General features: G+C 46.2%; 6 protein-coding genes and 2 long non-coding RNA genes across 12 annotated transcripts in view; 1 reads left to right on the top strand and 7 right to left on the bottom strand.

Moving 5' to 3' along the window:
- PLEKHM2 (pleckstrin homology and RUN domain containing M2) overlaps nt 1–5,188 on the bottom strand; it is a 14,972-nt gene extending 9,784 nt beyond the window's left edge. The window contains 1 exon segment of the mRNA XM_075191232.1: nt 5,070–5,188. Coding sequence (XP_075047333.1) covers nt 5,070–5,129 — 60 coding nt within the window. The 5' untranslated portion in view covers nt 5,130–5,188.
- An 8,524-nt stretch (nt 5,189–13,712) lies between these two features.
- On the bottom strand, nt 13,713–26,783 carry DDI2 (DDI proteasomal shuttling factor 2). The gene is made up of 10 exons (XM_075190987.1): nt 26,574–26,783; nt 19,352–19,481; nt 18,570–18,791; nt 18,352–18,478; nt 17,799–17,926; nt 17,583–17,711; nt 16,201–16,304; nt 15,866–16,055; nt 15,192–15,252; nt 13,713–13,843 (listed from the first exon to the last, which is right to left on the bottom strand). The coding sequence occupies exons 1-9, from the start codon at nt 26,709–26,711 to the stop codon at nt 15,236–15,238; spliced, it is 1,185 nt and encodes a 394-aa protein (XP_075047088.1). The 5' UTR covers nt 26,712–26,783; the 3' UTR covers nt 13,713–13,843; nt 15,192–15,235.
- Nucleotides 26,784–27,967: 1,184 nt separating this feature from the next.
- Nucleotides 27,968–42,047, bottom strand: DDOST (dolichyl-diphosphooligosaccharide--protein glycosyltransferase non-catalytic subunit). The gene is made up of 11 exons (XM_075191245.1): nt 41,860–42,047; nt 38,987–39,097; nt 30,816–30,902; nt 30,608–30,711; nt 30,420–30,514; nt 30,240–30,333; nt 29,803–29,951; nt 29,560–29,707; nt 29,327–29,447; nt 29,096–29,202; nt 27,968–28,429 (listed from the first exon to the last, which is right to left on the bottom strand). Exons 1-11 carry the CDS (start codon nt 41,999–42,001, stop codon nt 28,280–28,282), a joined length of 1,308 nt encoding a protein of 435 aa, XP_075047346.1. The 5' UTR covers nt 42,002–42,047; the 3' UTR covers nt 27,968–28,279.
- On the bottom strand, nt 30,909–38,903 carry LOC142107676 (uncharacterized). The gene is made up of 3 exons (XR_012679995.1): nt 38,646–38,903; nt 34,248–34,507; nt 30,909–32,023 (listed from the first exon to the last, which is right to left on the bottom strand). It is a non-coding gene; the product is annotated as an uncharacterized LOC142107676 (long non-coding RNA).
- A 3,158-nt stretch (nt 42,048–45,205) lies between the features above and the next one.
- KIF17 (kinesin family member 17) lies at nt 45,206–65,846 on the bottom strand. Its single transcript, XM_075190963.1, has 14 exons — nt 65,246–65,846; nt 63,305–63,451; nt 63,118–63,219; nt 57,378–57,567; nt 56,851–57,303; nt 56,595–56,683; nt 55,253–55,400; nt 54,802–54,863; nt 54,558–54,685; nt 53,875–54,106; nt 53,357–53,615; nt 52,952–53,016; nt 50,773–50,890; nt 45,206–45,722 (listed from the first exon to the last, which is right to left on the bottom strand). Exons 1-14 carry the CDS (start codon nt 65,474–65,476, stop codon nt 45,514–45,516), a joined length of 2,433 nt encoding a protein of 810 aa, XP_075047064.1. The 5' UTR covers nt 65,477–65,846; the 3' UTR covers nt 45,206–45,513.
- Nucleotides 55,257–56,270, top strand: LOC142107507 (uncharacterized). The gene is made up of 2 exons (XR_012679967.1): nt 55,257–55,416; nt 55,656–56,270. It is a non-coding gene; the product is annotated as an uncharacterized LOC142107507 (long non-coding RNA).
- Nucleotides 65,847–71,859: 6,013 nt separating the features above from the next.
- SH2D5 (SH2 domain containing 5) lies at nt 71,860–94,856 on the bottom strand. 2 transcript variants are annotated; one of them, XM_075189714.1, is made up of 11 exons: nt 94,799–94,856; nt 92,060–92,257; nt 86,606–86,699; nt 85,512–85,592; nt 85,337–85,411; nt 85,028–85,165; nt 80,754–80,987; nt 80,171–80,345; nt 77,913–77,997; nt 73,517–73,676; nt 71,860–72,831 (listed from the first exon to the last, which is right to left on the bottom strand). In XM_075189714.1, exons 2-11 carry the CDS (start codon nt 92,065–92,067, stop codon nt 72,574–72,576), a joined length of 1,308 nt encoding a protein of 435 aa, XP_075045815.1. In that variant the 5' UTR covers nt 92,068–92,257; nt 94,799–94,856; the 3' UTR covers nt 71,860–72,573. The 2 variants fall into 2 exon arrangements, with proteins under 2 accessions (XP_075045815.1, XP_075045816.1); XM_075189715.1 differs by lacking the exon at nt 94,799–94,856 and having other exon boundaries at nt 92,060–92,326.
- A 6,250-nt stretch (nt 94,857–101,106) lies between these two features.
- Nucleotides 101,107–110,594, bottom strand: HP1BP3 (heterochromatin protein 1 binding protein 3). Of its 4 annotated transcripts, none has more exons than XM_075190811.1 (13): nt 110,494–110,513; nt 109,790–109,961; nt 108,267–108,368; nt 105,030–105,183; nt 104,532–104,694; nt 103,987–104,130; nt 103,802–103,882; nt 103,458–103,612; nt 103,243–103,333; nt 102,805–102,964; nt 102,605–102,716; nt 102,367–102,492; nt 101,107–102,212 (listed from the first exon to the last, which is right to left on the bottom strand). In XM_075190811.1, the coding sequence occupies exons 3-13, from the start codon at nt 108,349–108,351 to the stop codon at nt 101,900–101,902; spliced, it is 1,584 nt and encodes a 527-aa protein (XP_075046912.1). In that variant the 5' UTR covers nt 108,352–108,368; nt 109,790–109,961; nt 110,494–110,513; the 3' UTR covers nt 101,107–101,899. The 4 variants fall into 4 exon arrangements, with proteins under 4 accessions (XP_075046912.1, XP_075046913.1, XP_075046911.1 ...); XM_075190812.1 differs by having other exon boundaries at nt 109,836–109,961; XM_075190810.1 differs by lacking the exon at nt 109,790–109,961 and having other exon boundaries at nt 110,494–110,594.
- Between the last annotated feature and the right edge of the window lie 33,585 nt (nt 110,595–144,179).

Genomic DNA, 144,179 nt, shown 5'->3' with positions numbered 1-144,179 from the left:
GAAATATATTTAATCATTTCTTTGGATTGTGACTAACTAAATTGCAGGATTTTTATATTAAAATAGTAAAAATACAAAGAAAACACACACACATGCAGCTATGTATATATATATATATATATATATATATATATATATATATATATATATATATATATATATATATATATATATATATATATATATATATACACACACACACACACACACACACACATATATAGATCAATAGGTATAGATATATTCCTATAAGACAGAAGTGGAAACGTCAGATCTCTAGGTGCCTCACACAGTACAATGGATACTACTTGTTGTGTTACTTACTTACAGAACCCATGGTAAAATATAAATAGAACAGAGAAATATACAAATACATGGATGCACACAGAGGTAATCACACAAATAACACGCCCAGGTCTGAGACAGAACAGCACTGAATGTAGATGATACATTGTATTACTGGAAGACATTACATGGATAGTAACTGCCTGAATCATATAATAATAAAGGTTTAGTCTTGGACGTAATAGAGCTGCATAATACAATTAATCTGTGTGGACCTAATAAGTTAGATTAATGTTGAACCATCGGGAGCCCCTGCCCATCTAATGGAGGGGCCACAGTAATACAGACATCGCTACCTATAGTCATCCCCAGCAGACACATCCATCATCCTCACAGAACATCGGAGACCACCAGCAGTCACCCAATACACAGCTGCACCTCTACCGACCACTTATTGCTGGTAAAATACTACTATAAGTAATAACTGATTTTCCTATGTCAGTAACATTTGCTGACACATTGAATACTATGACAGCTGCTTCCAGACAGACATCAGTCATTTGAAAACATATGGGAAAAGCAGAACCAGGTGGGTAATACCATGTGCTCACCGACGCCAAGAAGAGTGTGTTATATTGGATATTACAGCCGGCATGTAACCAGCACAGTGTTTAACCCCCATCAGGAGCAGTCTAATATTCTGGCCAGTTATACTGTGAAATGCACAATGTTTGGTTCTTCTACAAGACAGATATCGGACGGAGGTTTCAGGAATCCAGCCCTGGAAGTGGGACTTTAAAACACCTTTCACCTCCAGATATAGAAAGGGCTTAGGCCACCGGTGGCTATTGTGGAACTACAAGTCTCAGCACTGCTGCATAAGCTGCAGGTCACAGCTGTAATACACAGACATGGGCATCACCCACTAGATGTGCAGACTGACTGGCACTCCGACTTGCCTGCCCCAATGAGCGATAACCACTACAGGTCATGATGACACTAAACCCTCATCTGCGGGATAAGGTTTAGGACCGTTCTGCGCAGTACACGCCATCAAGTGTCACCCGTCTATGGGCGTCACACTGAGGGAATAATTACTAGAGCACCCCACTTATGCCTGCACCCCCAATCTAAGACCTGGTGTGTAAAGCTCCCCTGCGATGCCAAAACCCACCCTCATACCTGACTACTGCCAACTAAATATAATGGGGGAACATACGAGAGGTAAAATAACAAACGGAGCAGCCAATCAGATTCTAGCTGTCATTATCCAGCAGTGGTTACAAGATGAGAGCAGCTGTCTGATTGGATGCTGGGTGAAACAGCACCTGATTGCATAGCTGCTTGTAGAGCATTATTTATACCCTGGTGAAACGTTACTAGAGGGAGATAAGCGTACTGCCACGCGGTGCCGTCTGTGTGGACCTTCTGCCCGTGTTCCTCCGGCTTTCTTCCCACACTCTAAATTATTAATGTTTTATGGTCAGCAGACTAAACTGCTGCTAGCGTGTGTGGGATACAGAAATTAGATTGTAAGCTCCTCTGGTTCAGGGAGTGAACATTCCCTGATCGTATAACGACACATCATATATTTGTATTATGTAAATAAAGGATATTCTGCTCTCTGGGAGAACTCATGCACCAGAGTCTATGACTGATTACAGGTTTGTGCATAGAATATATGGAGATAAAAGCTGCTGATAAATGCGGTATATTTCTCTCTAACCAGTCATGTACAGCTGTGTTTAGTCTCAGTTACTATGCAGCGAAGAGAACAACATACTACACATATAAGAGGTGACCCTGCCCCAAAGAGATCTGATAAAGGAACCAGCGGGATACAGGGGTCATTGTGAATACAGAGAAAATACTGAGATTATGTACAAAAATCATCTGTTCAGGAACTAGATAAACAGAATATGACGGCAGATAAGAACCAAAATTACAGTCATTGCTCATGACAACATGGCTGTAAAAAGTCGCTAAAGGGACGTCTGCTCTTCCCTTTATCGTCCTAAAGAAGGCCAGTGTGTATGCAGTCCATGGACCGAGCGATCGGACCATCGATCGCATGTAAAATCGCTCGGCATAAAAAGTTGGTCGAAATTTCTGTAGTGTGTACCCCAGCTTTAGGATATCCTTATGTCTATCCCAAGCATGTTTAACATTGCTCTACTGTATTAGCCTCTACCACCTCCGATGGGAGGATACTCCACTTATACACTACCCTTAGAAGCTGTATGAACATTAGGGTTCAGCTGATACACAAGGGCAGTTGTGCAGACTTGCAGCACCTCGTCCTTACACAGCCAGTTACTGATCACAGATCAGAGAGCTTAGTATACATCTATAAAACACAGCAGTCCTTGTTACACCTAGTTACATATGATGCCAGCATCATACATGTAGCATGTTATCAGACACATACATCCTCTATAGATGGAGGGGACATTAGCGAGAATGTTCCTTACTGGCGGAACAGATCATACATGATGGCCACACTAATATTAAATCACACAAGAGTCATAGGAGCATATTCAATTGTCGGCGGAAACGCAGAAAATATCGCGAAAATCTGTAATAAAAACGTTATTACAGTAGTTTTATCGCTGGATTTCAGCTCCCTGAGCCGCGAGCTGAAATCCAGCTAACTATTACCATAATAACGGTAATAGTTTTAACACGGCGGGAAAAATAAAGAATTGCATATGCCCCATATAGTTACCATGAAGAGGTTCCGTCACAGAGCACAAAGCCTGGGCAGTGAGCTCTGCTAGGCAACATGCAATGACCACAAGAAGGAGAGAGGATCCCAACTAAGGCAGACGGCTATAATACCCAGAACCTTAATACACATCGCTCAGTAATGGCTGCTGCACTAATGATGTACTGCTGACAGCTGACTTTCTGGGGTGAGGATCTGCACTCAGCTGCCCGGGGCTCTTTATGTCACATTCCTAAATACCTGACAGGGAGGAACCTCATACAAACAGGTCTATCAGCCACGTGACGCCCTCCATATAATGACCTACAACAGTCGCAGCCATCCATAGCATGCAATAATTATATATATTATGTGTACATTACAAGTACTGTACTGACCTATTCCACACCCAGCAGTCGCATTATTATATATTACACCACAGCTCATACAGTAATTTACAAACAGGGTTTTAAATCTGTGTTTTGCATATCAGGACATCAACAATCATCCTGTCCTCACCAAGTCCTCAAATTTGAGCTCAAATAACAGAACAGATTTTACTTTATTACATATTAAATAGAATATAAGCCAACATAATACGTCATGTATGAAGTACACTCTTACTGCTTCCACATCTAGAACATATTTTGTGCTAGGACCTCTCTATAACAGGAGAACCTCATGGAGGTCGGTCTGGGGCAGTCAGGTCTGTGTAGCCACCATGACAAGGAGAAAAGACGTCTGAGAGATCTCCGAGAGGTAACTGTTGCTGCTCATCCGTCAGGAAATGTTATCAGGCCATTTCCAAACAATCGTAAGACCCTTCTGCAGTGAGAGAAATTATTTATGAGTGGAGCATACCGACAGCCACCAATCTTCCCAGGAGCGGACGTCCGGCCATATTCACCCAAACATCAGACCGTATGAAGCGCTGAGGAACCACTGAGAACCCAAAGATACGACAAGGGGCCTACAAGTCTCTGCCAACATGGTAAATGCTAAGATTCATCACAGTGGAGAAAGGGTGATTATTTGAGGTTGTTCTGCAGCCACAAGAACTGGACGCCTCAAAATCATTAAGTCCTCCACGACCTCCTCTCTGTACCGGAGTATTCTAGAGGAAAAGACTCGGCCATCTCTCTGAAGCTCGGCTTCATTTTAGATCAGAAAACAACACAATGATCCTAAGTAAAACTAGGAAAGTCCAGACCTCAACCCCACTGAGGTGCTGTGGTTGGACCTCAGGAGAATATCAACCGGCTGAAGCAGATTTATAAGGATTGAGCCAAAACTTGTGAAAGATGGTGCAAGAGACTGATCAATTACAGGAAGCTGTTACTGCAACGCTGTCCAAGTGTTTCTATGATCTACGGAATCCCTGGGGGTCTATACACAGGTTCTGCTGCTATATAAGAGGAGATCAGATAATGGTGGAGGCTAGAAGGAGACCCCGCCATCATTATTGGTGTGTAAACATCCAGGATGTTACGTTGTCACACGGGACCTATATATTCCTCTATAAGTAACATCAGTGATTTATCACATGGGGATAGAAGAATACATTGTAGGACTTGGTGAGGATCAGATGATTGTTGTTACAGGACAGAATATAGATCTGAATGAGGGATCAATTCCCCCCATAACTGTACATGTAGGACGGGGTCAGGGCAGACATCACACAACCTATGTATAACAGTTACTCCGGGTGTGAGACACAGCACTGGGCTGCCAAGCTAGCACTCTAAAGATGTGCACACAATATATACACAAGAGTATGTAATACAGAGATATCCTGTGTACACAGCCCAGCACATAGTAACACACTAATATATATATATACACACACACACCTCTCTGTACACAGCCCAGCACATAGTAACACACTAATATATATATACACACACACCTCTCTGTACACAGCCCAGCACATAGTAACACACTAATATATATATATATATATACACACACACACATCTCTGTACACAGCCCAGCACATAGTAACACACATCACATGTACAGACACACAGAGCCATGTATAATATAATATAATACTATATATCACAGCTCGGTATAATGTCACCTTCCGCACGGACAGGTTGATGTTCTCCAGGATCCGGTCCTTCACCTGCCGCGGATCCATCCGCCCGGTACAGTCCCGTCATGTGACCCGCAGGAAGCTGCGTCATGCAGTGGGCGGGGCTATGTACACTACAGCGCGCGGCTGAGGGGCGAGGTCACGGATTGTTTTGATTCTTCAGAGCAGCGCTGCCCCCGGCAACGGTCACATGATCATCCCCTCAGAGAGCTCCACCCCCCTGTCCCCTCAGAGACCTTCCAGCCACTCTGAGACCCCTACACTCAGACTCCCTTACAGACCTCCTGCCATCCTCAGAGACTCCCTGCTCCTTCATAGCCCAACCACCACTCTGACCCCCTACCCCTCATAGCCCTACCACCACTCTGACCCCCTACCCCTCATAGCCCTACCACCACTCTGACCCCCTACCCCTCATAGCCCTACCACCACTCTGACCCCCTACCCCTCATAGCCCTACCACCACTCTGACCCCCTACCCCTCATAGCCCTACCACCACTCTGACCCCCTACCCCTCATAGCCCTACCACCACTCTGACCCCCTACCCCTCATAGCCCTACCACCACTCTGACCCCCTACCCCTCATAGCCCTACCACCACTCTGACCCCCTACCCCTCATAGCCCTACCACCACTCTGACCCCCTACCCCTCATAGCCCTACCACCACTCTGACCCCCTACCCCCTCATAGCCTTACCACCACTCTGACCCCCTACCCCCTCATAGCCTTACCACCACTCTGACCCCCTACCCCTCATAGCCCTACCACCACTCTGACCCCCTACCCCCTCATAGCCTTACCACCACTCTGACCCCCTACCCCCTCATAGCCTTACCACCACTCTGACCCCCTACCCCCTCATAGCCCAACCACCACTCTGACCCCCTACCCCTCATAGCCCTACCACCACTCTGACCCCCTACCCGTCATAGCCCTACCACCACTCTGACCCCCTACCCTTCATAGCCCTACCACCACTCTGACCCCCTACCCTTCATAGCCCTACCACCACTCTGACCCCCTACCCCTCATAGCCCTACCACCACTCTGACCCCCTACCCCTCATAGCCCTACCACCACTCTGACCCCCTACCCCTCATAGCCCTACCACCACTCTGACCCCCTACCCCTCATAGCCCTACCACCACTCTGACCCCCTACCCCCTCATAGCCCTACCACCACTCTGACCCCCTACCCCTCATAGCCCTACCACCACTCTGACCCCCTACCCCTCATAGCCCTACCACCACTCTGACCCCCTACCCCTCATAGCCCTACCACCACTCTGACCCCTACCCCTCATAGCCCTACCACCACTCTGACCCCCTACCCCTCATAGCCCTACCACCACTCTGACCCCCTACCCCTCATAGCCCTACCACCACTCTGACCCCCTACCCCTCATAGCCCTACCACCACTCTGACCCCCTACCCCTCATAGCCCTACCACCACTCTGACCCCCTACCCCCTCCTAGCCCTACCACCACTCTCAGAGACCCCCCCCACCACTCTCACAGTCCCCCTGCCTTCCCATCAACCTCAGAGACTCCTCCACACTCAGAGATCCTCACCCTCTTATAGAGCCCCCTGCCCCTCACAGCCCTACCACCACTCTCACAGTCCCCCTGCCTTCCCATCAACCTCAGAGACTCCTCCACACTCAGAGACCCTCACCCTCTCATAGAGCCCCCTGCCCCCTCATAGCCCTACCACCACTCTCAGAGACCCCCCCCCCACCACTCTCACAGTCCCCCTGCCTTCCCATCAACCTCAGAGACTCCTCCACACTCAGAGATCCTCACCCTCTTATAGAGCCCCCTGCCCCCTCACAGCCCTACCACCACTCTCACAGTCCCCCTGCCTTCCCATCAACCTCAGAGACTCCTCCACACTCAGAGACCCTCACCCTCTCATAGAGCCCCCTGCCCCCTCATAGCCCTACCACCACTCTCACAGTCCCCCTGCCTTCCCATCAACCTCAGAGACTCCTCCACACTCAGAGACCCTCACCCTCTCATAGCCCTACCACCACTCTCACAGTCCCCCTGCCTTCCCATCAACCTTAGAGACTCCTCCACACTCAGAGACCCTCACCCTCTCATAGAGCCCCCTGCCCCCTCATAGCCCTACCACCACTCTCAGAGACCCCCCCCCACCACTCTCACAGTCCCCCTGCCTTCCCATCAACCTCAGAGACTCCTCCACACTCAGAGATCCTCACCCTCTCACAGAGCCCCCTGCCCCCTCATAGCCCTACCACCACTCTGACCCCCTACCCCTCATAGCCCTACCACCACTCTCACAGTCCCCCTGCCTTCCCATCAACCTCAGAGACTCCTCCACACTCAGAGACCCTCACCCTCTTATAGAGATCCCTGCCCCCTCATAGCCCTACCACCACTCTCACAGTCCCCCTGCCTTCCCATCAACCTCAGAGACTCCACCACACTCAGAGATCCTCACCCTCTCATAGAGCCCCCTGCCCCCTCATAGCCCTACCACCACTCTCAGAGACCCCCCCCCCACCACTCTCACAGTCCCCCTGCCTTCCCATCAACCTCAGAGACTCCACCACACTCAGAGATCCTCACCCTCTCATAGAGCCCCCTGCCCCCTCACAGCACCTCAGAGACCCCCACCACAGCCCAGCTGCCCATCACACCCCTCCTGTCGCTCTAACTCCCTACCCAAAGCCCCTGTTACACTGACACCTCCTTATATGCTGTGCTCATGTCCTTGGAGAGGAGCGGCAGTGTCACCCTGCAGCACAGAGACAGGGAATATACACCTCAGTGCAGTGTATAGAGGAGGAGGGTGCAGTGATCAGTGCTGGAGACGAGGATGGATACTGGTAATGTCCTGAGAAGAGGATGTGTTTAGAAGGCAACAAGACCTGGAAGAGGCTGGATGAATGAAGCAGATGGTGGAATGAAGGCAGTGACCATGGAGGACTGGGGGGGAGACCAGAGGGCGCTTAGTCACTGATGGGGGAGATACTGCGCTCACTTGGACATGATGAACCTTCAGTAGTATTGGGGCATCTAAGAGAAGATGGCAGAGGCAAGTGGACAATAGGTACCAGTGTGTGTTGTCTGCATAGAGAAGGTAGTGGAGAGTAAAGGAGGTATTAGTTCACCAAGAGGTATAAGGAGAGAAAAGTTGGGAACCATAAGGACCCGGACAGATATTGGAAGGATGGGGTGACGGGTGGGTGTCAAAACTAGACATACTGAGGGAGCATTCAGAAAAGAGATGACCCTGGAAAACTAAGAGGTTAGAGTGTGGAGAAGGTGGTTAACTATATAAATAGGCACAGCAGTCAAGGGGAATAAGTAGAGATAAGTGATGCTTTGCTTTACCTGTGAGCTTCACTAAAGTGACCAACACTCTCAGAGGAGTGTAGAGCACAGAGGATGGAGAGTGGGTCAGGCGGTTATATACCAGCTTTAAGTAGTTTGGAGACAAAGGGAAGAAAGGAAAGTAGTTGGAGAGAGGTAGGGTTGATAGATTGTTCCTTGAATATAGTAGAATTAGCACATTTGAAGAGGGAAAAGTACGAATCCAGAGGTACAGGTTGAAGAAGCGAGCTAGATCTGGGCAAACAGTTGAGAGTAGGGAACAGATCAAAGGAACAGGTTGAGGGAGAACAGTGCTAAGAATTCAGGCTTCATAATGAGAAAGAACAAATGAATAGGAGAGTGGAGAAGATAAGTGTGGGGTTATGGATCTGGCAAAAGATTTCCTGACAGATAGTGAGGACTTTGCCTTTGAAGTAAGTATCACAGTCAAGAGCAGTTTGTGAAAAAGAGGTTGGCAGTGAAACAAAGATGACCAGTGTTAGTAGACTGGGTTGGTATTAGGGACTTGATTACTTTTGCTTTGTTGGTTCGGCTCCCACCAACATCTTTATGCAGACAATACCCAAATCTACGTCTCCTTCCCGGCCTTGTAATACAAATGGTACAAGTGAGAATGAGAGGAGGATTGGGACAAGGGCGTTGAGGCTCCGCTGTCTGTGCATTGGATGTGGATGCAGTATAGTAGCTTTACTTGCTCTTTAAGATGCTGAATGACCTCGATTTGAGCAGCAACAAGTCCATCCTGTGATACTTCAGTCATGCAGTCAGACATTACACGAGCTTCATGGCAGATAACCATTAATAGCAGTAATTGCTATTAGCTGCTGTCTTAACCCTTACTGTTTATGGTCTTTATTGATGAAGCTCAGCTCAGACAGATGCACAAACATGAAATATCCACAGCTTGTTGCCAGAGCACTCCTCCCCCTTCATGTTTCCTATTCTGGATAATGGAAAACCTCAGAGACATCCAGTTACCGCATATATACATGGATGTAGGCTATACACTGACAGCACTAGGGTCTTATGGATTACCTACATTAGGTTTACTTTCAGTTTATTGGCCACTGGATGCATTTAATGGTAAAATAGTAGAATTCTTTTACATTACCACACAGTAACTCCTGGGCTAAGGACAACCACTGTGATGTCTAGAAGGACGTTAGTTACAACAGCAGATATCAACCAGGGGGTCGTCAGGTCATCATTGTGCTCCGACAGGATGAAGCTCGGCCATTATGTATCACTCACAGTGCTGAAGAGTGCACCGCGGTGGGGGACTGGGAATTGCGTGGCGGAGAATATGGGATGTTTCCCTCATGGATGAAGTAATACGTTAGCTAGTATGCATATAAAACTATGTTTTTGTTAAATAGGTGCGTATAAATAGCAGCATTTAGTACTGTAATGTAACAAAAATATCCTGCGTAGAGCAGATAGGCATTAGACATTTTTTTAAAGCAGATTTTGGATGGGCGTGGGGGCTCGGAACAAGAGGTTCAGCTCCCCCTGCGCCGTAAGACCTTCTCCAACAAGTATAGTAATTATATTGAGCAATTTGGATGCAAACAAAGATGACAGGAGACAATTCAGAAAAAAGGAAAAAAAAAAAACACTTTATTAAGTACACAACCCTAAAACATCCAGTATAAACCACAGTCCTCCAATAATGAAAGCCCAAAAGTTCTAAGAAGAACCAGCAATGAGAAAAGGCACAAAACAGCCAGTGTCCCCGGCGCTGCCAAACCTTCCCATCAGCAACGTACATCATCAGCATGACCCAGAGCTTGGAATAATATATTGCAGATTACAGTAGTAAGCTCCGCATGCACAGCCAGATGCACTTCCCGAAACACAACTATCTTCTGGTGTGCAGAACTTTTTGGGTGCTCAATAACAAAAGTAAATAATAGTCATCACAATTAGAAGGATTCAGGGATCCACAATCATTTTAGACCGTGTACGGAGAACGTACAGTTCACAATTATTGAGACCCTTATTGGCAGAGTTCTTCTATTTCCAATCATTTACTGACCTGAAACTTCTAACACCACCAGTTTGTGAGATGGGACATATAGAGAACTAATGAGAGACCCAGGATACGATTGTTAAAAACTACAAATAAGATTAAATAAAAACACATCAGGAGGTGACGGTACACTTAGAGGCAAGGAGTCAATGAGGTTATTCACTGAATGGCAGCGCTTAAGCAACTGAAGTCTGTTTCTTTTCCATGTCAGCCCATTACCTGGACAGAGGACAAAGGAACCCTGAGGCTGAAAACATGAATTTCAAGTTAAAGTAAAGGTTAATGGAGAAAGACAAGGAACATTCAGAGATGGAAGGAAAGTTTTCAAACGTTGAAACTTTGGTATGTGGAACTGCAGTCATCAGTAGAATGAGGAACTGCAGTCATCAGTAGAATGATCTCCCATATTACAGATGGAAAGACTGGGTGCATTAAATAAATGGTTTTCCATATCAGGGCAGCCCCACACACAATGTCAGTTACACTTAAAGGTATGGACGCTTGTCTTATTACGTCATCAGGCATGGAAAGCTGTAAGCTCACCTGGTAAGTAGCGCAGGCCCGCGGCTCTTTTCAGGTAATGGAGGATTGTGATACCTACCCCATATATAATATAGGAGTGGGCCACAAACTAAACAGAAGCATTTGTCCAAAAGTGGATGATGACCCAGTTACTGAAATAATAGAAAATACAGTAATTCCCAGCTCTCCGTCTGATGGATCTGTGACCAGCCGATGTTACCTGTAAGTGACAGCAGGTGCCGCTGTACAGAGATCACCAGGTGTCAAGTGAATATGCCCAACTGACGTATTAAATACTGGTTGTCTTATTACAATAATACGTCTTCTGAATTACGCCAATCTTTAAGAAGTGAATTAAGGCATCAACCACCCCCATTAGGTGAAACAAATAAAAACAGATTTCCGCAGACGACATCCCAGCATTCCCTGTGCTTACAAAGTGGCACAAGAAGCAGCGGTTTGGCGTCTTCAAGCACCAATTATCTAGGATCATTATGTGGCACAGAGAAACATGTCTGCTATCCGAGCCATCGTCTCATTATACAACAAGCTGCGATGGAGTCGGAAGTGATCCAGACACTCAAGAGCAGCGTCTGAGTAGCCGGATCTAATCCGTCTTTGGCCAGATAACATGACCCAAGTGTAGAGCCGCAGAATTGGATTGTGTGTGGCCAGATTACCACCCAATGACTGCGCAGGGAATTTGCAGCAAGTGGGTACAATATTATTTCTCATTAAGAGTAGATGCACTTAGATTAAGATTTAAATACAATTTAATTATTTTACCTCTTGAGGAAACATTTTCCTTAATGTATCCTGTAAGATTTAAAGGTAGGATAGTCTGAATACTTTAACACGAGTAATGAGGCCTCTATTTTTACCAGTCACAAGTATGTAGCTGCAATACACTATGTCACCAGCAGGCTGCACTGGACTTAGGATATCATTTTTTTTGTTTTTAAGTTTTTAAAAATACATTAAAAGTGATGTGAAGAAATAGAAAACTGCATTCTCTATGGCTCTTGGATAAGCATGGATTTCTTTTCAATAAACTCTGAAAACCAATAGTGCACAGACATCCATTTTCCTTGGTTTAGAAACAAACAGAATCGCTGTCATGGCTTCAGGAAGAGCACAGTGCGGGCCAAACAATTTTTTTTTTTTTTTTTTTGAAACGTGTCAACAACAGTTTTGGAAAGAGTCAACTCTCAACTTTTTTACCCACAGCAGGACAATCAGGGCAACAAACGCAGAGATGGGATTCGCCCAGCAGGACCGCCATTCCACCAAGATTTACAAGTTTCGTCCAGGCTGATGGGTGCGAAGGACAAGTTACGTTCTCAACGGACTCTGTGAAGGCGGAGAAAACAGCTCCACCCCAAGAAGTACGACACACTCTAAAACCAGACAGGTCGGACTTTGCTTCTTGCTTTTCCAATAAGGAAATAAGTTACGTGGGGACTACAATATTTTTAGCAAGTAAGGCAAGCAGAGCCAGCTCCACATTCCCCTCGGCCCGCTCTAGGGCTAGAAGAGCATCCGGCAATGAGAACCCTGCATGGACAATCCGCTCTACAGCAGATGCTGAGGAAAAGGAGGGATCTGGCTGTGGGCCAGAAGAGATCTGTTCACCGACGAGACCCTCAGGATCAGTGCTTAGTCTTGGAAGATTGCCATCATACACATCGTTACCATTAGAGCTCAGCCGTACTTCACTTGGGGACGTTGTGTGTATTAGAGGAGATCCCAAAATATTAGATGGTTCAACGTAACTCTCCACTCCATCGGAACAAACATCAGTGGTGCTGACTGTGGTCTCTGTACACATGGAGTCTTCAGGGTCTTTGATGCAAATGTTCTCATCACACAGGGAAACCTCGTTACCAATTTCGTAGTAATTGTCGTTAGAGTCCCCCTCTTGGGAACACTCCGGATTGTTTCCCTGATCTACATCTGTAATAATAGATTCTGAAAATGCTTTCCCATCTGCTACTGATCTACAGGAACCCTGACCACTGGTGACTAATAATTTATGGAGTTCTTTCAAGGCAGTAGCCAAAGAGAAGCAGCTTTCCTGTAAATCTTGGCCAGAGATGTTTGCCGGGTTTGGGTAATCTTGCTTGGTGGTACTGTCCACTTCTTCAGACACTACATCAACGGTCATGTCATTCGAAGAAACTGGCTGGTTTTCAGCATTTTCCTGCAGCTCAGACAACCCAGCAACCGCAACATCCGTGAAAAGGCGTCTGCAGCACTCAACATCGATGGCAGGGTAAGGAATAGTCTCTGTGTCAACTTCTAATGTGTCTTCAGCACTGTCACAAAGAGCCGCCATCTTCTGCTGTCCTTCATCCACATCATAAACCAATGCAGACACAGAAGAACAAGGCAGGTCATCCGTGTGGAGCTCCAAATTAGACTGCTCATTATGAGAGGCTGTGTGGATATAGGACTCAGCGCTCTTAATAATGAAATCGTTCTGCTCAGCTTCAAGGTCTGGTACGGAGCTATCTGCAAGTTCGTCAGCAGAAGCCAATATGGACCCTGTACCCTCATCATTAGACAACGGAGAATCTGGAACTGCTGTACTTCTGTCGTCGCCAACTGAATGTCCTGACCAATGATGTGAGCTCTGGTCACCATCACAGACGGCATCTGCTTTGGGCAGGTTTGTTGGTGGCTTGCTGCTCTCGGTCGCAGTGGACAGGTTTGAGCAGTCACTGATCTGGGTGGAAATAGAATGAGCGAGGGGTGTTGAAGCAGTGCCTGAAGCATGGACGGGTTGGTGAAGTCCATCAGTTGGTGGCACCAGAGATGGACCTTCCACTGAGGTAGATTCCTTGTCTGCAAACAGAACAAAAAAAGAATTGGGGACATTATCGTGTGATGGAGCGTGTTCCATGTAATACTACCTGTCACGTGATGGAGTGTGTTACATATACTACCATATAATGTCATGAGATGGATCTTGTTCCATATCCTACTATATAATATAATGTGACGCAGCGTGTTCCATATAGCACTATATAATGTCATGTGATGGAGCATGAAACTTTCTAACAACAAAACCTATCAGGATATGGGTAGACAGATGCTGCTAAGCTGCCCGTGTTCCACTGCGTTAAGCATGGTAGACTGTGGCTGAACTGATGCTAAATTCAACGGAGAACATGACTAGCACCAAAATACTGTGCTCTTAATTGGGAACTGACTTTCCCCTAATGAGGATTTTGTTAGACCGCTTCTTGATCAATACAAGAGGGCTCCCATTCATGAAAAATACACAGGTCATATGTGACGTCACTGGTTCCTGCATTCTCAGTGATGTCACTGGATCCTAGTGACTGGATAGGCTGAACTCTCAGTGATGTCACTGGCTCCTAGTGACTGGATAGGCTGCACTCTCAGTGATGTCACTGGTTCCTAGTGACTGGATAGGCTGCACTCTCAGTGATGTCACTGGTTCCTAGTGACTGGATAGGCTGCACTCTCAGTGATGTCACTGGCTCCTAGTGACTGGATAGGCTGCACTCTCAGTGATGTCACTGGCTCCTAGTGACTGGATAGGCTGCACTCTCAGTGATGTCACTGGCTCCTAGTGACTGGATAGGCTGCACTCTCAGTGATGTCACTGGCTCCTAGTGACTGAATAGGCTGCACTCTCAGTGATGTCACTGGCTCCTAGTGACTGGATAGGCTGCACTCTCAGTGATGTCACTGGTTCCTAGTGACTGGATAGGCTGCACTCTCAGTGATGTCACTGGTTCCTAGTGACTGGATAGGCTGCACTCTCAGTGATGTCACTGGCTCCTAGTGACTAGATAGGCTGCACTCTCAGTGATGTCACTGGCTCCTAGTGACTGGATAAGCTGCACTCTCAGTGGTGTCACTGGTTCTTAGTGACTGGATAGGCTGCACTCTCAGTGATGTCACTGGCTCCTAGTGACTGGATAGGCTGCACTCTCAGTGATGTCACTGGCTCCTAGTGACTGGATAGGCTGCACTCTCAGTGATGTCACTGGCTCCTAGTGACTGGATAGGCTGCACTCTCAGTGATGTCACTGGTTCCTAGTGAATTGATAAGCTGCATTCTCAGGAACTAGAAATTTTTCACCACACTTTCCTGCATATTGTTAACCATTTAAATTTGAAATGACAAACGAGAACAGCATTATCTTAGCTGATAAGTTACCTGCTGTACGGTCCCCCTCCTGTGCCAGATTACACACACATGCATCATGGATTCTGCTGGTCTGTGTGGATTAGGAAAGACAAAAACAGCAAACTAATATTAGGAGAACACAACAAGCCACGTGCAGTTAGTTAGTGGTCTGGGTCCTGTGTTCTTCCAGTCACATTCAAACACGTATGAATTTTCATTGCCTGTTACGGACCACCCAGCCGCATACTGCTCTGGCATCGGCTGTAGGAAGCAGACTCTGCTAATTGTCCATACAGATCAGCGTTGGAGCAGGGATTTGGGGGGTGATGAGACATCATACAGAACTATGTACAACTAGTGGGCAGAACGTAAGACACCATTGAGAAGGCAGAAGAGCAGAAAGTAAAAGTAGATTTATTTGTAGCGTTGTGTTGCTCCAAATTTACAGAATAGACATTTACATAAAAATTACCCATGAACATGCGGTCCTATTGAGAAGGTCGTCTGTCTATATGGAGGGAGAGATTTATAGAGCCATCTATCCCATTTCTATGGGGATATGGACAGGCAGATGGAACAAGCACATTACACAGACCACACCAAACACAGTGCAGGCCGTGTGGCAGGTTAATAATGTAAGAGAAAAGATTCCCAACACATGCACACAACTACACGCGTGTGAGGACAAGCCATGCATCATGTACCTGCTTCCTCAGCAGATTTCTGCAATACTTCCGCTAACTCGCGATCTGCAATCTCTTCAGGGCGCATATCCTCCCTCCCTGGGCCGTATGCCAGTCGGGCACACTCAGGAAGCTCGCCCTCGGGCAGGAAGCTAGTACGGGTGCCCGTCGTGCCAATCACTAAGACATTCTTCTCCAGGTCAATGGAACACTGCAAGAGGACACATTTAGGTCAGGATCTGCCCCTGTATCACGCACAAACAGTTGCGTCAGACATCGATCTACCTGTACCGGACATCCTCCATATCAGCGAGGAGGGGACTCTAGATCCTACCATCTATGTCACCATCACATACCTGATGTCTCTTCAGCATGTCTAGGCCGAGCAGCATGTCCATAGGCTGCTCCTCCAAGATAGAGAATGAGCAGGGCAGGAAATCACCTTCTATCTGTACCTGAGCTATAACAAATAAGAGAATTTAGTGAGCTGCAGTCTGTTCCCTATATACATTCTAAAGTATATATCTATATCAGAGACTAACAACTCCCAGGATCTGGTCCCCATACAGCCTATAGACCAGGGACTAACAACTCCCAGGATCTGGTCCCCATACAGCCTATAGACCAGGGACTAACAACTCCCAGGATCTGGTCCCCATACAGCCTATAGACCAGGGACTAACAACTCCCAGGATCTGGTCCCCATACAGCCTATAGACCAGGGACTAACAACTCCCAGGATCTGGTCCCCATACAGCCTATAGACCAGGGACTAACAACTCCCAGGATCTGGTCCCCATACAGCCTATAGACCAGGGACTAACAACTCCCAGGATCTGGTCCCCATACAGCCTATAGACCAGGGACTAACAACTCCCAGGATCTGGTCCCCATACAGCCTATAGACCAGGGACTAACAACTCCCAGGATCTGGTCCCCATACAGCCTATAGACCAGGGACTAACAACTCCCAGGATCTGGTCCCCATACAGCCTATAGACCAGGGACTAACAACTCCCAGGATCTGGTCCCCATACAGCCTATAGACCAGGGACTAACAACTCCCAGGATCTGGTCCCCATACAGCCTATAGACCAGGGACTAACAACTCCCAGGATCTGGTCCCCATACAGCCTATAGACCAGGGACTAACAACTCCCAGGATCTGGTCCCCATACAGCCTATAGACCAGGGACTAACAACTCCCAGGATCCGGTCCCCATACAGCCTATAGACCAGGGACTAACAACTCCCAGGATCCGGTCCCCATACAGCCTATAGACCAGGGACTAACAACTCCCAGGATCTGGTCCCCATACAGCCTATAGACCAGGGACTAACAACTCCCAGGATCTGGTCCCCATACAGCCTATAGACCAGGGACTAACAACTCCCAGGATCTGGTCCCCATACAGCCTATAGACCAGGGACTAACAACTCCCAGGATCTGGTCCCCATACAGCCTATAGACCAGGGACTAACAACTCCCAGGATCTGGTCCCCATACAGCCTATAGACCAGGGACTAACAACTCCCAGGATCTGGTCCCCATACAGCCTATAGACCAGGGACTAACAACTCCCAGGATCTGGTCCCCATACAGCCTATAGACCAGGGACTAACAACTCCCAGGATCTGGTCCCCATACTGTCTCTAGAGTTTTACACCACTTGGCAACGTTTTAAGATTATTTTGTATCATGCAATGAAAAAATATGCTTCAGGGAAGTTAAACTCACCCAGATGCACTCTGCCGATGATTTTCTGCGTGCCGACCCCCTTAGCTATCCCGGCCCACCGTCTGTCTACTAGTCTCATGATATGGCACCGCTCCGCACAGGCCTGGCTCATTATTGTCATCTGGGCACCTGCCATGAGAAACAGAAAACGGTGACTCCCCTGAGGCCATGAAGACCCCAATTCCTCAGATATCCTCACTGCCGGCTGGTCCTCACCTGAATCTACGAACGCCTTTACGGGGTAACCATTCACCTTGCAGTTAATATACAGCATCACCACCTGGCCGAAGCTCTCAGGAGCCTCCTCCATCGCGATGGTCATGTTCTCCTCGATGTTCTGCTGCCTGAGGGGAGAACCGTACAGGTCATGGAGAGTCTCCAAATCACCCCACAACGGGATCTGCGGGGGCTTTCACAGGAGATGCACGTCCATAAGCAGGGGTTATAACTAGCTGCTTACACTGTCTAAGCCACAAATAGACATCACCTGAGAACTGTCCTTAGTATGAAATATAACATTATCTTACTATGCATAAAATTATTCTGATAACACCTACATGCCCAGTGATCCACAAAATATACAATCAGAGTACAGCAACTCGAGCTACAGCCGAAACTGAACACGGTCCTCTGAACCAAACCAAGGCTGCTGCCAAAGGTGATGATGTATCATGGTCTATTGTTACTAACTGGTTTCCAGATAGAGCAGGATGATGTCACGATATCAACAAGAGGGAATAAAGTCCCTCACAGGAAATGTGCGCCTCACCTTATGTCTTCCTCTATCTTAGCCTGCGCTTCCAGGTCGAAAGGGTCCGCGGAGAAAAGGCGTATCCTCTCCTGCTCCCGCCTGGCTCTCTCCTGTTGTTGCTCCAGGAGGACCTTAGTGAATTTCTCTGCAGGAGACATAAAATCAGCTCACGTAACCTACAGTGCCCCCCCTCCCCCCCAGGAAGCCACACCCAGACACGGGGAGACATCACTCACCCAAATCTCCGCTCAGCAGCGCCTCGGCCAGAGGTGGATTCCGCTCTTTCAGCAGCGACAGCTCATGGGGATTGGTCAGCAGCATTTCCCGTAGCAGAGCAGGGTTATCCAGCCCCTGAGGAAACGATGTGGAATCTGGAGCAGTCGTGTTGGGCTGGGGAGAAGCCGTTTGTCTGGAGGTCCCGGGAACTGCGATGCTGCTGAAGTCTATCCTGGGTAACCCTGAAGAGAGCACAGAACCCAGCATTATCACCACAAAGGGAGCATCTAACAAAACCTATACACCTCAGGCATGTAATGGGAGGTCAGATGCACTCTTCAGGTTCACCCTGCAGCTGGTACAATAGAAGTATAACCCCTTCATTACAGACAGCTGAAGCTCCTCCTACACCAAATATGGGATCTCATACAGGTCATTAAGGTGAGTTACTGGGACATTACTGGCCCTGCCCCATTTATTATTTCACCAATCCAAAGCGAGCATTTCTGCAGAGCTGTCACTCAAACTCTGCCTGCTTGGTGAGAGAAGCTCCACCCCCTACGGCATTAGGGTGAACAAACATGGCGACCATTCTTCTGTTTACTCCATAATTCCCCGATCTGTCCTTAAACCCTCCACACATGGAATGGAAATATTATCTGACAGGTTGGTAGATGTGGCAGAAGGTGTGATCAGCCGGACAACGATCGCAGCAAAGGGTGTAATGTCATTACAGGTAACCAGCGGAGCGGGTTCTGGCTTGTATGTGCCTCTCTCATCCCATGTGATCGCAGCAGCGTACCTGGAAACTGCGCTGCAGGCCGCGTCTCTGTGGGATCTTTCTGACGCAAGACCACCACGTCGCCATCTTTTAGCCCATAGGACGTCAATGATCTCTGGTTGTCTGTCAGCGGCCTCTCTGCATAAATGATCTGAAAGAGAACAGTGTGAGCCCCACATTATTACTGGCAGGACACAGAAGACGCTGTGACTATGGAAAAGGTGAGGACCTCAGGCACCTCTCGTTCTGCAGATGGTTATCCCAGACGATGATGTTAGCTTCATTAAATAATCTCATTCATTATTGAGGACAGGTAACGTCACATTACTGAAAGATGCATTAAGCGTTATAGCAGGAAACATGCGAGTGGTACAATCATCATCAGCTATTTATATAGCGCCACTAATTCTGCAGCGCTGTACAGAGAACTCATTCACATTAGTCCCTGCCCCATTGGAGCTTACAGTCTAAATTCCCTAACACATGATAAAGCAAAAAGTATTTTTAAAGTCTTCTGAAGTAAGTATGAAGTCTTTATTCCTTTCACATCAGATGTGGACACCTCCAAGCAAAGAGCGGTGGGGGCAGCACGGTGGCCTAGTGGTTAGCACTTCTGCCTTACAGTGCTGGGGTCATGAGTTCAAATCCCGACCATGGCCTTATCTGTGTGGAGTTTGTATGTTCTCCTTGTGTTTGTGTGGGTTTCCTCTGGGTGCTCCGGTTTCCTCCCACACTCCAAAAACATACAAGTAGGTTAATTGGTTGCTATCAAAAATTGACTCTAGTCTGTGAGTGTGTGTGTATGTCTGTGTGTATATTAGGGGAATTTAGACTGTAAGCTCCAATGGGACAGGGACTGATGTGAGCAAGTTCTCTGTACAGCGCTGCGGAATCAGTGGCGCTATATAAATAAATGGTGATGATGATGTGTCATGGTGCAGACAAGTACAAGCTTTTATACATTTTAACAGCATATGTTAGACAAAGATCTATAATCTTATTTACAATATGCTAATATGGTAAAGAAGTTTCTATAGAACATTGTCTCCCTTGAGATAAGGAAACCACATAAACCAACATTGTTATAATTGTTGGGATCCCAAATCTCACTTCACTTTATTTAGTTTGACCTTTCTCCTTGTTCTTTAAACTTATAGGTAAATAAGATTGTCCTTCTGCACTAAGAATACATCTGCTCAAACCATGTCACCCTCTGACCCCTTCCAGCTGGATTCTGAAAAGAACAGAATTGGACACATAAAACATAAGAATATTGTATTGCTTAATTGAAACAATATTAACCATAAAGAGTCAATATTGTGTCAGTCAGGTTGGCTTCCACATCCACAGACATGCAGCGAGAGAAGGGTCAAATTGTTAGCAGCCAATCAACCTACTAGTATGTTTTTGGAGTGTGGGAGGAAACCCCAGCGCACCCTACAATGACCGTTACTGTAGATATTCTGGTATGAGAAGAACATATATCCACTACTTCTTTTCTCCCAGATGGACAGTCCACTTACAATGTTTATACCCAGTGTAATCTAGCAGAACATATACCAGACACATACACACATAGGCTGCTGATCATAAATCACTGATCAGTAATTAACGGAGGATCACTGCAGGAGAGCACAATAAATCAGCCATATGTTTCTGGAGATTACCCTATAAACTGTCTGCTAAACCTGGTCAGCTGCTCCTTATCCATCTACAGACAACAACTCCTCCCTTCATAGGGCTCTCTCTCCTCAGTACTGTAATCTCCTTATATTGCAGGATATACCAGATGTACACACTCCACCAACTGCATCACTCATCATATCCCTAGATACACGTCTCACTGCTAATGTGTCCTGCAGAACCTCACCGATCACCTTTATAGTAACGTTCAGACTGGAAGGTGGCCAGGGACCCCGCTCCCCGCACCCAGGGACCCCGCTCCCCGCACCCAGGGACCCCGCCGCTCCCCGCACCCAGGGACCCCGCCGCTCCCCCGCACCCAGGGACCCCGCCGCTCCCGCACCCAGGGACCCCGCCGCTCCCCGCACCCAGGGACCCCGCCGCTCCCCGCACCCAGGGACCCCGCCGCTCCCCGCACCCAGGGACCCCGCCGCTCCCCGCACCCAGGGACCCCGCCGCTCCCCGCACCCAGGGACCCCGGCTCCCCGCACCCAGGGACCCCGCCGCTCCCCGCACCCAGGGACCCCGCTCCCCGCACCCAGGGACCCTGCCGCTCCCCGCACCCAGGGACCCGCCGCTCCCCGCACCCAGGGACCCCGCCGCTCCCCGCACCCAGGGACCCCGCCGCTCCCCGCACCCAGGGACCCCGCCGCTCCCCGCACCCAGGGACCCCGCTCCGAGCTGTCAGACTATACCTGCTACTGAGCCAGCTTCCTCAGTGACACAGATCTCCTGCTGTGCTGCCGGAGGTGGCATATACCATGAAGACTATATATCAGGGCCACAGAGGGCCCCTGACTTGTAGGCATTGTACAAGGCGTTATGTAGCACAGTAATACCATGAGAGTAGAACTACCGACGTGTGTACAGTAGGGATCAATGAGTGATAGGGCTGCTGTGATGGGAACGCCCCAGACCTTACACCACATTCTGTATGAACAAGTTATAAGGAGCCAGGAATAGCCCCAAACCTGGAGTTATCCAGAGTACTGCAGTACTAATGTGGAGGCTGCAGTACTAATGTGGGGGCTGCACTCTCTCCACTGATGTCCTTCCCTGTCATACACAAGTCAAAAATCCCAGACCTCCATAAGGGATCAAGTGCCCTGTCCTGCACACAGATCTCTCCCCCCCCCTCCCTCCACTCTCCCACACACACAGATCTCTCCCCCCCCCCTCCACTCTCCCACACACACAGATCTCTCCCCCCCCCTCCACTCTCCCACACACACAGATCTCTCCCCCCCCCTCCACTCTCCCACACACACAGATCTCTCCCCCCCTCCCTCCACTCTCCCACACACACAGATCTCTCCCCCCCTCCCTCCACTCTCCCACACACACAGATCTCTCCCCCCCCCCCTCCACTCTCCCACACACACAGATCTCTCCCCCCCTCCCTCCACTCTCCCACACACACAGATCTCTCCCCCCCTCCCTCCACTCTCCCACACACACAGATCTCTCCCCCCCTCCCTCCACTCTCCCAACACACAGATCTCTCCCCCCTCCCTCCAGTCTCCCACACACACAGATCTCTCCCCCCTCCTCCAGTCTCCCACACACACAGATCTCTCCCCCCCCTCCTCCAGTCTCCCACACACACACAGATCTCTCCCCTCCCCCCTCCTCCAGTCTCCCACACACACAGATCTCTCCCCCCCCCCTCCTCCAGTCTCCCACACACACAGATCTCTCCCCCCCCTCCTCCAGTCTCCCACACACACAGATCTCCCCCCCCCCTCCTCCAGTCTCCCACACACACAGATCTCCCCCCCTCCTCCAGTCTCCCACACACACACACACATCTCCCCCCCCCCCCTCCAGTCTCCCACACACAGATCTCTCCCCCCCCTCCAGTCTCCCGCACACACAGATCTCTCCCCCCCCCCCCCTCCAGTCTCCCACACACACACAGATCTCTCTCTCCCCCCCCCCCTCCTCCAGTCTCCCCCACACACACAGATCTCTCCCCCACCCCTCCAGTCTCCCACACACACAGATCTCTCCCCCCAGTCTCCCACACACACAGATCTCTCCCCCCCTCCCTCCAGTGTCCCACACATACAGATCTCTCCCCCCCCTCCTCCAGTCTCCCACACACACAGATCTCTACCCCCAGTCTCCCACACACACAGATCTCTTCCCCCCCTCCCTCCAGTCTCCCACACATACAGATCTCTCCCCCCCCTCCAGTCTCCCACACACACAGATCTCTCCCCCCCCCTCCTCCAGTCTCCCACACACACAGATCTCTCCCCCCCTCCCTCCAGTCTCCCACACACACACAGATCTCTCTCTCCCCCCCCTCCTCCAGTCTCCCCACACACACAGATCTCTCCCCCACCCCTCCAGTCTCCCACACACACAGATCTCTCCCCCCAGTCTCCCACACACACAGATCTCTCCCCCCCTCCCTCCAGTGTCCCACACATACAGATCTCTCCCCCCCCCTCCAGTCTCCCACACACACAGATCTCTCCCCCCAGTCTCCCACACACACAGATCTCTCCCCCCCTCCCTCCAGTCTCCCACACATACAGATCTCTCCCCCCCCCCCTCCAGTCTCCCACACACACAGATCTCTCCCCCCTCCCTCCAGTCTCCCACACATACAGATCTCCCCCCCCCTCCCTACAGTCTCCCACACATACAGATCTCTCCCCCCCTCCCTCCAGTCTCCCGCACACACAGATCTCTCTCCCCCTCCCTCCAGTCTCCCACACACACATATCTCTCTCCCCCCCCCCTCCAGTCTCCCACACACACAGATCTCTCTCCCCCCCCTCCTCCAGTCTCCCACACACACACAGATCTCTCTCTCCCCCCCCCTCCTCCAGTCTCCCCCACACACACAGATCTCCCCCCCCCCCTCCAGTCTCCCACACACACAGATCTCTCCCCCCCTCCCTCCAGTCTCCCACACATACAGATCTCTCCCCCCCCTCCTCCAGTCTCCCACACACACAGATCTCCCCCCCTCCAGTCTCCCACACACACAGATCTCCCCCCCCCCCCCCTACAGTCTCCCACACACACAGATCTCCCCCCCCCTCCAGTCTCCCACACACACACACACATCTCCCCCCCCCCCCCTCCAGTCTCCCACACACAGATCTCTCCCCCCCCCCTCCAGTCTCCCGCACACACAGATCTCTCCCCCCCTCCTCCAGTCTCCCGCACACACAGATCTCTCCCCCCCTCCTCCAGTCTCCCGCACACACAGATCTCTCCCCCCCTCCTCCAGTCTCCCACACACACAGATCTCTCCCCCCCTCCTCCAGTCTCCCACACACACAGATCTCTCCCCCCCCCCTCCTCCAGTCTCCCACACACACAGATCTCTCCCCCCCCTCCTCCAGTCTCCCACACACACAGATCTCTCCCCCCCCCTCCTCCAGTCTCCCACACACACAGATCTCTCCCCCCCCTCCTCCAGTCTCCCACACACACAGATCTCTCCCCCCCCTCCTCCAGTCTCCCACACACACAGATCTCTCCCCCCTCCCTCCAGTCTCCCACACACACAGATCTCTCCCCCCCCTCCTCCAGTCTCCCACACACACAGATCTCTCCCCCCCCCTCCTCCAGTCTCCCACACACACACACATCTCCCCCCCCTCCAGTCTCCCACACACAGATCTCCCCCCCCTCTAGTCTCCCACACACACAGATCTCTCCCCCTCCCTCCAGTCTCCCACACACACAGATCTCTCCCCCCCTCCTCCAGTCTCCCACACACACAGATCTCTCCCCCCCTCCTCCAGTCTCCCACACACACAGATCTCCCCCCCTCCCTCCAGTCTCCCACACACACAGATCTCTCCCCCCCTCCTCCAGTCTCCCCCACACACGGATCTCTCCCCCCCCCTCCTCCAGTCTCCCACACACACAGATCTCTCCCCCCCCCTCCTCCAATCTCCCACACACACAGATCTCTCCCCCCTCCCTCCAGTCTCCCACACACACAGATCTCTCCCCCCCCTCCTCCAGTCTCCCACACACACAGATCTCCCCCCCCTCCCTCCAGTCTCCCACACACACAGATCTCTCCCCCCCCCCTCCAGTCTCCCACACACACAGATCTCCCCCCCCCTCCTCCAGTCTCCCACACACACAGATCTCTCCCCCCCCTCCTCCAGTCTCCCACACACACAGATCTCCCCCCCCCCTCCTCCAGTCTCCCACACACACAGATCTCTCCCCCCAGTCTCCCACACACACAGATCTCTCCCCCCCTCCCTCCAGTCTCCCACACACACAGATCTCCCCCCCCCCTCCTCCAGTCTCCCACACACACAGATCTCTCCCCCCCCTCCTCCAGTCTCCCACACACACAGATCTCTCTCCCCCCCCCTCCTCCAGTCTCCCCCACACACACAGATCTCTTCCCCCCCCTCCAGTCTCCCACACACACACAGATCTCTCCCCCCCTCCCTCCAGTCTCCCACACATACAGATCTCTCCCCCCCCTCCTCCAGTCTCCCACACACACAGATCTCTACCCCCAGTCTCCCACACACACAGATCTCTTCCCCCCTCCCTCCAGTCTCCCACACACACAGATCTCTTCCCCCTCCCTCCAGTCTCCCACACATACAGATCTCTCCCCCCCCTCCAGTCTCCCACACACACAGATCTCTCCCCCCTCCCTCCAGTCTCCCGCACACACAGATCTCTCCCCCCCTCCCTCCAGTCTCCCACACACACAGATCTCTCCCCCCCTCCCTCCAGTCTCCCGCACACACAGATCTCTCCCCCTCCCTCCAGTCTCCCACACACACAGATCTCTCCCCCCCCTCCTCCAGTCTCCCACACACACACAGATCTCTTCCCCCCCCTCCAGTCTCCCACACACACACAGATCCCCTCCCTCCAGTCTCCCACACACACAGATCTCTCCCCCCAGTCTCCCGCACACACAGATCTCTCCCCCCCTCCCTCCAGTCTCCCACACACACAGATCTCTCCCCCCCTCCCTCCACTCTCCCACACACACAGATCTCTCCCCCCCTCCCTCCACTCTCCCACACACACAGATCTCTCTCCCCCTCCCTCCACTCTCCCACACACACAGATCTCTCCCCCCCTCCCTCCAGTCTCCCACACACACAGATCTCTCCCCCTCCCTCCAGTCTCCCGCACACACAGATCTCTCCCCCTCCCTCCAGTCTCCCACACACACAGATCTCTCCCCCCCCTCCTCCAGTCTCCCACACACACACAGATCTCTTCCCCCCCCTCCAGTCTCCCACACACACACAGATCTCTCCCCCCCTCCCTCCAGTCTCCCACACACACAGATCTCTCCCCCCAGTCTCCCGCACACACAGATCTCTCCCCCCTCCCTCCAGTCTCCCACACACACAGATCTCTCCCCCCCTCCCTCCAGTCTCCCGCACACACAGATCTCTCCCCCTCCCTCCAGTCTCCCACACACACAGATCTCTCCCCCCCCCTCCTCCAGTCTCCCACACACACAGATCTCCCCCCTCCCTCCAGTCTCCCACACAAACAGATCTCCGGTCTCCCGCACACACAGCCCCCCCGGGGGTCTCACCAGGGACTCGGCCGCCGGGATCCCGCTCTCCAGCTCGCACAGGGCTCGGAAGTTCTCCAGCTCGAAGTCCGGGTCCACGTCCAGGGAGAAGGTGATCTCGGACAGGTCGCGGCGGACGCAGTACACGGTCAGTAACATGGCGGCCGCGCTCCGATACCGAACACACAGGATCGCCGGGGGGCGGGGCCACGGCACTGCGCAGGCGCGGCTTCCGGGTACTGCTGTCACCTGACCGTGCGCGTCACGTGGAGCCTGGCGGCTCTGCCCCTCTGTGTACCTGACCTGCAGCCTTCTGGGACTACAACTCCCAGCATGCATTGCCAGCCTCACACTGTGTACTCTGATATCAGCCCTGCAGGGCATCCTGGGAGTTGTAGTTCCTCTCATGATCTGGGAGGTGGGGAACAGATGCTGAGTACTCACCAGAGCCTGAGCTCCAGCAACTGTGGGACTATAAATCCCAGCGTGCCCAGGCAGTATGAGAGCACCTGGTATAGGCCCAGCAGCGGGTCCAGAGCACCTGAGCCAAGCTGGGCCCCCCCAGCCCAGCACTCCAGACCCCTGTTCTCCTACAGTGACTATCACCTCACCCTGGTCTCCTAAATACCTCACCCCACACAATCATCATCCCTGTTCACCTCCAATCATCCTACACTCCCCCAGGAGCCGCTCCCTGTTCTCCTACAGGTCTGCAATGTTCTCTCATTGTCTAAAGTTATATAGTAACTCCTGGATTATGTTCATTTATTCAGAATAATCCCTGAAGTGTTCAGTTTATCTAGAAACTTTCGTCTGCTTAAAAAACTACGTCTCATTAGTTTCAGTCACTATTGTGTGTGTTAAATTCTAATTCTTAAGTGTAACTGATGGAAGTTGCTGATTGAGAAACCTGAACTAGACCAATGGAACGGACGCTGGTGGCTGTAATAAATACAACCAATCCGACACACACGGAGTAGATTTACTAACGAGGAGATGTAGCCCACAGCAACCAATCAGCTTCTAGCAGAGCAGAGCTTCAGTGTTTGCAGCTATGGGGTTAGTTGACCCCTATGTGTTTATTACTCAGGGATACGAGAGGTCAGAAATATAAGGTCTTCCAACCAAGCACCACTGGCACACCAAGGTCTGGCATTGGCTATGAAGACCAGGGGAGGTCATACTCATGGAGACAGACGGTTTAAGAGCCAAGGTGAGGACGGGGCATTAACCACAGGTACAGCATCTTGGGACAAGGGGTGTGTGATAGTGGAGATGTGTGGGGGGTATTGTACATCAGACCCTGTAGCTGTGGCACTAGGAGTAGATGTCACGTCAAGGAGAATCTAACGGATAAAACAGCTGGAAGCAGAAGACGACGACCTGTGGATATTCTTCATTTCAACAGAATAATATCATGGGGGGAAACAGACTTTTATTTTTCATAGAAATTGTCAGATTAATTGTCAAGTGGCCATTAAAGTCCATAAACAGAATGGAAAGAAAACATCCGGACAAATCTTCTGCGGGAGGATGGGGCTGGAGCACTGCTTCCCCCGCTTACACCCGACACACATGAGTGCTTACAAAAATGACATGAAATTTACAAAACCTCTAATTTAAAGTAGAATTCCTCCTTTACACCCCATGAAAGATCCCCGGCCCCCTGCTCCAGCCCCTGTGCACTGCTCAGTCCTCCCTCGGCGCTGTGTTGAATTGATGGCTGTTCAGTCAGATTTTTCCTTCTCTCTCATGTGCAGGAAGACGACACTGAATATGAAGAGGCCGATCATCATGGAGAAGGCGCTGGCGTAGTACGGATAGGCAGAAGGAATGAACCGCTCGTACTGGGTGTGCTCGAGCGGGCGTACAGACACCTGCAGGAATGAGGGGAGAGATGCAAAATCTAAACTGAAATGGGAGTCTGAGAAGCCGGACATTAGTAATTTTGACTTTGCAGTAAACCAGCCAATATCTCTCCCCTCCCCCCCCCATTATTTTTTTATTAAGTTGTTTTTTTTAAACTTTCCAATAAAATGTATTTGATGGAATAGAAAACAAATATTTAATATAAAAAGTGTACAGAAACTTCCCGTACATTCTGCGATAGGCTGAGTCGCAGACACTATCTGAAGCACCACCATTGCTCCCTTTGCAGATAACACCTCTATCTGCACCAGTGGGCTTCAGCCATTTGTTTAGAGGGGAGAAAGGTGAAAGGAAGTCCAACTGCGAGCTCCCCACCTTACCCAAATATATAAACTATACAGTATTTCCACATTTACCTTCCACAAAACACAAGAAATGATCTCCCTTTGCCCAAGAATTGCCAGATCTGTGTGCAATGTCCATATTACCCCATGATCACACCCATGGAGGGACTTTATAGCGCTCACTGAGAAACATAGTTGTGTATCAAACCATTGTCCCATAGATTGCATTACCCAGTATTGTTTTATTATTGTTTGTTCCCAATTGTAAAGCGCTACAGAAATGATGATGATGATCCATTTATAGAGCGCCACTAGTGGATAAGGGCTCACCTGTGTGGCAGAGTAGAGGTGAGTGTATCCCAGTCGGTTATAATCCACCTTGAACTGGAACACACCGTACACATCTGGGAGCTTGAACTGGACGCTGTACTTCCCACCTATAGAAGACACAAGTTATATTAAACGGGCAACGGGAGCTAAAAGGACAGCAAAAACTTGGCGTCTACCAAGGGCGGACGGACACCATAGTTATCAAACACGGAACCAGTGGATAAGACTCACCGTTCTTCTTCAGGAACGTCCTGACAAACGGATCAATGCGGACAAATTCCAGCTGAATGTCGTCTCCATCGTAGGGAATCCATTTGCCCTCGGAGAGCTTTTCGATCACAATGCTGTATTCCTGGAGGGTAACATAAGACAGAATTACTGGATGGAGGGACACGGATGTGTTCCAGCTCGGAGAGGAATATAAGCTGTGTGCTGGATCACATGCTCAGCGCTGGCTCACGTACCACAAGGTCGGTGATTGTATAAGCGCTGGGAGGTTCCGTTTCTCCAACACGATGATGAGAGACGGCTCCGACCCTTAGAACGCCCTCCTCCTTAAACACCCAGCGGGACAGGGACACAGCCAGCTCGTAGTTTCCAGTCTTTGAATACCTGAATTAAGGAAATAGAGCAGAGACAGGTTCTGAGTTTTGTTGCTTTATATCCAGTGGGAAAGCAATAAATGCTTTGATCAGACTATAACACACCTGGTAGAACCGGGGGCAGCTTTCTGCACAGCAGAGTTAAAGAAAGCGTCACTGAAGAAATCCAGAGACCCGCTGAAAACAACACGAGCGTTATTCCTGGCCTGGAGCCCGGCAATCAGGAGAGTGTTCTTCCCGACTGCGTGTGGATACTGTGGGATGGAAAGAGGGATCATGTGGGAAACCTCTGAACAGCGGCACAGAAAGTAGGGATGAGTTCATGAATAGGACACCTGTACCCATAGAATACTACACATATTGTACATAGATCACTGTAAATGTACTGAACGCACATCCACTTTCTAGGTCACCTTTCTCCGCTATGACATCAGTTCTGTTCTCTACGTATCATAGTGTGATCCTTATATAAACACCCCAAACGCGTCACTCACCTGGCAGCCATATTAATGGTGGTGGCTGGAAGAAACAGGAGCACTTACCTGTGTAACGGATTTATCAGGGAAGAAGGAATAGGAGGTTGAGGAACCGGTGAGGATGTCCAGCACCAGAGGGTTGTCAGGATCAGCCACCATACTGCACAGAACAGGACAAGGAATATTAGAGGACGTCACAGGAGCCCCGCACGGGGCATCACAGATCACTGCTGAGTATACACTCACCCGACACCGCGGAAAAGAATGGGGTTCAGGGTGGATTTTCCCACTATAGTTGGAGCCTTCAGGAGGTTCTCGGGGTCAGCTACGATCAGGGTGTGCTGAGGGGGTAATAATGAGACGTATCACAGTAAGAGTTCTATCCGAGCCGCAGCTTAGTAACCAATAAGAGCTTTATTTCTGGGGGTACGTACCTGGCCGGGGTCAGAGATGTCACAGTTCAGGTGATCAATGACAGCAGTTTTCTCTTCATCAAACTCTATGCCGCACTCACTGCCCAGTTCTCGCAGAGGGTCCCCTGTGTAAGGAGACTCACAGTAAGCGGGACAGAAGCCATTTATAATGAACTAGGCCTGCAGATATGGATCGTGTACTCCTGAATGTGAGAAGTTATGGGCTCACCTATATCAGAGCTGGCGGCCACCAGCACGCTGCCACCGCCATCGATGAATGAGCTGATTGTCTCCACATTGATGTTCCCTCCGAAATCTGCAGGAAACAAGTGTCATATTACCGGGTACGTACAAGCGTAATCCAACATGAAAATCATCCCAGGTGTGGAATAATCCAGATGAAGAACTAGTGTATTATTGTTTGTGCATCATTTGATGCAGTTACACTATCATGATGTGCTCAATATGTAATACAACCGTTGGCGTAAAGTAACAAGTAGATTTCTTCTGTAAGAAACACCAGACATGAGGTTTTTTTAATAAGTGATCAATAATACTATAAAATAACCAATGTTTATATTTATTAAACAATATTAATGGTGATATTAACGTCACCAGTCACTATGTCAGTGTGAGACTCGTTGGATGTGAATACCAATGAGCAGACTGCAGGTATGATCCGCACAGGAGGAAGCTCTGTTAAAAATGCAAAACAAACCTATTCAGCTGTAAGAAGCAGCCTTTAAATGGAAGGAAACAGAGTTGTCCCAGTTTCCAGTGTATAGAGGAACATAACATTCTTCTAAATATTGCACAGTAACAGGGACGTTCTGGCAGGATTGTCTGCACATATATAATAGGACTAATAACACAGCTGACTTCTTATATTCTAACATCCCCACTGCTAATCCACGTTCCAATGCTTCTTCCAAACTACTCTCTCTAACCTCCTCCCTCGGCCTCTCCCGATGGGTTGAATCCTCTACTCATTGGGATGGCCATTGCCTTGAACTTGTTTTCTCTAGACTATGCTCAGTTTCTGATTTTCTTAACGTTCCTTTCCCCTCCCGGATCATCACCTTATCAGCTACACGCTCATCACCACTGCTCTAACCTCTCCCCTGTCAAACTCTACCAAGCCTCCTCATACCCGCAGCAATCTTAACTCTATTCATCTTTAACAGTTCTCCACCTCTCTCCAACACCTTCTCTCCCCAATCTCTACATTCTTCTCCACTGATATGACAGTACCTCATATTCACCAAACCCTAGCAACAGCCCTCGATCAAGTGACTCCAGCGACTCTTCATACTACACGTCGACCTCGAAGTCAGCCGTGGCACACTAAAGTGACGCAAAATCTTCAAAGATGTTCCCATAAAGCAGAACGTCATTGGCGTACATCTTGTACTTCTAATGATTCCTGCATATATACTGCTATCTACCTCTCCTATTGAAATGCTCTGGACACTGCAAAACAAACGTACTTCCAATCACTCATCTCTGCTCTGACTTCTAACACCAAACGCCTTTTTAGCACATTTAAATTTCTTCTCATCCCTCCCACCCCAAACCCTCCGACTATCAGTGCCCAGTATCTTGCTTCAAGGTGATAAAGAATATAGAAAGGTGCGTCACATAATATATAATACAACAATAGTGGCAGGATTCTTGTATGAATTCTGAAGTAATTTATCACAAAAATATACAGGTAAAACGGTATAAATATAAATAATTGAATGAATGTCAAAAGCACATGTATAAATATACACTATATATCACAACGGACCGCTAAGGAATAATATACTCAAATAACCAATAGATAACATATATAACACGGATTTTTCCACAACACAAATTGAGGTAATAGATAAAACCAAGTGGGTGGCCGGTCCACTAAATATATAGTCTGCTAATGATGTGTATCTATTTGGTTGTAATGGGATTTAAAATATGCTTCTCATATGTAATTGCCTTCTTCTATAATTGAAAATGTAGTTCAATCTCAGCAAATGTGTGTGGTGGCTGTAAAGGAGAAAAGGTTCTTCTCTCCCCGACGTCTGAACAGCCGGAAGTGAGACCCACAGTCATGAGCACTTTGTGGTGAGAACGTCTTGTAGAATAGATCATATTCAACCTCACCAGATTTACTGTGGTGACTGTTAGGGAGCATCTCACGCTGCCTCCTCACTGGACGCAATCCATGACTTTATCCTCTCGCGACTCCCGGCTGCCGCCGCCTCTTCCATCCACTGCTGGCCCCGGCTTCGGCCTTCCATCAAGCTGGTCACCAATTACTCTGAGGGCCATCCAACATCTGCGTGGCCTCCTCCGCTCTGGTCCTCCGCCGAAATGTGCCCGATGAGAGTGTCGCTGCCTTAACCCGGGTCTTCCCATCCTGACTTCTGTTGGAGTGTGACTTCCGGGCCGGCGCTACTTCTACCTACTATAGGCCGCGGTCTCTGCCTACCTTCTGCTGGTCTCTGTTCTGGTCCTCCTGCGATCTCTGGTCCCACTGCCTCCAGCTGTCCCTGCTCTGGATGCCTCGCTGCTGCCCGACTGGTTCCAGTTACATCGCCGCTGCCTGCCTGTGTCTCCTGCACGCTGCACATAGCCGAGTCTCCGGCCTGTCGCCTCCTGTTCCAGCCTCATCTTGTCGTCTGGTCTCCGGTCTGACGGTCCTCCACGTTTTCCCCCCTGCATTTGGTCTCCTGCTCCTCCGGTCCGACGGTCCTCCACGTTTTTCTCCCTGCATTTGGTCTCTGTTCCTGCCCGGCGCACACCTGGGATTCGTCCATCTACCCACCACCGGCCTCCTCAGCTCCTGTGGACTTGCTTCCCAGTCCTGCTCACGTGGACACCCTTCCTGGACATCCTGCTGCCGTGATCACTCTGCCTTCTCCTGATTGAAATCTACGTTGAATGTATTGTATTGCACTATATCTAGCTTTACTGACTGTTTTTGCTCTCCTCTTACCACTTCACTCTCTGGTTATCCTTTCTGTTGTGTCCTGCGCTACACTCACTATTGATGTACCCGATTGCTTAATTGGTCACTTGCTTTTATTGTCCCCCATCTACTGTTTTATCCTCGCTTCTTTGTAATTGCTACACCCTTTCCTCTCCTTTTTACCTGTGTTGCTCCTGTTTCCCTGTCTCTCACCATGCCGCCCCGCTCGGCTCCCATACCCATCCTCTCCCCTCACCACCCTCTTGGCGCCAACTCTCACTGCCCCATCTCACACCCTCCGCCTCGCTCCATCAACCCTGACAATCTTATCCAAATCTCCCCTCTTCCCTCCCTCCCCTTCTCATGTGCCCTCTGGAACTCCAGGTCCATCTGTAACAAACTCCCCTCCATCCACGACCTCTTCATCTCCCACTCTCTTAACCTCCTCGCCATCACTGAAACCTGGCTTTCCTCTTCTGACACCGTCTCTCCTGCTGCTCTCTCCTACGGGGGTCCCTCCTTCACCCACTCCACCAGACCTGATGGACGCCAAGGAGGCGGAGTGGGCCTCCTCCTATCCCCTAGCTGCACCTTTCAGGTCATTTCCACTATACCTTCCCTCTCTTTCTCCTCCTTTGAAGTTCACTCTATCAGTCTCTTCTCCCCCATCCACCTCCGTGTCTCTGTCATCTACCGTCCCCCTGGCCCTACCTCCCTCTTCCTTGACAACTTAGCTGCCTGGCTCCCTCACTGCCTTTCCTCTGACCTTCCCTCCATCATACTTGGCGACTTCAACATCCCCATTGACAACTGCTCTGACCCCGCCACCACTAAACTTCTCGCCCTTTCCACCTCACTTGGCCTCACCCAGTGGACCTCTTCTCCCACTCACAGTCTTGGCCACGCCTTAGACCTTGTCTTCTCTCATCACTGCGACCTCTCCGACTTATCTATCTCTCCCTTCCCACTCTCTGACCACCATCTCCTCTCCTTCACTCTGTCTTCCTCCCAGGCTCCCACCTCACCGAAATCTACCCTCACTAGGCGCAACCTTGATGCTATTGACACTACAGCTTTCTCCTCCTCTCACCTCTTCCCTCCTTGGCCTGCCCTGACCAGGCGTCCTCTCTTTACAACCTCTCCCTCACTACTGCCCTTGATGTTGTTGCCCCGGCCTCCTCCATCCCCCAACGCCGCCTCATTCCCCAACCCTGGCACTCCAATCTCACCCGCTTCCTCCAAAAATGCTCTCGCACTGCTGAACGCCTCTGGAGGAAATCTCGTTCCCTGGCTGACTTCCTTCACTTTAAATTTATCCTCACCTCATTCTGCTCCACCCTCTCCCTTGCCAAACAATCCTTCTTTAAGTCCCTCATTTCTTCTCAGTCCTCCAATCCCCGCCGCCTCTTTGCCACCTTCAACTCCCTCCTCTCTCCACCCCCCCCTCCCATCCCACCTTCCCTTTCCGCCTCTGACTTCGCCACCTTTTTCTCTTCCAAAATTGAGGCCATCAGACTTAACATCTCCTCCCTTCCCTCTCTTTCCCCCCCGTTTCCCTTCACCTACCCCCACCAACCAACTCTGGTGCTCCTTCTGCCCCACCTCGGGTGATGAAGTTCGCTCACTTATTCTATCCTCTCCACCCTCCACCTGTCCTCTCGATCCTATCCCCTCTCGCCTCCTTCGCTCTCTCTCCTCCACGGCCTGCTCTTACCTCGCTCACCTCTTCAACCTCTCACTCTCCTCTGGCGTGGTCCCCTCTTCTTTTAAACACGCTCTTATCTCTCCCATCCTCAAGAAACCTAATCTTGACCCTACCTCTCCTGCTAACTATCGCCCTATCTCTCTTCTCCCCTATGCTTCCAAATTACTTGAGGATTGTTTACAACCGCCTCACCAGACACCTCTCGGACTACTCCCTCCTTGACCTTCTCCAATCAGGCTTCCGCCCCCTCCACTCCACCCAAACTGCCCAGGCCAAAGTTACCAATGACCTCCTACTAGCCAAATCCAAGGGTCACTTCTCCATACTCATCCTACTCGACCTCTCTGCGGCCTTTGATACCGTTGATCACCCCCTCCTGCTACAAACTCTTCTCTCTCTTGGCCTATCGGGTTCTGTCCTCGCCTGGTTCACCTCTTACCTCGCTAACCACCTCTGGCTCTTCCTCAACCCCCTCCCCTCTCCCTGTTGGAGTCCCTCAAGGCTCTGTTCTTGGCCCTTTACTCTTTTCACTCTATACCTCCTCCCTTGGCGCTCTCATCTCCTCCTTCGGTCTTCAGTATCACCTCTACGCTGACGACATTCAACTCTACATCTCCTCGCCTGACCTCTCCCCCCTCCCTTCTCTCTCGTGTATCCGACTGCCTCTCTGCCATCTCCTCCTGGATGTCCTCGCGATTTCTCAAGATCAACATTTCCAAAACGGAGCTCATTGTCTTTCCTCCCCCCAGGCTCCCCTCCCACCACGACCTCTCTATCACTGTTAATAACACCTTCATCTCTTCTGTCACCCAACTTCGCTGCCTAGGCGTTACCTTCGACTCTTCTCTCTCCTTTACCCCCCACATTCAATCCCTTGCCCAAGCCTGTCGCTTCCAACTTTGCCCGCAACCGACCTTTCCTCTCTCAGGATGCCACCAAAACTATCATCCATGCACTCATTATCGCCCGCCTGGACTACTGCAACCTCCTCCTCTTCGGCCACCCCCTCTCCCATCTCGCCCCCCTCCGCTCTATTCTTAACGCGGCTGCTAGACTCATCTTCCTATCTCGCCGCTCCTCCTCCCCTCTCTGCCTTGCCCTACACTGGCTCCCCATACCCTACAGAATCCTTTTCAAACTCCTGACCACAACGTACAAGGCGCTCTCCCAGTCGACTCCCCCCTATAACTCTAACCTCCTCTCCATTCACACTCCTGCCCGCTCTCTGCGCTCAGCCAATGACCGTCGCCTCTCCTCCACTCTGATTACCTCTTCCTACTCCAGAATCCAAGACTTCTCCCGCGCTGCCCCCCTTCACTGGAACAACCTCCCTCGCTCCATCCGTCTCTCACCCATTCTTAGCTCCTTCAAACGGGCACTAAAAACCCACCTGTTCCTCAAAGCCTACCCACCTTCCACCTAACCCCGCCTCCCCTCCTTTATACGCCAACTCACTCCCTCTGTACCTGTGTTTTGTTCACCCTCCCTTAGGATGTAAGCTCATTGAGCAGGGCCCTCCTCCCTCTTGTGTCCTTACCAGCTCTTCTGCTCCATCTCTACCGCATTAGCCTGCTTAGAGCTCCTGAAGTGTCAGTAGACAGTACAGGGTATTACATTACTGAACAGTAAACAAAAAATACTGTTTGTGCATTGTACGGCGCTGCGGAACTCTTGTGGCGCCTAACAAATAAAGGATAATAATAATAATAATAATACTCTCCCCTTGCTGATAACTACGCAGCCGGAGAGGATATCCACCATCCAGGTCGCTGCACCATATTTTGCATAAAGAACAAACGCATCCAAAAAGGAATTATGAATGAACTGAGAAGCTGAGAAAATAACCCCAATCCTTCAGCAGATCCAATAGTACGTAGTACTAATGGTGGATGTAGAAAGCTCTAACGCCTTTCACCAGTAATGCATGTGATATATTCCACCTTCCTCTAGCTGTCTTCTTATAGTGCTGCTCATTCTAGATCAGCATCTACACCTGTGATGTTATCTCCTTCACTGTTATACCATTATTATGTAGTTCAATCAGATCCAATATGTATATACGTAATATCTATATAAAATCATAACTAAAAGGTTGAAGAGATTTAAAAGACAACTTCATGTGATGTTAAATATATACTAAACCATAAAATATAACATTCCTACAAAACCTATTAACACTATGACATATGTATTGTAATAACAGGGATACGCGACGATGAACCCGACACCAAAATACTTCACCAAAAATAGAAATAAGATAAATAATATGAATCTTACTTCAAGGACAAGATTGATAAGATCAGACTTGAAATGGTGTCATCTCTCTCGACAAACAATCAGATCAATTCCTTCCCAGCCTTCTCGGACACCTTTCTCTTCATTCGATCCCACAAATGAAGATGACATATCTACTCTCTTCTTATCTTCCTACTCTACCTCCTGTCCTCTTGATCCTATACCCTCACAAGATGGTAGATCTGTCTCCTGTGCTCATTCCACCTCTTCTAGCGAGACTTGACTATACTCGGCTCACACACTTCCTTTCTACAACCTATTGGATCATCTTCAATCAGGCTTTTGTTATCAACACTCCACAGAGTTGACTAGTTTTAGCAGTGATCAAATCATTGACAACCTTAAAGTCCATTACTCTTCTAATTCTCCTGGATCTCTCGACTGCATTTGACACCGTTGACCACTCTCTTCTCATACAGACGCTACAATCCCTACGACTTCAAGATACTGTCCTTTCCTGGTTCTCATCCTACCTTTCTAATCGCTCTTTCAGTGTTAATTTCTCTGGATCCACCTCTGCTCCGCTTCCTTTATCAGTAGGAGACCACAAGGCTCAGTCCTAGGTCCTCTGCTGTTCTCTATCTATACCGCTTCACTAAGGAAACTAATAAACTCCTTCGGATTTCAGTATCATCTCTATGTGAATGATACACAAATCTATCTATCCTCTCCTGATCTCTCACCATCTGTGCCGAGTTAATAATATTTCCACCCACCAAGAGGAGTTACCTACCTTACATTTCTTTTGAAAACATGAACATAAATCCCACCCCACTAACTCGCTGCCTAGGTGTGATCCTTGAGTCAGAACTATCCTTTGTTCCCCACATCAACTCTATATTCACATCATGCTGCATACATTTAAACACCTCCATTCTGCACAAGATCTGCGTCTCTCAATCCACCCTCATTACATCCTCCCATTCCCGGTTATAGGACTATTTTTGAGCTGCACCCACTCTATGGAATTTCCTCCCTCGCACAATAAGACTTACCTCTGGTCTACAAACTTTCAAACGTTCTCTGAAAACCCACCTCTTCGGGCAAGCTTATAATATTCCTCAACCACTCTCTTAACCTCACCAGGTTACCGTATTACCACCCACTACACAATTCACACAAGATAATAACCCTCTGACCAACACTGCAGTGTGACTGGATCATATAGCCCATTTTACCTTTGCAATCTGGCTTGCCCGAAATGTAATATGTAGACCTAACCTCATGTATTCAACTCCTATTGTCCCATAGATTGTAAGCCTGTGAGCAGGGCCTTCTTACCTCTGTCTGTATTACCCAGTATTGTTATATTTTTGTGTTTGTCCCCAATTGTAAAGCGCTACGGAATTTGCTGGCGATATATATATATATATATATATATATATATATATTGATGATTATGATGATACCTCAGGGTAGATATATAATGAGGTACAAGGTAAATACTAACCTTCCACAGACGGTGAAAAGATGATGAGATTGTCGTACAGAAATTCGCCATACTTGATAAGAGACAGGCTGGGATCATCAGCTGTCTTGAAGGAAAGATCGAAGCCCCTGTCTATAACAGAGAAGCAGTTATTGGCACAGTAAGCAGCTGGTGTGGACAATAACAGACAAGTAAAACTAATTACAGTGGCTGGAAACATGACACAGATCTCTGACAGCACCTCGCTATCTACTCTGGATAACGAGATGAACACCGATAGCAGATCTCAATGTTTTACAAAATAAAAATTCTGCAAAATGCGTAATGTAAATAATGGATGTGTCCACACCTGGCGTTAATACTGTATTCTAGAGCTGTAAAGAAAAAGTATCAGGACAGAGACCTAAATATGACTGTTATGCTTTATACATTTATCACCATAATCCACGTTCCACAAAATCATCTTCATATCTTACTTGTATCACCCAATAGAGACAGCACTTACTACCACAGAACTGAACTGTGATTAATTCCACCTCTATAGTTTTTCCTAAATTGATAGTTTATTTATAAAATTAAACTTACATTAGACCTCATGTTAAAATCCATTCCGCATACATCACATTTCCATCAGGCTGGCTGGAAAATCTGGTTATTTGATGAATGCCATAGTATAAGGTCATTGGATGACCAAACCCATTTTATTTAGGCAAATCGATCAAATAATGACACCTGCACAATCTGTTCATCCAACTGTCATGTATGCGGTTATTCTGAGACTGGGCCAAATCCTAATGTGTACAGCCAACCATACAATAGCGGGTGACTACAAGACGGACACCACCTCTAAATTTTCAGCAGTTAGTAAAGCTGAAGACCCAGTAAATGCAGTACATATTCTGTACACTAATATACTACACAGAGGACGACCAAAGTGGAGAAAAGAAACTCTGGGATCAGTAAGTCACGTTTTCTACCATCTTAACACTTCAAACCAGGGGTGGAGGACGACTTATTGGCGGACTTAATTTCAAATTATTCATATCATTTGTACAAACTTATGACACTTAGTAGGCCAGCAGAATACCCTTATTTATAGTCTTGAAGCCCCTTATTATCAAGGTTATTGGTTCTGACTTTTTTCACCAAACCTCACATAAAATGTTCCTATATGAAATCTACTGACAAATACCAGAGCTCTTCTTATGACAGATACTCTGGTCTACAGATGGTAAAATAAGTTTAAGACTCTTCAGCAATATATTCCACTGCAGCCAGAACATTAATTTAATCAGTAATGCTCCAAGAACAGACAGCACATTGATCTACTTACTAACAGATTGGAGTAAGAGAATAACAGAAAACAGACAATGTCCTCCTAGTGTGTCTCAGCCTGTGTCGCTGTAACGTTCCTTCTTCACCCCCAACACACACACACTGTGTGTATACATATCTGCATTACAGACTGGACCTCCATCCTGTAATACTTCTATAGCGAGAAGGCCACCCCCCCCCCCCCCCGTGTATATATATATATATATATATATATATATCTGTATTAGAGAAAATATTCCCCCATTGAGAATATGTATGTAAAAATATATATTTCTTTTAAAGATTGGAGAATGTCCTCTTCCTAAAATGTCACAATTCCTTTACAAAATACATATTCTATTGACGTTTCGGTCTTCTTAGGGACGTTAGTCACAGCCATCAATATAGAAGTGGACTGATCTGAGCGAGTTCTCTGTACAGCGCTGCAGAATTGGTGGCGCTATATAAATAGCTGATGATGATGGTAGTGGTCATGACTGGTGAGTGACCTCTTCTCTAAAAGAAATGTGCATTGGAGAAGCCTGAAAGATGGATCCATGAGGAAGCACCAAACAGGATGTGATGAGTGCAGATGATATTGGAAATTTATAATTAATATATATATATATATATATATATATATATATACACATACACACACACGACCACCGCCATCCCTTCTCCCTACACACAAATCCAGTTACTGACAGATTACCAGTTTGCTGTCATTCATCTGTCACTCTGATGTCCTTCTAGAATCTCTCAGCCTGTGTCACTGTAACTCCCCCCCTTCACCCCTATCACACACTGGTGTGGGTGAGTGTGAGATATTTGTGTGTGTGTATGTATATATATATATATATATATATATATATATATATATATATATATATAGACCACCCTCCCCTGTCATTATATATATACACACATACATACATACACACACATACATACCCCTCCCCTCCCTCTGTATCACTATATAGACATATACTGCGTCTCACCGGCTATATATATATATATATATATATATATATATATATATATATATATATATATATATACACACACACATACATATATATATATATACACACACACATACATAGAGGATCCCCCTCCTCTGTGTATACATGTGTGTACTAGGGTGAGTGAGGACAGGCACACATACCCCTCCCCTCCTCTGTATAACTATATAGACATATACTGCGTCTCACCGGATATATATATATATATATATATATATATATATATATATATATATATATATATATACACATACACACACATGCATACAGGATCCCCCTCCTCTGTGTATACATATGTGTACTAGGGTGAGTGAGGACAGACACACATACCCCTCCCCTCCTCTGTATAACTATATAGACATATACTGCGTCTCACCGGCTATATATATATATATATATATATATATATATATATATATATATATACACACACACACACATACATACAGGATCCCCCTCCTCTGTGTATACATATGTGTACTAGGGTGAGTGAGGACAGACACACATACCCCTCCCCTCCTCTGTATAACTATATAGACATATTCGGCGTCTCACCGGCCAGGCTACGGAAGAACAGTGAGTGAGTCTCCCTCAGGTTGATGTTCTCCAGCAGGACCAGGGTGCGGGGGCTGCAGAGGGCCCCGGGGCCCAGGGCCAGGAGCAGCAGCAGCAGGGAGTACAGGGGAGCAGCCATCATTACCCGGTCCTGAGCAGCCGCCTCCACGTCACCGGAAGCGCTCTGCAGCCGGCCAATCACTTTGAGACACCTCCTGTCAAAGTGCTACCACGTGACCAGCGTCCTGAGCTCACCGCCGCCATCTTTACTACGGGCAACACGCGATATTCCTGCCCGAAGCTGCTGATAATATTACCATGTCCGGCTTCCCGTTCACACAGTGATATAACCTTCCTAGTACGTACATCACGGCTGTAAGACGGCGGGTTTGATAAGATTCACTTTATTACATTACCCTCTGCTACTGACAGGAGATCAGCCAGAACCGGGGCAATGAGGGACGGGAGAACAGTACTGCGCATGCCCGAGGCATTGGCCAATCAGGAAGCGCCAACAGCAAGGTGCAGGATAAAGCGCGGGAACCACGAGGTGACAGAAACCTTCTATATAATGTTATTATACACTGTTATTATACACTGTTATTATACAGCTCCTTACTGTTATTATTCACAGTTATTATACAGCTCCTTACTGTTATTATACACTGTTATTATACAGCTCTTTACTGTTATTATACACTATTATTATACACTGTTATTATACAGCTCCTTAATGTTATTATACAGCTCCTTAATGTTATTATACACTGTTATTATACACTGTTATTATACAGCTCCTTACTGTTATTATACACTGTTAATATACACTGTTATTATACAGCTCCTTACTGTTATTATACACTGTTAATATACACTGTTATTATACACTGTTATTATACAGCTCCTTACTGTTATTATACACTGTTATTATACACTGTTATTATACAGCTCCTTACTGTTATTATACACTGTTATTATACACTGTTATTATACAGCTCCTTACTGTTATTATACACTGTTAATATACAGCTCCCATGCTGCTGCCTGTCCCTGATTATTATTATTATACAGTATGTTGTGAGGGAACATATGTGAGAAGTGGGGAGAGAATTTATGTGGGGGGTGCGGGAACCAAAGTGATCATTCCTAGACGATCATATTTCGCTAACAGCTTATGCTGGTTTATAGGTAATTGTAGGTAACAACAAAGCTCTGTGTTTGTGGAGTGAATTCAGAAATACACAAATCACCAGTTAGGACAGGTTCACTCAGCCAGTGTCTATATGTTCTACATGCACCTGGACACCAATCACAGCACAAGTGATAGGACCAAGTGTCAGACACGTAGTATTATGATCCGATCACTTCCGCTGGAAGATGAAAACACACAATTCTACCTCTCCTCCCCTGACCTCTCTCTTCTCTACTCTCTATGTGACAGACATGTATCTCTGCTATTTCCACAATGATGGCCGACCGCTACCTGAGGCTCAATGTGTCCAATGCACAGCTGCAGAGTCACCACCTCTCCTCACATCTCCCTCACCACTAACACCACAATCTCCCTAACCTGTTGCTTTGGTGTCACACTTGGCTCTGCTTTACTCCTCACATTCAGTCCTTCAATTCTGTCATCTCTACCGTCACAATATTGCTAGAATGAGCACGTTTTGTACCCAGTGTATGCAACCAAAACACTTATCCATTCTCTCATCAGATCCCTCGTCTCCAGCAACATTCCCATACCTTGCAAACCCGTCGTCCATGCGTTCCAGCTTCAATCCATAGTGAATGCTGCAAGAATTATTTTCTTCTGTCGCTGCTTTCGATCCGCTGCACCACTTTGCAAATCCCTACACATATGATCCTGTATCCTATTTAAAATACTTTCCATCTCCTAAAAGTACTTCAACACCACCCCTTCTTACATCTCAAACCTTACCTCTGTCCTGCACCTCTCCTCTGACAACCCCTCTTATACACGTTTCCAAGTCTTCTCTTGTACTTCTACCTACCTATTGACTTTCCCACCACACCTAATCCTGCCTCAAATCTTTAAACACACTATAAAAACCCATTACTAAATCTGACCCTACTCCCACCTATCCTGCTCATGCTGGTACACAGGCCCGGCGCTCCCATTAGGCAAGGTTAGGCAATTGCCTAGGGCGCCAGGCTCTGCAGGGTGCCTCGAAATTAAAAAAAAACGGAAATCCACGGGGAGGAGAGGAGGGAAGGGGCTATTGAATATTACCTGCATGAAGCTGCTCCTCTCTGCTCTGTCTTCTCCCCTCCGCTCACTGACAGTGCCAGGCCGTGATGATGTCATCATCACGGCCCGACAGTGTCTGTGAGTGGAGGGGAGAAGACAGAGCAGAGAGGAGCAGCTTCATGCAGGTAAGTTAAAGAAAGGGGGGAGGGAAGCGCAGCGGCGATTTTCACACTGTGCCTAGGGCGCCAAGGACCCTAGCACCGGCGCTGCTGGTACACCCTCACACCTACCCTACTCCCACCTATCCTGCTCACGCTGGTACACCCTCACACCTACCCTACTCCCACCTATCCTGCTCACGCTGGTACACCCTCACACCTACCCTACTCCCACCTATCTTACTTCCGCTGGTACACCCTCACACCTACCCTACTCCCACCTATCCTGCTCACGCTGGTACACCCTCACACCTACCCTACTCCCACCTATCCTGCTCACGCTGGTACACCCTCACACCTACCCTACTCCAACCTATCCTGCTCACGCTGGTACACCCTCACACCTACCCTACTCCCACCTATCCTGCTCACGCTGGTACACCCTCACACTTGCTCCCACTCTGAGCCACACTCACCCTTTGTCTCCACTGTGCTTTTTATCAGTAGATTGTCAGCTTTTTTTTTTTGTGAGCAGGGCCTTCTGTATCCTTTGCTTTCATGTCTGCATTTATTTTGTCTACCTTGTATGACTTCGTTATCCACTGTGATGTCTCACCGATCAGAGCACCAACAGCGGTGATCTGTGATCTTCTGACCTATTTACCAAAACGCCCAATAGTGACCCAACCAATCAATATCTGTATTATTATTGGCCATCATGGTGGTTTTTGGGCCGCATGCTGCAGTATCAGGGAGCATGTGGATGTGGATATGAGAGTATTGTATACTGCGGTACCACGGAGTACTAGCGTGAGATCAGGGTACTGATGTTTGCACAGTCATGTGCTAATACTTTGCCTTCCAGCATCTTACATTTTAATTTCATCACAAATCTTAGTTATTTGTCTACAAGGTTATTTATTGTGCAAATTTGCACCTGTCTTAGGTGTAAGGACTTCGAGTTACCATACACACGTTTCTGTTCCTGCAGGCGCAGTGGAGAACGTGTTTTATTAGCAGCAGAGGCGTGTAGGGTAATTCTCTGCAGTTTTTGCTGCCTCCGTTTTGCAGCTGCATGCTACATCAACACTCATTTACTGTAACTAGTTATCCCCAACTACACACCAAATATCACACGAAGCATTTCCAGGCAGTGCAGTGATATCTCTCACTTTGTCCTCTAGAGGTCGCCACAGTTACCTAAATGTCCATTACAATGTCTTGTTGTGAGTGACCCAATGTTTTGGAAGTTGGAACCATCTTCAGATCAGCTGCTACAAGAGCTTAGTATGGCTCAATATTCAATGGGTATTTGTTTTTCTTCCGTTTGGTTTTAGCAGATGGGGTGGGAATCTCCAGGGACTCCAGCCTGAATGGACGAGGTAAAGGCACATCCATAGGTTGCAGCGGGGACACAGAGTTCAGACTTGTACTTAGGATGGAAGGAGGGGTGCTGAGTGGAGCACTGTATGCTGGGGAACTGCTGTGCAGAGCTGCAGAGAGGAGTAAAACAAATCAGACTTCAGCTTAGTGTTCTCAATATCGTGCATGGACCAATCACATTAGACTTCATTGGTCAAAATAGAAGTGAAAAAACACTTTCTAGACAATAAAACTAAAATAATCAATATTACAAATTACAGAAATGTTACATTAATTGGGTCTCTTGCTCAACAGAACAAAGTTGACAGCTTTCTGCAACAACTACAGATTTCTACTATAGAAAGTTTGACTTTGTTTTGTGAGACTATAAAATAATTAATAGCCTACAAGGCAATAGTGCATAATAACAGCTAACAACACAATCCTCTATGCTTAATTCACCATAGACCCAATGTAAAGAGACATTAACATGAAACCTATTTTAGAAGCTTTTGTTGTTAAATAAAAACACAGGTACTCCCATGTCTGACAATCACTGTATGGAAACGACAAGCTACTTGTATTGTGGTCACATGATAAAGGAGACCAGGGGGTAAATGTATCAAAGTACGAGTTTGCAAGCGTGTTTAAATCGCGGAAAATCGCGGGTGTTTACCCGCGATTTTTTTTTTTAAAAAAAAAGGGAATGTATCAAGCTGCGATTTTGACACTCATGTTCAAAATCGCTGGTCATCTCTGGCGATTTTGAACGTTGTAAACACTCCCGAGTTTAGCTAACTCTCCTGTGTTTGGCAAACTCTCCTGTGTTGTAACAGTGAGTTGTCAACACATCACTGTTACAATGGCCCTGCTAAAAAGTTAAAGATTAGATAAAAGTAAAAAAAAAAAAAACCCGTGGGGCCCCCCCGCTATTCATGCTTAACCCTAGTGCTGCCTGACTAGTGTTGGTCCCGTGAAAATCGTGGAAAAATTTTGCGTGGGGTCCCCCCGATTTTCACTTTACCAGCACTAGGCAAACCAGCCAGGGTTGGCGGCACTATAGCAGTGGGACGCGCGGCAGGGGTCCCCCTGCCATAATGACTAACCAACCCTAGACTGTTCAGCGCTGGGCTGGATTCCTTAGGGAGTGGGGTCCGCCGAAAAAAGCGAGCGGGCCCTTCCCCTAGAAAGAACCAGCCCAGTGCCGATAGCACTAGGGCTCTTCCTACGACCCCTGGGCTGTGGGTAGTAGGGTAATACGGCGGTAAAGGGTTAAAAAAAATAAACTGACACCAATTTTGTTTGTGGAACTACAAGTCCCAGCCAGCCAGGTTGCCCTAAAAACTGTGGGTATGCTGTTGCTTGTATAACTACAAGCACCAGCATACCTACGGCAGCCAGGGCATGTTGCCACTTGGAGAACCACAAGTGCCAACATGCCCTGACATCCCTGGCTTGCTGGGCCCTGTAGTTCCACAAAGAAAAAAGTTAACAAAACCACAAGTCCCTTATAAAAACCACATATATTTATTAAAAATAAAAACCCCACAATAAATACAATACTCACCCTCTTTTTTACCACATCTATTTAATAAAAATAAAAAAAAACAAATACTTACCAATGATGTCTTCTCTCTTCTTACCAAGGTCCTGGCTTGCCCCAGTCCCTTAATATTTATACCTCCATCTTGACGGCTTGCCCCAGTCCCAGCCATTTTATACCTCCATAAACGATTGTTGAAAAACTGGAACACTTCGCCCAGAAGGGGCCCATATTTGTAAGTTCCCGAATCTTTGTGCTTGATTGAAGAAAAATAAAAAAAGTCTTCAGACGCCGCAAACACCTCCTACCTAGTAGGAGGTCCGTATCGCAATGATCTTACGTTGTTTGCGTAAGTTTAAAGTACTGTATTATGGGATTTTCCCACGCTAGTGGGCAAATCACCTATTACTGTATTTAGCGCTTACGCAATTAACGTAGCGCATTGCGCATGCGCTACGTTACTTGCGTAAGCTGTATTTGCTGTATTACAGCTTACGCAAGTAGCGCATGTGCTACGTTAATTGCGTAAGCGCTAAATACAGTAATAGGTGATTTGCCCACTAGCGTGGGAAAATCCCATAATACAGTACTTTGAACTTACGCAAACAACGTAAGATCATTGCGATACGGACCTCCTACTAGGTAGGAGGTGTTTGCGGCGTCTGAAGACTTTTTTTATTTTTCTTCAATCAAGCACAAAGATTCGGGAACTTACAAATATGGGCCCCTTCTGGGCGAAGTGTTCCAGTTTTTCAGCAATCGTTTATGGAGGTATAAAATGGCTGGGACTGGGGCAAGATGGAGGTATAAATATTAAGGGACTGGGGCAAGCCAGGACCTTGGTAAGAAGAAAGAAGACATCATTGGTAAGTATTTGTTTTTTTTTTATTTTTATTAAATAGATGTGGTAAAAAAGAGGGTGAGTATTGTATTTATTATGGGGTTTTTATTTTTAATAAATATATGTGGTTTTTATGAGGGACTTGTGGTTTTGTTAACTTTTTTCTTTGTGGAACTACAGGGCCCAGCAAGCCAGGGATGTCAGGGCATGTTGGCACTTGTGGTTCTCCAAGTGGCAACATGCCCTGGCTGCCGTGGGTATGCTGGTGCTTGTAGTTATACAAGCAACAGCATACCCACAGTTTTTAGGGCAACCTGGCTGGCTGGGACTTGTAGTTCCACAAACAAAATTAGTGTCAGTTTGTTTTTTTTAACCCTTTACCGCCGTATTACCCCACTACCCACAGCCCAGGGGTCGTAGGAAGAGCCCTAGTGCTATCGGCACTGGGCTGGTTCTTTCTAGGGGGGGGGCCCGCTCGTTTTTTTTCGGCGGACCCCACTCCCTAGGGAATCCAGCCCAGCGCTGAACAGTCTAGGGTTGGTTAGTCATTATGGCAGGGGGACCCCTGCCGCGCGTCCCACTGCTATAGTGCCGCCAACCCTGGCTGGTTTGCCTAGTGCTGGTAAAGTGAAAATCGGGGGGACCCCACGCAAAATTTTTCACCGATTTTCACGGGACCAACACTAGTCAGGCAGCACTAGGGTTAAGCATGAATAGCGGGGGGACCTAACACTTTTTTTTTTTTTTAACTTTTATCTATTCTTTAACTTTTTAACACTGCCAGGGCAGTGTAACAGTGATGTGTTGATACAACACGCTGCTATCAAGCAGCGTGTTGTATCTGGCGTGTTTAGAAGCAAACTCTCCTGAGTTTGCTAACTCGCAGCTTCATACATTGGAGACTTGTATAGCTGCAGTGGCAAACAGTGGTGAGTTTGATCTCTGGCGATTTTGCAAGTAGCGATTTTGACAGAAGCAGAACTCTGGCGATTTTGTATGAAAACTCAGCTTCATACATCGGCGAGTTTCAACTCTCCCGAGAAAATCGCTGGAGTTGCAAAATCGCACTTTGATACATTTACCCCCAGATATTTATCTTAGCTTCCTTGGGAGGAGGGCGTGGTTTAGCGGCTGGGCGTGGTTTAGCGGCTGGCCACGGGACTTCCAACCGCTCCCCAGTAAAATTTGATTTCTACACATTTTTGGGTGGTGAGAAAGATCACATATTGCTCAATAATATAACTAGTACGCATGTTGCTTCATCCAGCTACAGTTTATATGGGAAATTACATTTATAGCTGCAATTATACATCTAAGGCTAAAATGTAGAACATTAAATAACTACAGTCCTGGGGTCACTCTCACACCCAGATCAACATTAATTAGGCCTGAATGAGCAAAACTGTAATAAATAAGGAGATGTGGTAGAGATAGTAGTCAGGACACAATCTCACAAATGACAGCTAAAGTGTTTACACTGCAGGGGCAGGCTGGGCTGGGGGGAAACATCTGTCCCCCAGGCCGGTCCCATAGTGGGCTACCTTGGGCTGGGTCACTGGGCCACCTGATTTTTTATTTTTCATTTAAAATATGCTGCTGAGTTGAGTCTTGTCCCCGGGGCTAAAGTTTGCCAGGATCCCCCCCGCCCATGTTACACAGTGACAATAATGACAAAACGGACATCCCCATATACATTCAGAAGGCATTCCGTATTAATGTATCTGAAAGCCTGCATATTAATGAGCTGATAATGTCTGTGTGGGTGGTAGGGGGGAAGCAGATTCTGCCCGTTCATAGTGTGGGGAAGATCAGTGTGAACTCAGGACATCCACTGGGAGCAGGACGACGAGTTCTTGCTCATGTTATAACTTCCTGGGTGCAGCAGGGGTCATGGCCGCCGTCTTACAGCCTATTGACGCTATCACATGGGAGGCATGGCCCCTTGTGTCAATGAAGAGAATAAAAGGAACTATACAATTCATAAAAACGTGCTTCTAATAAGGAAAATGTGAAAAAAATATGGAAAGCAAAAAAAAAAAAAACCAACACACACCAGGGGGTAAATGTATTAATGTCCGGATTATTCAACTCCGGCGTGTTCAGCATCTTCGGCGATTAAATTTAAAGCAGCGCTGCATTGTAATGGGAAGTTTCTCTTTACAAGGCAGCACCGCTTTAAATTTAATCGCCGAAGACGCTGAACACGCCGGAATTGAAGAATCCGGACATTAATACATTTACCCCCAGGAGAGACACACAGTACATTTTATTATGTCCGACTAAAGTACACAAAACCTTCAACATAAATGCCATATTTGGTGTCCATATAAACATAAGATAGCATAAAATAATACCACAAAATGTATTCTGTGATGACACTAGTTGCACTGAAATAGTAAAGGGCAGAATGTTGTCTGCATGCGGTTTTGGTTGGTTTGCAGGTGCAGATGTGTTTATTTGTGGACTGTGAACAGTTTAAACTGTTATAGTTAGTATTTTATGCACTACATTGTGGCTGCTTACAATAGTTTCTGTGTTAGATTTATACAAAATATATAACCAAAAACTGCATTGTGGTGTACAGAATGATGGATACTAGTTCTGCCTTCTATAGGAATGGTTTGGGGGGTGGGTGAGGGCTTTAAGGACTTTTAGATTATACATGTTGTATTGATGTAAAAATGTAATAACTGGCTCAGACAGCTAAGGCATGAAAAGTCACTAACTGACAATGACACAGTGACAAGTGACCACGTCAAGCTTCAGTATACAAGATGAATCTACAGTATGCACTCACCTAGGCTCTTCATTGGATCAGCACTGAGAATCTGGCTGGCTCGCTTGGACTTGAAGTAATTGCTTGCAAGGTTTTCACTGTCTCTTTTGGTGAGCATTACTTTATACCGATCTTCACCCTAACAGTAGTAAAAGAATATGATCACACGTGTAACGTATCTGGTGACCAGGCCTCTGACCTGCACAGCTCTGTGTACATTACACATTGGCTACTTGTTTGTAGGTCCTATGAAGGATGCGATGACACAGTCCCATACTTGTATTCTTGTCTGTTCGGTGGGACTTGGCTGACAATACATGGCAGGACCATTATATTGGCATTGTAGTATCACTGACTATCATGGAGGCAGAGCAATTTATTGTGTGAGGTCCTGACATTAGCAGTAAAAGGCATTGTATATTGGCGCAGAGGTATAAAGGTGGTGTTGTATATTGGCGCAGAGGTATAAAGGTGGTGTTGTATATTGGCGCAGAGGTATAAAGGTGGTGTTGTATATTGGCGCAGAGGTATAAAGGTGGTGTTGTATATTGGCGCAGAGGTATAAAGGTGGTGTTGTATATTGGCGCAGAGGTATAAAGGTGGTGTTGTATATTGGCGCAGAGGTATAAAGGTGGTGTTGTATATTGGCGCAGAGGTATAAAGGTGGTGTTGTATATTGGCGCAGAGGTATAAAGGTGGTGTTGTATATTGGCGCAGAGGTATAAAGGTGGTGTTGTATATTGGCGCAGAGGTATAAAGGTGGTGTTGTATATTGGCGCAGAGGTATAAAGGTGGTGTTGTATATTGGCGCAGAGGTATAAAGGTGGTGTTGTATATTGGCGCAGAGGTATAAAGGTGGTGTTGTATATTGGCGCAGAGGTATAAAGGTGGTGTTGTATATTGGCGCAGAGGTATAAAGGTGGTGTTGTATATTGGCGCAGAGGTATAAAGGTGGTGTTGTATATTGGCGCAGAGGTATAAAGGTGGTGTTGTATATTGGCGCAGAGGTATAAAGGTGGTGTTGTATATTGGCGCAGAGGTATAAAGGTGGTGTTGCCCACACTTCTTCATTGTCTAAAGTGCACTAGAAAGATGGATGTTATAGGCAATGTCACTTTCTTCCTTTGCAGTTGGCTTTATTAAATGCCTCCCAATAGTTTTGCAAACAGGGAATTATGGGGACCCATCCTAAAGGACACGACCACCCGATCCACAGGATGAGAACGCATGTTGTACATACTTACACTTCTGGAGCCTCACAATATAATGCACAGATCACATAAATGTAATCTTGCAGACCACTTACATATAGATATATATATAGCCCACTATAGAACAAATATTATTATTTATATTATCGTTTATTTGTTAGGCGCCACAAGGTTTCCGCAGCGCCGTACATGGTACAAACAGTAGACTATACAGGGTAAGACAGTACAAAACAATAAACACAAAGTACCAGTACTTCAGAAACTCTAGGCAGGCAGATACAGTAGAGACGGAGCGGAAGAACAGGTATGGAGACAGGAGGGAAGATGGGCCCTGCTCATACGAGCTTATATCCTAAGGGAGGGTAAACAGAATCAGGTACATAAGGGAGCCAGTGAAGCAACCGGGAGAGAGAAAGGGGGCAGGGGAGAAACAGAAGAGGTGAGAGGTTAAGTGGATGGTTGGTAGGCCTTAAGGAACAGGTGAGTTTTAAGAGCCCGCTTGAAGGAGCACAGATTGGGTGAGAGACGAATGGAGCGAGGGAGGTCGTTCCAGTGAAGGGGGCAGCTCGGGAGAAGTCTTGGATTCTAGAGTGGGAAGAGGTGATCAGAGTGGAGGAGAGGCGGCGATCATTGGCCGAGCGCAGGGAGCGGGCGGGAGTGTGGATGGAGAGGAGGTTAGAGATATAGGGGGCAGTAGAGTGGGAGAGGGCCTTGTAAGTGGTGGTGAGGAGTTTGAAAAGGATTCTGTAGGGGAAGGGGAGCCAGTGTAAGGAAAGTCAGAGAGGGGAGGCAGAGGAGGAGCGGCGTGAGAGGAAGATGAGTCTCGCAGCCGCATTGAGTATAGAGCGGAGGGGGGCAAGACGGGAGCAGGGGAGGCCAGTAAGGAGGAGGTTACAGTAGTCGAGACGGGAGATGATGAGAGCATGGATGATAGTTTACAAATACAGACCACATAAAGCCCACCAGACAGATCACCACAGATCACATACCAGCTGGTGATCTCCATTCTCTGCTGGTGGAACCTTCTTTGCAGTCGCTGATGGAAGACCTGGTGCTACAATGGTGGGAAGAAAAACAGTTATGTGCCGAACACCAATCTTACAATAAAGTGCTGAGCAGAAACTGAACATCACTCGTGATGTACTTATTCCATTATCCATCCATTCATCATGTGTTAGTATAAGAGAATCACTCCCTTGTAGTGCTATAACTGTCCTGTGGTAACAATGTGCTCTAATATTGCGAGAATATAGGAGGGTCCGGCCGCTATGTGACCAGGCCCAGTGTCCGGAGGGATTAGCCGCTATGTGGCCAGGATCAGTAACCGGAGGGATCGTCTGCTACGTGGCCCCCTTTACAGATATATACTAGTTGGGAGGGTGCGTGGTTCTCACCAGTAGGGAGACTAGTTCTCTGCGTAACAAGTTCTGGGACCTTCCAGCTGCCGCTGTCCTCATCCCATAATGCCTCTCTCCTGATTCTGTCCAGGTTGCTGTAATTGCAGTCTCTCCTGATGAGGGGCTGGATCTGGTCAAGAATCTGCTGGAAGAGGAGGAGGTCTCTCTCTTGCCGGCGGATGGTGACCAGGTAGTCATCTCTATCCCGTTCAAATTCCGAATGTAGATCTTCAATTTCAATATCTGCGGCTTTCAGCTGTGCCAGAAAAGGTAAATCACAATAAATTAATATAACACAATATAAGATATACAAGGGGTACAAACCACATTATGTATGAGAAGAGGCTGCGATGTCTAGAACAACATTTCACAGCCAGTAAGAGGAAGGCAGACTCTTCAGGTTCTCCTTAGTAAGTTCTGTATTTCAGCTGAAAGGCAGCAGAATAGTAATGTTTTCCAGGTCATCCTACTATTACAATCTGGGGTAGAGTGTTGGTGTCTGGTGGGTATGTTACCTTCTTCTGCATCTTCTCTAGATGCTTGCTCTTGGCCTGGAGCTCCTCCTGGATGGACTCATAGACATTCAGCAGTATCCGGTCACCGCTGTCCTCATCTATGTTTTTCAGTGCGGCTATCAGCTCCTTCTTCCGCTCGTCCGCGTACTTCTTCCTGCGTTTCTGCTTCTCCTTCAGGTCCGTATTTTTAGCCTGTTCACCCCCAACCACCTGCTGCTCCAGAACCTGCAGCCTGAAACAGCGGAAATCCTGTTATTGGGGTATTTTATTACTATCAGCAGACGGCCACCCTCAGTGCGATATATGTGGAGCCCCCACCCTTGTTGTCCTCTGTCCAACGTATGTCATGTAATAATGTAACATAATGAGCTGCTTCTCCTGACCGGCTCTGTCTCAGTCACTTAGGAGCTGACTGGGGTAAGTATTAGTGCACTGCATACATCAGACAGCAGAAGGACAGTGTTGTGTACATGTTGTCAGTATTACCCCATAATTACAAGTTTATATGTGGGTTATGGATGTCCCCTGAGGGGGGGGGGGGGGAGTTCCCATTTGTGTATGTACAGTTTATGTGTACGTATGTGTGTATATGTAGTACATATATGTATACCAGTGTAATATATATATATTATAGTGTGTGTGTGTTGGGTACAGAGATGATGATGAGAACGGCTGGCACTGACCTGGCCAGTACTTGCTGGGGGCTGACGGACGACGTGGCCTCCTCTGGTGGGATCAGTGCGGTGGAGGCAGTCTCCACCCTGGTTACACTGCTGAGATGTACGGACACCTGGGACTGGGCTGCTTCTGACTAGTGAGGAGAATGTAGAATTGTTCTGATTACATCTGCAGGTGGTATAAGGTGTGACTATAGGAGGCTGTGTGCTGGTAGAGCCTCAGTATTATATACACATAGGAGACAACTACCTGGATGGCTGCCCCTTCAGCTGAGGTACCCGGCCTTGTACCTAAACCATTCATATTGGTACCTGCAGGCAAAGCAGATCACAGTCATTCCACATGTTGTGTAACATATGAGCGGTAACAGTGTATACAATGTAACAAGAAAGGGGAGATCATCCATAGAAATGACCTTTCTGGACATGCTGTGTATACGGCTTGTAGTATATGACTAATTACTGATATTGTAAATCTATATTCACCAGTACAGACATTTATATTAACATCACAAGTATGTGTATTGTCTCTAGTGCGGTCACACGTATTCACAGCGGGTTATATATAACACAGATCATTGACTCCTACATGTGCTGCGTTATCTCATAATCATGGAAGAAATCACAGCATGCTCCAGATTACATGAGAATAGACGTCCATTAATCCACGTTATGTGAAGATATATTAGTGACACGGTCACCTGATCTCTTCCTCAGATCCTCCTCCATGTTGGCCAGCTGTTGGTCATAGGAGCTGCGCAGGTGGCTGATGTCGTCCTCCAGTCGCGCTCTGGACTTCTGCTCAGCCTCATATTCCGCCTTCAGCCGAGCGAACCTTTCCTCATACTCCTGTGGACCAGGGCAGGTCAGTGTATATCCATCCAATACATGTACAGTAAAGAACCCTCTTCCCAGCTAGAGATTAAATTTCTTATCTTAAATAGTATATTCTGTATGGGCCATTAATATATTTATAGACAGTTATTGTATCCCTGATTAATCTTCTCCTGTATAACCAGATCTCACATCCACCTTATTCAGCTGCTACTCTCAGCAAGTGCTGTACAACAGAGATAATGATACTTCTCTCTCTCTATTCCCCAGAATGGAAATGCAAATTTTACACAAAAAAAAACACACTTGCGTCCAACTCTAATGAGCCCCTCTGCCGCCTCACTGTCGCTCATGACAAAATCCTTATTTTCATTTCTTCAGGAGAACGTACTTTTTTCTTTTTTACTCAATAGATATTATTGAGAATTTTTTCAATACATTTTGAATGAAAAATAAATATTAAAGGGGAATAAAAAAAGGGGAGGGACAGATGGAAAACAACAAGGGGAAGGAGAGGGCGTGGTCACAATATACTGTTCTATGTAAGTAAGATGTCTCATGAACACAAGCCCTGCTGAGTTACGTAGGGGCTACGTGTATCTATATATCTGTGCACATGTAATATCACCATCCACTATGTAGATTGTAATAGCTCACAATCAGGGCCATGGTTTGTATAAGGTATACATTTTACACTTTGTTTTTGCAGCATTGCCTAAATGCTGGTGTGTGATAAATACAGATTCCCACGATGGCGAGCAGGCCCTCTTACCTCTCTGTCTGTATTACCCAGTATTGTTATATTACTGCGTTTCTTCCCAATTGTAAATCATTGCAGGATTTGCTGGCGCTAGATAAATAAATGATGATTACAGTAATAATAAACACACCTAGATTAGAGTCTGTAGGACAGGACAGGAGCTGTAACTCTGTTCCAATAAGTGCAGGGGGTTATTTACCAACATTACACAGAGGTGACAATTTGTACCAAAACCACAATAACCCATCTGTAATTATCTTCTGTCTTGTGCAAGTATCGGATTGATGGAGTCTAGAACAAATGTGCACCTTTGAGTAATGTTAGCACATTATAGAGTTACTCAAGCTTCTCCCTAACTATCACTATTTCCTGTGTCAGTCAGTGAGGTAACTTGGTCATTAATCACGACCTGTGGAGGATACTCCAGTCTGTGTGAAAGTTGCATTTACCTGTCGGATCAGCTGTTTCTCAGCTTCCACGTCAATGTCATGTCTGTTCCTGTCTAGTTGTACTGGCCGGACCGACAACCTCTCAAATGCTGAAACAAGAGGGACACGTCATGACAATTATTCTTTTACATTTTCTGTAAGATTCACTATGAAATCAGTGACCCAATCTGGTCTAGCGATACAGGTAGTCGTCAGATTAGTGCTGAGCTCCTTATTGCCAGTCAACCAGTAAAACCAGTGCCCTGCGATGACGTACCTGGAAGTTCCTTTATGTCGGACTGCTCGGTGAGCATGGTCTTTAGTTTCCTGATCTCCTCCTGGTACTCTCTCAGCAGTGCATCCTTGGGGTCTTCATTGATGCGTGGTTTATTCTTGATGTTTTTGGCTCTGTTCGCATAGCGCAGGGTGCTGAGGGTCTCGTCGTAGTTGTTGTCAGCGGGGGATAAACAGGCCACCATCAGGGTCTTTGTGTTCCCACCCAGCGAGTCCTGGAGCAGGCGGGTCAGCTTGGAGTCCCTGTAAGGAATATGCTTGGACTTCCCGTCGACTAGCGCTGAGATAACGTTGCCCAAGGCGGAGAGAGACAAGTTTATTTTGGTTGCTTCTTTAAGCCGCTCTCCGGTGGCGCCGGTTTTAGACTGTCTCTCGCTGCCTGCGAGATCTACAAGATTGAGCTTCCCAGCTCGTAGATGATCTTCCCCGTTCTCATCTGCCGAGAGACAAGTCATACGTAATGTAGAAGTATGTTAACCTCTCCGCCTATCACATACCTGGTTCACTTACCTGTCGTACAAATCTCTATGTTGATTATAAATATGGAGTGTGAACGAGAGGAGTCTTTATTCATCAGCGTGTAACCTACAGAGCGATTTCTCCAACCCGTGTCCATGATCTTCTCGCACTCAGCCACACTGTGCACGGTGTGTAGTGACAGGGCTTTCACATGTACGCCCTTATCCGGGTGCTCCTTCAGCTGAGAACACAGAGGATTAGTCTGTAATAAGGTATCTCCACCAGCAGCAGATTACACACAATCCTAGAAATATAGATGGCAGAGAGGACCCTACAGCTCCATCTAGTCTGTCCTTGTTCAGCAGGGGGGGGGGGGGGGGGTTCTTATTATTTTCTATCCAGGTTTTATAAAAGGTAATATATTTGTCCCATGGCTGCACATTACATCAGCCCTGTCACCCACCTACTCACAATCTGACATACAAAACAGTTACAACTTTGTGAAACCAGTAACTGATTTACAAACGGATACGGTTACACCAAGGATGGGTTATTTTAGGGATTTATTTATCTGTGAACTTGGAGAACAAGTGTCCTGGCTCTGTGTCCAGCAGCGAGTAAACACACCAGTCAATCAGCTGCTCCGAGACGCCGGATAACCACAAGGTGACCCGAGACTGCCAGGGACACACCGACTGCCGTCTGCACAATCACTCACCAAATACTAGAAGGTTCTGGGCTCTGATGACAATCCGGCTCCTAAATCAAGTGCTTGTAGAACACAAAGCGCCAGTCTTCTCCATGACCAGAAGACGCTAATAAGCCCGTTACTGCTACTGCTACCATTTTCACTGCTACTCATTCCATTGTTCACTGTTTTCCTCATGCCCTTCTGCCTTGTTTTCTTTGCCACACCTTTCTCCCTTCCACTCTTAAGCCTCATTACTGACTGTTTTGTCTCCACCATCTACTGTAATTCACTCCATTATTTTGTCTCCATTATTCCCTGTTATTCACTCCATTGTTCACTGTTTCACTCTCTCGCTCCTCTCTGCCCTCTCCCTTCCGCATCTCTCCCTCCTCTCACTATGCCCCCCTGTCCACGCGCCATTCCCATCCTCTCCCGGGGCTACACCTCACCCTCTTGCCCCCGCTCTCCCCAGCACTCTGCCCACCCTGCCAACCTCATCCCTATCTCTCCTCTTCCCTCCTTCCCCTTCTCCTGTGGAATGCCAGATCCGTCCGCAACAAACTCACCGCCATCCACGATCTCTTCTTGTCCAACTCTTTTAACCTTCTTGCCATTGCGGAAACCTGGCTCTCCGACTCTGACACTGCCTCCCCAGCCGCCCTCTCCTTCACCCACTCCGCCAGACTCGGAGCCCGTCCAGGTGGTGGTGTGGGCTTCCTCCTCTCCCCCGCCTGTTCTTTTCATGTCATCCCCCCTGAACCCTCCCTTTCCTTCTCCTCTTTTGAAGCACACTCTATCCGTCTCTTCAACCCCATCCACCTCCGTGTCACTGTCATCTACCACCCCCCTGGTCCCACCTCCCTCTTCATCGACAACTTCGCCGCCTGGCTTCCTCACCACCTCTCCTCTGACCTCCCCTCCATCATCCTCGGCAACTTTAACTTCCCTATCGACAACCCCACTGACCCTGCGTCCATTAAACTGCTCACCCTCTCCTCCTCCCTTGGCCTCATACAATGGACCTCCTCCTCTACCCACCCCACTGCCTTGGTCACTCCCTCGACCTAGTCTTCTCCTACCTCTGTAATCTCTCGGACTTCTCCATCTCTCCCTTTCCTCTATCCGACCACCACCTTCTCTCTTTCTCTCTCTCTTCCTCTCCCCTCCCCACGCCCACTCCTGCTCACTCCAGGCGCAACCTTGACGCCCTCGATCCTGCTACTCTGTCCTCTACTTTCGACACTCTCCTTTCTCCCCTCTCCTCCCAGGCCTGCCCCAACCTGGCGGTCTCCTTCTACAACCACACCCTCACCTCTTGATGCCATCACCCCGGCCCACTCTGTCAAACCCCGTTGCTCCAAACCCCAACCTTAGCACTCCAAATTCGCCCGCTTCCTCCAAAAATGCTCCTGTACAGCTGAACGACACTGGAGAAAATCCCGCTCCCTGGCTGATTTTCTCCACTTCAAGTTCATCCTCTCTTCCTATAGCTCCGCACTCTCTCTCGCCAAACAATCTTTCTTTAAATCCCTTATCTCATCCCAGTCCACCAACCCCCGCCGCCTCTTCGCCACCTTCAACACCCTCCTGTCCCCCCCCTCCCCTCCCCTCCCCTCCCCTCCCCTCCTCTCCTCTCCCCCCCTCCCTGACCGCCACTGACTTTGCCTCCTTCTTCTCCTCTAAAATCGAGGCCATCCGTCTCGAAATCTCCTCCTCCCCTTCCCCAGCCCACCCTCCCTCCCTCCCTCTCCCTCTAGCCACCACTCCCTCTTCTTCTTTCGCCCCACTACAGGAGAAGAAGTCCACTCTCTCATTTCATTCTCTCCTCCGTCTTCCTGTCCCCTGGACCCTATCCCCTCCCACCTCCTTCGCTCCCTTTCCCCCGCCACCTGCTCCCACCTCGCCCACCTCTTCAACATCTCCCTCTCCACCGGCATCTTCCCCTCCTCCTTCAAACACGCTCTTGTATCCCCCATTCTTAAGAAACCTAATCTCGACCCCACCTCTCTCTCCAACTATCTCCCCATCTCTCTTCTCCCCTTTGCCTCCAAAATACTTGAGAGGCTCGTCTGCAGCCGCCTCTCCACCTACCTCTCTGATCACTCCCTCCTCGATCCTCTCCAATCTGGCTTCCGCCCCCTCCACTCCACTGAAACTGCCCTGGCCATAGTCACCAACGATCTCCTCTCTGCCAAAGCTAGGGGCCACTTCTCCCTTCTCATTCTCTTGGATCTCTCAGCGGCCTTCGACACCGTTGACCACCCGCTCTTGCTCTACACCCTTCAATCCTTTGGCCTCTCCGGCTCTGCCCTTTCCTGGCTCACCTCTTACCTTGCTGACCGTACCTTCTCCGTCACCACCTCTCCCCCCCCCCTCCTGCCTTCCAGTAGGGGTCCCCCAAGGCTCTGTTCTCGGACCCCTACTGTTCTCTCTTTACACCTCTTCCCTGGGTGAACTCATCAGCTCCTTTGGTCTCAAGTACCACCTTTATGCAGATGACACCCAACTCTACCTTTTCTCTCCTGATCTCTCTCCCTCCCTCCTCTCCAGGGTGTCCGTCTGCCTCTCCGCCATCTCCTCCTGGATGTCCTCTAGATTCCTCAAACTTAATTTCACTAAAACCGAACTTATTGTCTTTCCCCCCACTCACTCCCCCTCCCCTTCCGACCTTTCTATCACCGCTCTCAACTCCTCTATTTCCCCTGTCTCTCAACTTCGCTGCATCGGCGTCACCCTGGACTCCTCTCTTTCCTTTGCCCCTCATATCCTCTCTCTTGCTAAGTCTTGCAGCTTCCAGCTGCGCAACATCGCACACATTCGGCCCTTCCTCTCCCAAGATGCCACTAAAGCTCTTGTCCACTCGCTTATTATCTCCCGCTTGGACTACTGTAACCTCCTCCTTACTGGCCTCCCCTGCTCTCATCTCGCTCCCCTTCGCTCCGTACTCAATGCTGCCGCTCGGCTCATTTTCCTTTCTCGCCGCTCCTCTTCTGTCTCCCCCCTCTACCAATCCCTCCACTGGCTCCCCATCCCCTACAGAATCGTGTTCAAGCTCCTCACTCTTACTTTCAAGGCCCACTCCAACTCCACTGCTCCCTACATCTCCAACCTAATCTCCATTCACGCTCCATCCCCCCCTCTGCGTTCGGCTAACGACCGCCGCCTCTCTTCCCTCCTGATTACCTCCTCCCATGCTCGCATCCAAGACTTCTCCCGCGCTGCCCCCCTCCACTGGAACCAGCTCCCCCGCTCCATCAAAACTTCCCCCAACTTGTCCAGCTTCAAACGGGCCTTAAAAACCCACCTCTTCCTTAAAGCCCTCCAGTCCTCCACCTAATTGACCTAGTTGACCTAATTGACCTCCTCCCAGTCTCCCCTACCCCCTCCCACTTCTGTCCCCCTCTTACCTCCCTCCTTTTCATTCTCCTCTCCCCCCCTCTCCGTCTCTGCCTCCGTTCTCCCCATTCCCTCCTCCCACCATTGCGTCTCTGTCTGTCCTACCCTCCCCTTAGATTGTACGCTCCTTCGAGCAGGGCCTCCTCTCCTTATGTTCTCCACCACCTTAACTCTGCTCTCCAGCTCCTTGTCTCTTCCGTGAGGTCCTCCTGCCCTTCTACCCCCCTCTCTACCCCGCTGGGGGCTCTCACCTCTCATCTAGCTGTACATTGAGCTTCTGAGTTACTGTGCTTTTTGTTAACTGTACCGTGCTGTCTCACCCTGTATCGTGTTTCTGTCTGTCCCTGTACGGCGCTACGGATACCTAGTGGCGCCCTATAAATAAAAATTAATAATAATAATAAAATAATAGATACAACTTACTATGGGCTAAGTCCTGGAGGCCACATGAAACGGGTCTAGGGCTCTTATTATCTCCATAACAACATATAAACATTGTCATTCTAACGATGGACTTTAAGTTAATGGCTGGATTCTATCAATAATTACTGGTTTATTATTTAGTAGCGAGCGGCCTATCTCTATATCCCCGTGTGTCAGACCTGACATCTCCAATACTTTGTATGAACGGATGTTATTATCACACATCCCTTAGTGTCTTATACACCGCACACATGTACAATACGTACAACACGAGTCCTGTCTGGGTACAATAAGATTCCAGCATCTGTTATGTAATGCAGTGTAATTGTACTGCTACTTTATAGCCATGGGGCTTATTACTACATATTGTGTGTAATATGTTGGTGCTGTTTAATACAGAATAATACTTTGCTATTACTGTGTGTGATATCTCAGCTTAGCACAAGTAATATGACAGACTGCTCTTAATGCTAATAGATGCAATATACAAGGTCTAATCCAGAAGTAGACAACCTCTGGCTGGCGTGCTGGGACTTGTAGTTCCCCAGCAGCTGGGGACAAACAGAACTCCTGGTAGTTGTAGCCTCGGCCTCCAGCCCTTGTTGCTATAGGGACCGTTGTACATTTTTCTCCTCTTAGGAGTCGGCGGTTGTTGTGGAAACAGAGAGAATAAAACAACTCCTGACCGTTCCTCCTGCCTGGGGGAAACCTGATCCAGGGTCAGATGGTCACCTCAGCCTCTGTACAGCAATCCTGTATTACCTTCTAATATGTACAATGTGACATCCACATGATTACTCCAGTTATTTAGTACTATAATGTGTGGACAGATTTAGAGTCGGGACGGGGCGTGTCTTAGCTCAACTCTAAATCGCAGTGTAAAAATAAAGTTGCCCAGTGTGTGTTACATGGAAGAACAGCCAGGATATCCCCTGCATGCAGATAAGTAAATGCAATTGCCCCCGATTACATAGCTACATGATCTGTCCATTTATGTAGAACATGCTAAGGCGCATCCACTATTTATTTCATTTCTTTTTCTGCCAGGCGGTATGTCTGCGCAGATGACTGATAGCGAACCGTCCATGACATGTTGGCACAAATACATTCACGTCTTAAATAAATCTGGAAACAAAGTGACTGTCATCACACATACAGACTGCACCCAGATAGTGGGATCCCACTGACAGCCCCCTATCAAATCAGGACATCACATTATAAAATCAGATATAGCTTATCTGACGCCTCTTCCCTAGTTAGAACATGACTCCAGACAATTACCTCAAGCTTCTGCTTGGTGTCCTCTCCCAGTAGATCCCGGATCTCCTCATTGTAGATCTCTAGATAGGATGCTCGAACCAAAAACTTGGTATTCTCTGCGCACTGCAGCGGGGGGAATAGAGAATTAGAAGCTTTCACCATAAAGCAGCCTCACAGCTGTGCTGGGTGATAGCACCTCGGACTTCACCTGAATGTTCTCAAAGATATGTTCAAATGCCCGGGGGATGATGCCCCTCTGTGCAGGCGGATCTGAGATGCCCTGCATGCTGAACGACTTCCCACTGCCAGTCTGGCCGTATGCAAAGATGGTTCCATTGTAGCCCTCCGTCACACCCTGTAATGACATGCATGTCCTTATGAACGCCTGAATATATATACACCTTTCTGGAGCTCAGTCCTAGACTTCTATACAGGAGAAAAAGACACGTTTACTGTAACTATAACAGAGAGTCTGGAATACCCTGAAACTCAGTCCTTCACAGAACCACCAATACCACGTAGTGTTATAATATACAAAATACAGTGTGGAGACTATTAAATGTCTGCTAGCACCTTATCCATACATGGCTACAGGTCAGGAAGGAGGGACAGTGACATTTGGGTCCAGCAGATGACGTTGGGAGGTGTACCAGCCACATGCAGCAGTGCTGGGTGAGGAACCAATCTATAAATCCTGGTAATAGCTGCGTAATTGGGATCTACCAATATGCTGCCCTGCCCACCTGCAACAGTGTACAGTGTTATGCTCTGAATGATTGACACATAGCACAGCCAATCACAGGAAGGGGAAACAAGCTTTACTAGTAATACCTGCAGGACTCTTGTATTCACACCTGGGGGAGCTGTGGTTGGTGAATGGTGGAGGAAGAGGTGGGGTGTTATGATGCACAACGTGCTAATGGAGGCTGTGTATGTAGGGTATACAGGTAAACCACAATAAGCCGCATTGTGTGATGAGGCAGCACCTTCCTTGGTGTCACTATAGATCCATCTATTTCTGGACCGTTGTTACTGTGGAATTCTTCCCTTTATAGTTTAGTTTTTGGCTATGTGCTCCATCAGTTCCTCTTTGCCTTATACGTCTATTCCATATCCTCCTCTCCTATCTACATATCTCTTATCTGTTCTGCAATGAATCCCCCCCTGCCCCTCACACATTACATTGGCTCAGGACAGATCACACCTGAATCTCAGATAGAACTAGGAAAGGACTGAATCGCTCTGAGCACCATTTATAGTTAGGAGTAAATCCAGCTGGAATGTGCACGTTGGCAAAATCATGTTGAGATGCAGGGGAGTAAATGTATAATATGCAGACAGATTTAGAACTAGCAGGGGGCGTGTCCTAGCTCAGCTCTAAATCGCAATAAAAACAAAGCTGCCTGGTAGTGTTTCCCTGCTTGCAAAAGAAATTGTATTTGCACCTATAGCATCGCACCATGGTTTGTGCCAGTGTACCCTGTAGCTGGAGTTTATTCTAACTCTAGATGAGGCCCTATGTTGGCTGGACATTCACTCAGAGTCAAGGGAACAGTGTCTCTTTCATATTAACCACCATTACTCTGCATGTGGCCCATAGGGTACATAACATAGGGTAAGCACCATAGGGTACGCACCATAGCGCACATACCATAGCGTACGCATCATAGGGTACGCACCATAGCGCACATACCATAGTGTACGCACCATAGCGCACGTACCATAGTGTACGCACCATAGCGCACGTACCATAGTGTACGCACCATCGCGCACGTACCATAGTGTACGGACCATGGGGTACATACGAGAGAGTACATACGAGAGAGTACATACTATGGAACCTTTTCTCAAGGAGAGGTGGCCCAGCATCAAAAGTTATCAGGGGACCCATAATTCTCATGTCTTACATGTGAGGGGCCCAGTTGCTATCCCTGAATAAAGACCAGTTATTCCTTGTGCTGGCTGATACCACTGACCTGAAGAACATAATATTTTTTAATAATGTACCTCTGATCTATGAATGGCACCTGGTTATAACCCTACACCAGTGTTTATATCATGGTGAGTACACAACCCAGAGGATTCCTGCAGTAATTGCAGATTACAGGACACATTATAGATATGGGATATATCTGTTAATACCACTTACCTCAACCAGCAGGTAGGCGATTTCATTATAGATCTGCTCAGTACAGTGGTCCACAAAGTACGCCCCATCAAAGGTGAACTGTTTTGGGGTCTCTTCCGCTCCTTCAGGCTTCCTGATGAAACACTGTCCCCGGCTGCTGTCAATGGTTACCACCGTCTGACAGTTCAGATCTTTCTCCCGGTCATTCATGGGGCGGCATCGTACCACCACTTTCACACTCTCCGAGGCCATTGTCCAGGTGGATGCGCAGAGTGCCAAGGGGTCACCTACCTGACTGTAATACTAGAATACGCGTAATATTCTGTGCACTGTGCCCAGGCTTATGGCTGGCACATTACTATGTACAGAAGGGGTTATGCTGGGCTGGCAGCGGCTCCATCTCCCAGAATATGGCAGTCCTTCCTTTATAGTGCTCGTAGCCCACCTAGTGCCAGGGTCTGACTATACCTTCAAATATCACTGTGTGCCCCCCAGTATCACTGTGCCACCCATTAACAGACTGTGTGGTGGTCTATACCCCCCAGTATCACTGTGTGTCCCCCCCCAGTAACAGACTGTGTGGTGGTCTATACCCCCCAGTATCACTGTGTGTCCCCCCCCAGTAACAGACTGTGTGCCCCCCAGTATCACTGTGTGCCCCCACCAGTAACAGACTGTGTGCCCCCCAGTAACAGACTGTGTGCCCAACCCCCAGTAACAGACTGTGTGCCCAACCCCCAGTAACAGACTGTGCCCCCCCAGTATCACTGTGTGCCCCCCCCAGTAACAGACTGTGTGCCCCCCAGTATCACTGTGTGCCCAACCCCCAGTAACAGACTGTGTGCCCCCCAGTATCACTGTGTGCCCCCACCAGTAACAGACTGTGTGCCCCCCAGTATCACTGTGTGCCCACCCCAGTAACAGACTGTGTGCCCCCCAGTATCACTGTGTGCCCCCCCCCAGTAACAGACTGTGTGCCCCCCAGTATCACTGTGTGCCCAACCCCCAGTAACAGACTGTGTGCCCCCCAGTATCACTGTGTGCCCCCACCAGTAACAGACTGTGTGCCCCCAGTATCACTGTGTGCCCCCACCAGTAACAGACTGTGTGCCCCCAGTATCACTGTGTGCCCCCACCAGTAACAGACTGTGTGCCCCCAGTATCACTGTGTGACCCCCCCAGTAACAGCTGTGTGGTGGTCTATACCCCCCAGTATCACTGTCTCCCCCCGGTACCGGCCGTGCGGGGGCTGCAGGTTCCCGGACTACGCGCTGCTCCCGATGTCCGATCTCCCCGGTAGTTTCCGCCCCCAGATGTTCTCACCCCCCTCAGACAGCGTTATTCGTTACCTAGCAACCGACTGACGTCACCGGGCGGAGTCTCACCCGTCCGGATTCATCGTGCTCTGTCGGGTCCCAGATACTGTCTGTAACATTCACCCACCCCCGCCCGCCCCCCCTACAATACTGACCCCAGTCAGGGTGTAACACCCATCACCCCCCCCTCCCTCCCTACAATACTGACCCCAGTCAGGGTTGTAACACCCATCACCCCCCTCCCTCCCTACAATACTGACCCCAGTCAGGGTATAACACCCATCACCCACCCCCGCCCCCCCTCTACAATACTGACCCCAGTCAGGGTGTAACACCCATCACCCCCCCCCCCTCCCTCCCTGCAATACTGACCCCAGTCAGGGTGTAACACCCATCACCCCCCCCCCCCCTCCCTCCCTGCAATACTGACCCCAGACAGGGTGTAACACTCATCACCCACCCCCGCCCCCCCTCTACAATACTGACCCCAGTCAGGGTGTAACACTCATCACCCCCCCCTCCCTACATTACTGACCCCAGTCAGGGTGTAACACCCATCACCCCCCCCCCACAATACTGACCCCAGTCAGGGTGTAACACCCATCACCCCCCCCCTCCCTCCCTACATACTGACCCCAGTCAGGGTGTAACACCCATCACCCCCCTCCCTCCCTACAATACTGACCCCAGTCAGGGTATAACACCCATCACCCACCCCCGCCCCCCCTCTACAATACTGACCCCAGTCAGGGTGTAACACCCATCACCCCCCCCCCCCCTCCCTCCCTCCCTGCAATACTGACCCCAGACAGGGTGTAACACTCATCACCCACCCCCGCCCCCCCTCTACAATACTGACCCCAGTCAGGGTGTAACACTCATCACCCCCCCTCCCTACATTACTGACCCCAGTCAGGGTGTAACACCCATCACCCCCCCCCCACAATACTGACCCCAGTCAGGGTGTAACACCCATCACCCCCCCCTCCCTACATTACTGACCCCAGTCAGGGTGTAACACCCATCACAACCCCCCCTACGCAGTGACCAGCAGACACTTAATTTAAAATAAATAATGGTTGGCCGGCCCTAGGCTACTATTGGTCTGCTCCCTGCAGGCTGGCACCTCCTCAGAGACCTGCCTCCATATTACAGGCGCCACCAAGGTCAGCGTCAGGCTGATCTGTCTGTCCCCTTCCTGGTGGTGTCCTGGGGTCCCTGCAAGTCCCCCTCATTTCACAGTCAAGGACCCTTCTAGAGCAGTGTTTTCCCAGATCTGGTCCTCAGGACCCCTAATAGTGCAGGTGTTCCATATGCCCTGCTGGAGCACAGGTGTTCTCATCACTGACTGATACAATGTAACAGATCCACAGGTGTTCTCATCACTGACTGATACAATGTAACAGATCCACAGGTGGTGTAATTATTACCACTGTTAGGGCTCCCTGAGGACTGGGGATGAGAATCACTGATGTAGAGCAGCACAGGATCTGAGTACCAGCATGTGGGAGATAAAGTTGGTGAGTTTGTGTCTATGTGGAGCTTCAAATCTGACACGTCAGTGACGTTTACAGCTTCAACATTTTTTCCCCCAGCACACTGCTATAGCCAGCAACAGATCTGCCATTTCTACTGTAGATAAAAATGCAAAAGTCTTTGTTGCACACATTTGCAAATGTATGTTTAAGCCATCCGCCACGCCAAGGCGCTTTTGCTAATAGGATGGTCCTACTCTAAACAATGAGTGTCCCATATATTTGGGCCATACATATGTGTTTTTAAATTGAGAGCCAACTTACCAAAGAGGTACCCCAGAAGCCTCCAAACAGCAATTCAGTGCCAGTACCCCCTCTCAGCTACTGACACCAACATGCCTCTTAGATGTTTACAGCTTCTAATTAATTTCAGCTTGGTGAAAAAGATATGTTTATTAGTAGCTATTGTTGTTGAAATTCTGGTGTTTATAGTGGATCACAATATATGCTGGGGGGGGGGGGGGGGTGTTTGTGTTTGTCTTTGCTGCTTGCTTTTTGTCTGAGCCAATCATTGCTTTTATATTTTGTTGTTTGATTTATAATAAATCAACATTTTATGTTTAAAACCAATTTGAGGAGAATTTGCATTCCCTATGGTGACAGAAGCATTTTGTAAACCACTTTGCCCATATTAATAAGTGCTTGTATATTCATTTACCTACTTTGTGAAACCAAAATCTTGTGTGATTTAATTATTAAGTGAATGCTTGGTAGCCTGGGTGCTAATGGGTAGGGTTGGGGAAGGGTATTGCTATAATGTGAAAATCCATGGAGGAGGGGTTTACTGTAATGGTTGGGTGGTATAGCAGATTCCTGTAATGTGGAGGGTGGGGATTTCTGTAATAGGGGCTATTGCAGTTTGATGTAGTGTGTTTGTGTTGGGGGGGTATTCATTGCTGTGATAGAGCTGCTAGTAGTTTAATGTTGGGGGTCATTTGGAGAAACATGCTGATTTGTAATATGTGGGTGCTATTGATTTAATGTTGGTGCTGGTTAGCGGGCCTACAGTGTTTTCCAGGAGGTGAATAGTATATCCCTTTTCCAATCTGGGCCCCAACATTCCAGGACCCGATCTTGCAGCAACTGAGCTTATAACACCAGCAGGTAGTAGCAGAGTTACAGTCTGGCTTGGGGAAAGTGGTGAGGTACCTTTATCTGCTCTGCCAGAAGATGGAGCCGCATGCTTCTAATAGTGGCTGGAGGATGGCCTGACAGTGTAGCGGCAGCTATACACCTTGTTTGCTGCTCACTCCCATATTCTGCAGCATGGAGGCCTACTGACAACCTGGTCACACCTACAACATGAAGACACTTTCAGGATACCCTGTCTGGGGTCGCTGTGTAGGGGGCAGGTGATGGCAGTGATAGAGTTTAATGCTTCCACTGAGGGCAATAGATGATTCACCCCACACAATTATAAAACCCTCGACCCCAGCTCTGTCTGATGATGTCTATTATGTAAATATATAACATTTTTTCCCTCTCTCCTTCACACTGAGCACAGCTACACTTGCTGGCTCTATATACATTACATTTTAGGAATACACTATTCACTTAACTCCCCAACGTCACTGACCCACTTTACTTCCATAATGCCTTATTTTTAGGGTCTATGAATTGAGTTGGCTCTGAAGAGTGCCTGTGTTGTTATAACATCACCCCTATATGTTAGGGATAGTTCTCTGTGCTTTGATTGTAGCTTTGTTTTGCGTTGATTTGTATCTTAATGTCTCGCATAGTTTTTGTGTATACGATGTTGAATGTCTTATCACCCCCATGGCCAATCTTCAGATTTTATGTAGGCAGCATTCTGTAAATATGAAAGGTCACTTTGTGTAAACTCTGTCTATGGATTTCTGCAGCCTATGAATCTATTAACAGGTTTCCATCTAGATAGTGCTTTAATTATTAACCAGTTCTGAACATACCATTGTTAGCATTTGCTTGGATGCAACATTAATATTAGCTACTGTGACACAGGCACACTTCGAGTGATGCACACACGAACACCCTCTTGCTTTTTACTTTGCTTTTATTGTCCAGATGGTAAAGTAAATGGACAGCATAGAGTTCCACGCTCTTTCCTGTGACCCTAATGCGAGAAAGACAGAGACCAACTCCCTAAACACTGGCCACTTTCTGGAATCGGTCACCACTTAAACAGATTTAAATAGCTTACACTCCTCCCACAGCCCTAACCTGATGGACAGATGACACTCCCATCTTGCCTTTAAAAGGGAGTTCATTGCAGGTGCTCTGTTTGATTGCAGACACATTCTGTCAGGCTGTAAGTTAAATCAAACTCTTTACTATTATTTTGTCACACATATGTCCTCCACCTGTATCTCTCTAACGTGGGTGCACTACTGTACAAATGTGTAACTCTGTTTGCAACCTTGCTCTGCAGATAGTCAACTAAATACCTGTCTCCTCTTTCAGAAGCCTGTGGCAAACACCTCCCTTTGTCACACTACATTGTGCTCTGATAAGCTGCTATGTATGCTTTGTAAAATGGTTAGTTAGTACCACTCCACAATATATTATATTTTAGTTCCCCAGAGACCTGTAATCTTCCACAGATTGGCTCTATTTTATCAGGGGGAAGAAAGCCCTAAATCCAGCAAAAACAGTTTTCATGTCTGTATTTATTTTGTCTGCCTTGTATGTCCCTGTTTTATGTGTGTCCTGTTTTCCTATTGTACAGCGCTGTGGAGCTGTGTGGCGCTTTACAAATGTACAATTATAATAATAATCAGAGTACGACTTCTCCAATATCGCCAGGAAGCTGGGCATCATTCAATCGCCTCCGCGACCTTTTATTGATACATTTGGAGAGTTTCTTTCACTGTGATATAGGCAGCGATGGGAAATCCTCCTGTTGGTAAATTTACCCCAACGTTTAAAAACACCAGGAAAGTCGGTTTCTCTAACAATCTCCCAGTACATGGACTCCTCTCATATTCAGCAGTATCCCTCACTGTGTAATGGGACTTGTGTGCAGGATCACTTGGAGCTTCTATTGAATTCAATTTTATTGTGGACAGTTTACAGCAATCCACCATTTTATCAGCCCCCCAGGGGGGACACTTGGCGTCTCGCTGGTCGTCTTCTGACCACACTTACAAAAATTTCCAATAATCAATCGTTTTTGAGCAGCTTATTATCAGGCTGGGAGTTATTGATTCCAACTGCACCAACAGGTCCCTGTAAAATATTAGATATTGCCTGATATATCTGCTGACGGGACAGCATTTCTCCACTGTAAAGTTTCTATTGACTGAAAAATCCAAACACCGAAAGCTGAGAAAGACCCCTTTCCCACCCTGGCTAATTGTCACGGTGCACTGCCACCTGTCATCCATAGCCGGTATTGCAGCAGATCCTCACCGTGATAGTTTTACTCTTTATTATTCTTATCCTGAGAATATTTCAGTTTTTTTAGTGTTGTTTTTTTACTCTTTGTAGTGTTTGTGAATAGGAGAATAAATGTTAATGTTTGTCCTCCAGCATAAAACAACTGCACCTGTCTACATTTATCTGAAATGTCAATTACGTGTTGCTGGAAGGAGCATTGGTTGAGTTCTCCCTACATACGCTGCTTTATGTAATCTCCATGATAAACACATAAAGGAGACCCGCACCTCTGTTCTACACCATTTAACACAAAGTAGCCGTGGAAATTCCAGGACTTTCTGTTCTTCCACCAGGCCCACGACCCATGTCCATACAGTCTGTAAAATATCTATTTATTTCTTCTTTTGCACTAATAAATTAAACATTTGGTAAAAACTAAAATATTTTAGAAATGCCTAAAAAATTATCTACAGCAAATATACAGAAATAATCTGGGTGCCGGCAGTAAAACAGATAAATACAAATGACCTATATTAATATCCTCTTACTGCCCAGAGAGTATATCAAACAGTGTTTCCTGCGCTCAGCTCCATTAGCTGAGGAATGTCCTTTATTCCAGGCGTGGGCGCTCCGAGGTGCTGGAGGGTTGAGTCATGAAGTTACCTGGTGGTGGGAGATTTGATCGCGTCCCAATATCAAGTCTATTGGATGTTGCTCAAAACAGGGAGAGGATCACCTCTGCAGTCCTAACGGAGAATAGTCTTATTTATGTGATCAATAGAGCAGGGAGAAACCTCTGGATTTAAGTAGGTTACAAAGTCTTAAGCAGCCAGTAAAAATAATTTACAAACTTTTGTTCCTTAAAGAAAACCAACATTTTAGCTGAAACATTGACTAACGTTCATACAATTGTCTTGTGAATGGCTGTGCAGCTATGGCTTAAATGCTTCTATCCCATCATATTAGGTATATAAATAAATATACACAAATCTAGAATGTCTGTGGAGGAAAGGGACATATCATTTGCCTATAATAAGCTTTGTCCAACATTTAGTAATGTTCGGTTCAGCTGGAGCCAAACCTTTGCCCGGTGCGTTATGTGGATGTGCAGCTTGGACTGCTGTGTATTCTCCTAGGTCCGGATCTAAGGGACCAGTTCTGATACTCGGTGAGGTTCAGAATGCACTAGGTGTGGACGCTCCTCCGGCTTAACGTCTTGTGGTCGCTTCTGCTCGGCTTCCTGGGTCTTTAGAGGGCCATTGTTGGGGTACGTCTCGCTGGATTCTTGTGCTTCATAGCATGGATTGACACGGCCGTGAGCCAGCTGGAAGAATAAGCTGCCGTCCAAGCCAGAGTGGTGGTCCACCAACGCTGCCAGGCTAGGAAATTCCTGTGGGAGGTGCTGAGGAGAGAGGGGGTAACATAAAGTAACACAACTGGACACAATGGGCCTCATGTAGAGTTAGGAGCAAATCCAGCCAGAGGACCTGGACAGGCAGGTGCAGCCCTTACCAGGCAGCTTGCATGCTCACCATTAGATCAGAGGGGTCCAAAGCCAGTTAACAAGAGCTACCAACAGGTCATGTGTTCAGGATATCTTTAATCATGCACAGGTGAGTTAATCTCTTTGGCTGGGTTAGTAATTACCCCACCTGAAAACATGACCTGTTAGTAGCTCTGGAGAACTGAGTTTGGACACCTGAATTAGATGGTCTCTAAAGTGAGGCCCATTTGGGTTTATTACATTTATTTCCACAAGGTAGAGCTATTCTCTAAGCATTCTACCATTCCATAGTAAGTTACTAATCATTAGGAGAAGAGACTTCTGGGAAAGGTCATTTACATGGCAGCTGTCTGAGTCGATGCTTTATAACTCTGTTTCTCTGATCTTTTCATCTTGAGGTGACCACTAACTCTATATCGGATATAAATTTGCCCTTTTAAGATGGTTTTAATTAAAAATATAGAAAACTAAGCTTCTGCCATTCTTTTAAATAGGGAAATAAATTATGTCAGGATTTCTGTTCTGAGTTATTGACCCGGCACTAGTTGAACCCAGGACAGGGAGGTGCGGGGTGACACCTTACCTGGAAGCAGTACATGGCCTGTGGCGTTCTGTAGATCTTGTAAGGTATGACCCCACACTGCGTGCTCATGAACAGAGTAAGGTCATCCGCACACTGCAGATCTGTCTGTAACAGGAATGCTCCCATACGGTCTTCTTTCAGCAGAGTGAGACTTGTGTCCCTACAAAACATATAACATTACAACCAACCCACAAAATATGTACTGGGGGTCACTACTACTATGGTGACAATATATGTACCTATTTGCCCCTATATTTCAGTATTGACCAACTGCACTGTAAAATTCAGACAGTCCCGGTGCCCCCTCGCTCTTGGCACACTTGTACTACACGCCCAGTCCCGGTGTCCCCTCGCTCTCGGCACACTTGTACTACACGCCCAGTCCCGGTGTCCCCTCGCTCTCGGCACACTTGTACTACACGCCCAGTCCCGGTGTCCCCTCGCTCTCGGGACACTTGTACTACACGCCCAGTCTCGGTGTCCCCTCGCTCTCGGCACACTTGTACTACACGCCCAGTCCCGGTGTCCCCTCGCTCTCGGCACACTTGTACTACACGCCCAGTCCCGGTGTCCCCTCGCTCTCGGCACACTTGTACTACACGCCCAGTCCCGGTGTCCCCTCGCTCTCGGCACACTTGTACTACACGCCCAGTCCCGGTGTCCCTTCGCTCTCGGCACACTTGTACTACACGCCCAGTCCCGGTGTCCCCTCGCTCTCGGCACACTTGTACTACACGCCCAGTCCCGGTGTCCCCTCGCTCTCGGCACACTTGTACTACACGCCCAGTCCCGGTGTCCCCTCGCTCTCGGCACACTTGTACTACACGCCCAGTCCCGGTGTCCCCTCGCTCTCGGCACACTTGTACTACACGCCCAGTCCCGGTGTCCCCTCGCTCTCGGCACACTTGTACTACACGCCCAGTCCCGGTGTCCCCTCGCTCTCGGCACACGTGTACTACACGCCCAGTCCCGGTGTCCCCTCGCTCTCGGGACACTTGTACTACACGCCCAGTCCCGGTGTCCCCTCGCTCTCGGCACACTTGTACTACACGCCCAGTCCAGGTGTCCCCTCGCTCTCGGCACACGTGTACTACACGCCCAGTCCCGGTGTCCCCTCGCTCTCGGGACACGTGTACTACACGCCCAGTCCCGGTGTCCCCTCGCTCTCGGCACACTTGTACTACACGCCCAGTCCCGGTGTCCCCTCGCTCTCGGCACACTTGTACTACACGCCCAGTCCCGGTGTCCCCTCGCTCTCGGCACACTTGTACTACACGCCCAGTCCCGGTGTCCCCTCGCTCTCGGCACACTTGTACTACACGCCCAGTCCCGGTGTCCCCTCGCTCTCGGCACACTTGTACTACACGCCCAGTCCCGGTGTCCCCTCGCTCTCGGCACACTTGTACTACACGCCCAGTCCCGGTGTCCCCTCGCTCTCGGCACACTTGTACTACACGCCCAGTCCCGGTGTCCCCTCGCTCTCGGCACACTTGTACTACACGCCCAGTCCCGGTGTCCCCTCGCTCTCGGCACACTTGTACTACACGCCCAGTCCCGGTGTCCCCTCGCTCTCGGCACACTTGTACTACACGCCCAGTCCCGGTGTCCCCTCGCTCTCGGCACACTTGTACTACACGCCCAGTCCCGGTGTCCCCTCGCTCTCGGCACACTTGTACTACACGCCCAGTCCCGGTGTCCCCTCGCTCTCGGCACACTTGTACTACACGCTCAGTCCCGGTGTCCCCTCGCTCTCGGCACACTTGTACTACACGCCCAGTCCCGGTGTCCCCTCGCTCTCGGCACACTTGTACTACACGCCCAGTCCCGGTGTCCCCTCGCTCTCGGCACACTTGTACTACACGCCCAGTCCCGGTGTCCCCTCGCTCTCGGCACACTTGTACTACACGCCCAGTCCCGGTGTCCCCTCGCTCTCGGCACACTTGTACTACACGCCCAGTCCCGGTGTCCCCTCGCTCTCGGCACACGTGTACTACACGCCCAGTCCCGGTGTCCCCTCGCTCTCGGGACACTTGTACTACACGCCCAGTCCCGGTGTCCCCTCGCTCTCGGCACACGTGTACTACACGCCCAGTCCCGGTGTCCCCTCGCTCTCGGCACACTTGTACTACACGCCCAGTCCCGGTGTCCCCTCGCTCTCGGCACACGTGTACTACACGCCCAGTCCCGCCCAGTCCAGGTGTCCCCTCGCTCTCGGCACACGTGTACTACACGCCCAGTCCCGGTGTCCCCTCGCTCTCGGCACACGTGTACTACACGCCCAGTCCCGGTGTCCCCTCGCTCTCGGCACACTTGTACTACACGCCCAGTCCCGGTGTCCCCTCGCTCTCGGCACACTTGTACTACACGCCCAGTCCCGGTGTCCCCTCGCTCTCGGCACACTTGTACTACACGCCCAGTCCCGGTGTCCCCTCGCTCTCGGCACACTTGTACTACACGCCCAGTCCCGGTGTCCCCTCGCTCTCGGCACACTTGTACTACACGCCCAGTCCCGGTGTCCCCTCGCTCTCGGCACACTTGTACTACACGCCCAGTCCCGGTGTCCCCTCGCTCTCGGCACACTTGTACTACACGCCCAGTCCAGGTGTCCCCTCGCTCTCGGCACACGTGTACTACACGCCCAGTCCCGGTGTCCCCTCGCTCTCGGCACACGTGTACTACACGCCCAGTCCCGGTGTCCCCTCGCTCTCGGCACACGTGTACTACACGCCCAGTCCCGGTGTCCCCTCGCTCTCGGCACACTTGTACTACACGCCCAGTCCCGGTGTCCCCTCGCTCTCGGCACACTTGTACTACACGCCCAGTCCCGGTGTCCCCTCGCTCTCGGGACACTTGTACTACACGCCCAGTCCCGGTGTCCCCTCGCTCTCGGCACACGTGTACTACACGCCCAGTCCCGGTGTCCCCTCGCTCTCGGCACACTTGTACTACACGCCCAGTCCCGGTGTCCCCTCGCTCTCGGCACACTTGTACTACACGCCCAGTCCCGGTGTCCCCTCGCTCTCGGCACACGTGTACTACACGCCCAGTCCCGGTGTCCCCTCGCTCTCGGCACACGTGTACTACACGCCCAGTCCCGGTGTCCCCTCGCTCTCGGCACACGTGTACTACACGCCCAGTCCCGGTGTCCCCTCGCTCTCGGCACACTTGTACTACACGCCCAGTCCCGGTGTCCCCTCGCTCTCGGCACACGTGTACTACACGCCCAGTCCCGGTGTCCCCTCGCTCTCGGCACACTTGTACTACACGCCCAGTCCCGGTGTCCCCTCGCTCTCGGCACACTTGTACTACACGCCCAGTCCCGGTGTCCCCTCGCTCTCGGCACACTTGTACTACACGCCCAGTCCCGGTGTCCCCTCGCTCTCGGCACACTTGTACTACACGCCCAGTCCCGGTGTCCCCTCGCTCTCGGCACACTTGTACTACACGCCCAGTCCCGGTGTCCCCTCGCTCTCGGCACACTTGTACTACACGCCCAGTCCAGGTGTCCCCTCGCTCTCGGCACACGTGTACTACACGCCCAGTCCCGGTGTCCCCTCGCTCTCGGCACACTTGTACTACACGCCCAGTCCAGGTGTCCCCTCGCTCTCGGCACACGTGTACTACACGCCCAGTCCCGGTGTCCCCTCGCTCTCGGCACACTTGTACTACACGCCCAGTCCCGGTGTCCCCTCGCTCTCGGCACACTTGTACTACACGCCCAGTCCCGGTGTCCCCTCGCTCTCGGCACACTTGTACTACACGCCCAGTCCCGGTGTCCCCTCGCTCTCGGCACACTTGTACTACACGCCCAGTCCCGGTGTCCCCTCGCTCTCGGCACACTTGTACTACACGCCCAGTCCCGGTGTCCCCTCGCTCTCGGCACACTTGTACTACACGCCCAGTCCCGGTGTCCCCTCGCTCTCGGCACACGTGTACTACACGCCCAGTCCCGGTGTCCCCTCGCTCTCGGCACACGTGTACTACACGCCCAGTCCCGGTGTCCCCTCGCTCTCGGCACACGTGTACTACACGCCCAGTCCCGGTGTCCCCTCGCTCTCGGCACACTTGTACTACACGCCCAGTCCCGGTGTCCCCTCGCTCTCGGCACACTTGTACTACACGCCCAGTCCCGGTGTCCCCTCGCTCTCGGCACACTTGTACTACACGCCCAGTCCCGGTGTCCCCTCGCTCTCGGCACACTTGTACTACACGCCCAGTCCCGGTGTCCCCTCGCTCTCGGCACACGTGTACTACACGCCCAGTCCCGGTGTCCCCTCGCTCTCGGCACACGTGTACTACACGCCCAGTCCCGGTGTCCCCTCGCTCTCGGCACACGTGTACTACACGCCCAGTCCCGGTGTACATACATAATATAGTCTGTATAAAATCCCTGCACCTGTCCACTCCAGCACAGAACCACACTGCGTCCAGCAGAATCTCTGTCTTCTCTGAGAGCTCGGTGTGGATACAGCTCTGTTTTTCTAGAAAACAAATGACAATTAGCACGTGAGTGGTTGTTAGGGTAACACTATCTCTTTGTGCCAGATAGGAGTCGCTATAAACAAATTGATCAGCTTCAGTGCATCCTGGAAGAGCTTCTACTGATGTCTGGAACCATGAACCAGGGATGCAGGGAGTAGGTAGCTACAGGGAGTACATATGTGAGGACATGCTGTACTATAATCCACAATATTCATTCACGGATAGCAGCGCGGAGAGACCAATGTAAGGAAAGAAGTAACCACTTATATTGGTGGCCTTGTGTACATAGATGAGGTGAAACTACCACCAGATCTGATCACAGAGCACGGAAGGATGTGAATAAAGAAAACCCCATGTGAATGTATTTCTCTTTGAAGGGGGAGTATTCTGGATCCACCTTTGGGGGATGATTTTTCTGCTACAGAAACAGCTGGTATCAATTTTTTGCTGTTTTTTTGAGACAATTGATTTCAGTTGGTAAGATGCCCAATATCGCCCACTCTGAGGATCAGGGTCGGAAATGAACCAAATGTTTGTGGGAGAATCTCTAAACTTGGACCCAGAATGGTTTCTGTGTATGACAGCTGCAGTGGACAGGTCATAAGAACATTGGATGTATTTTACAGGTGTGGTTTAGAAATCTATGAGGTGATAAATGTAGGGACATAGCTGGTTGTAGGGAGCGAGGGATTCTGACATGGACCATAGCAATGTGTCCAGAGATATAGATCGGCCAATGTACCATCACATAATGGTCACATATAATAATAGTTTGAGATTCTGGGGTTGGAGAGGACAACATCTGATGGGTAATATCCTTGTCCCACCGCTGGCATAATGTTGGGCTTGAAACAAGACCAGATATATGGTCTGATAACTTCATATTCCTCTACGGCTTGTGCATAAGTATATGTTATTTTGTTGGTCTGTCTAATAGACTTGATGGTGTTGATTACTGCTTTCCAATAAGTAATAAAATGTGTCAATTTAGTCCTAAGTTTATATTTACATTGTGTTATACGCCAGTTGTGTGGTCATTAGTGAAGCCTAGGACATGTGGTGGAGGAAAGTGATTAATCTCAGCGAGGAAGTTGGACATTGTTTTGGTCATGGAGTCCATCTCTCGGGTGTTTTCAATTGAGCTGTTCGGTTATATGGGGTTATATTAGAGGTTAATTCCAGCATCAAATTTAATTCTTGTAGTTTAAGTAAGCCGTTGACCTTTCTATGTAAGTTACAGAAGCTATATCGACAAGCCTTAAACGAGATCATTTTGAGAAGATTTACCATGCCCCTATAGGACAGCTGGAGTCAACTCCAGCTCTCAAGTTCTCTGATAGTTTCAATAAGCGCACAAAGATTATCATCACTATTTATTTATATAGCGCCACTGATTCCGCAGCGCTGTACAGAGAACACATTCACATCAGTCCCTGCCCCATTGGAGTTTACAGTCTAAATTCCCTAACATACACTCAGACAGCGAGAGAGAGACTAGGGTTAATTTTGATAGCAGCCAATTAACCTACCAGTATGTTTTTGGAGTGTGGGAGGAAACCGGAGCACCTGGAGGAAACCCACGCAAACACGGGGAGAACATACAGACTTCACACAGATAAGGCCATGGTCGGGAATTGAACTCATGACCCATAGATTATGAAGAGTTTGAAATAGGTACTATCCACCCCATTTGAGTGGAATGTTTTTGGCCTAGGGGTGACTTGTGCACCCCTTTTTCAGGAACATTGTAATAGACTTGTGAAAGTGGCTGCAGAATCCAGACCTTTTGCCAAATTCCTCAATCGGATGATTTGAGGTAGAGATTTGTTTCAGGGCAGAGCTAAGATTAGAAGGAATGGGGGATGTATATAATGTTGGGTTATCTACAGTGTTATGATCAGCCCCTACAATGAGATTTAAAGGTGTTTAGCCTCTTTGTATGTTCTCTGCTGTGTTGGGAGTTATGATCGAAGGAATCCCTATAAGTGATTGTTAGTGGTTACATAGTAAGAAGTTGTCGTATATAAACACATATACTAGCTCCATCTGCACATTCTGATTGGTAAATGATTGGCACATACATCATGTAATCTAGGTGTGGCATGATTAGAAACCAGTGAGCATCACCCCACCACAGTCACATCTTCTCATTGGCTCCTCATCACTACATACCTGCTGCCTGAGCCTGGCCTCTGTCCTGGGGCTGGGACTTGTGGTTTGTACAGCGATAGGCTCCAGAACGGAGCACTTTGCTGCGAATGGCTTTCTTCCGGACGAGGGTGGGGGAGCAGTAAGGTGTTTCTAGTGATAAGCTCCTGGGGACATTGGCTCCATCTGATGCTTCTTTCTGAGGAAGAAAACATTTCCTTTATCCACTCACACGTCTACAATGTAGCAGACAGACGGGTGTTACACTGTAACAGACTGAGCCGTATACCGCTGGGGCTTTGTGATATAATGATCTGACACACAGTGTAAGCTGTAGTGGCAGAACTACAGGGGCCCTGGTGGTGAGGGGCCCAGCAGTGTCTATATTACATACACGCTGATTGATGACTGTCAGTAAATCCTAAGTGAACCATCTCAAATTCTGACAAGGTGTGAGAACTATATCTGTGAATTATTAATGATAACTTCTATGTATAAGGTATCTTGTATTTAGCATTACAGTCTCAGGCATTGCAGTTTTTGTGGGCATGCACAGTAGGAAAATGTGCCTCATAGGCACAAATCTAGGAGCGCTTTGTATTCTCACATTGTTGCTGGCGCCGTCCACCTCTCCGGTCATTGGAAGCCGCCGAAAAGACACCAAAGCATTGACGTTCTGAGACACCTCTTCAGGGTTCAGTGGCTCCCTCATGATCCCGACGCTCTTTCTCTGCACACTGGCGGGTGTGTAGACTAACGCCTTTGTGTCCAGCGCCTCTGGGTGCAGAGTTAGGTACTGCAGCTGGAAGGAGCGGCACAGTAACAGGTTCAATCCCTGAGCCTAGAGAGGAAGAGACGGCTCTGTAAGAGTGGGTGGTAGAGTGTGTGTGTGTGTGTGTATATATATATATATATATATATATATAATTTTTTTACTGTGTAAAAGTTTTAGATGTGTGGACAAAATACTGCAAAATAAGGATACTTTCAAAGATAAGTGTTAATAGTTTATTTTTATCAATTAACAAAATGCAAAGTGAATGAACAGAGGAGAAATTTAAATCAAATCAATATTTGGTCTGCCCACCCTTTGCCTTCAAAGCAGCAGCATTCCTCTAGGTACACTTGCACACAGTTTTTGAAGGAACTCTGCAGGACGGTTGTTCCAGACATCTCTGAGAACTAAGCACAGATCTTCTGTGGATGCAGCTTCCTCAAATCCTTCAATCTCTTCATGTAATCCCAGACAGACTGGATGATATTGAGATCAGGGCTCTGTGGGGCCATATCATCACTTCCAGGGCTCCTTGTTCTTCTTTACAATGAAGATAGTTCTTAATGACATTGGCTGCATTTTTGGGGTTCTTGTCCTGCTGCAGAATAAATTTGGAGCCAATCAGACGCCTCCCTGATGGTATTACATGATGGATAAGTACCTGTCTGTATATCTCAGCATTGGGGACACCGTTAATCCTGCCCAAATCCCCAACTCCATTTGCTGAAATGCAGCCCTAAACTTGCAAGGAACATCCACTATGCTTTAAACAACATAAAAAAAATTATGCTGCAACTGGTCAAAATATAATCATGCCAGCACAATGCTGAAAAGGTATATTAGATAAAATGTATTTATATATAAACAGTATCACATCTAAATAGATGAGTATCTTAAACATACACATATAACGCACACATAAAAATTACTAAAAAAAACAAACATAAGTGTAAGTTGTGATAACAACACTGTACCGATAACTGCGAAAAATGATAAATCTCAAGAACTCATTTGATTTTGTAATCTCCAAGATCACTAATGAGAGTTTAACTAAGAAGATGACATGTAGAGACTCTTGGGGAAAGTCATTGTGTGCTGATGTAAATGGATAGAGTCTTTCAATATTATCAAAGCTGCACCTTTTGTGATGAGTGATCCAAAATACTTAAATAGGATATAATAATCCAGTTCCAATCAGATATTGCACATTAATGGAGAACTTTAATTACCTGACACACAGTTAATCCATCCAGCCACAAAGTGTGGTCACATCAGATATTGATTTGATTTAGATTTCTCCTCTGTTCATTCACTTTGCATTTTGTTAATTGATAAAAATAAACTATTAACATTTCTATTATTGAAGGTATTCTTACTGTGCAGCATTTTTTCCACACCTGCCTAAAACCCTTGCACAGTATTATATCTGTGTATATATATAATACACACACAGTAAACTGTTCGCTGTAAAGCAACTCTTTCTGATTTTGGGAAGTGCAAGTATATATTTTGCCCTCTTACCTAATCAATCTGCAAAGTCCCTCTGTCTATTGTTCTCATTTATCACACAGGTAACACTTGTCTCCCAGTTGCACAGAATGGCAAGATGTGTGGGGGCTCCAGAGACATATAATGGGCATGGGGTCACCAGCTGCAGCGGGTAGGAAAGGAGAGTGGGCAGTGTAAGCCGCTCCCCCGTTTCACACCAGGTCTGCCAGTGGCAGCTGAGTGCGCTGGGCTAAAGGTAGTTGGCAGGACCAATACCAGTCTGTGAGTCTTTATTTGGATAACACGTGGCGTTGGGGCACTGGCTGATGGAGGCTTGTATGGAGCATCTGAAAGCCATAGTGTGGCACATTGGTACCCAGGTGACAGGAATCCTGTTGATAAGCTTGGTGCCAGCTTGCCCTAAACCTAAATATTTCCTGTCAACCAATTTTTTACTTAAATTAAAAAAAAATCACTGAAAAATGGACAGAGCATATAAACGTCTCTTTCAAATGCAGTATTTGTAATTACTGACTGTGCAAAACATGCTGCACGGCTGGATGGTGGCGTCTGCAGGAAACGTTACCTGGGACAGGGCAGATTACAAGCACGAGAGAGTCTTGGTTTGCACTGAATTAGCAAATATTTTCTGTATTATTTAAAAGAGTTTGTGAGGTGAAGACTGTTCCCATTGTACTAGTAAACTTCATATATATTAGACTAGCAGAATACCCGGCGTTGCCCGGGATTTAAAGAATGTTTATTTACAAAAACCAATCAAAATATTAAACATACATGTAAATATCATGTTAAAATTGGACCAGTAGAAGGTGAAAAGTGAAAATGTCAAACTGTATTTGAACTGTATATGATGGAACGAACCGATAAACAATTACTTCAAAACAGCTTGATAAACTATATTTCTCGTTTCTTCATTTGGGGCAAATACATACAAATTTCTTGGTGATCCAACTCTTGAGCACACAACGTAAAATTGTGCATGAGAAAAGTAAGGTGATTCCAAGTTGACTCCAGCTACATGTAAAGATTGTCCTTGGGTCTTATTGATAGACATGGCAAAAGCTAAACGAACTGGAAATTGTAGACGCTTAAATTGAAATGGCATATCAGATGGAATGAGAGGTATGCGTGGAATGAAAACATTGTCACCTTTTGCACAGCCTGTCAAAATAGTTGCTTCAATGACATGAGAATGGAGCTTTTGGACTACTAATCTTGTACCGTTACAAAGTCTTGGAGGATTTAAATTTCTGAGAAGCATAATGGGTGATCCAATCTTCAGTACCAGGTTATGCGGTGGCATTCCGGGAGGTTGTAAAGAGTTTAAAAATTCAGTAGGATAGTGCACAGCCTCATTTTCTTTAACAACGGTATCTATTGATTTGTATAATATGGCTTCTCCAGGCAACTCTTCTTGAATCTTTAAGTTGATGTTGTTTACACAATTATTTTAGTTACTGGATGAAGCGGCATTAAACCATTCCCAATATTTAACAAATGATCAGCAAACTGACCGTCCATTGTGTTGCCATGCAGAGAAACTCTCATATTTGTGGTTAGTCGCAAAGTGCGAACATGCCTGCAAAAATGTGATGATTTAAGGCATGCATTAATTTCATCCGCCATTGTTCCTTTTGGAATGACCGGCAATGTTTGTCAAAAATCTTTAGCCAATACAACAGTGACTCCACCCATTAGTAAATCATTGCCTCTTAAAAATTGAAGTGTTTGATTGAGGGCCTGTAAAGCATTTTTGTGTGACATGGTGCATTCATCCCATACAATGACCTGACATTCCTGCAGAATCTGAGCTTTTTCTGTTCGTTTAGTGATATTGCAGACGGGAGTTTCACTTTGGGCCAGATTAAGCGGTAACTTGAAAGCTGAATGTGCTGTTCTTCCACCAGGGAGCAAAGTTGCAGCAATTCCAGAAGAGGCCACAGCAATAGCTATGTTGGAATGTACTCGAATTTTAGCAAGTAACAACTTGATGAGAAACGTCTTACCTGTTCCTCCGGGTGCATCCAGAAAAAATATTTCCCCTTTTTTTTGGAACTTCTTCCAAGACATTGTTCCAGACATTCCAGAGTTATGGTCGTTTTAGATGATTTTTAGGTGTTACCCCCCTCGCCACCCCCACCCTTAGGAGTGCTAGGGGTGTCTTGCCGCCACAATATTTGTTGTCAGACTGTAAGTCATATGTATACCAGGTTTGGTGTAAATTGTTCCAGACATTCCAGAGTTATGGTCGTTTTCGATGATTTTTAGGTGTTACCCCCCTCGCCACCCCCACCCCGTAATGAATTTCAATTTTAAATTTTTTTAGTTGCCTCTGTCATGTTTTAATACACTCGTATGCAAAATTTCATGATCTTCGCTTGAAAAATGTGGATTTGTATAGAAAGACAGACAGAAGGACAAATTTTCTCTTTTATATATTAGATTATGCAAGTTGTACACAGAGCAGAGGAATTCCCTAATTTTGAATTAAGTTTAAGTGAACATTTAAAAGAGAAATTGAGTTTAGTACAGCGTGTTTAATGAGTAAGATAGAATTTTAGGAATGTTTGCATGCTGTGTAGGTGTGTGCTCCGTACCTCGCTGCCTACAAACAGATGACAGAAGAGCTGATTGGCAGATCTGTGTGGATTCCGCGACACAAAGGCAAACTGGCGGTCCTCGGGCCTGGAAGTGGTATACTGAATACGTCGGAGGGCGTGAGCCATTAGCAGCGTCTGAATGTGGGACAATAAAGTGACGTGGGTCACAGAACATCACTATATTATCTGTCACGCTGAATACTGTTATTTTATGTGACAATACAATATATTCATTCTTTATCTAACATCTGGAAATCTCCTTGTAACGTTCCAAGATCCCGGCAGATTATAGATCAGGATAGTTACCTCTCCTTCAGCATCGTACATCTTTACTCCCTGGAGGCAGAACTTCAGGATAACAGCTCTACGTCTGGACTGGTCCTGTAGAGGAACAGTTATCAGTCCACTTAATAATCCATCCACATCTTATAATGTAATATAGAGTGGAGGTCATTAACATTAAGTCATGAGTCTTACTGACCTTGAGGAAACGCATCTGCTCCTCTATAATCCATACTCTCCTCTTATAGTCCACTTCCTTCACTGCAAACGAGCCAACGTACTGACAGGAGACAGCAAGGGGGAGGTTTATCATACTGCCAGGGAACATCGGGATAAAGAGAGCCCAGTCCCCAATCTGTAGGCCATGCCCATATTGCACACAAACCACACCTTAATCCACTCAGTAACACCCCCTTGCCTGCCCCTTTCAGTGTCCAAAAATTTGGATTTTCCTGTTTTGCCATAGTTGGGTGGTGTGACTTATGAAAAGTTGCAGATATTGCAAATTAAAGGATAACTCCACCCAAAACTACCCGGGGTCCAGCATTCTGGAGTCCTCCTCTACTAGGCTGGGCTTCTTATAAATGTACAGCAATACCCCTCCCCTCATTCCTATGAATAATAAGTGGCAACAACACGGCTGTTGCCGAACTGAGATAGGCAAGTGATGGGAAGAGAGAGGAGGGAATCTCTGCATTGCTGGAGCCCTCGGCGGAGGTGCTGGATTGTTGGGTACAGCTTCACCCTATAAGATATCAATAGATTATAGTGCAGGATGCTATCTATGTAGAATGAAAAACACTTGTTTATTGGATAGGAATCGGTTATTTATGTCCATTTGCTTATGACACCAACTCCCCCAAAAGAGGATACAGTGGGCTATAAATTAATGTGACCCTCCCAGAAGAGCAGGTAGAAGTATTCCAGCCAATCAGGTATTTGTATTGATTAGCAGCATTTAGTCTACAGTCTGGACTGATTCCATATAGTATCTGACTGTATGTGATGACTGCATGGACGTGAGGAGAGCTCTGGTGTCATCTGTTCTGACATGTAACCCTGCAGGAGTCTATTTACTTCCCCATTTCTTAGATATTTGTACAGGTAAATTCTTAGCAACCTGTGTAGCTGGGTAACGGGAAGTGAAGCATGTTCTGCCCTCGGGGGAAGTAATCCCTCCCGCTGGGCCCCTCAGTGGTGATCATACCTTAGCAACACAGCATTATACACATATATAAATGCAGAGAGATGACAGATTAGTGCCGGAGCACCTGGCTACGTCCTCCCACCTACCTCCGTAAACTTGGTTATAACAGGAGCTCTTGGGCACATTCCACCTGAGGGTCCCTCTCGATGTGACTTTTTCATTTTACACGAGAGGAAATAACTGTCAGGTAGAAGCAGAAGACAATCAGGTGACTCCACCCCCAGACTCTCCCAGGTGCACCTCACCTGAGGGAGCCCCAAATGTGTATAAATAACACTACAGCTCTGTCTACACTTAGCAGGTGTACCTGCAGGATATATAGTAACTATGTTTTATGTTCTAATTTATCCAGAACGCCCTCTGTACGTCCAAGTTCTCCCATCTCTGGGGCAGAGTTTTGCACTACTGCAGACTCTGCCGTGATCACAAACCCAGCATTTAGCCATGAAACCAACCGCATTTGCCCCAAGTATAAGGATGACATCACAAAAGAACATTTGCATTATGCATCTGCACTTCTGTGTAATCATGAATGAATCTTATGGTCTGAGTCATTAAGGAGAGCAATGAATAAAAAAGGAGTAACTTTGCACCTGGGCAAAACCATATTGTATTAGAGGGGGAGGTAAATTTAAAATGGGGGGAATAAATTTAGTTTGGGCAGGACATGTCCTAGATCAACTTTTTAAAATTTCTGTGTAAACATAAAGCTATCAAGTATTTGTGTGTTACATGAAAAACAACCAGTATTTAACTTATGTGCACAATAATAAACTAACCTGCACCCCTTGTATTGTAACATGGTTTGTCCCAGAGATTTTTTTTTCCCCTTGCAATGTATTATACAGAGAGAAGAGCTGATCGTTTTGGAGGCTGAATTACTTTATGTGGGTGCATGGCTGTAGGGGGTGACAGTAAGGACACTGCTGTGCATGGCTGTAGGGGGTGACAGTAAGGACACTGCTGTACATGGCTGTAGGGGGTGACAGTAAGGACACTGCTGTGCATGGCTGTAGGGGTGACGGTAAGGACACTGCTGTGCATGGCTGTAGGGGTGACGGTAAGGACACTGCTGTGCATGGCTGTAGGGGGTGACGGTAAGGACACTGCTGTGCATGGCTGTAGGGGGTGACGGTAAGGACACTGCTGTGCATGGCTGTAGGGGGTGACGGTAAGGACACTGCTGTGCATGGCTGTAGGGGTGACAGTAAGGACACTGCTGTGCATGGCTGTAGGGGGTGACGGTAAGGACACTGCTGTGCATGGCTGTAGGGGGTGACAGTAAGGACACTGCTGTACATGGCTGTAGGGGGTGACGGTAAGGACACTGCTGTGCATGGCTGTAGGGGGTGACGGTAAGGACACTGCTGTGCATGGCTGTAGGGGTGACAGTAAGGACACTGCTGTGCATGGCTGTAGGGGGGTGACAGTAAGGACACTGCTGTGCATGGCTGTAGGGGGGTGACAGTAAGGACACTGCTGTGCATGGCTGTAGGGGGGTGACAGTAAGGACACTGCTGTGCATGGCTGTAGGGGGTGACGGTAAGGACACTGCTGTACATGGCTGTAGGGGTGACGGTAAGGACACTGCTGTACATGGCTGTAGGGGTGACAGTAAGGACACTGCTGTGCATGGCTGTAGGGGTGACGGTAAGGACACTGCTGTACATGGCTGTAGGGGGTGACAGTAAGGACACTGCTGTGCATGGCTGTAGGGGTGACGGTAAGGACACTGCTGTGCATGGCTGTAGGGGGGTGATGGTAAGGACACTGCTGTGCATGGCTGTAGGGGTGACGGTAAGGACACTGCTGTACATGGCTGTAAGGGGTGACGGTAAGGACGCTGCTGTACATGGCTGTAGGGGGTGACGGTAAGGACACTGCTGTACATGGCTGTAGGGGGTGACGGTAAGGACACTGCTGTGCATGGCTGTAGGGGTGACGGTAAGGACACTGCTGTGCATGGCTGTAGGGGGTGACGTAAGGACACTGCTGTACATGGCTGTAGGGGGTGACGGTAAGGACACTGCTGTGCATGGCTGTAGGGGGTGACGGTAAGGACACTGCTGTGCATGGCTGTAGGGGGTGACGGTAAGGACACTGCTGTGCATGGCTGTAGGGGTGACGGTAAGGACACTGCTGTGCATGGCTGTAGAGGGGTGACAGTAAGGACAGTGCTGTGCATGGCTGTAGGGGGTGACAGTAAGGACACTGCTGTGCATGGCTGTAGGGGGGTGACAGTAAGGACACTGCTGTGCATGGCTGTAGGGGGGTGACAGTAAGGACACTGCTGTGCATGGCTGTAGGGGGGTGACAGTAAGGACACTGCTGTGCATGGCTGTAGGGGGGTGACAGTAAGGACACTGCTGTGCATGGCTGTAGGGGGGTGACAGTAAGGACACTGCTGTGCATGGCTGTAGGGGGGTGACAGTAAGGACACTGCTGTGCATGGCTGTAGGGGTGACGGTAAGGACACTGCTGTGCATGGCTGTAGGGGTGACGGTAAGGACACTGCTGTACATGGCTGTAGGGGGGTGACAGTAAGGACACTGCTGTGCATGGCTGTAGGGGGGTGACAGTAAGGACACTGCTGTGCATGGCTGTAGGGGGGTGACAGTAAGGACACTGCTGTGCATGGCAGCCCCGATGGAGCCATGATAGGGAGTGTAGGGAGCAATTTTGGGTCAGCAGGAACTTTGACAGACACTGCAATACTTTCACAGGGACTTTATTTAAAATCCCCAGACCAAAATCTACCTCCCCAATTATAACAGACTGGCTCATGAGAGTAGACTGTTACATGGACATGGAAGATACAGTTTTTTAGTTGAGTTCTGTGCAGTTTGGTAATCCTGGCTAGAATTCTAGGATCATGATAGGTTTTGCAGTTATTTAGTGGGTTGGCTGCCTAAATGGTGTCGTAATACTTATAACCCATAAAAACAACACAGCCTTCAATGTCCATAACGCCTCAATACACTCAGTCACACTTAAACATTTGATTCTCTTCTTTTTTTCATCACCGATATAGCGTTCTTCCCTCGTTTCACTGGCCAGGCCGGTAATCTATTAGTCCCCACATTCCAGTGCTTAAAAACCGGAGCTGTCATTTACAGATAAGATGATCTATTTTTGAATGGAGACAAATGATGGTGATAGTTACAGATCCTGATTCATTAAGGAACACAAGGCGAACGCTATTTGCATTTTTAAAACTGGACGGAATATCCAATCACATGCGCACGTGTTCATCCAGTAGAGGATCTGAAGAAACGTTTGTAGCTGAATACGGGTGGAAGTACGTTCTGCCTATATGGCACTTGCTGTATGCAGGCAGAGACAACACACAGCAGGATACACACAATACATATGTATATATAAAGTCCCATACGAACGCACAAAAATGAAATTAAATTATTAAACATATTGGGCCTTATTCGTTAAAAAAAAGTAAGTCAAAATCATGTTGCATTGGAGGGGGGGGCAAATGTAAATGTGATGGCAGATTTATATTTGGGGTAGGGCCTGCTCTAGTTCAACTTTACATTTCATGGTACAAATAAGCTATTAAGTATTCGTGTGCTACATGATAAAACAGTCAGTATTTCACTTATGTGCAAAATAGAAAACTAATTTGCACCCCTTGCATTGTAACATGGTTTTGTCCAGAACACTTGAGTAAGAAAAATTACTGAATTTTTTTGCTTAACTTTCCTTAATGAATCGGGCCCATAGTTATTATGGAAAAAACATTTAAAAGTTAGTTGTTTGTTATTTTACATGAAATACATATACCAGGATGTTTGTCACGGTGAGGGCTCAATTATGTCTCTGTGATATGTTCAAGAAAAGATATGGAAGGTCAAAAGTTTTGGACTGCTTTTGGACAAACTATAATTGATACCCAGTGGCCATAACCCCCCCCCCTCCCCGTTGGCACATACACTGCCCCTCTGAATGCCCTCCCAGTTAAACCTGCTTAAAAACCCTGTGTGGGAGAGGGTAGATTGTTAGCTCTTGGGGTGTCTGTCTAGTTGAAGGACTGTCCACTTTATTTTGCCTTGCCCCAGGTATACATATTATTATACGTAATTTCTTTTATTCTCTGTAATTTCATACCATTTGTTTTTAGAATTATATTACATTTATTTTTGGAATATATGTTCCTTTCTTCATTTATATCAAACTGTCCTGTACCTTTGTGTATTAAATCCTAAAATGTAATAAGTTTTGTCCTTGATACTAACAACCCCATTAGCCTTTTATGAAGAATAGTACTTGACCGTGTTAACCCTTTGAATGCTGGTGTGTGATTTGGTAATTCATATGACTAACAAGCCTAGTGTGTACCAGCGGGTTCGTTTCTGTAACGGAGTTTTGATGTATTCACCCTTTGATTGCTGGAGTGAGCATTACTAACCTGTGTGTAACAAGGAGCTTAGTGTGTGACAGTATATTGTGGTCCTGTTACCCTTATTCAGTAGGTGGTGGCAGATCATAGGTGTGTATGGGTGTGAGAGCGCTGTTTGGGGACAATTCAGCTAATCTATAACCTGTGTGATAGGTGAGGGAGAGACTGAGTGCTGGACTCATGTGTGACCCCAGTAATCACCCAAATCAGGGACGCTGGGAGCGCGTCCATGACAATGTTCTTATTGTCTACTGTACATAAATTGAATTTTTCCAGTTGCTCTTGATTGCAAACACATGTTCTAGCTGTATGTGACCGTCCTCACCATAGACTCGTAGCTGGTACAAGTGATCTGAGAGATGCCCAGAGCTTGAACCGGACATATGTGCCTGCGCTCTACCTGTACCCTACACTGACTATATGCAGACGCTCCCTCCCTCCACGTTCCGGCCATGAAATGGAAGGCTGTCAGAAGAGTCCTTTGCGTTCAAAGATTAATTGGATGTATTGTGTATGGTCTGGTCCTGGGCTTGTGCAGAGCAGTTTTTTGCGCAAAATACGGCACGTATGGGGATTTACATTTCTTAATGAATCGGGCCCTGTGTGTTTTGACAAAAAACAATAGGAGAAAGCACCATTGATCTTGCTACATAGGAGGGGAATCCCGGCGTGCACATGTAGAACCTGCAGCCTCGTGTGCTGGGAGAGGGGGGCTCACATGCAGAGCAGTAGGGGTGTACAGATGTAAGTGAACCCCCACCCCAACTCTTTGGTAAGGAACGTACTTAATGATCCATAATGAGACGCACCTCAAACATAAAAACTGTGTCTACACGAGACAGGTGCAGATGACAGGTTGGTGATCATTGCAGTATATCTGCTACAGATGCATCTATATGCTAGACTTCAGTTATGTTATGTTACATGAAAACGTAAGTTGCATCTTAGCAGATATACCAACTGCATATTCTAAATCACCAACTTCAGCCATTCACCACCTGCAAACCTTATTTTGTGCAGTGTTTATCCAGGGAATAGGATCATTTCCTTATCTAAAATCCGTTTCTACCCAAACCTCCAGCCCAACCAGTCTGAAGCTATTAATCTCTATGAATATTCCTCTACATACCTGACCATGAAAGTGTCTGTTCCCGTGGACTGTCTCTTTAATGATCTGTCAGATTAGCCCAGTTGGCTGCAGATTACACCAGTGAGGTGTCTGTGACAGAGGTGAGCAGTGTCTGCCAGTGACGCTGTACATGGGAAAATCCAGCTCCTCCTGAGTCACGTCTGTGTAACTGGCCCTCACTTCCTTTACTGCACCCTCCTGTCACAATAAGATTGTAGTGTTTTATACATACATGTTCTCCAGCTTCCAATATAGTATCTTTTATCAGATACACAGCAAGACATTGGCCTGAATAATGCGGGTCTGCCTGCTTCTTTCTATATCAGAGATCACCAGTCTATACATAGGATGTGGGATAGTGGAACCACCGGAAAGTGTAACATAGCACAGTTATACTACACACTGTTACACTGTATTATACACACAGTTATACTACACACTGTTAAACTGTATTATACACACACTATACTACTCACTGTTACACTGTATTATACACACAGTTATACTACACACTGTTACACTGTATTATACACACAGTTATACTACACACTGTTACACTGTATTATACACACAGTTATACTACACACTGTTACACTGTATTATACACACAGCTATACTACACACTGTTACACTGTATTATACACACAGCTATACTACACACTGTTACACTGTATTATACACACAGTTATACTACACACTGTTACACTGTATTATACACACAGTTATACTGCTCACTGTTACACTGTATTATGCACACAGCTATACTACTCACTGTTACACTGTATTATACACACAGCTATACTACTCACTGTTATACTGTATTATACACACAGCTATACTACTTACTGTTACACTGTATTATACACACAGTTATACTACTCACTGTTACACTGTATTATACACACAGCTATACTACTCACTGTTACACTGTATTATACACACAGTTATACTACTCACTGTTACACTGTATTATACACACAGTTATACTACTCACTGTTACACTGTATTATACACACAGCTATACTACTCACTGTTATACTGTATTATACACACAGTTATACTACACACTGTTACACTGTATTATACACACAGTTATACTCCTCACTGTTACACTGTATTATACACACAGTTATACTACTCACTGTTACACTGTATTATACACACAGCTATACTACTCACTGTTACACTGTATTATACACACAGCTATACTACTCACTGTTACACTGTATTATACACACAGCTATACTACACACTGTTACACTGTATTATACACAGCTATACTACACACTGTTACACTGTATTATACACACAGCTATACTACACACTGTTACACTGTATTATACACACAGCTATACTACACACTGTTACACTGTATTATACACACAGCTACACTACACACTGTTACACTGTATTATACACACAGCTATACTACACACTGTTACACTGTATTATACACACAGCTATACTACACACTGTTACACTGTATTATACACACAGCTATACTACACACTGTTACACTGTATTATACACACAGCTATACTACACACTGTTACACTGTATTATACACACTATACTACACACTGTTACACTGTATTATACACACTATACTACACACTGTTACACTGTATTATACACACAGCTATACTACTCACTGTTACACTGCATTATACACACAGCTATACTACTCACTGTTATACTGTATTATACACACAGCTATACTACTCACTGTTATACTGTATTATACACACAGTTATACTACTCACTGTTACACTGTATTATACACACAGCTATACTACTCACTGTTACACTGTATTATACACACAGCTATACTACTCACTGTTATACTGTATTATACACACAGCTATACTACTCACTGTTACACTGTATTATACACAGCTATACTACTCACTGTTACACTGTATTATACACACAGCTATACTACACACTGTTACACTGTATTATACACAGCTATACTACACACTGTTACACTGTATTATACACACAGCTATACTACACACTGTTACACTGTATTATACACACTATACTACACACTGTTACACTGTATTATACACACAGTTATACTACTCACTGTTACACTGTATTATACACACAGCTATACTACTCACTGTTACACTGTATTATACACACAGCTATACTACTCACTGTTACACTGTATTATACACACAGTTATACTCCTCACTGTTACACTGTATTATACACAGCTATACTACACACTGTTACACTGTATTATACACACTATACTACACACTGTTACACTGTATTATACACACAGTTATACTACTCACTGTTACACTGCATTATACACACAGCTATACTACTCACTGTTATACTGTATTATACACACAGCTATACTACTCACTGTTATACTGTATTATACACACAGTTATACTACTCACTGTTACACTGTATTATACACACAGCTATACTACTCACTGTTACACTGTATTATACACACAGCTATACTACTCACTGTTACACTGTATTATACACACAGCTATACTACTCACTGTTACACTGTATTATACACACAGTTATACTACACACTGTTACACTGTATTATACACAGCTATACTACACACTGTTACACTGTATTATACACACTATACTACACACTGTTACACTGTATTATACACACACTATACTACACACTGTTACACTGTATTATACACACAGTTATACTACACACTGTTACACTGTATTATAGGGATTCTTCCCTACCTGGACTTCAGCTCATCTCAGTGATTGTAGTTTCCTTCTCTTCCCTCCCACAGGTGAGATCACTGGTGTCTGACCCACCCTCTCATGTTGTCCCAGGTGTGTTCCCTTCCCAGATGTGCTGTCTTCCCTGAGGAGTGTCGCTTAGTGTGTGGTCCTAGTCTGTATCTGTCAGCAAGATGTCTCTATATCCATTATAACGTCACTGATTGTCTAGTATACTCTCAAATACCCTCTCTGCTATCTCTTTACTGCTTGACAATGTCCAAAACGGAAAATATTAATCCCTCGATTAGTAAATATGTGGGTGATTTGTGTAAGCTGTAGTGAGCGGGGTCCTCTCACCTTCTGTATCACTGTATGTTCCTGTAGTGTTATAGAATATACCATGATATGTCTCCTTATTGTACACCACTGCAGTATATGTTGGTGATATAAGCTGTAGTGAGCGGGGTCCTCTCACCTTCTGTATCACTGTATGTTCCTGTAGTGTTATAGAATATACCATGATATGTCTCCTTATTGTACACCACTGCAGTATATGTTGGTGATATAAGCTGTAGTGAGTGGGGTCCTCTCACCTTCTGTATCACTGTATGTTCCTGTAGTGTTATAGAATATACCATGATATGTCTCCTTATTGTACACCACTGCAGTATATGTTGGTGATATAAGCTGTAGTGAGTGGGGTCCTCTCACCTTCTGTATCACTGTATGTTCCTGTAGTGTTATAGAATATACCATGATATGTCTCCTTATTGTACACCACTGCAGTATATGTTGGTGATATAAGCTGTAGTGAGTAGGGTCCTCTCACCTTCTGTATCACTGTATGTTCCTGTAGTGTTATAGAATATACCATGATATGTCTCCTTATTGTACACCACTGCAGTATATGTTGGTGATATAAGCTGTAGTGCGTGGGGTCCTCACTTTCTGTATCACTGTATGTTCCTGTAGTGATAACATACAGACTCCATTCTCTGGTCTCTAGTGTATGATTCAGAGCCCATTGTCTGGTGACCAGTGTACCACATACATTACTTGCCCATTACTTGGCGACTACTTTACTTTATAATTCAGACCTGATACCCAGTGTACATTCCCTAGAGACTAGTATATAACACAGGGTTCATTCCTTGGTGGACCAGTGTACTGTGGAAGTACAATTACCAGCTAGACCTCATGAGTTAAAGGATTTCTGTAAATTTGATAACATTGACACTGTGTAAGTGGATGTCTTCGTCGGACATGTCATCTTGTGTTCAGATAATAGAGAACCAACGATTATATTGAGATGGTCAAGTTAGATTCATGTGCTGATATCTCAGTGCACATTCCTTTCATTTTGGAAATTACACAAAGAGCTGATGTTCAGCTACATCTTACTGTGTAGTGCACATGTATCATGTTATAGGTTTGATTTCCACCATTGTTTCAAGATATAAATAAATATGTGAACTTCTACATGGAAACTAATGGTTCTGTACCTGATAATGAATGGGAATCTGGTAATTCTTTATTTCTTTTTTTTTTTAAACTTACAATTTTCAATGGTCAGAAGTGAAAATTACAAATGTTATAATGATACAATGATGAAAATAATGTAAAGTAGGGGGCACTTTTATTGTTCAAAACATAAACCAGGAGGCGAGGAGGTTGAGGATTGACAAGGGGGATAGAGTATCACGGATAGTTAATGGTTGTGGATGGAGCAGGGAACCAGGATAAAATGGAACCTATTTCCCAAATCAATGGATTTTACGGTATTGGCCTAGCATAGTCGTGATATTTCATTTCTTCCATGCATGTGACATGTCGGACATGATGTGACCGCAGAGAGGGAGGAAGTGTCTACTTGTTTCCAGTGTGACGTGACAGATGATTTGGCTGTGACCAATATCTGTGAGATTTTGGGGAGGGAATATCCACGGATCCTTGGGGTTTTGTGGACCATCATGAAGTTGAGAATTCAATGGATCTTGTTCCAAAATAAAGTCCACTTGGGACAGGTCCACCAAATGTGGAGGATAGCCCTCCTGTGACCTAGTTCCTCCAACAGCTCGGATCAGCTCTTGGGTACATGTTACTCAACCTGTCAGGGGTGTAATAACAAGGGTAGCACACCGTTTCTTTAATCGGTGTGGATATTAAGGTGTGGTATGTACTCTGTCAGCTTCCTCTTCAGGCGACAAACTCAGATCTGGTTCCTATTCTAATTAATTTCTATGGTGGAGGTCCGATGTAGCACCTAAGAACATAATGTAAATAATGGAGCTCATACCCCATCCAAGGGGTGTTGGTAAACATGTTTTATTTGTATGGGGTCCGTGTGCAGACAGCGTCTTCCATTAGCAGGGAGTGGGCAAAGTGCCTAACTTCAAAGAGTTCAAAAAGCCTTGGATCCAGCAAGGAAATTTTTTGTTGTATGACTTCCAATGGAGCGAAGTAATATGAGATCTATACTTTATACCTATGCTGGACCACCGCTCGGGGAACCCTGGAGACTGTCCTGAAGGAATATGGGGGTTATCCCATATGGGTGTGATTGAGAGACTAACTTGGAAGCGCATAAATCACTCACTTTTATAGCACATCTGAGTGTTTTCAGAAGAATAGATTTAATGTGCTCACGGGGTCTGGTAAGTCTCCACAGGAGGAGAGGTAAGGGTTAAAGACTTAAGGAAAAGAAGGAACAAAAATAAATAAATGTTCTCCAGGACAAACCATGTTACAAATGAGTTTCTTATTTTGCACATAAGGAAAATCCTGGCCGTTCCATCTAGTACACAGATAATTGATGGCTTTATTTTTACACTGAAATGTAAAGGTGACATGTCCTAGAAAAACTTTAAATTTCAGTGTAAAAAATAAAGCTATCAAGTATATGTGTGCTAGATGGAACAACAGCCAGGATTTTCCTTATGTGCAAAATAATAAACTAATGGGCACCCCTTGTATTGTAACATGGTTTATCCTGGAGAATATTTACTCCTTTTTATCGCCTTAATGACTCAGGCCCTCGGTCTCTATATCTACCCATGAAGTGATTCCAAAAGAAGCTAATGTGACCACGATTTGTGGGTAACTTAATAGTAGAGTTTAGGTATCTGACCAGTGCTCCCTGGAAGAATTGCTTTCTTGAATTGTGCTTAACCCTTGGGGGTTTCTATTCCATATAAATTTAGAGGTCTTCTGATCGCTGAAACACTGAAGATGGGACAGCTAATGGGAGAGTTTTGATTGCTACGATCCTACCTCAAGGGTTTCTAAGAGACAATATCATTTGGAATCTTGCGGAGATTGACCACAATCCAGGCCTCTAGCATTGTCTTAAGTAATCTCTTCATCTGTAATTTCCGTACCTACTGCATTGCTGATTTTGGGATAGTGGCAGGAGATTTACTTTTGTTAAGAAGTTCTTAATTAGTTTCTCAATTGTGGAATGAGGGGCCAGGGGTGTCCACTGAGTGGGGATATTATAGAGATTGGAGTAGTATGCTGGGACTTGTAGTTTCACAACACCTGGAGTGTCACAAGGTAGCTAACACTGGTCTATACACTAGGCTATACTATTTTCTGTTGCATGGATGGACTTTATTTAGCTGTACCTTTGTCCAGTGAACGGGAGGTACTGGCTGTTGTGATGGCAGAGGCCTTGGTTTGAATCACCATTCCTTGCACTGCTGCACTGGGATGATTAATGACATTAACCCCTTACACAAAGTACCAGTTGGCTGTGGTCTTGTAGTCGGGGGCTGCAATGGTGGTGGAAGCCCTGGTTCAATTTTCAATGCAGGACCGTCTTTAGTATCGTGTGATGTTGCATCAGGCTGGTTTATGAACATGATTTGAGAAACATTTCTGCCTTTAGTCAGGACATGAGTGGCTCAGTGGTCTAGTAATACTGACAGTTATATCAGGAAATCCCATTTAGTCTAATCTTTAATACTTTTGCTTGTTTCAGCAGACTGTTTTGCATGTGCTGGATCAGTGGTCTAGCAGTCAGGACCTACATGGGAGGGCCCTGGTTGAATCACCATTGAGTACCTTTGATGGTGCATCAGGCCACTTTTACTACTCAAAGCTTGGGCTGCCTGTTGGAAGCCTTGGGTTCAAAGCATCCCATGGATTTCCTGGATGCACCTTTGGATGTTGCCACAGGCTGCTTTGTGATACTGATGACATTAAGAAAAGTTTCCTATATTTCCTAAATCATTATGCAGGTCGGTGGTCTAGTGCTGAGGCACTTCGAGGGGGTGGCAGCCCTGATTTTAATGTGTGCTACCTTTTTTTTTAGCTTATGAAATTGTACCAATCCAATCTGCTTTACGATATTGAGAAAATCTTTCGCCTTGTTGAAAGCATGAGCTGACTGTGAGCGAGCAGTCGGACTCTGGACGAGCAGTAAAGTTAACTGTGAAATCTGTAATTGCATAATAATAATATTTGTGTGTTATTGAAATATGTCCCCTTGTTCGTCAGGTCTGATAAGGGACTGGACGGGATTGTGGTTAGCAGTGCCCACATCACAGCACTGAGGCTTCACCTGCATTAACCTGATGACATCTACACTGACCAACTATGGTGAACACGACAATGAGACAGAATGCAAGAGGACATGACCAGTGGGGAGCAATTAGCTCAGGTACCGTGTAGAAGGTATTTCACATATATGGTATGAAAACACCAAGGAGTATATTTACTAAACTGCGGGTTTGAAAAAGATCAGATTCCAGCTGTCATTTTGTAGAAGGTACTAAATAACTAGAATCTGATTGGTTGCTATAGGCAATATCGCCACTTTTTAAAACCTGCAGTTTAGTAAATATACCCCCAATACTCTCTTTATACACCTATAAATGTAATTGACTGACACTGCTTTGTTAGAATACAATCCTGTTTGATTCTAATCTTTATTGCAGTAAATCCTGTAGTAATTCTACCTAAGAGGAAGGGGGATGACATAGGAGGGCTGTTTGAGTTTCAAAGACATTGATCATCTTGTAAGGCGTCAAAGGTGAGGAACTTATCCTCCTCAATAGATGACAGTGGCCTTAGTAGATCATAATCTCAAGCAGCCGCTACCTGTCACTTTGGCTGGATCCTCATCTGCCAGCATTTGTGTTGCCCAAGTACTTCGACAACATAGTGTGGATTTCAGTTTCATCTTACACATTATACTTTGCTGTTTGTCAGTGAGGCGTTATTGTATTTACACCCCCCAGGCAGTGAATCTGTAAACTGTGCTGAGATAACGGACACTGGGTCAGAAGATGGGTAAAGTGGTGCCCACTTGGCAGGATAGAAATCCGGGTAAGATAATGTGTGATTTGTATGGGGAAGGAATGATCCAACAAAAGAAAATGATTATTTGCTTTTTTCAGCAATTTGTACACTGTATAAACATGATTATATGAAAGATAAGGACAGCGTTTCCTTAACTGCTATGTGATTGTAGTAAAGAGCAATGAGTAGGGCGGAGGAGTTAGACTGATGCTACTGGAGACTATGGAATGAGTGCAGGTATTGGTGCATGCTGGGTAATGTTTTATGTGTTAATTCTTTAAAAAATATATATATTGGAAATTGTATTTGCTAAATGTTTGAAAGGGGAATATAGAGTTCCAATACTTCAACAATTCAAAAGTAAAAGCTTAAATTTAATCTGATTAGTATTTAGGTTTTTTTAAGCATACTGGGACTTGTAGTTCAACAGAAGGCTGGAAGATAACAGTATTTACAGTGAAGATACTTCAACTGTTTATAGACTTTGTTCTAAGCACAATAGAAAAATGAAAGTATGGCCAGTATCCATGTAAAGTTGTCTGACATCTACTGGAACAGCTTTTACATGCTCTATCAGCCAATAAACGCCATTACTACCCAGATACTGCTAGGACAGATCCATCACCGCCTTCCCTGCACTGATCCCAACATCGCAGTGGATTCAGCAAAGAGGAGCTGCAGCAGCTACACCCACTATCCAGAGCCAAGGGGTCCTGGATACCACTGAAGGCGCTGGCGTGAAACGCACCTACAACTGGGGACACAACACATAGTGGACACTCAGAGGCAGAGAGTGGTACCAGTAGAAGTCAGTGACAACCAGCTAAACACCATAAAGGGTGGTAGCAGACTAAGGTCATCACCTACTGGGGGGTCCTGAGGGCAATCTGTACCTCTTATGGAGCAAGAAATATACTTGTATATTAGATTTCAGCCAAGACGAAGGAAAGCGCAGAACCATCACCTAGATCCTCCTTGTTGTGATAAGAGCATGATGAAATAAAGACCACCACAGAAGCCACTTACTAGCAGAATCTAGTCATTTATTGTAGCAAACAGCAGAATTCCCATTGGTTCACTTGTCTATCCTCACCCAAGTCTTTACAAAATGGCAAACATTAAAATAAAGACACAGTTGGCTTTAAAATAAACTAAAAAAAACAAACAAAAATGAGAGGCATAAATCTACTTGGATTTCTGTACAACATGCTACGTATATTCACTTAGAGGCCTATAGGGCGTGGGAGCACCCCATGCTCTATACAGAGATGACAAGGAAGACGTGACGGAGCAGAGACACTGGGCCCCAGCCCGTTAGTCTCACACCAGAACCACTAGTGACGCATCTGATGGTGGAAGGGCTCAGATCTATCTGTAAGGAGTTATGTGGTGCTGTGGTAGGAGAGGCCTCTAACGGATTCCTTCTCAGCCTACAAAAAAACCTCAATACTTTCCATTGAAAAAAAATTCTGCATAACAAGTAACTTATATTTGAATACAACGTTTCTCCTTTTAAATAATAAAACAAATGTTTAAACATTAACATTGATTTTTTTTTTTCTTTTTTTAAAAGGGAGCATTTACATAACCAAGAAAGTTCTGGATAAGGGAACTGAGAGGGACCAATTGCTGGTCTCTGTCCGAGGACAGTAGAGGAATGGGAGGTTTGCACAGCGGCTACTTCTATACAAAAAAACGCTGCACCTTCTCAGAAATCAGACGGGAAAGAAACGAGAAAATCAACACTCAACCTTAGAAAACTCGGTTTTGCTGTAAATAAATCACTTGAACCGTTTCTTCGTCCTGTCCTCTGGCTCACTTCCTTGTCCTCAGAGATTTCCTCTGGCTGGACTTGCCTTTTGCCACGGGTTTCACAGCTTTCTTCGTGGCCACTGGCTTCTTGGAGGCCCGACTGACTGCTTTTTTGGCAGGGGCGGGTGGAGGGGGAGGGGCTTTTCCCTTCTTCGCTTTTGATGGAGGAGGAGGGGGAGGAGGAGAAGGAGGGGGTGGTGGTGGAGCCTTTTTAGGCACACTCTTTGCCTTCCCCCTGGGAGCTGGGGTAGTCTTCTTGGGCTTAGGTGGGGGAGCTCTGGACCTGGATTTAGAGGGGGCTGCTTTCTTCTGCATCCTGTGTAGAAGCAGGAAAATAATTAACTCTGCTATAAGTATGACATATCCTGTACAGACTACTTCTCATCTGAGTAGTTAAATCTTTAAATCTATTTGTGTGAAGAGAAATAGAACCCATTTCATGAACCCCCAAGATTGGCGGTGTCACTCACCTCCTCTTTGGAGGGGGCTCCTCCTCCTCAGATTCTTCTTCTTCGGATTCCTCCTCTTCCTCTTCGGAGTCATTGTCGGACTCCTCCTCCTCTTCCTCAGCCTTGTCCGGGAACAATACGAAAGGACTGCAGGAAAAGAGACCCAGAGCTGAACAAGTGCTGAGATGTTACAACCCCACAACTACAGATCATTAGGCTCTGATACCCCTGCGGTACACAGCAAGGTGCTATAATATACCTGGGATAATACGGGAAGCTGAGCTGATATGTGCCACTAAAGCCCTTCCCGGAGATCTGTTCCATCCAGCCGTTCCTCTCACACTTCTGCAGGGTCCTTTTCAGCAGATGAACTGGGGAGGATATTTCATGGATGATATTTCTCACTAAGAGCACAATATGAAGCAATGACGTAATATAACCGGCCGTTGTATGTCTCACCCTGGAAGCTGGAGTTGACCCCAGGATGGTTCTCTAGCACATATCTCTTAATAGCGGTGGTGGAGCAGGTCTTGGGCTCATTCATGGCTGTGATAGCAGACAAGATGGCGTCTTCGAACAATCCTCCGCTCAGAAGAGGCTTATCTCCTGCCCGCTTCACCTGCGAGAGTCATATACTAATTATCCTTCCAGTTATTACATGTATGTGCTCACTCGTCAAACCTCAGACCAACGCTGAGCAGGCAGTTTTCTAGCCAAACTTTATTTAAAATCTCCTTTACTGTTCAGATATGAAACTATGACAATATTATTTTTCTCTAATAAAGCTGCCATTAGTTTTACAATCAGCTTCAGAGTAACATCCGAAACGTAAAATAAAACTACATCATGAATCACATTTTAACTAGTAATCTTTTTATTGGGTTGGAGAAGACTTACCTGGAATGTACCAGAAGCCCCCTTCCCTGTAATCTGCTCCAGCTGCCCCTTCTCTACAGCTCTCTGCAGGGCGTTCTTCAGCAACTGAGGCCTGAAAGACCAAACACAACTCAACAGTCACAAGGACAGGACGTAAAAGATAGTTTCCATTTTAATTCCTACTAGATGTACAACGTTCCCTTTAGGAAAATGAGGGAATCTAGGACTGATCTTACCTGACATCCACCTTGAGCTTGGGGTAATACTGAGAGACGTATTTCTTGATGAGGCTGTAAGACGCTTCCTTAGGCTCACACAGTCTGGTAAAAGCCAAGGGTAAGATGTCTTCCAGCTTGACGTTGGGCTGATCGCCCGCTGTGGAGTTGCTCTTCTGTCAGAGGAAAAGGAAGTATGAGGATAGGTCTGGTGTATACAACACAGGATATGGGGTACCCATGGGTGACCACACTAATTTAGAATGGGTTCCACATCCCCCCCAGGCCTGCAGACAAAATAAAATAATCTCCAAACACAATGAATCCATCAATGGACGACATCTCTCAGCGAGGGATCTACCAACCTTCTTGTCTCTAGACTTTGGTGCAGATTTTCCAGAGTTTGACACAACTACAAAACTGCCGGAGGCTCCCTTCCCCTTCACCTGGTGAGACACGCATGTAAGATCAGGACATATAACAGTCTAACAAGAGATGGACAATAGTAGGTATCAGCTTAATGTACTATTAATGTGCTATGTGGTCTCACCTGACGGATAATTCCCCTCTGGAGCTCCCTCTTCAGAGCTTGTTTCAGCAGGTATCCCCTCCTCTCCAGCTCTAAAGATGGGTACTTACTGATGATGTATTTACGAATTGCCACAACAGAGGCCCCCGACTTCTGGAAACATGCCTGCATGGGAAGTACAACGAGTAGAGGTTATATACGGAGGTACCCTCCCTATGAGGTAATGTACTGGAAGCTGGCAGCTTTGTCACACTGATCATGCCCCTGCCACTCATTCGTAGACTTAATGCCAACATGTATCAAGGCAACAATAATAGACATTAATCTGAACACATTGATTTGTTAGTTTCTGTTTGTGTTGTAGGTGACTTGTATGCTTACAGAATAAGACTTGTCTACAGACTATTTATAATGGAACAAGTGCGCCACCTAGTGGTACTAACACTAATATGAAAAAGAAACGGCCAGTGAATGATTCCGTGTGGACCATGCCTAGACCTGTTACGATCACAAAATCACCCCAAGCGCCTAGTGGGATATAAGCTACTTTAGCAATTACAATTTACCTTAATGGCCTCGGTCAGGATGGCATCCATCTTCGGGCGAGATGAGGAAGCCACGTGCGTCTGTTTCTGTGCCCGGGCCAGCTGGCTGGCAGACAGCGTAGCCCATGCTGGTATTGTCTTCTTCACCTTCTTCTCTTTCTCTTTTGACTGTTCCTTTTCGCCACTAAAAATGTCAAAAGACAAAACTTAAGAAACCGGCACAGCGTTTTCTGAGAACATTCATTACATCATCACCATAATGTATTTATATAGCGCCACTGATTCTGCCGCGCTGTACAGAGAACTCACATCAGTCCCTGCCTCATTGGAGCTTACAGTCTAAATACGTAGGCAATCTGCACTGAGGTCACAAAGCTCATACTTGATCGCGGTGCATATGTCCGGCTGAATCCCAACATGAATTAGGTTTGGCCACTCTGCAGTAGATGCTGTATCCACACTGCCCGCTCCCTGCCTCTGGATCTACATCAAACACTCACGTAGATGAATTCCACTTACTCTTTCTTGGCCTCCTCCGTTACCTGCCCCTCGGCCTTCTTCTCATCAGCCTCAGACTCTTTTGGTTGCTCCGCTTCGCTGGAAGTTGCTGGGGGGGTTTCAGTCTCTTGTTCCTCCCCAGTGGAAGCAGACTCCTCGGAGCTTGCATCAGGCTCTACAAGAGAAGAGGGATTTGTATAAAGTGCCAACTACACAAGATTTCATTCAACAGCGGGCAAATAAACCTTTACCAGTCTCACAGGGGCACTGACCCAAACCTGGAACATTAGATGTGCAGCACAATGTAATTATTACTTAATGAAATCTCCCTTAGAACACGTTTATACGTCTCACTTCACACCCATGTACAAGTTCTGTCACTGGGGAAACTGGCTACCCCTTATAAGGCGGCACCTTCATGATATAATATCAAAACTGATTGGCGTGATTAGACATGTAACGTGTAAGTGTCAGAGCTGTAATATATTAATCCTCTCTTTTGTCTTCAACGGCACCACCATCTCCTGTCTGGGTGTCACCCTCGACTCCTCTCTCTCTCTCTTTTGCCCCCCATATTCACTCCCTTGCCCAAGTCTGTCGCTTCCAACTTCGCCTGCATCCGTCCCTTTCTCTCTCAGGATGCTGCCAAGACTATCATCCATGCACTCATCATCTCCCGCCTGGATTACTGCAACCTCCTCCTCACTGGCCTCCCCCACTCACATCTCTCCCCCCTCCGATCTGTACTCAATACGGCGGCAAGACTCATCTTCCTCTCACGCCGCTCCTCCTCTGCCTCGCCCTACACTGGCTTCCCTTCCCCTATAGAATCCTCTTCAAACTCCTCACCACCACATACAAGGCTCTCTCCCACTCTACTGCCCCCTACATCTCTAACCTCCTCTCCATACACACTCCTGCCCGCTCCCTGCGCTCAGCCAATGATCGCCGCCTCTCCTCCTCTCTTATCACTTCTTCACACTCCAGAATCCAAGACTTTTCCCGTGCAGCCCCCTTGCACTGGAATGACCTCCCTCCTTCCATCCGCCTCTCTCCTACTCTGTGCTCCTTCAAACGTGCGCTGAAAACCCACCTCTTCCTTAAAGCCTACCAACCATCCGCATAACCCCTTCATCTCCTCCACTCGCTCTCTCCCTTGCCTCATCTGGCTCCCCTTGTGCCTGTTCTGTTTTCCCTCCCTTAGGATGTAAGCTCACTTGAGCAGGGCCCTCTTTCCTCCATTCTCCTCACCTGTTCTTCTGCTCCGTGTTTATTGCTTTAACCTGCCTGGAGCTCTTGAAGTACTGGTATCTCTGTTTATTGTTTTGTACTGTTTCACCCTGTATAGTCTACTGTTTGTGTGGTGTACGGCGCTGCGGAAATCTTGTGGCGCCTGACAAATAAAGGATAACAATAATCCTGTGATAGCTAAGACATCAGAAAGTATAAGTGATAGAACTAAACATTACTGATTTAAAGAAAATACAAAGGTGATAGAGCATCTAAAAGAGAGAAACAATTAAATATTTCACTCTTAAAGGGTTCTACATCTGGTGCTGTTATAAAATATGAGAGAAATCCTTTTATAATGGGATTAGAGAGGTTTTACAGGAAAACAATCACTAAAATAATAAAATATTAACACTTTGCAAACAGCTATTACTTTATTTTATCTGGACCTTGAGTGAAAAGCTGTTTTTATTATCTCTTTCTTACATGTGAAAGCCGCACTGTCAAACTACAGCAAAACTTACTACAGGACATGCTATAAAATACATAGTTGGACCTGTCTGTTTTAGTTTTCAGCACTAGTTGTACTGATTGAAACTAGAAACAGATAAGCAAGTAGAAAAGGAGCATTTAGTCCATATCAAATACCATAGCTCAAGTACAATAACGGCATATACCAGTGGTTCCCAAACTGGGTGCTGTGGGAAGCAAGGTGGATGACTACTTGGTAATTATTTTGGCTTAGGGGTGCCTTGAAAAAATTATGGAGGCCCTAAGGATGCCTCAAACAGAGAAAGTTTTGGATCCACTGGCATATACATTCTAAAGCAATAGAAAACCATGCACCATGCCCCTCGCCTTCGTTCCTGTGGATGTGGAGGGGTTTGTTTGCAAAGCACTGAACATTGACTGATCACTGGGCCTTAGACCCAGGTACCAGCTTTGTAATGTGTTAAAGTGAAACACTGGACAGGCATAGGGACAAATGATCAATAATCCTGTCCGGATCTCACATGTAATGCATATAAATATACACAGACACAATCTCATCGTCCCTGACACCATCAGGCAGCAGCCTCTAGGTTCACCTCCTAATACATGAGAACTGGCCATATGGAATTACCCGATTCTGTGCTAGGACCACACACTATGATATACGCTGCAGATAACACAGGGTGTAGGTCTAAATAACCGGCTCATAGTATGCTCAAATTGCAGAGGCTCATCTGACAACACAAACAATGCACTAATCTCACCGTACATTAAGAATTACACCCAGCAGACAACATGCAACGCATTGATATGATAACTGCAGCCATTATACTGGGGGACTGTGCTGTTGGCCTGTATAAGAGGCAGGGACATCTGGGATTGGAAGATGGTGAATTCTCCATGACTGTCGAATGGCATTATTCACGCAACAAATAAATTGGATGTAATTATACATCCTAATAAGACTGAACTGGAACGTTACATAAATGAAAGTCCTAGACTTGTGAAAGAAAACTGATGAAGAGCGTGTTAGATGGTTGCAGGGAATGAGAGGAACATGAAGTGCTTGTCTGGGCCATGTGGTGGATCTCTCTGTAAGACACTGTAGTATAAGCTCTGGATCCTGGGCCAGCACAAATCACACCACTGCAGGAACAACAGTACTTAGCAGGAGGAAGAGAGATCAGTGGTTGCAGACCAACCTCTAAGTAGGAGGGCGAGAGCGCCACCTTTCTGTCTATGTAGCAGGGTGTACATTTCAGTGGGATCCATCTTTATGATTGCCCATATCAGAAAATAGTACTTTAATATTTGTATGTGCCAAAAAACAAGAATAGTGTAATTTTAAAAAGATCTAAGAGAGAACAAAAAGTTAGACTTGTACAGTGTTACTGGGTGAGGACTGTTCCATGTCACTCACATACATTTCACCTGAAAGGGACTATATACTTCCAAAATATTACCATATGTAAGAGCACCTGAGACAAGGGATGATGCAGCATGAGGACTGGAGCGTCTGGTACGCTGGGTAATTACCTGCTTTCTTGTCTTCATTTTCGGGGGTGCGATTCTTAGGTGCGGTTTCCTGACTGGAGGAATTAACGGCACGGCGGATCGGCATGGTGAAATCACTTGGACCTATAGAGTAGAGACGTCTGTACATTAATGAAGGCAGATGGCTACGCACAAATACTATTATAAACAGTTATTAGAGCACCTAGATATTGTGCACGCAATATAGAGCATTCTGAATCAAGTCCTATCAGCCCTGCCCTAGCGGAGCTTACAATCTATAGTCACTACCATACAGACACAGAGTAGGATAAGTTTTAGCGGAAGCCAATAAACCTACCAGTGCGTCTCTGGAATGTTGGGAGTAAACCCGCACAAACATACAGAGGGCCTAGCTGGAATAGAACTGATGACGCCACAGTGTAAGGCAGCAATGCAAATACCTATGCTAATATAAATAACGACAGGGCCCACGCAAAGACCTACCACACGCCGCAGGGCCCACGCACAGACCTACTGCGCCTAGCACAGGGCCCACATAGATGCCTATGCCCACAGAGGCCTAAGACGCTGAGCGCAGGGCCCACGCCAAGACCTACCGCGCCGAGCGCAGGGCCCACACAGAGACCTACCGCGACGGGCACAGGACCAACGCAAAGACCTACCACGCTGACTGCAGGGCCCACGCAAAGACCTACCGCGCTGAGCGCAGGGTCCACATAGATACCTATGCCCACAGGGCCCATGCAGAGACCTACGGCACTGATCGCAGGGTCCACGCAGAGACCTACGGCACTGAGCGCAGGGCTCACGTAGATACCTATGGCCACAGGGCCCATACAGACACCTACGACGCTGAGCGCAGGGCTCACGTAGATACCTATGGCCACAGGGCCCATACAGACACCTACGGCGCTGAGCGCAGGGCTCACGTAGATACCTATGGCCACAGGGCCCATACAGACACCTACGACGCTGAGCGCAGGGCTCACGTAGATACCTATGGCCACAGGGCCCATACAGACACCTACGACGCTGAGCGCAGGGCTCACGTAGATACCTATGGCCACAGGGCCCATACAGACACCTACGACGCTGAGCGCAGGGCTCACGTAGATGCCTATGACCACAGGGCCCATACAGACACCTACGATGCTGAGCGCAGGGCTCACGTAGATGCCTATGGCCACAGGGCCCATACAGACACCTACGGCGCTGAGCGCAGGGCTCACGTAGATACCTATGGCCACAGGGCCCATACAGACACCTACGACGCTGAGCGCAGGGCTCACGTAGATACCTATGGCCACAGGGCCCATACAGACACCTACGACGCTGAGCGCAGGGCTCACGTAGATGCCTATGACCACAGGGCCCATACAGACACCTACGACGCTGAGCGCAGGGCTCACGTAGATACCTATGGCCACAGGGCCCATACAGACACCTACGGCGCTGAGCGCAGGGCTCACGTAGATGCCTATGACCACAGGGCCCATACAGAGACATTATAGTGCATTTTACCATAAAACAAGTGCAGCACCTACCTGCAGATATTTATCCTGCGGGGCCTTGTCTTAAAGGGGAACTCACCCTCGCAGATTAACCTCTGTATATTGCAGCTGCAGGTCCCCTTTACTCGGTCGGTTCCCACTGCTCCCTACATGCGATGCCCGGATGTAAACTAGAGCCAGCCACTTGTCGACGCTCACACGCGTTCTGTTCAACAAATCAGAGCGCACTTACTGAAACCTCATCCAATCAGCGCGCACATGCTGCAAGCCTGGCCAATCAGAGGGAAATTACTGTAAACTCAGCCACTCAGCACTTAGCTGACAGAAAGAGGAGAAAACACAAAACAAAGAGGCTGCGCTCAGTGGGCGGGCCCCAGTTCAGCCAATCAGCGTCCGCAGCATCTTTTAAACGGGCCGGGAAGGAGGGCGGGGTCAGTATTTGTACGGATGAGGAGAACGGTATTTCAGGCGGTAAACATCATCCAGAGTCACTGGAATTAGACTGCGCGACGCCCTGGACACCACATCATGTCCCAGCCGGTGCCCGCGGTCGCAAAGCTCCTTTCAGACTCCATCACCTCTGCGCTGAACATGGCGGCCGCTCCTCCCTCCGCCCACAAACATACAATGGCTGCCCACCGTATCTCTCTGCACTTCACGGAAGACGCGTCCTGCTCACCCCGGCACCCTCCCCTGCAGCGCCCGCCTCACCCGCCGCCCGCAGCGCAGGCTCTCACCTCGGGCTCTGGAGCTGCTCAACCGTCTGCAGCCTCGCGCTCTCCCGACTGACCCGCCCCCTCCGCGCGCACCAGCCCGGCGACGTCATCTCCATGACAACCGGGGGGGGGGGGGCGTCACTCAGACAGTAATAATAACCCTGTGTATTATACTCCTCTGTGGTAATAACCCTGTGTATTCCACTCCTCTGTGGTACTAACCCTGTGTATTCCACTCCTCTGTGGTAATAACCCTGTGTATTCCACTCCTCTGTGGTAATAACCCTGTGTATTCCACTCCTCTGTGGTAATAACCCTGTGTATTACACTCCTCTGTGGTAATAACCCTGTGTATTCCACTCCTCTGTGGTAATAACCCTGTGTATTCCACTCCTCTGTGGTAATAACCCTGTGTATTACACTCCTCTGTGGTAATAACCCTGTGTATTCCACTCCTCTGTGGTAATAACCCTGTGTATTACACTCCTCTGTGGTAATAACCCTGTGTATTCCACTCCTCTGTGGTAATAACCCTGTGTATTACACTCCTCTGTGGTAATAACCCTGTGTATTACACTCCTCTGTGGTAATAACCCTGTGTATTACACTCCTCTGTGGTAATAACCCTGTGTATTACCCTCCTCTGTGGTAATAACCCTGTGTATTACACTCCTCTGTGGTAATAACCCTGTGTATTACACTCCTCTGTGGTAATAACCCTGTGTATTACCCTCCTCTGTGGTAATAACCCTGTGTATTACACTCCTCTGTGGTAATAACCCTGTGTATTCTACTCCTCTGTGGTAATAACCCTGTGTATTACCCTCCTCTGTGGTAATAACCCTGTGTATTATACTCCTGTACTAATAACCCTGTGTATTATACTCCTCTGTGGTAATAACCCTGTGTATTACCCTCCTCTGTGGTAATAACCCTGTGTATTATACTCCTGTACTAATAACCCTGTGTATTATACTCCTCTGTGGTAATAACCCTGTGTATTCTACTCCTCTGTGGTAATAACCCTGTGTATTATACTCCTGTACTAATGACCCTGTGTATTATACTCCTCTGTGGTAATAACCCTGTGTATTACCCTCCTCTGTGGTAATAACCCTGTGTATTCTACTCCTCTGTGGTAATAACCCTGTGTATTACACTCCTCTGTGGTAATAACCCTGTGTATTACACTCCTCTGTGGTAATAACCCTGTGTATTACCCTCCTCTGTGGTAATAACCCTGTGTATTACTCTCCTCTGTGGTAATAACCCTGTGTATTACACTCCTCTGTGGTAATAACCCTGTGTATTCTACTCCTCTGTGGTAATAACCCTGTGTATTCTACTCCTCTGTGGTAATAACCCTGTGTATTACCCTCCTCTGTGGTAATAACCCTGTGTATTATACTCCTGTACTAATAACCCTGTGTATTATACTCCTCTGTGGTAATAACCCTGTGTATTATACTCCTCTGTGGTAATAACCCTGTGTATTACCCCCCTCTGTGGTAATAACCCTGTGTATTATACTCCTCTGTGGTAATAACCCTGTGTATTCTACTCCTCTGTGGTAATAACCCTGTGTATTATACTCCTGTACTAATGACCCTGTGTATTCTACTCCTCTGTGGTAATAACCCTGTGTATTACCCTCCTCTGTGGTAATAACCCTGTGTATTATACTCCTCTGTGGTAATAACCCTGTGTATTACCCTTCTCTGTGGTAATAACCCTGTGTATTATACTCCTCTGTGGTAATAACCCTGCGTATTATACTCCTCTGTGGTAATAACCCTGTGTATTACACTCCTCTGTGGTAATAACCCTGTGTATTACACTCCTCTGTGGTAATAACCCTGTGTATTACACTCCTCTGTGGTAATAACCCTGTGTATTACACTCCTCTGTGGTAATAACCCTGTGTATTACCCTTCTCTGTGGTAATAACCCTGTGTATTATACTCCTCTGTGGTAATAACCCTGTGTATTATACTCCTCTGTGGTAATAACCCTGTGTATTATACTCCTGTACTAATAACCCTGTGTATTACCCTTCTCTGTGATAATAACCCTGTGTATTATATTCCTCTGTGGTAATAACCCTGTGTATTATACTCCTCTGGTAATAACCCTGCGTATTATACTCCTCTGTGGTAATAACCCTGCGTATTATACTCCTCTGTGGTAATAACCCTGCGTATTATACTCCTCTGTGGTAATAACCCTGTGTATTGCACTCCTCTGTGGTAATAACCCTGTGTATTATACTCATGTACTAATAACCCTGTGTATTACCCTCCTCTGTGGTAATAACCCTGTGTATTATACTCCTGTACTAATAACCCTGTGTATTATACTCCTCTGTGGTAATAACCCTGTGTATTATACTCCTCTGTGATAATAACCCTGTGTATTATACTCCTCTGTGGTAATAACCCTGTGTATTATACTCCTCTGTGGTAATAACCCTGTGTATTACCCTTCTCTGTGGTAATAACCCTGTGTATTATACTCCTCTGTGGTAATAACCCTGTGTATTACCCTTCTCTGTGGTAATAACCCTGCGTATTATACTCCTCTGTGGTAATAACCCTGCGTATTATACTCCTCTGTGGTAATAACCCTGCGTATTGCACTCCTCTGTGGTAATAACCCTGTGTATTATACTCATGTACTAATAACCCTGTGTATTACCCTCCTCTGTGGTAATAACCCTGTGTATTATACTCCTGTACTAATAACCCTGTGTATTATACTCCTCTGTGGTAATAACCCTGTGTATTATACTCCTCTGTGGTAATAACCCTGTGTATTATACTCCTCTGTGGTAATAACCCTGTGTATTATACTCCTCTGGTAATAACCCTGCGTATTATACTCCTCTGTGGTAATAACCCTGCGTATTATACTCCTCTGTGCTAATAACCCTGCGTATTATACTCCTCTGTGCTAATAACCCTGTGTATTACCCTCCTCTGTGGTAATAACCCTGTGTATTATACTCCTGTACTAATAACCCTGTGTATTATACTCCTCTGTGGTAATAACCCTGTGTATTATACTCCTCTGTGGTAATAACCCTGTGTATTATACTCCTCTGTGGTAATAACCCTGTGTATTATACTCCTCTGTGGTAATAACCCTGTGTATTATACTCCTCTGTGGTAATAACCCTGTGTATTACACTCCTCTGTGGTAATAACCCTGTGTATTACACTCCTCTGTGGTAATAACCCTGTGTATTACACTCCTCTGTGGTAATAACCCTGTGTATTATACTCCTCTGTGGTAATAACCCTGTGTATTACACTCCTCTGTGGTAATAACCCTGTGTATTACACTCCTCTGTGGTAATAACCCTGTGTATTACCCTTCTCTGTGCTAATAACCCTGTGTATTACCCTCCTCTGTGGTAATAACCCTGTGTATTATACTCCTGTACTAATAACCCTGTGTATTATACTCCTCTGTGCTAATAACCCTGCGTATTATACTCCTCTGTGCTAATAACCCTGTGTATTACCCTCCTCTGTGGTAATAACCCTGTGTATTATACTCCTGTACTAATAACCCTGTGTATTATACTCCTCTGTGGTAATAACCCTGTGTATTATACTCCTCTGTGGTAATAACCCTGTGTATTATACTCCTCTGTGGTAATAACCCTGTGTATTATACTCCTCTGTGGTAATAACCCTGTGTATTATACTCCTCTGTGGTAATAACCCTGTGTATTACACTCCTCTGTGGTAATAACCCTGTGTATTACACTCCTCTGTGGTAATAACCCTGTGTATTACACTCCTCTGTGGTAATAACCCTGTGTATTATACTCCTCTGTGGTAATAACCCTGTGTATTACACTCCTCTGTGGTAATAACCCTGTGTATTACACTCCTCTGTGGTAATAACCCTGTGTATTACACTCCTCTGTGGTAATAACCCTGTGTATTACCCTTCTCTGTGGTAATAACCCTGTGTATTCTACTCCTCTGTGGTAATAACCCTGTGTATTACACTCCTCTGTGGTAATAACCCTGTGTATTACCCTTCTCTGTGGTAATAACCCTGCGTATTATACTCCTCTGTGGTAATAACCCTGTGTATTGCACTCCTCTGTGGTAATAACCCTGTGTATTATACTCCTGTACTAATAACCCTGTGTATTATACTCCTCTGTGGTAATAACCCTGTGTATTATACTCCTCTGTGGTAATAACCCTGCGTATTGCACTCCTCTGTGGTAATAACCCTGTGTATTGCCCTCCTCTGTGGTAATAACCCTGTGTATTATACTCCTCTGTGGTAATAACCCTGTGTGTTATACTCCTCTGTTGTAATAACCCTGCGTATTACACTCTGTGGTAATAACCCTGCATATTATACTCCTCTGTGGTAATAACCCTGTGTATTATACTCCTCTGTGGTAATAACCCTGTGTATTATACTCCTCTGTGGTAATAACCCTGCGTATTACACTCTGTGGTAATAACCCTGCATATTATACTCCTCTGTGGTAATAACCCTGTGTATTATACTCCTCTGGTAATAACCCTGTGTATTATACTCCTCTGTGCTAATAACCCTGCGTATTATACTCCTCTGTGCTAATAACCCTGTGTATTACCCTCCTCTGTGGTAATAACCCTGTGTATTATACTCCTGTACTAATAACCCTGTGTATTATACTCCTCTGTGGTAATAACCCTGTGTATTATACTCCTCTGTGGTAATAACCCTGTGTATTATACTCCTCTGTGGTAATAACCCTGTGTATTATACTCCTCTGTGGTAATAACCCTGTGTATTATACTCCTCTGTGGTAATAACCCTGTGTATTACACTCCTCTGTGGTAATAACCCTGTGTATTACACTCCTCTGTGGTAATAACCCTGTGTATTACACTCCTCTGTGGTAATAACCCTGTGTATTATACTCCTCTGTGGTAATAACCCTGTGTATTACACTCCTCTGTGGTAATAACCCTGTGTATTACACTCCTCTGTGGTAATAACCCTGTGTATTACACTCCTCTGTGGTAATAACCCTGTGTATTACCCTTCTCTGTGGTAATAACCCTGTGTATTCTACTCCTCTGTGGTAATAACCCTGTGTATTACACTCCTCTGTGGTAATAACCCTGTGTATTACCCTTCTCTGTGGTAATAACCCTGCGTATTATACTCCTCTGTGGTAATAACCCTGTGTATTGCACTCCTCTGTGGTAATAACCCTGTGTATTATACTCCTGTACTAATAACCCTGTGTATTATACTCCTCTGTGGTAATAACCCTGTGTATTATACTCCTCTGTGGTAATAACCCTGCGTATTGCACTCCTCTGTGGTAATAACCCTGTGTATTGCCCTCCTCTGTGGTAATAACCCTGTGTATTATACTCCTCTGTGGTAATAACCCTGTGTGTTATACTCCTCTGTTGTAATAACCCTGCGTATTACACTCTGTGGTAATAACCCTGCATATTATACTCCTCTGTGGTAATAACCCTGTGTATTATACTCCTCTGTGGTAATAACCCTGTGTATTATACTCCTCTGTGGTAATAACCCTGCGTATTACACTCTGTGGTAATAACCCTGCATATTATACTCCTCTGTGGTAATAACCCTGTGTATTATACTCCTCTGGTAATAACCCTGTGTATTATACTCCTCTGTGGTAATAACCCTGTGTATTACCCTCCTCTGTGGTAATAACCCTGTGTATTATACTCCTCTGTGGTAATAACCCTGTGTATTATACTCCTCTGTGGTAATAACCCTGTGTATTATACTCCTCTGTGGTAATAACCCTGTGTATTACACTCTGTGGTAATAACCCTGCGTATTATACTCCTCTGTGGTAATAGCCCTGTGTATTACACTCCTCTGTGGTAATAACCCTGTGTATTGCACTCCTCTGTGGTAATAACCCTGTGTATTATACTCCTCTGTGGTAATAACCCTGTGTATTATACTCCTCTGTGGTAATAACCCTGTGTATTATACTCCTCTGGTAATAACCCTGCGTATTATACTCCTCTGTGGTAATAACCCTGCGTATTATACTCCTCTGTGCTAATAACCCTGCGTATTATACTCCTCTGTGCTAATAACCCTGTGTATTACCCTCCTCTGTGGTAATAACCCTGTGTATTATACTCCTGTACTAATAACCCTGTGTATTATACTCCTCTGTGGTAATAACCCTGCGTATTACACTCTGTGGTAATAACCCTGCATATTTATACTCCTCTGTGGTAATAACCCTGTGTATTATACTCCTCTGGTAATAACCCTGTGTATTATACTCCTCTGTGGTAATAACCCTGTGTATTACCCTCCTCTGTGGTAATAACCCTGTGTATTATACTCCTCTGTGGTAATAACCCTGTGTATTATACTCCTCTGTGGTAATAACCCTGTGTATTATACTCCTCTGTGGTAATAACCCTGTGTATTACACTCTGTGGTAATAACCCTGCGTATTATACTCCTCTGTGGTAATAGCCCTGTGTATTACACTCCTCTGTGGTAATAACCCTGTGTATTGCACTCCTCTGTGGTAATAACCCTGTGTATTATACTCCTCTGTGGTAATAACCCTGTGTATTATACTCCTCTGTGGTAATAACCCTGTGTATTATACTCCTCTGGTAATAACCCTGCGTATTATACTCCTCTGTGGTAATAACCCTGCGTATTATACTCCTCTGTGCTAATAACCCTGCGTATTATACTCCTCTGTGCTAATAACCCTGTGTATTACCCTCCTCTGTGGTAATAACCCTGTGTATTATACTCCTGTACTAATAACCCTGTGTATTATACTCCTCTGTGGTAATAACCCTGTGTATTATACTCCTCTGTGGTAATAACCCTGTGTATTATACTCCTCTGTGGTAATAACCCTGTGTATTATACTCCTCTGTGGTAATAACCCTGTGTATTACACTCCTCTGTGGTAATAACCCTGTGTATTACACTCCTCTGTGGTAATAACCCTGTGTATTACACTCCTCTGTGGTAATAACCCTGTGTATTATACTCCTCTGTGGTAATAACCCTGTGTATTACACTCCTCTGTGGTAATAACCCTGTGTATTACACTCCTCTGTGGTAATAACCCTGTGTATTACCCTTCTCTGTGGTAATAACCCTGTGTATTCTACTCCTCTGTGGTAATAACCCTGTGTATTACACTCCTCTGTGGTAATAACCCTGTGTATTACCCTTCTCTGTGGTAATAACCCTGCGTATTATACTCCTCTGTGGTAATAACCCTGTGTATTGCACTCCTCTGTGGTAATAACCCTGTGTATTATACTCCTGTACTAATAACCCTGTGTATTATACTCCTCTGTGGTAATAACCCTGTGTATTATACTCCTCTGTGGTAATAACCCTGTGTATTGCCCTCCTCTGTGGTAATAACCCTGTGTATTGCCCTCCTCTGTGGTAATAACCCTGTGTATTATACTCCTCTGTGGTAATAACCCTGTGTATTATACTCCTCTGTTGTAATAACCCTGCGTATTACACTCTGTGGTAATAACCCTGCATATTATACTCCTCTGTGGTAATAACCCTGTGTATTATACTCCTCTGTGGTAATAACCCTGTGTATTATACTCCTCTGTGGTAATAACCCTGCGTATTACACTCTGTGGTAATAACCCTGCATATTATACTCCTCTGTGGTAATAACCCTGTGTATTATACTCCTCTGGTAATAACCCTGTGTATTATACTCCTCTGTGGTAATAACCCTGTGTATTACCCTCCTCTGTGGTAATAACCCTGTGTATTGCACTCCTCTGTGGTAATAACCCTGTGTATTATACTCCTGTACTAATAACCCTGTGTATTATACTCCTCTGTGGTAATAACCCTGTGTATTATACTCCTCTGTGGTAATAACCCTGCGTATTGCACTCCTCTGTGGTAATAACCCTGTGTATTGCCCTCCTCTGTGGTAATAACCCTGTGTATTATACTCCTCTGTGGTAATAACCCTGTGTATTACCCTCCTCTGTGGTAATAACCCTGTGTATTATACTCCTCTGTGGTAATAACCCTGCGTATTACACTCTGTGGTAATAACCCTGTGTATTATACTCCTCTGTGGTAATAACCCTGTGTATTACCCTCCTCTGTGGTAATAACCCTGTGTATTATACTCCTCTGTGGTAATAACCCTGTGTATTATACTCCTCTGTGGTAATAACCCTGTGTATTACACTCTGTGGTAATAACCCTGCGTATTATACTCCTCTGTGGTAATAGCCCTGTGTATTACACTCCTCTGTGGTAATAACCCTGTGTATTGCACTCCTCTGTGGTAATAACCCTGTGTATTATACTCCTCTGTGGTAATAACCCTGTGTATTACACTCCTCTGTGGTAATAACCCTGTGTATTGCACTCCTCTGTGGTAATAACCCTGTGTATTACCCTTCTCTGTGGTAATAACCCTGCGTATTACACTCTGTGGTAATAACCCTGCATATTATACTCCTCTGTGGTAATAACCCTGTGTATTGCACTCCTTTGTGGCAATAACCCTGTGTATTGCCCTCCTCTGTGGTAATAACCCTGTGTATTATACTCCTCTGTTGTAATAACCCTGCGTATTACACTCTGTGGTAATGACCCTGTGTATTATACTCCTCTGTGGTAATAACCCTGTGTATTATACTCCTCTGTGGTAATAACCCTGTGTAATATACTCCTCTGTGGTAATAACCCTGTGTATTATACTCCTCTGTGGTAATAACCCTGTGTATTACCCTCCTCTGTGGTAATAACCCTGTGTATTATACTCCTCTGTGGTAATAACTCTGTGTATTATACTCCTCTGTTGTAATAACCCTGCGTATTACACTCTGTGGTAATGACCCTGTGTATTATACTCCTCTGTGGTAATAACCCTGTGTATTATACTCCTCTGTGGTAATAACCCTGTGTATTATACTCCTCTGTGGTAATAACCCTGTGTATTATACTCCTCTGTGGTAATAACCCTGCGTATTACACTCTGTGGTAATAACCCTGCATATTATACTCCTCTGTGGTAATAACCCTGTGTATTATACTCCTCTGGTAATAACCCTGTGTATTATACTCCTCTGTGGTAATAACCCTGTGTATTACCCTCCTCTGTGGTAATAACCCTGTGTATTATACTCCTCTGTGGTAATAACCCTGTGTATTATACTCCTCTGTGGTAATAACCCTGTGTATTACACTCTGTGGTAATAACCCTGTGTATTATACTCCTCTGTGGTAATAACCCTGTGTATTACACTCCTCTGTGGTAATAACCCTGTGTATTGCACTCCTCTGTGGTAATAACCCTGCGTATTACACTCTGTGGTAATAACCCTGCATATTATACTCCTCTGTGGTAATAACCCTGTGTATTGCACTCCTTTGTGGCAATAACCCTGTGTATTGCCCTCCTCTGTGGTAATAACCCTGTGTATTATACTCCTCTGTTGTAATAACCCTGTGTATTATACTCCTCTGTTGTAATAACCCTGCGTATTACACTCTGTGGTAATGACCCTGTGTATTATACTCCTCTGTGGTAATAACCCTGTGTATTATACTCCTCTGTGGTAATAACCCTGTGTAATATACTCCTCTGTGGTAATGACCCTGTGTATTACACTCCTCTGTGGTAATAACCCTGTGTATTACACTCCTCTGTGGTAATAACCCTGTGTAATATACTCCTCTGTGGTAATAACCCTGTGTATTATACTCCTCTGTGGTAATAACCCTGTGTATTACACTCTGTGGTAATAACCCTGTGTATTATACTCCTCTGTGGTAATAACCCTGTGTATTACACTCCTCTGTGGTAATAACCCTGTGTATTGCACTCCTCTGTGGTAATAACCCTGCGTATTACACTCTGTGGTAATAACCCTGCATATTATACTCCTCTGTGGTAATAACCCTGTGTATTGCACTCCTTTGTGGCAATAACCCTGTGTATTGCCCTCCTCTGTGGTAATAACCCTGTGTATTATACTCCTCTGTTGTAATAACCCTGTGTATTATACTCCTCTGTTGTAATAACCCTGCGTATTACACTCTGTGGTAATAACCCTGTGTATTATACTCCTCTGTGGTAATAACCCTGTGTAATATACTCCTCTGTGGTAATGACCCTGTGTATTACACTCCTCTGTGGTAATAACCCTGTGTATTACACTCCTCTGTGGTAATAACCCTGTGTAATATACTCCTCTGTGGTAATAACCCTGTGTATTATACTCCTCTGTGGTAATAACCCTGTGTATTACCCTCCTCTGCGGTAATAACCCTGTGTATTATACTCCTCTGTGGTAATAACTCTGTGTATTATACTCCTCTGTGGTAATAACTCTGTGCAGCCTTGAACTATCTCAAAGACCCCGGATGGAGGCCTAGGACATGGGATAATGGATGATGAGGACATTGGGAGTACTGGCTCCAGTGAAAGTTTATAAGAACCCATAAAAGTGACATGAAGAGAACTAACTAGCTTTGTCAGAAGATTTATATTTACTCAGGAAAATATCAATCATGTGTTTCTGCTCTATAACCAGATCAAAAGCTTTTTCATGTATAAATGTATGCCAGAAATAAACGAGGACAGTTCAGTATACATCTTGACATTGGCATGTCTGTGTCTTGATTACTGATCTCCTGGTTAACCAGCATCTTATCTCACTGATATCTGAAGGGACTTGATAAAAGAGAGTTAAAATTACCCTAATATTACGTGGGGGCTCGTCCGGGATCTCGGACAACCTATACAGATGACAAATAACGCTTGCAGCACCAGCTAGAATCACGGACAGCTCAAACCCGTACGGTGAGTAAATTCAGCTGTGATTTTTTTTCCACTGATTTACTCTCTGTCCAGCATTCTTGTTGTGTGTCTAAAAGCTGTTCATCTGTATATGGTAAGAGAGATTTCCTGAACCCAGATATCTGTTTGAGAGCATAAAAAGCACTAACTATACGGTTGAATTTAATATATGTCAAAAGTACTCACGATTGTATTTTAATAATTCATTTGGTTATTGCTCAGACTGTTCATGTGCTGTTATACTTAGAAAGCATTCTGATGATACTGTTCTACACTGGAAGCTGTAATTGATAGAACTATTTTTGAATGTGTTGTGGATGCAAAGCAATATTATTGTATGCTAAATGTGCATTTAAATAAGGATATATATTGCAGCAAAATATAGGGTATTTTTTGGTCTCAAGTGTTACTATATTGGCAAGTTAATCACATACCATTTGAAGGGAAGCCTGTCTGTACAGTATAAAGAAATTACCACCTGGGTTACGTAATGAAATTGTAAAAGGATATTCTGGTGATTATGAAATAAGAAAGCAAAAATGGTTGCAGCAGAGATTTGCACAATTGTTGTTGTTGGTTGTTTTTTTGATTATATTTCTTTGTATAGTATGCAAATATTTTTCAGCCAAAATAGAAGGAATTAAGAGGCTTTTGAACGGTGGTATTGAGGTATAATTCTCTGTTAAATACAGATCACTGCTATAAGAGTGCATGCGATAAAGCAACCCAACAGTACAGTATATTCAGAAATTGATCAATTCTGAATACTAGGGTGCACAGGGCTAGCAGGGTTGTTGGGTTCTAAAACCCAACAAAGGTACAGGAATACAGAGAAGTAAAGAAGTTTCTAAAAAAAAAATCGACAACAAATATTTGACAGAGCAGGTTTCCCATTAGAGGGCACATTAGATCCAGAAAAGTGGAAAAGGTTTCAAAACACCAATAAGCATGGATAAGCAGAAAAGGACAAGCAGATGTGGTTAACATGTGGTATACAGTATCATTAGAGATGAGAAAAAAAGAAAAGAAGAGAGAATGCACACATAGGTACAGGTCTATTAGACATGCCACCGCCTTATGTGGACCCTACAGCTCCACTGCAGAAACCAGACAATAGACCAGATACACCACCAGTATCTCAACAGGCAGGTCACATAGTACAGTTAGCAGCACAAAAGGGGCATTCGCAATTAGAAACTCATTCAGTGGACGCAGGTAACACTCCATCAATCACGTTTCAAACCCCAAGTCAAATCCATTCTCAGTCTGCTAATAATGAAATAAATGATTATCCTGAGAGACAGTGTTTGCAATGTGGAATCTAATGCACCTCCTTGTACAGATAATTCTTACAGGAAAATGTTTACAAGATACCAATGATGGTAAGCCGGTTGAAGGATCACAATATCAGTCCGTTAAAGAGAAACAACAAATCAGAGGGTGAGAAGGAGAATAACATTGGAAAAGCAGGTATTGCATTCTCACACTAATATGTATCCAGTCAGAATACAAAGGGTGCCTAACCCAAACTTTGATGCCAATACTGCCGAAGGTGCTAATAATAGGAGTGATGACTCAAATAATTAACAACAGGGGTTAACAGCAAGCGCACCAGAAGGTGACAGGGGGGCTATTACTCATCCTGCAACCCCTGTAGAAGAAAGAAATACGTATAAGAGTGGTCTTGAATTTCTAGCCAGAGTACAATGGTGGTATCATAAACAAAAATTAAAAGCACCAGACATAATACAGAGAAATGATTCAGTAAGGATGTATTTGGATAAATTAACGACCATACAAAATGATGATGGTTTTTCTACAGAAACCCCAGATGGTCAAAGAGTGTTGAAAACAAAGTTTTTGAATGGTTTAACGAATGAGGTAAGAAGCCAACTCTTTACAGTCAGACCTGAGGCATTGTCTATGAAAATGTAATCTTTGCTACAGGTACTTGGAGGACCAGGAAGCAGGAAAAAAGGGAAAAGAATGCCCAAAAGACTCCTCAGGTAACTGTACACCTGGTACAGGGAAAAGGAACATGGCAAGTAAGGCAGCAGCCAAAAGGAACAGAAACAGTAAGTGCAAGACAAAGGAATCAAGGTGAGGACATGACTGGCAGATGTTTTTGATGTAAATTACCAGGTCACATGAAGAAGGACTGCAGGAAATACAAGAAATGGCAGCAGCAGCAAAGAGATGAAGATATGGCTCCCTGTTGTCAACACCTTGCCCAGTTCTTGTAAACACCTCTGAAGAAGGTAAGCTGCCTGGAACTACTGTGCAAATTACACTGCTCACTGGTCAATAATTGGACTGCCTAATTGACAAGGGAGCAAGGCAAACAGTATTGAGACACGATCAAGTACCACAAGAATAAGTGACCTCAGATTATGTAAAAGTATTAGGGTTGACAGGACAGCCTATACACCTGAGGAAAAGTAAGAAAGTTAAGATACAAGTAAACAAAGACTGTACTCCTGTCCCTATAGTTTCTCACTTCAAACACTTGTCCTGTAAATCTACTGGGTGCCGACATATTACAGTTAATGAGAGCATGCATTAAATACACCCCAGAAGGGATGGAATACACCAGTCAACTTCCAGACAACATATCTAATCAGGTAGAAGCAGCAGTACAGGTGTTTTTGAAACAACCAAGTGAAAACACATCTCAAGATGAGGCACCACTACCACAGTGGCTGAAGGATGTACCTGAGAAAATATGGTCAAAGGGAAAAAACTGATGTGGGACTGTTAAAAGTTGCTCCGGTACAACTTATACTAAAAACCTAACACACAACCAATATGTACCAATATGTGTTAAACAATATCCTTTGACTTTGTTACAGAATAAAGCAATCACAAAACAATTACAAGAATACCAAGGCAAAGGTATAGCAAAGAAATGTCGATCACCTTTTAATACACCTTTATTCCCAGTCAAGGAAAGAGAACAGTAAGAGGGAGGAGCTCCCGAATTCAGGTTAATTCACGATCTCAGAGAAATAAATAAACGACTGGTTGTGAACACACCCATTGTCCCAAACCCACATACCTTGCTGAACCAAATTCCTGTTACATCAATGTGGTTTACAGTTATAGATCTAGCAAATGCTTTCTTTTCTATACCAATAACTAACGATTCACAGAGAATGCTGGATTTACGCATGAAGGAACACAATACTGCTGGACCAGATTGCCCCAGGGAGGGGCCACCAGCCCTTCAGAATTCTCTGAAGCAATGTCAACTGTCTTACAAGGTTGGTTACCACAATATCCTGATGACTTGTTGATAGCTGCTGATAGTGAACAACAGTGTAAAGAAGAAACTGTTTCTCTACTAACCTTTTTGGCCCAGCAGGACTGCAGAGTGTCCAAATCCAAGCTCCAAGCAGCACAGAAGGTAATTTTCTTAGGACACTGCATTTCATAGGGCACTAAACATCTGACGCCACAAAGAGTACAAGTGATACAACAGGTAAAAACACCTTTCAGCAGCCAGACTCACTAAGTGCGAGGTAGCATTGTTAAGTGCTTCACATGTCACAATCAAACGGTGCACAGTATTAAATCCAGCAACATTGTTACCCCTAATGTATGAATCTCAAGATTCAAAAGGAGGGAATAATAGTGAAGAACAAGAGCCGTCAGAAGAAAGACATTGTGATAGTGAAGGTGATGACGATGAATTGGGTGAAAATATTAACCACAATTTTTCTTTTTCACATGATTGCCTCACTCTTATGGATAAGGAAGCACAGTCTCTTCCAAATGTTACTGACTCTCCCTTGTCTAATGCTGTGTATGTACTTTATGTAGATGGTTCCAGGTATTATGATAACGGATCACCATTTACAGGATACGCGGTGACTACAGAAAATGAAGTAGTTGACTCAGGACCACTATCATCGATACTGTCAGCAGAAGCTGCTGAACTGATAGCACTCACCAAGGCATTGGAATATGCAGAAGGAACCACTGCCAATATCTACACGGATTCCAGGTATGCTTGGGGAGTGACACAGGACTTTGGTCCAATATGGAAGAGCAGAGATTTTAAGACCTCTAGTGGTAAGGACGCACAGCATGCCAATCTAATAAGAAACTTGTTTAGAGCATTGCAATTGCCACACAAGTTTGCCGTAATTAAAATAGAAGCACATACAAGGAATGAGACTTTTGTGTCAAAAGGGAACACGTTGTGCAGATGCAGAAGCAAAAAAAAAAAAGGTGGCTAAGAGAGCCTGAAAGAGAAGTATACACAGTACAGAAAGAAATGTCTGACTACACTGATCTTAAAAAGGTTCAACAGCAAACAGGACCATTGGAGAAAGAAAGATGGAAACGATTAGGAGCACAAGAAGATTGCGCTGGTATGTGGAAACTGAATGATAAACTTTGTCTTCCACAGGTTTTGTTCCCTCCCATGTTACAGATAGCTCATGGACAGCCGCACCTGGGGAAGGAACAGATGACCAGCGTGGTCCATCACCATTGGATAGCTCCAGGATTCAATAAAGCTGCTACAGACTATGTTCAGGCCTGCTGGATCTGTCGAACTTCAAATCCAGGAAAAAGGGTAAAAACGTCCCAAGGTACAACTTCAAAAGCCTTTTATCCTTTTCAAAGACTACAGATAGACTATATACAACTGCCTAAATCTGGAATATATGAATATGTTCTAGTCTGTACAGATCTTTTCAGTAAATGACAGCAAAAGCAACTGCGTAAAGACTGATTGGTGAGATTGTGTGCAGGTATGGTGTCCCTGAGGTAATTGAATCAGATAGAGGTACACACTTCACAGGGGAAATAATACAACACATAATGACAGATCTAGGCATACAGCAAGCTTTCCATGTGCCGTACAGACCACAGGTTAGTGGGCGAGTAGAAAGGTTGAATGGGACATTGAAACTGAAGATTCAGAAAATCATAGCTGAAATAATAATAATAAAAAAAAACATGACCACAATGCCTGCCCATAGCCTCGTTCAGTGTAAGAACTGTGCCAAATAGGAATAGCAAGCGGTCTCCTTATGAAATACTTTTTGGAACACTACCAAAGACAGGGTGTTATTATCCACAGCAATTACAACATAAACATGGAGATTTGACTAGCTATATAAGTCTAACTGACCATTTGAACTATTTGCATGTTCTAGCACTTTATTCACTTCCAGAGCCTGATTCAGACCTACAGCCGCATAAGCTGAAACCTGGCGATTGGGTGCACTTAAAGAAACACGTGAGGAGAACTTTCAAACCAAGGTTGGAGGGTCCGTATCAGGTCTTGCTGACCACCCCCACATCAGTGAAACTCCAGAACCGAGACTCCTGGCTGCAAGCATCACACTGCAAGACGACGCTGGTCACACTGGACACATAACCTAGATCTTTGTGATAACACAGACATAAGACCTGTTTGCCCACAACAAGCTGCAATATTTCAAACATGTATGTTGCAGCATAACACTAGTGTTTATGTATGGGCATTACACCCACTACTCATTATCACTGTGGTATTGATCATATTGGTAGGATGGAACTGGTATATGTCATGTACGTTCAGAAAAGATATACAGAGATTACAGCAGAGGCATGAAGAAAAGATACTTTTTGAATAAACGGGCAGAAGTGCTGATATCTGTACTCGGTCCCGGGTGAATGGTGAAAGACCCTTGCTTTCTGGCAAGAGACTGTACAAAATTAGTCTGGGCTGCGTTAGATGTCACCATTTCAGGCCTTAACATTTTTTACCTTTTATATATATTATTAAAAGGAGGGAGATTGTGAGAGCATTTCTAGGTTTTCAATGATGATGGTAATAATGATATGTGAAGGAGTTAAAAATCTTGGTATTTGCCTTAACAATACATTCAGTGTAATCACCAGCTCCAGCCTTGAACTATCTCAAAGACCCCGGATGGAGGCCTAGGACATGGGATAATGGATGATGAGGACATTGGGAGTACTGGCTCCAGTGAAAGTTGATAAGAACCCATAAAAGTGACATGAATGTGTCTTGATTACTGATCTCCTGGTTAACCAGCATCTTATCTCACTGATATCTGAAGGGACTTGATAAAAGAGAGGTAAAATTACCCTAACAGTATTACACTCCTCTGTGGTAATAACCTTGTGTATTACACTCCTCTGTGGTAATAACCCCGTGTATTATACTCCTCTGTGGTAATAACCCTGTGTATTATACTCCTCTGTGGTAATAACCCTGTGTATTATACTCCTCTGTGGTAATAACCTTGTGTATTATACTCCTCTGTGGTAATAACCCTGTGTATTATACTCCTCTGGTAATAACCCTGTGTATTACCCTTCTCTGTGGTAATAACCCTGTGTATTATACTCCTCTGTGGTAATAACCCTGTGTATTACCCTCTGTGGTAATAACCCTGTGTATTATACTCCTCTGTGGTACTAACCCTGTGTATTACCCTTCTCTGTGGTACTAACCCTGTGTATTATACTCCTCTGTGGTAATGACCCTGTGTATTATACTCCTCTGTACTAATGACCCTGTGTATTATACTCCTCTGTACTAATGACCCTGTGTATTATCCTCCTCTGTACTAATGACCCTGTGTATTATCCTCCTCTGTGGTGATAACCCTGTGTATTATCCTCCTCTGTGGTGATAACCCTGTGTAATATCCTCCTCTGTGGTGATAACCCTGTGTATTATACTTCTCTGTGGTAATAACCCTGTGTATTACACTCCTCTGTGGTAATAGCCCTGTGTATTACACTCCTCTGTGGTAATAACCCTGTGTATTATACTCCTCTGTGGTAATAACCCTGTGTATTATACTTCTCTGTGGTAATAACCCTGTGTACTATACTCCTCTGTGGTAATAACCCTGTGTATTATACTCCTGTACTAATAACCCTGTGTATTACCCTCCTCTGTGGTAATAACCCTGTGTATTCTACTCCTGTACTAATAACCCTGTGTATTACCCTCCTCTGTGGTAATAACCCTGTGTATTCTACTCCTGTACTAATAACCCTGTGTATTACCCTCCTCTGTGGTAATAACCCTGTGTATTCTACTCCTGTACTAATAACCCTGCGTATTATACTCCTCTGTGGTAATAACCCTGCGTATTATACTCCTCTGTGGTAATAACCGTGTGTATTACACTCCTCTGTGGTAATAACCCTGTGTATTACCCTCCTCTGTGGTAATAACCCTGTGTATTATACTCCTCTGGTAATAACCCTGTGTATTACCCTTCTCTGTGGTAATAACCCTGTGTATTATACTCCTCTGTGGTAATAACCCTGTGTATTATACTCCTCTGTGGTAATAACCCTGTGTATTACCCTCTTCTGTGGTAATAACCCTGTGTATTATACTCCTCTGTGGTACTAACCCTGTGTATTACCCTTCTCTGTGGTACTAACCCTGTGTATTATACTCCTCTGTGGTAATGACCCTGTGTATTATACTCCTCTGTACTAATGGCCCTGTGTATTATCCTCCTCTGTGGTGATAACCCTGTGTATTCTCCTCCTCTGTGGTGATAACCCTGTGTATTATCCTCCTCTGTGGTGATAACCCTGTGTATTATCCTCCTCTGTGGTGATAACCCTGTGTATTATCCTCCTCTGTGGTGATGACCCTGTGTATTATCCTCCTCTGTGGTGATGACCCTGTGTATTATCCTCCTCTGTGGTGATGACCCTGTGTATTATCCTCCTCTGTGGTGATAACCCTGTGTATTATCCTCCTCTGTGGTGATAACCCTGTGTATTATCCTCCTCTGTGGTGATAACCCTGTGTATTATCCTCCTCTGTGGTGATAACCCTGTGTATTATCCTCCTCTTTGGTAATAACCCTGTGTATTACACTCCTCTGTGGTAATAGCCCTGTGTATTACACTCCTCTGTGGTAATAGCCCTGTGTATTACACTCCTCTGTGGTAATAAACTTGTGTATTCTACTCCTGTACTAATAACCCTGTGTATTATACTCCTCTGTGGTAATAACCCTGTGTATTATACTCCTCTGTGGTAATGACCCTGTGTATTATACTCCTCTGTGGTAATGACCCTGTGTATTATACTCCTCTGTGGTAATGACCCTGTGTATTATACTCCTCTGTGGTAATGACCCTGTGTATTATACTCCTCTGTGGTAATGACCCTGTGTATTATACTCCTCTGTGGTAATGACCCTGTGTATTATACTCCTATGTGGTAATGACCCTGTGTATTATACTCCTCTGTGGTAATGACCCTGTGTATTATACTCCTCTGTGGTAATGACCCTGTGTATTATACTCCTCTGTGGTAATGACCCTGTGTATTATACTCCTCTGTGGTAATGACCCTGTGTATTATACTCCTCTGTACTAATGACCCTGTGTATTATACTCCTCTGTACTAATGACCCTGTGTATTATACTCCTCTGTACTAATGACCCTGTGTATTATCCTCCTCTGTACTAATGACCCTGTGTATTATGTTCCTGTGCTAGTAATAACCCTGTGTATTATGTTCCTGTGCTAGTAATAACCCTGTGTATTATATTCCTGCGTATTACACTCATGTACTAGTAATGACCCTGTGTATTATGTTCCTGTGCTAGTAATAACCCTGCGTATTATACTCCTCTGTGGTAATAACCGTGCGTATTATACTCCTCTGTGGTAATAACCCTGCGTATTACACTCCTCTGTGGTAATAACCCTGCGTATTATACTCCTCTGTGGTAATAACCCTGTGTATTATACTCCTGTGGTAATAACCCTGTGTATTACACTCCTCTGTGGTAATAACCCTGTGTATTACCCTCCTCTGTGGTAATAACCCTGTGTATTATACTCCTCTGTGGTGATAACCCTGTGTATTATACTCCTCTGTGGTGATAACCCTGTGTATTAGACTCCTCTGTGGTAATAACCTTGTGTATTATACTCCTCTGTGGTAATGACCCTGTGTATTATACTCCTCTGTGGTGATAACCCTGTGTATTACACTCCTCTGTGGTAATAACCCTGTGTATTATACTCCTGTGGTAATAACCCTGTGTATTATACTCCTGTGGTAATAACCCTGTGTATTACACTCCTCTGTGGTAATAACCCTGTGTATTACCCTCCTCTGTGGTAATAACCCTGTGTATTATACTCCTCTGTGGTGATAACCCTGTGTATTACACTCCTCTGTGGTAATAACCCTGTGTATTATACTCCTCTGTGGTGATAACCCTGTGTATTATACTCCTCTGTGGTAATGACCCTGTGTATTATACTCCTCTGTGGTAATGACCCTGTGTATCATACTCCTCTGTGGTAATGACCCTGTGTATTATACTCCTCTGTGGTAATGACCCTGTGTATTATACTCCTCTGTACTAATGACCCTGTGTATTATACTCCTCTGTACTAATGACCCTGTGTATTATACTCCTCTGTACTAATGACCCTGTGTATTATACTCCTCTGTACAAATGACCCTGTGTATTATACTCCTCTGTACTAATGACCCTGTGTATTATACTCCTCTGTACTAATGACCCTGTGTATTATGTTCCTGTGCTAGTAATAACCCTGTGTATTATGTTCCTGTGCTAGTAATAACCCTGTGTATTATACTCCTCTGTGGTAATGACCCTGTGTATTATACTCCTCTGTGGTAATGACCCTGTGTATTATACTCCTCTGTGGTAATGACCCTGTGTATTATACTCCTCTGTGGTAATGACCCTGTGTATTATACTCCTCTGTACTAATGACCCTGTGTATTATACTCCTCTGTACAAATGACCCTGTGTATTATACTCCTCTGTACTAATGACCCTGTGTATTATACTCCTCTGTGGTAATGACCCTGTGTATTATACTCCTCTGTGGTAATGACCCTGTGTATTATCCTCCTCTGTACTAATGACCCTGTGTATTATGTTCCTGTGCTAGTAATAACCCTGCGTATTATACTCCTCTGTGGTAATAACCGTGCATATTATACTCCTCTGTGGTAATAACCCTGCGTATTACACTCCTCTGTGGTAATAACCCTGCGTATTATACTCCTCTGTGGTAATAACCCTGCGTATTACCCTTCTCTGTGGTAATAACCCTGCGTATTATACTCCTCTGTGGTAATAGCCCTGCGTATTACACTCCTCTGTGGTAATAACCCTGTGTATTATACTCTGTGGTAATAACCCTGTGTATTATACACCTCTGTGGTAATAACCCTGTGTATTATACTCCTGTGGTAATAACCCTGTGTATTATACTCCTGTGGTAATAACCCTGTGTATTATACTCCTGTGGTAATAACCCTGTGTATTATACTCCTGTGGTAATAACCCTGTGTATTACACTCCTCTGTGGTAATAACCCTGTGTATTACCCTCCTCTGTGGTAATAACCCTGTGTATTATACTCCTCTGTGGTGATAACCCTGTGTATTATACTCCTCTGTACTAATGACCCTGTGTATTATACTCCTCTGTACAAATGACCCTGTGTATTATACTCCTCTGTACTAATGACCCTGTGTATTATACTCCTCTGTACTAATGACCCTGTGTATTATGTTCCTGTGCTAGTAATAACCCTGTGTATTATATTCCTGCGTATTACACTCATGTACTAGTAATGACCCTGTGTATTATACTCCTCTGTGGTAATGACCCTGTGTATTATACTCCTCTGTGGTAATGACCCTGTGTATTATCCTCCTCTGTGGTAATAACCCTGTGTATTATACTCCTCTGTGGTAATAGCCCTGTGTATTACACTCCTCCTGTGGTAATAACCCTGTGTATTATACTCCTCCTGTGGTAATAACCCTGTGTATTATACTCCTCTGTGGTAATAAACTTGTGTATTATACTCCTGTGATAATAACCTTGTGTATTATACTCCTCTGTGGTAATGACCCTGTGTATTATACTCCTCTGTGGTAATGACCCTGTGTATTATACTCCTCTGTGGTAATGACCCTGTGTATTATACTCCTCTGTGGTAATGACCCTGTGTATTATACTCCTCTGTGGTAATGACCCTGTGTATTATGTTCCTGTGCTAGTAATAACCCTGTGTATTATATTCCTGCGTATTACACTCATGTACTAGTAATGACCCTGTGTATTACCCTCCTCCTGTGGTAATAACCTTGTGTATTATACTCCTCTGTGGTAATGACCCTGTGTATTATACTCCTCTGTGGTAATGACCCTGTGTATTATACTCCTCTGTACTAATGACCCTGTGTATTATCCTCCTCTGTGGTGATAACCCTGTTTATTATCCTCCTCTGTGGTGATAACCCTGTGTATTATCCTCCTCTGTGGTGATAACCCTGTGTATTATCCTCCTCTGTGGTGATAACCCTGTGTATTATACTCCTCTGTGGTGATAACCCTGTGTATTATACTCCTCTGTGGTGATAACCCTGTGTATTATACTCCTCTGTGGTGATAACCCTGTGTATTAGACTCCTCTGTGGTAATAACATTGTGTATTATACTCCTCTGTGGTAATAACCCTGTGTATTAGACTCCTCTGTGGTAATAACATTGTGTATTACCCTCCTCTGTGGTGATAACCCTGTGTATTACACTCCTCTGTGGTAATAACCCTGTGTATTATACTCCTCTGTGGTAATAACCCTGTGTATTATACTCCTGTACTAATAACCCTGTGTATTACCCTCCTCTGTGGTAATAACCCTGTGTATTACCCTCCTCTGTGGTAATAACCCCTCATTATTGCACTCCTGTACTAGTGATAACCAAATTTCTCTATCCCATCTCTCACCCCCCCCCCCCCCCCTCGCTCCATCAACCCTGGCTCACTTCCTCTGATACTGGCTCCCCTGCCACTCTCTCCTATGGGGGCCTCTCTTTCACCCACTCCACCAGACGAGCATCCAGGAGGGGGAGTGGGCCTCCTCCTATCTCCTAACTGCACTTTTCGGGTCATTCCCGCCTTACCATCCCTCTCCTTCTCCTCCTTTGAAGTCCACTCCATTCGGCTCTTCTCCCCCATCCACCTCTGTGTCTCCGTCCCCCTGGCCCTACCTCTCTTTTTCTCGACAACTTCTTGGCTCCCCACTATCTTTCCTCTGACCTGCCCTCCATTATACTGGGTGACTTTAACATCCCTATTGACAACTGTTCTGACCCTGCCACCATCAAACATCTCACTCTTTTTCCTCCTCCCTTGGCCTCACTCAGTGGACTTCCTCCCCTACCCACTTGGGTCTTGGTCACTCCCTCGACCTTGTCTTCTCTCACCTCTGTGATCTCTCTGACTTCTCCAACTCTCCCTTCCCACTCTCCGACCACCATCTTCTCTCTGTCCTTCTCCCACCTCGCCTAAAGCCAGCCTCACCAGGCGCAACCTTGACGCCATTGACCCCATCGCCTTCTCTCTTGAAACTCTCCCATCACCCCTTCCCTCTCTGGCCTGCCCTGACCAGGCGTCCTCTCTCTACAACCAACCCCTCACTACTGCCCTGGACACCGTTGCCCCGGCCTCTTCTATCCGCCGTCGTCGCCTTATTCCCCAACCCTGGCACTCCAAACTTACCCGCTCCCTCCAAAAGTGCTCTCACACAGCCGAACGCCTCTGGAGGAAATCTCGTTCCCTGTCTGACTTCCTTCACTTCAAATTCATCCTCTCCTCTTTCTGCTCTGCCCTGTCCCTTGCTAAACAATCCTTCTTTAAATCTCTTATTTCTTCTCAGTCCTCCAATCCCCGCCGCCTCTTTGCCACATTCAACTCCCTCCTCTTCCCCCCCCTCCCACTGTCCCGCCTTCCCTCTCTGCTTCTGACTTCGCCTCCTTTTTCTCTTCCAAAATTGAAGCCATCGGATGGAACATCTCCTCTTCCCACCCCTCTCCCGCCACTCTCACCGCTTCACCTCCCGCCATCAACCAGCTGTGGTGCTCCTTCATCCCCACATCAGGTGAAGAAGTTCTCTCCCTTATTCTTTCCTCTCCACCCTCTACCTGTCCTCTTGATCCCATCCCCTCTCACTTCCTTCGAATGTATATAATCATAGCTGTGCTTCCATTGGCTTCAGTCATTCTCTGACCACAGTATTCTGGAGTGAAATACTGTCCACTGGTACCCGTGGGAGCGCAGCTAGCGCATGCGAACGCAGCGGTATGATTTATCTTTTGGCATTGGCTGTACTGTATTATAATCATGTATTGAATTGTTAAATTATTGCATCTGCTAAAATAAATTACTTTGTGCCTTGGAAACACAATACAATCGCTTGGGCAATGCTTATTTGAAAACAATAAAATTACTTTAATAATTTGGGGGCTCGGCGGTGAGGTTATGTTATCGAAAGGTATGCAACGCTTGCGGATTTCGATTCCTCACTAAAGGGTGGATTGACGCGTCACATACGGGAAAGAACGCAATGTGTTCAAAACTTGTTCACTCTGTGTTGCGAAACCGAATGTCCACTGTTGCATAATCTGAAGGATTGCTAACTTTAATCTAGCGACAAGAAAGAAAAATGTTTCTTTTTATTGTCGTTTTGCGTTTTAAAAGGTATTGCATAGAGTGTGTCTATTTCCTGCTTAGCGTATGTTAACTTCCGGTATTGTTGCCACGTGTTTAAACAATAATGATCATAGTCTGTTATACATGCATAGTATAATTACATGGTAAAACCTCTGGAAAAGATATTACTATTGGTTGGGAAAGTTATTTTCAGCGCAGAAACTGAAGGTGTATGTGTTTGTTGATTTTGAAGTGAAAGTTGATTTACTGTTGAAAAGACAGGGATATCGGTTGCCGTCTGACTAGGCGGGCTGGACAACCAAGGTTAAGTATACATGGTGGGTATACTGGCAGCAAAAGCTTTGTTTGAAAGGAGAACAGTTAAAAAGGCTTTTGAAACGCACTCCCCAATAGTAATCGCAAAGTTAAGCGATAGCTAGTATCGCTAAGCGGTGCGATCAGACCGCATGGTTTATTGTGCAACCGTGATTGTGACTTGGGTTGAACGTCTAGATGAATTACACTGGTAAAGCGGGTAAACTCCGATGCTACCAGTTCAGTAATATACTCAACAGATTTTGTGGAGAGCCAGGATATGGAGGAGCTGATATTTCTGTTGTCCATAGTGATATTTCTGTATTGGGAGGTGCGTGGACTTGGCCTGTGAAACCGTCCACAAATAAAAAAAAATCTCTAGTAGGTTCTGTTTGAAAGGAGAACAGGTAAAAAGGCCCTGTTTGCGTAGCGTTGAGAAATAGGTTGTTTTCACAATGGGTGCGAAGCACAAGATAGAGATGGATGATGTTGTGCTGCTTAAGGAAGGACCAATTGGTTCAGCGAGGTTCCGTATGTTTGAAAAGTATGGTGCATACGCAACAACGAATTGCGACAAATGGGTCAAGATGACCCGGGAGTGTGTGAAACCTTTCCCAAAAGTAGGTAGTTTCGAGTCAGAGGTGTTAAATAATGTTAAAGATAAAGTGCGATTGATTAAATCCACAAAAACGAGAATTAAACATAACGATTGTTTAAAGTTGTGGCAAATGGAAGGCAATACGTGGCAGAGCAGCGAGTGCACAGCGGAAGTAAGTGTGGCGAAAAAGCGCGCGCATAGCGGAAATAGCCGCTGAGAAGCGTGGCGAACTGAGCGCAAGCGCACCCCAGACAAATTCGGTCGGGGCAGTAAGTACAGCCGATACCAAAAATGTAAAAACTGTAACTAGTAACTTGTATGCTGTTTTAAGTAATGTGAAAAGTAATGTTTCAGAACAAGGAAAAGGAACGATGCCACCAGCAGGGGCAGCGGCTGAAAATGGTGAGAATAATAAAAAGGTTAAAAAAGGGGGAGACATCCATTATACTGCAACAGCCATTCCAGCAACTAGTTCAGAACATAGTGATTTAGTAGGCTTACATCCTGTTCGCACAACGGCAGTTTCTAATGGGAAAGCGGACAGAGATGGTGTAGTTCCCGTAAAACATGTAGTAACACATTCTCCATCGACTAGGTCTGAAATGTTTTTAATTTTGTCTGATTTTCCTGATCCTAGAAAAGATTTGGCCAAGTGTCAGAAATTTATTAGATATTATGGTAATATGTACGAGCCAACTAATAACGATTGGCGAGTAGTGTTGAAGTCCTGTCTTCCTCTCAATACTGATATACAAAAGTTTATTAAGGATTGTATGTTGGAGGAGGATAAATCCTTAACCGAGGATGATAATCAGGACAATATTAGACATATAATTACACAGTTGGCCATATATTTTCCAATGATAGTAGAATGGATAAAATTTTCACTATTAAACAAAAAGGTAGTGAGATTACAACTGACTATTTCGCTAGGGCTCTAGCGGCCATGGTTAAGTACACAGGGATACCAGATATTAGGGAAAATCCACATCATAGGGAGGTAGCTGTTGCAGTACTAATGGACGGTCTCCGGGAGGATCTAAGGACCTGGATACAAACCTCTTTTCCTAATTGGAGAAGTCTCACGGTAAATGAAATTAGAGAGCATGCTGTAGAACATGATAAAAATATATGTAAAAAGGAAAAAGCACAGGGTGATAGGCTAATGATGGTGAGTATCCAGGCTTTAGAAAGATTACATTCACAACCTCAGATTTATAATAACCATTATAAGGGACGAAAGAAACAAATCTTTGAAGTGTTTCAATTGCAAAGAAGGACATATTAGGAAGAATTGTAGAAAAGAAAAATACAATCCTAGAGGAGGGTCACATAAACACCCACAAAGAAGGCGCACACAAGTCGCAGAGGTTTTCCAACAGTCACCTGCACACCTCACAGCAGTAAATGTTTTGAGGGAGAACTATAGTCAACTCTATAAGTCAGGTCATATCTATAGTCCTGCAACCAGGCAAGGTAAATGTTAATCTGTGGTAAGTATTAGTGTACAGGTTTAGGAAGAAACTGATTTAAAAGTACATTTTGTGGATTTTGCTTGTTTGTTTTATGTTGTCATGTTGATTTCCTGATCGCTGGCCGATGGTAAAGAATGAAAATGTTTGTTTCGTTTGCTGTTTTAAGATAACTAGGTTGTTTTTGTTTTTTTTCTTATCACAGATAAAGGTAGACAAAAGGAATATAGACTTAGTGCTTAAGGGGGTGGGATAGAGAAATCGAAAAATTACTCTTAAAAGACAAATTAACAATGGATCATTGGAACACTCTTTGTTTTAGGCTGCAGTGACTCATGATAATTTGGCTGAGAATCCTTATCCAAAAATGAAGTATGTACATACTTTGCTCCAAAATATCGTTTTATGTATTTCAGAGACTAGTTTAGACCTTGAGAGGAAAGGTAAACAGTGAGACAGCAAACGAGAACGTTCAAAATACTGTTTGCTTGAAAGTTACGCTAACTGTCAGGATGTTGGACCTGGAGAGTAAGTTGTGGAACAGTAATTTCCTAGGCTCAGGTTATTTGACACAGGTACCAAGTGTAAGCTACCAGCATCATGACTCCAAGAGTAGCAGAGACACGTACCCATTCCACCCACTGCAGAGGAGCCAACACTCGGAGAAAAGTCCAAGTGCACTCATGAATCTGTTCTGGAATGCCTCGAATGCAGTTAGTAGCACCTGAGCCAAAGGCTAAGACAGTTGTCCAGCATGAAGTTGTAGTTTTTCTGTTCCGTGTTTCTCTCATCCCATTCTCTTTTCAGGACGGTCATGTTAGTAGTCGCACCGCCGCGACTCTCCTTACCTTCCTGCTGGCGTCCCGGGCCGTCGCTATGGCGACCGGGACGTCACTTCCGGTTTCGGCGTCCCGGTTGTCTGGGCAACAGCCGGGACGCAAGGGATTCTCTGCCGCGTACCCGGCCAGCTGATTTACAGCCGGGTGCTACAGGCAGTTTAATCATGGCTATTTATTATCAGCTGTACAGGGCATTAGTAGTTACTATGCAGTGGGTCACTGTATTCCTATTGGCCATTTGCATTCCTGCCATTAGGCAAAACCTGTGGCTACTTTTGGACCTAGTCCTGATTGGTTGCTAGTGCTACTTAAGGCAGTGAGGGCTAAACCTCACTGCCGGTTATAGCGTTCAGTTGCATGTCAGCTAGCCTGCTCCTGTATCCTGTTGGTGACAACCTGTGGTTTGACTTCTTGTGTTTGACCCCTTGCCTGGATTTGGACCCTGCCTGTGTTTCTTGTGACCCCGACCTCTGGCGTGTTTACCGACCTTCCTGTTTGCTCGTGACCCTGGACCTCGGCCTGTTTACTGGATCTGCTGCCGGCCCTTGACCCTCGCCTGGACTCCACTTCGCTTACCTGGGTTCTCCCCAGCCTGTACACACTTCACGGCCCTCTGTCAGTCTGCGGCCAAGTCTGTCCCCACCACTAGGGGCTCCAGTAAACACCTGACTGGCAGAGCAGCCTCCGGGTTGTGTTGTACCGGCTAGGGGGGTTCCTAACAGGTCAATTCTTTTAATTGTTGACAGGTGACAGAGGCTGGTTTAGGTAATGATATTGAGGAGTTGGGAATGAAGGAGAAGTTAGTAGCACAATCGGTCCAGCCAATTACTCTATTCAAATCAGGGGTAAAGGAAAATTTGGAAACCTTGGAGAAAGTGCGAGGGGCTATTGTCTGAGTAGTATTACGTCTGTAAGTACATTGACCCCATAGTTGAAGAGAGGTACATCCAGCGATGCCAGTCCAGTAATAGTCGGACTTGAGCAGGCATCCTTGAGAATGATTATCATTCTTGGGTGGGTAAGGTTTTAGACCAGGCCTGTCCAGCCTGCGGCCCTCCAGATGTTGTGAAACTACAAGTCCCAGCATTCCTTTCCAGCTATCAACTGGTTGTCTACCTGCTAAGCATGCTGGGGCTTGTAGTTTCACAACACCTGGAGGGCCGCAGGTTGGACAGGCCTGTTTTAGACCAAACTAAGTGCTGGGCGTGCTCACATGTGCCTCAGTGATTATATTGAGTAGGACTAGTTCTTTTTCCACTAAATATTCTTGAGGTACCCGAATTATGGATGGGAAGTCACTAGGGGCAAAGTACGACACCTAGGTCCCTTAGTCTGAAGTCTCCCAATATTTTGCAAGCCGACCACTGTTTCACGTACAAAGAAACCTGAGTAGTGGGAGACTGGGAAGAATGAACGGACAATAGCCCGCCCACAAGTGTTAATGAAAAGAACTGATGACATTATTAGAGGTGTATATACTAACGCAAGCTGAAGAAGACTGTATATGACATTATTGATAGGATGATGTTATTGATGAACATATACTATGTCTATCTAAATGCTGTCTGAGCTAAAGGACATGCTTTGGACAAATGAACCTGTTAGACATGAAGAACTGTAGTAGAGTATTCTGTATAACTGATACATGTTCTATTGTATTCTGTACCCTTCCAAATAATGTATTACATGTTTTATTGTACACTTGAAGGACAGACAAAAAGGTTATCTCCAAGCTCCAGAAGTATACGGTTTATAGTAAAAAAAAAAAAATTGTCTTGAGGATTAAGACTCTCTTATGATAACTTGTTTAGATCTACAAACAGCGTGGTCATACACCAAAGGGGGGCTTACATTACAGAGCAATGAATCGTGGTACTGAGATCCTGCATGTAAAATCTTTAAGGTGATAGTTTATTATACTATCAAAGGGTGGAACTGTCGAAGTATTATTGGATGAAGAAAGTATATTGGTTAATATTGTTTTATCGTGCGATTGCACTCGGTATGCCACGCTACACGTGGCATAACGTGATCGCACGGTAAAATACGTTTCTGGGTGGGAGAACCATCTGGAATGTTGACCCTCAGCCTTTGAGGGGGTTGTTTGAACTAGCCTATGACCTGTTTACACTGGACCCACCTGAAGTCTGGACCTGTAGAAGCAAGCCACGTCATCTGCATTGTTCTCTCTGTAACACTGAATGTATATAATCATAGCTGTGCTCCCACTGGCTTCAGTCATTCTCTGACCACAGTATTCTGGAGTGAAATACTGTCCACTGGTACCCGTGGGAGCGCAGCTAGCGCATGCGAACGCAGCGGTATGTATTTCTTTTGGTATTGGCTGTACTGTATGATAATCATGTATTGAATTGTTAAATTATTGCATCTGCTAAAATAAATTACTTTGTGCCTTGGAAACACAATACAATCGCTTGGGCAATGCTTATTTGAAAACGGTAAAATTACTTTAATACCGTGTCTTACACTCCTGTACTAGTAATAATCCTGCGTATTACAGTCCTGTACTAGTAATAACCCTGCGTATTACAGTCCTGTACTAGTAATAACCCTGCTTATTAGTCGTGATCTCATCCATATCTCCTCTTCTTCATCCCTCCCTTTTTCGTGTGCTCTCTGGAACTCCAGGTCTGTCCGTAACAAACTGTCCTCCATTCACGACCTCTTCATCTCTAACTCTCTTAATCTTCTGGCCATAACCAAAACCTGGCTCACTTCCTCTGATACTGCCTCCCCTGCCGCTCTCTCCTATGGGGGCCCCTCTTTCACCCACTCCACCAGACGAGCGTCCAGGAGGGGGAGTGGGCCTCCTCCTATCTCCTAACTGCACTTTTCGGGTCATTCCCGCCTTACCATCCCTCTCCTTCTCCTCCTTTGAAGTCCACTCCATTCGGCTCTAATCCCCCATCCACCTCCGTGTCTCCGTCATCTACCGTCCCCCTGGCGCTACCTCTCTTTTTCTCGACAACTTCGTGGCTCCCCACTATCTTTCCTCTGACCTGCCCTCCATTATACTGGGTGACTTTAACATCCCTATTGACAACTGTTCTGACCCTGCCACCATCAAACGTCTCACTCTTTCCTCCTCCCTTGGCCTCACTCAGTGGACTTCCTCCCCTACCCACTTGGGTCTTGGTCACTCCCTCGACCTTGTCTTCGCTCACCTCTGTGATCTCTCTGACTTCTCCAACTCTCCCTTCCCACTCTCCGACCACCATCTTCTCTCTGTCCTTCTCCCACCTTGCCTAAAGCCACCCTCACCAGGCGCAACCTTGACACCATTGACCCCATCTCCTTCTCTCTTGATACTCTCCCATCACCCCTTCCCTCTCTGGCCTGCCCTGACCAGGCGTCCTCTACAACCAATCCCTCACTACTGCCCTGGACACTGTTGCCCCGGCCTCTTCTATCCGCCGTCGTCACCTTATTCCCCAACCCTGGCACTCCAAACTCACCCGCTCCCTCCAAAAGTGCTCTCGCACAGCCGAACGCCTCTGGAGGAAATCTCGTTCCCTGTCTGACTTCCTTCACTTCAAATTCATCCTCTCCTCTTTCTGCTCTGCCCTGTCCCTCGCTAAACAATCCTTCTTTAAATCCCTTATCTCTTCTCAGTCCTCCAATCCCCGCCGCCTCTTTGCCACATTCAACTCCCTCCTCTTCCCCCTCCCACTGTCCCGCCTTCCCTCTCTGCTTCTGACTTCGCCTCCTTTTTTTCTTCCAAAATTGAAGCCATCAGACAGTTCGTCTCCTCCCACCCCTCTCCCGCCACCCTCACCGCTTCACCTCCCGCCATCAACCAGCTGTGGTGCTCCTTCATCCCCACATCAGGTGAAGAAGTTCTCTCCCTTATTCTTTCCTCTCCACCCTCTACCTGTCCTCTCGATCCCAAATCCCTCTCACTTCCTTCGCTCTCTCTTCTACTGCCTGCTCTTATCTCGCACACCTCTTCAACCTATCACTCTCCTCTGGCGTTGTCCCATCCTCATTCAAATACGCTCTTATCTCCCCTATCCTCAAGAAACCCAATCTTGACCCCACCTCTCTTGCGAACTACCGCCCTATCTCTCTTCTCCCATATGCCTCCAAATTACTTGAGCGGATTGTCTGCAGCCGCCTCACCAGACACCTCTCTGACAACTCCCTCCTTGACCCTCTCCAATCCGGCTACCGCCCCCTCCACTCCACCGAAACAGCCCAGGCTAAAGTTACTAATGATCTATCAGCCAAATCCAAGGGTCACTACTCCATACTCATCCTCCTCGACCTCTCCGCAGCCTTCGACACCGTGGACCACCCCCTCCTGCTGCATACTCTTCTCTATCTCTGGCTCTGTCCATGCCTGGTTCACCTCATACCTTGCTAACCGCTCCTTCTCTGTATCCACGTCTAGTTCTTCCTCCACCCCCTCCCCGTTGGAGTCCCTCAGGGCTCTGTTCTTGGCCCTTTACTCTTTTTTTTCGCTCTATACTTCCTCCCTTGGGGCTCTCATCTCCTCGTTCGGTCTTCAGTATCACCTATATGCTGATAATATTTAACTCTACATCTCTTCTCCTGATCTTTCCTCCTCCCTCCTCTCTCGTGTAACTGACTGCCTCTCAGCTATCTCTTCCTGGATGTCCTCACGCTTTCTTAAAATTAACATCTCCAAAACTGAACTCATTGTCTTTCCCCCACCCAGACTCCCTTCCCACCATGACCTCTCTATCGTTAACAACACAACCATCTCCTTGGTCACCCAGTTCCGTTGCCTGGGTGTCACCCTTGACTCCTCTCTCTCCTTCGCCCCCCACGTCCAATCTCTTGCCCAAACCTGCCGCTTCCATCTGCGCAATATCGCCCCCATCCGGCCCTTCCTCTCACAAGATGCCACCAAAACCATCATCCACACACTCATAATCTCCCGCCTCGACTACTGTAACCTTCTCCTCACTGGCCTCCCCCTTTCCCACCTCGCACCCCTTCATTCTGTTCTCAATGCGGCTGCCCGACTCCTCTTTCTCTCATGCCGCTCCTCCTCCCCTCTCTGTTTTGTCTTACACTGCCTCCCCCTTCCCCTACAGAATCCTTTTCAAACTCCTCACCACCACTTACAAGGCTCTCTCTCAGTCTACTGCCCCTTATATCTCTAACCTCCTCTCCATTCACACTCCCGCCCGCTCCCTGCGCTCGGCCAATGATTGCTGCCTCTCCTCCACTCTGATCACCTCTTCCCACTCTAGAATCCAAGACCTCTCCCGAGCTGCTCCCCTGCACTGGAACGACCTCCCTCGCTCCATCTGTCTCTCACCTAGTCTGTGCTCCTTCAAACAGGCACTTAAAACTAACCTGTTCCTCAAAGCCTACCAACCATCCACTTAACCCTAACCCTGTTGCTCCTTCGCGAACGTCCTTCTCTCGTTTTCCCCTCTCTCCCCTGGCCCCGCCTTTCTCTCCCTTACTTTAATGGCTCCCTCTTGTGCCTGTTTGTTCACCCTCCCTTAGGAGGAGAGCTCGTATGAGCAGCGCCCCTCTCCTCCTGTCTCCATACCTGTTCTTCTGCTCTGTCTTTACCCATATGTCTGCCCAGAGTTTCTGAAGCATTGGTACTTTGTACAAACAGAAGACCATACAGGGTGACATTGTGTTAATTTTTCTGTACTATGTACGGTGCTGCAGAAACCTTGTGGAGCCTAACAAATAAATGATGATATTATACTCCTGTACTAGTAATAACTGTGTATTACACTCCTGTACTCCAACATACTATCAAACCCTCCAGGGACTAAATTTCTCCAAAAGATTAAGAAGAAACGAGACAGAGGATCCAGGGAAGGGGCCTTCAAATCAGGCAAAAAGTTTGCATCTGAATTAACTGGAATTTTTAATTTATTCTCCAAGGTTGTATCACAAATTGAATTAAAACTCCTTCAGAAAGGCCTTAAATTTGCCCCCATCACTAAACCCAATTTATTTAATCTTTTTGTCGACCTCAATAGGTATGTGAGAACCCTTAGCAGGAAGAGATATTTTGGATACAAAGCAATCAATAAACTACAGAAAGATGCTTTACCAATAATTTTAGATGCAGATGATTATCTAGCCCTTAATCATTTGGAAT

Source organism: Mixophyes fleayi, chromosome 11 (genome assembly GCF_038048845.1).
Source record: "Mixophyes fleayi isolate aMixFle1 chromosome 11, aMixFle1.hap1, whole genome shotgun sequence".
Taxonomy (NCBI): Eukaryota; Metazoa; Chordata; class Amphibia; order Anura; family Limnodynastidae; genus Mixophyes; species Mixophyes fleayi.
This window is presented reverse-complemented; position numbering and strand designations above follow the sequence as displayed.

Bases quoted from the DNA above. Each gene is read 5' to 3' on its own strand.
- DDOST (XM_075191245.1), bottom strand. From the start codon at position 42,001: ATGATGGCTGCTCCCCTGTACTCCCTGCTGCTGCTGCTCCTGGCCCTG. The intron at 39,098-41,859 runs GTGAGACGCCGA...TCTCTGTTATAG, and splicing joins GTTCTTCCGTAGCCTGGCCG to ACAGGGGCTTCGATCTTTCC. The intron at 29,448-29,559 runs GTACGTGAGCCA...GTTACCCTCCAG, and splicing joins ATACAATCACCGACCTTGTG to GAATACAGCATTGTGATCGA.
- KIF17 (XM_075190963.1), bottom strand. From the start codon at position 65,476: ATGGCCTCGGAGAGTGTGAAAGTGGTGGTACGATGCCGCCCCATGAAT. The intron at 57,568-63,117 runs GTAATTGTCTGG...CTGTGTTCTCAG, and splicing joins ACACCAAGCAGAAGCTTGAG to CTGAAGGAGCACCCGGATAA. The intron at 56,684-56,850 runs GTACGTCATCGC...CTCTTGTTTCAG, and splicing joins CGACATAAAGGAACTTCCAG to CATTTGAGAGGTTGTCGGTC.
- DDI2 (XM_075190987.1), bottom strand. From the start codon at position 26,711: ATGTTACTGACCGTGTACTGCGTCCGCCGCGACCTGTCCGAGATCACC. The intron at 18,792-19,351 runs GTACGCTGCTGC...TGCTCTCTTCAG, and splicing joins GCCTGCAGCGCAGTTTCCAG to GGTTACCCAGGATAGACTTC. The intron at 18,479-18,569 runs GTGAGTGATGTC...TGTCTCCTGCAG, and splicing joins GCTGCTGAGCGGAGATTTGG to AGAAATTCACTAAGGTCCTC.
- SH2D5 (XM_075189714.1), bottom strand. The intron at 85,593-86,605 runs GTAGGTGGGAGG...GTCTCCTGTCAG, and splicing joins TTATAACCAAGTTTACGGAG to TACGTTGGCTCGTTTGCAGT. The intron at 85,166-85,336 runs GTAACTATCCTG...TCCCACATTCAG, and splicing joins TGTACGATGCTGAAGGAGAG to ACGCTGCTAATGGCTCACGC.
- HP1BP3 (XM_075190810.1), bottom strand. From the start codon at position 108,351: ATGCCGATCCGCCGTGCCGTTAATTCCTCCAGTCAGGAAACCGCACCT. The intron at 103,613-103,801 runs GTTGGTAGATCC...TTCCTCTGACAG, and splicing joins CAAAGTCTAGAGACAAGAAG to AAGAGCAACTCCACAGCGGG. The intron at 102,493-102,604 runs GTATATTATAGC...CTTTTCCTGCAG, and splicing joins AGCTTCCCGTATTATCCCAG to TCCTTTCGTATTGTTCCCGG.